Raw genomic sequence first — 144179 nt, forward strand, 5'->3', positions numbered from 1 at the left:
GGAGGTTAATGGGCGTGGGATGAGATGATGTCTTTCCTCATCCTATTGTACATGTGAACATGTTGTACTGTCTTTTTTAAATTTTTCTTTTCACTCCTCATTGGGGTAGATTCATCTTTAAGTGGGAGGTTGTTAGGGGTAAAGGTGCCTTTGCCTAGCCGCCCATGTATTACTACACTGACAATCACCGCCACTGCACACTGCACGTGGCGGGCGCCCATCACCGTCACTTTATTCTTTATTATTTTAGTGACAGTTTGAATAAAGGAAGGCCCCGTCACACATTGTAACTATTGGAGTTCCCATTTCTAGTCTCTCCCTTTCTTGCTCTTGCTCTCCTGCCATAGCTCTCGAGTCCAACCTTTGATCCGTTGGCCCTTACATATTGTCAGCCTCTTGTTCCACTAGGTTGTTGATCAACCTAATCAACTTAGGTAAGGTTGAGTCCCTAATCACACCAGTCTTCTCACTCTCCAAAAGGCTTGCTTTTGATACCCCGTATCCTTGGCTACTCATTTATGATTTGAGGGTCTTCTCCTATTAGTGGGTTTGCTCAAGTTGCTTATCTTGCATGTGAGTTCCTGGTCAATGATCTCTAATTGAAACCTACTGAAGCATCACCATGTGGCCTATAGATAAGCAATGCTTTCATTTGATTGCTAACTTGCACTGAGTGCAAGGATACATGACACATTGATTAAAATACACCTCACAATCTTAGATGTCATGACCATCATCATTGTCCATTTCATTTATGCTATGGAAGACAATTTACTTTTGCTTCCCTCATTATTTCTCTTCCTCCATATTAGCATCTACTTATCTTTCTCGCTCTCTATTCTTATATTTCCCTCCATTCATTTTCTCTCCCCCTTTTATTTCTCTCCCTACCCCTCTTTCTCTCTCTCTTTCCCTTTCATTGTATATCTCCCTTTATCTCTCTTTGTTTCTCTCCCCCCCTCTCTCTCTCTTTCCCCATCTCTCTACGTCTCTCCGTTCCTTTTCTCTCCCCCGCTCTTTATCTTTATCTATCCCTCTCTCTATTTCTCTCCCCACCCCTCTTTCTCTCTCTTTCCCTTTCTTTTTTTGCCTCCCTTCATCTCTTTTTGTTTTCTCTCTATCCCCTCTCTCTCCCCCCCCATCTCTCCACTTCTGTCCCCCTCTCTTTATCTTTATCTATATTTATCTATCTCCCTCTTTGTTTATCTCCCCACCCCTCTTTCTCTCTCTTTTCCTCTCTCTCTCTCTCTCTCTCTCTCTCTCTCTCTCTCTCTCTCTCTCTCTCTCTCTCTCTCTCTCTCTCTCTCTCTCTCTCTCTCTCTCTCTCTCTCTCTCTCTCTCTCTCTCTCTCTCTCTCTCTCTCATTACTTCTCTCTATCCCCCATATCTCTACTTCTCTCCGTTTTTTATGAAGCCCCTCTCTTTCAATTTTTTATGAGGCCCCTCTCTCTCCCCTTTTTTTATTTCTCTTTGTCTCTCTCTTCCTCCCCCTCCCTTCTTCTCTCTATTTTTGTCTCTCTTTCCCTCCCCACTCTCACTCAACCCATCCCATTAGAAATAAAATTAAAGAGAGAAAATAAGAATATTAAAAAACAAAGATATGTAGTGAAAACCAGGAACTTGAAGATAAGAGGATAATGTGCACAATAAGAGATAGAGATAGAGACAATATAGAAAAGGTAGTGAGTTGCAATTGAGCATTTCATTGCTAGTGGTTGTATATATACAATGTACATTAAATGAGGTAGGTGAGCATTTTCTCTAAATATTTGATATATTTACAAAGTGGATATATATGAGAATCCTTACCCAAAACTTTATCTTAACATCCCCCCTCAAAAGGATTCCATAGGTATCTGTAGAGAAATAAAAAAGATTACATTCAATTCATCAATTCAGCTAAATGTTTTCCCCTCCCAATCAGATCATGCAAAGGATTTGCATGGCAATTTTGTGCTTCAAGTGAGGAACTGATTTGGTGAGGAAATCAACAGCATTGTCACATGATGGTACATATTGAAGGATGATATGGAAACTTTCAACTAATTCATATACAAAATGATATCTCATATCAATATGGCAGAGTTTAATGCTTAATTTTGGTCATTGAATGACAGAGATTGATGCTTTATTGTCGGCAAAGATTGGAATTTGCTGAGGCTGATACCCAAAACTGATGTCTTCCAAGAGTTTCTTCAGATAAATTATTTCTTGGGCAACCATGCTGCATGCCACATATTCGACTTCAGTAGTAGAAAGTGCAACGGAGTGTTGCTGTTTGGTACTCCAAGAGATGGGACCTCCTACTAAAGTAATGATAAAACCAGTGAGAGATTTTCAGGTAGCAAGATCACCACCCCAATCTACATTGAATAGGCTCGTAAGAGAAAATCATTGCTGTCTTTTGTAAAAAAAAATTCCACATTTGATGTTTCTTTTAGATATCGCAAGACCCATTTGAACTGCTTCCAATGTTCATAAGTGGGTTGATGCATGGCCTTGGAGAGAATGTGTTGTGCGTAAGATAAATCTAGATGGGTACAAGTAATTAGATATCAAAGATATCCAAGTGCTTCCATGCAAGGAATGGTCTCCATTTCACGAGCCTGATCAGTTGAAAGAGAATGGGAGGAGGATGGATTCAATTGTAGATTTTGGGCAAGTGGAGTGACCATGGGATTACATTTTAGCATGGAATAATGGGAGAGAATAGACATAACATAGGTATGTTGATGCATTTTGATGGATGTGGTTGATTGTTCAATTTCAATGCCAAGACTGTAATGCATAGGACCATAGTCTGATATAGCAAACTATGAATATATGATAGATTTGGCTTTAGACATTGCATGAGGAGTGTTGGCAAGAATAGGAATGTCATCAACATAGAGACCTAAGATAATGACAATGTTGCCTTGAAGAAGAGTATAAATGTTGTGATCTATTTCTAGCCTCCGAAAGCCATGGTGTAGCAAGTGAGAATGAATACAAGTGTACCACTACCTTGTGCCTATTTTAGGCCATAAAGAGCTTTATGCAGTAGGCAAACATGTGTAGGAAATTTGGGATCAACAAAGTTTGGTGGTTGAGACATATAGATTTTTTCCTCTAAGTGATCATGCAAGAAAGTAGTCTTGGCATCAATGTGGTGAAGAATTAATTTAAAATGAGCTGCCATGGAGAGTAATACCCATAAAGAGGACAAAGATAGTACAAGAGAGAATGTACTTCCGTAATGGAGGCCTTCAATTTCTTCGAAACCATAAGCCACAAGTTGAGCTTTGTACTTGTCAATAGAGCCATCTGGTTTGAGCTTTTTGCGAAGTACCCATTTGCAGCTTATTGAGATTCTCCAAGAGGAAGGGGTACCAATTTCCAAGTGTTATTGTGAAGTAGAGCTTTGTATTCTTCAAGCATTGCAGCTTGCCATTGAGAGGCTTCAGTACTTTGAAGTGCTTGAGCAACAGTAGGACAAATTGGAGCTTTGAGAATAGTGATTTGAGGTGAATATCGAGCTTGGCCAAGAGCAACGTTGGCTTGAAGGTGAAGATCATGTAAGTTTTTGAAGCACGGAGTTGATTGTGATTGTGCCTCTTCAGTGTCGGAGTCGAATATACTGAATAGAGTAATAAGCATTGATGGAGAAGCTGGAGATGGAGGCCGTAGAATCGTAACAATGAGAGCCATAGGAGAAGTATTGCTTGATGTCGAAGACATTGCAGCTATGCGAGTAGACCTTCGAGGCTTTTGTTCATCAGTGGGATGGAGCTAAGTTGGGAATAGAGGCATGGAGAGGAGGCAAGTGTTCATGAGGAAATGAAGCTTGTTGAACGGAAACTTGATCTTTATATAGATTTTCTTGGGAACTTCCAAACTGTGAACGACTTAGAGAATGGGTTTGAAGTGAATCTTGAGATTTGATTTTGCCAGTGATGGTAGCTTGTTGGCTTGTAGAGGGATTATTGGAGTTGTCAGATGGTGCCAAATGCTGTCGTTTGGGATATAATGTAGGCGCATGCTACATATCGTTTTGTGGAGGAGCTTGTGGCATGGGACTGGTCGAGGTATCCATTTGTTGTCTATTGTTTTGTGAAGGTGACAGTTGTGTGTCATCTTGTGAAGGCGGTAGTTGCTGGTGCATGGCAATTGGGGATGCAGTTTTCTGCCTGACACAAATATTCATCTTATTTTGTATTGATGTGGAGATGTCAGGCGTGATTGGCGCTGTCTAATGAGCCGGACCTTCAATTGCTTTTGAGGTTTTGAATAATGTTTGATATGCATTAAGGTTTGAAACCTTTGGAGATAAGGATTGTTCACATGATTTGAGGGAATTCAAACTTCTATAAGAAGTATAGGCCAATGAAAAAGGTGAAGAGTTGGAGTAGCTAGAACTAGACGGAGAGGATGTCGTCGAAGTGATGTTTGGATTTGTATGAGGCGTATTTAATGTCGGAGATTTGGTGACGGGAAAAAGTGTGAGAGATGGACATTTTGTGGTGTTGGATGGAAGAAGATTATCTTCATAAAAGATGGCACTTCGGCCATAAATAAAGACTTTATCAGTTGGATCATAGAAGTGGTAGGCCTTGTGATCATGTGGCTCTCCATATCCTGTAAAAATTAGTTGTGTGGCTCTAGGAGAAAACTTGGATTTGTGATCTTGATTGACAAGAAATGCAGTGCATCCAAAGACTTTAAGATGTGATAAGTCAGGAGGGTGACCAAACCACAACTCGTAAGGAGTATTATTTTGTAGGGAGTTGGAATACAACCTATTTTGAAGATATGTTGCAGTAGCAATTGCTTCCTCCCAGTAGTCTTTTCCCAAACGAGCTAGTGATAGCACAGCTCTTGCAACATTGAGTAGTTTATGATTCTCTCTTTCAGAAACTCAATTTTGTTGTGGGTGATGTGGTATGGTAAGCTCATGTTGAATGCCAAAGGCCTTGCAATAATCTTTGAATTCATTTGAAGTATATTCTCCTCCATTGTCTGTACGGAGAGCTTTGAGTCATAACTCATGCTTATTTTCAACTGCTTCCTTATATTCTTGGAGCTTGGAGAAGACTTGTGACTTCTTCGTGAGAAAATATACAATAGTATATCTTGAATAATCATCAATAAGCACCATAAAGCATTTTGCTCCAGTGAGAGAAACATGATTTCTTGGGCCATACATATCTGAGTGTGCTAATTAAAGTGATTGGGTCGTAATGGAGTAAGATTTGGGACAAGCAAGATTTGTGTTTTTATTGAGAGCACAAGCTTGACAAAATGGAAGTTGAGAGAGAGAAGGTGGAATGCCACAGACAAGTTTCTTGTGAATAAGTTGTTGGAGAACATTCTAAGAGGCATGACCAAGCCTAGAGTGCCATGGGAGGGTGTTCTGTGGTAGACTTGTGAGTGAAGTGGATTTTCCTGAAGCATTTGAAGAAGGTTGTAGTAGTGAATACCCAAGTGTATAAATCCGACCTTTGGGGCAGGTAAATTTGAGAGAAGGTGAGAGTAGCTTTAAGATGCAGTGGTCTTTATAGAAGTGAGCAGTGAGAGAGGATTGAGCAGTGAACTCACTGATATTTAATAGAATTTTCTTGAAATTGGGAACATTATAGACTCTATGTACCTTGATGATGTGATTGGAGGAAAGCTCCACTTGAATTGTGATGTAGCCCTGAGCTTGTTAAATGTTGGTGTCCCCCATGTCAACACGGAGTGGAGTAGAGATCTCTTTGAAGTCGACTAGCCATTCCTTGTGAAAAGTCATATGATGAGTAGCTCTCGAATCTAGAAACCATGTATATTCTTCTTTGGAGTTTGATGAAGGTGCCCAAACACTTGTGGCTAGGTTGATGATTGTTTCTAGTTCTTCTTCTATGTCATAATTGCTGATACTAACAAAGTGAGCCTGACCTTTTGATTGATATTTGTTGAATCTATTTTTTTTATGACAATCCTTTTCAATATGACCTTCCCTTTTGGAAGCATTACATATGAGATGATAATGAGGGTTTCTTGTTGAGGATAGAGATTGTAAAGACTGGTGACAGTTGGGCTTATGTTGAGGATTACCAAGAATCCTTTTGAAGTTAGATCGAGAAGGAAACTTGGGCTTTTGATGAAACTGTTGAGCTCTTTTGTGAAAATGTTTTGGGTTGTAAGCAGTTACAGCTAGAGCCTTGGATTCTTGATTTGAAGAAGTAGAAAGAGTATCTCTCATGACTTGCTCTTGCTTGATTCTATTAATCAGTGGCTGAAGCTTGAGTTTATCAGTGGAAGTTTGAGTAGTAATAAAGGCTCTCCAAGATAGAGGCAAAGAAGAAAGTAAAAACATGGCTTGTAATTCTTCTGAGATGACCAAACAAGATATTATGGTTTCATCTAGCAAAGATTGCCACTGTTCTAAGAACTTAGTGGCAGACTGATCTTCATGCATAGTGGCAGTAGATAGTTTTCTAAACATGGTCACTTGATAAACAATATCTGTGTGTTCATATGTATTGTTGAAGAATTCCCAAATACCTTTTGCAGTGGGTATTGTTCTTACTAGTTGTACTTGTTGGCGATCTCCACAATGGACAAGTATTTCCATTTTCGCAGCTGCATCTCTTTGCATCCAATCTTCCTTGATTGCTCCTTCTTGTTTAGGGCAGTCTTTCTTGCCATTGATAATATTCCATAGATTTGCTTGAGATAGGTAAAGTTCCATCCTTAGCTTCCACACTTGATAGTTGCTGCCATTGAGTTTGTCGATCTTGATGTGTCGGTTATAGGAGGTGGTGGCATTAACGAGAGCCATTGGAAGAATAAGAGTAAAAAAGGACGAGTAGTTTGTGAATTTGAGGAGAATATGATAAGCTAGAAGGATAGGACGTGGTGCTCTGATGCCATGTAGTGAAAACCAGGAACTTGAATATAAGAGAATAATGTGCACAATAAGAGATAGAGATAAAGACAATATAGAAAAGGTAGTGAACTGCAGTTGAGCATTTCATTGCTAGTGGTTGTATATATACAAGGTACATTAAATGAGGTAGGTGAGTGTAATATTTCCACACAAAGTTAGTCAATTAATAAGTTAGTAAGGTTACTAACTAAAGACTAACTAAGGTAAAAACTAACTAATAGTAATAATTAATAATTTTTATTTAATTAAAATATTTTATTTAGAAAAATCAAGAGTCGTAAATTTGATATTTTTCTCGGATTGACAAGGACCGTAGCTACCCTTCACGGAAGTTACAACGTGAACGAGACTTATGAGCTATATTAATCAATAGTATTAATGTATATAGTTTGGATAGTCCAAAAATATTAGATTTTGAAAAAAACTAGTATATTTTAGATATTTTAAAAATTATCCAAAAAAAGATATGGAGATTTCTAGAACTGGATGTCATTTAAAAGAAAAGGCAAGTGATGTTTTATTTACTTTTGAAGATTTTATAAAAAGAAAAATAAAGAAAAGTGATTTGCAAAATCACGCGAGCTGCGATCCCACTCTACAGATAGAAAACAATACTTCGAACAGAGAAAAGAAGAAGGAATGAACTAAGACCTTTCTAACCACGCATCTTGGAGTTTTACCCCCCTTTCAGAGAGCCAATGGAACCATCAGATTTATATTTTGAGCATTAGATCACTGGTCTTTCTAAGATCCCCCTCCACAAAGAGCTCCACTTCTCAGCCCCACAAGCCCTCTTCTCTAATTCAAGAGAGAGAGAGAGAGAGAGAGAGAGAGAGAGAGAGAGAGAGAGAGAGAGAGAGAGAGAGAGAGAGAGAGAGAGAGAGAGAGAGAGAGAGAGAGTCACCATGAGAGGCTGCAAGGAAGAGAGTCACCCTGAGAATCATGAATAGAAAGTACTGGTTTAGAAAGTACTTAGCCTAAGAGCCCAAATATTAAGAAGAACTAGATTCTAGCTCAAGGCAATCCCTGTTGGAGTCTAATTACTTGAGATAATCTCACACTTATCTTATCAAGTATTTACACGTTATGCCTATAACATATTTTGATATATGAGGATAATTTCCTATTTGCCTCATGACTTGACTAAGAGCTAGTATAAGAAATTAATCATAAGGGTTAAAACTAAGATGTCTTGAGATCCGTCGGATAACGATGACTTTTGCCAATCCAAATTTAGGGTTGGGTTATCAATCAAGGTAAGTGACCTATAGAACTTACATCATGAATAGTGTTTGAACCCTAAACATATGCTCTAGCCGAAGGAAGGAAGTGTTAAGAAACATTTTTGCATAGTATTGCTCTTAGATCCCAAGGGGGAGAGCAAATATACAATGGAAATGTTATATCGTCTATTCTTGCATTGTTTGGAAAGAATGCAATTGGTTTTGTTAGTTGATCGAACAACATCCTAAATGCTTTTACATTCAACTAGTTCTTGGGTTGTTGTTTGGATGATTATTTCAAGTGCTTGTAATTTATGGTAAATACATGGCAAGGGTCTGTGATGACAAAATGCCATGAGGATAAAGGAATGTTTTCTTAGAAGATGATATTAGAGTTGACCGCCTTGTTTATGATTGATTCTTAAAGGATTTAATTAAGGAAGAATATTTTGCACTGGTGGATCACCTCCATGATCACATCGCGAATTAACCCAAAGAGGGCACTGCTCGATTCATGGGCCGAAGGTCGAGTGGTGAAAAGGCTAACCACGGGAATGATGTTTTGCTCCTAGACAACTTGCCGGTCAATTGGAGCTCTGGCCACCCCTTGCTAGGTCTAGAATGGAGTTGAAGACCTCTGTGGCCCCCAACGTCTGGGTATGTTGGGAGATCCTATTCTAGATAAAGAATTGAGTTTGTGGTGCCATGAGAGTTGGACCAGTTACTTCTACAAGGTAGAAGGGATACTTCTGTTGGACAGAAGGAATACATAATTTCTCCTGTATGGGCAGGAGACAAAGATTAACTTGAAGATAAGTTAAGGAACTTGTTTGAACTTGTTTGTCAATAGATTGCTTTCCTTAGTTTTCGTGTCTGTGCTATAAGTTATGCAAATGAACCCTGTTTCCTAAAAGGCTTAACTAATGAATCTGACTTTAAATGTCACACATAAATGTGGTAGGACCTAATTAGAAAACTAAAGCTATTAAGGAAAGTGGGTGGGCGAAACCCCTGACGGGTCCATCCTACGACAGGGTGGTCCTAGAGAATTGGGAGGCTGCTCACAAGATTTTACCATCATTCAACCATGGTATCAATATTGATGAAAGAAAAGTGACTTGTTGACTATACGTCAAAGAAAAATAATGCTATTAGAGTGCCTTCAATTTTTTATAACCATATGTAGCAAGATAATCCTTCTCACAACAATGACATTGCAATGCATACTTGATTTTTACATCACTTACAAGTAACATAGCACACTCCATACCATAATTACTTCTATTCTTTTTGAAATGCACAATTTTTTAACCACAACATCCTTCTTACATACTTAAAATATCTCTAGATGATTTGTGATGTTGGTAGTATGATTGATCTACATGCTTTGATGATTGCACCTCTATGTCATTCAAGGAATCATGTCCTCCAAAGTATTTGGATCAATTGAATAGAAAGACAACTTATCTTTATCTTTAATAATATCCATATCTCTGTAATCGAGGTTGGGCTACATACACTTAAATAGAATATCCATGTCAAAGGATTCAAAAGATAGGGCATTAGATCCATTGTGGGAATCAAAAGAAAAAGTATCCATTCATAGAAGAGAAAAGATACATTGTAGGTGCTAATAAGAGAATTAGAGGTAAATATCTAAGGATAATACTAGAACCGAGTGGCAATAGCGAAATGGAATCACAGGTCCAATGTTCTTTTATGAGGAGAATAGTTGAGATTAGGATTAGAGTTATGATTAGGTTAGGGATAGGGCTTGATGTAAAGGTGGCCTAGAGTTAAGGAATTGCTAAATCAAAAAATTTTATTTGTAAGAATGGATACATGCCTTATTCCTCTCATTTTCAAGCAAGAGATCAACAAGCTAGAGTAGAGGAGAATTATAGAAGGAGCAAGACTAACCCACACAAATTTAGTGTAATAACCTTATCACAACAACTGAAATTGCCAATGTAAGTGATTTTTAACTACTGCTAAAATATTCCAAATAGTTTACTTTTTATTTAAATGATGATAAACTATCAAAATTTTCCAAGAAAGCAATTGAGTTGTATGAGCTAGATAGTTGGATTTTAGCAAACTCAATATGGTTCATTAATTTTATTTGGAAATTTATGACGATATTCTGATGTAATTTTCTAAAAAAGACTAAATTTCTTCTTTTTTCATAACTTTTTTATTATTTTATTGTATTTTCATTGTGCTTTCTTACTTTTTCATCACCAAGTTCAAAAGGTACCAAATCCCATATTTTTTCCAGCCAACTTGATAGAACTTGCGATAAGATTTTTGGAAACCTCTTCAAAATTCAAAATCACAAGTTTTTCTATGTGAGTTGATGTAATACATCAAGCTCTCTTCCTTGTGCTTTTAGTTATTCACTACCTGAGTAGAAAGGTTCAACGCTTCTTTTTTGTCACTATGGAGATAATCTTGCTCAAATTGATCATGAGGATCATGTCAAGCCATAGTCACTATCAACACCACTTTGCAACTATCAACATTATCTTTTCAACAACCATGATAACTTTGAAACACATCACAATCACTATCAATAACCATGACAATCCTCAAATATATCCCATTGATCCACACACAATCCTTTCATACTAAGCCTAGAAGAGCTATCACCTTGCTTGTGGAGTTTCTCACTTTGTTTAGGATGGATGATGCCCTCGATATATTATTATCACTTTTGAGACGTTGGATGCTACAGAGATGAATATACTAGCAGTATTGTAGGTGGACTTTATTATCCACCTTAGTACTATTGTGTCTCACTTCTATCATGCTTTTACTACCCATGATCCACTTCTAATGCAAGTGCTTCTAGATTTATTGACCATCTTGATTGGAATCATTGTGGTCATTTCTACCTTCATCAATTTGATAATGGTCATTATCATCTCTTAACCTTCCTCTTTTTCATGGTTTAGGTTTTGATGACCATTTCATTATGGAATTCACAACAAGATCGATGTTCATTATGCTATTATAACCATTTAGATTGTGGATTATGATGGCTATGATCATCTTGATGATATTGGTGACCATCATTGTGATTGATATACAAATGATTCCGATCATGGGTATAATGATCTCCAAATTGGTACATTATTTATCTTTCATTTGTATTCTTTGTAAAGTTTTTGATATGTTGCTTCTTATAGCCCTAATCATTCAATGTCATCACTCTTTTATTGTTTGGTTCATGCAAGTATCTTACAATAATGTGGTTAATCGTTATAAAGATAACCTAGGACAAAGCACACAATACATGAGCTTGGGATGAGGTATATATATTCATTTGGATTTAACTAATTGTAGCACTTTTAAATTAAATTTTATGTTCTAATTTCATAGTTTTTGCATATTTTGCATATGAATTGGTAAACAACATGTGATATATAAGTAATCTATACATGTACTACATGTAAATTGTATAAAATATATATCATATTCCCCAATTTGATGCATTGCATCAACTTTCGTTGTATAAAATGGGGCAAAAAATCATGACAATTCATTCTCTTTTTGATGCACTATATCAAGATCAATTTGTGGTAAATTTTATACCAAGTTGGTATGATTTTTTTAAACATTTTATACTAACTTAATGCACTACATTTAGTTTGTATGATTTTCTATTTTAAATTTATACTAACTTGATGCAATGCATGAAGTGGGGCTAGAAATTGTGACAATCCATTTTCTTATTGATACACTATATCAAGTTGGCATGAATTTGTGGTAAAATGTATACTAACTTCATGCAATACATCAAGTTGGTATGATTTTCCATTTTGAATCTATAATAACTTGATGCATCAAGATCTTTTATATTTTGTTACATTTTTGTCCTCCACTTGATTGCACCAACTTGATATTAAAAATTCAAAGATTTGATACCAACTTGATACAATGTATCAAGTGGATAGTTTTTTAAATATTTCTTTAGTTCTACTTAATGCACTGCATCAAGTTTACATGGTTTAAAATGATTTTCTCATTTACTTTTCACTAAATTTCTTATTCAGTCGGCATAGGGCATCAATATGTCAGTCTTTCTAGTATGACTTTGGCACCTACTTGACAAGTTGTATCAAATATATTATATCTACTGACAAGGTTATTCTTTAATTGATTCATTCTATTAAATAGGTTTGAATTTCAAGGGAATATTGTAGTAACTTGATGTACTACATCAAGTTGCATTGCATTTTTCTACAACTTCAATCTTCATTTGATGTAATGTATCCTACTTTTACAAATTTTGTGTTCAATTGATAGAGTGAATCAAGCTCTATAAAAACTTTTGACACTTCCACTTGATGTACTATATCAACTTGGTACATCTTATTAGTAAACTTTCTTGACACCAACATAATGTAGGACTTCAATCTTCTAATTAGTTTATTTTTCTTAAGATATAACATGTGACTTTGTGATTTTTAATGTCATATTTTTTGTCTACGTCTTCTTCAACTTGATGTAGTGCATCAAGTCGCTAGCTAAATGAAAGCATTCAACTTGAACTTGTTACCATGAATAAAATAAGGCTAGATAATATGGAATTTTCTACTAATAGTTCATGCATTAAATCAAATAGTTAACTTTTGTGCTCCTATTTCCATTTAAAATTATTTTTCTTTCTTGCAAGATAATAGTTTTCTTTGTGTTAGTGAGCTATTGGATACAATGCATCACATTTGTTAGATGTTTCTTGAAGTTCTAATTGAATGCATCATGTTTGAATCTTCTTTTGTATTTGTTCACTTCTTAATGTACCAGATTCTTACATCTTGTTGTTGATTTTTATCAATTGGCTCAATTTTTAAGCATAATGTTTCATGAACTTGATGTTGTGTATCACCTTCTTTCTCTTTGTTAAATTGGAGTCTCTTCAATGAAATCAAATCTTAGAAAAACATATATATAGTTAAAAGATTGTATTAGAAGTAAATTACAAGATAACTATAATTTCTAATTTTATTACTTGTCTATTGATTTTGAATCAATTTTTGTCATGGACACAACTCAAGAAGAGAGTAGCAAAAGGTCGAAGAAGACGCTACTACTCTTCTTTGTCATGATAGTGGGGGGAGGAGAATCAAACGGAATGGAGGTATCCTCTTCAAGTTGAGAAGGGTGGCTAGAGAAATCTTGGTGGCAAATTGGATAAACCACTAAAGTATCAAACCCTTGGCAAGAAAGCACTATTTCTAGGTGGTCCTTTTTCAAAACAAATTAAGATCACCCAAGTATCAAGATAAAATTATAATGAAGGACCCAATGACCAACTCTTAGGTATACAATGACAACCTCCCCTATCATTAAAGCCCTCACATACAAAACAAAAATATGAAGAGGAGCCACAAACAAGTGAAACTCTACAATTTGGATCTCACTCTTCATCATCAAATTATAGTTCCAGTAGTGAGGAGGAGCCAATGCAGCCTTGGGCAAAACCAAATAGTAAGATTTATTGAGAAGCAATGACAAGCTAGGAAACCTCTTCTTGTAGCTAAAGGGCCTTCAAAAAATGATGTCACATGAGAGTACCCTAATCATGAATGGTATTTATGGTGTTTTTCCCAAGTAAATCTCTTTTTTGCCTCTTGCAAGAAACCCTGGGTCATATATGCTATCAATTGTTGATAGGCCAAAGCAATGTGGGAAGCTTATGTCATGTAATTATGTAGATCTAGATAGCTTCATGGTTTACTTGAAAATTTCTAATGGTTCAATAGTTGAAGATTTTAGCTAGGATGAAACAAAATTAGTTAAAGCTAAATGTAGTATAGGTCCTTTGAGAGACGGAATTCAATATGAAGAAAATCATATTGCTCCATTGTCTTATTTTATCCAAAGCAAGGTATTGTCACATGTTGTAATTGCATCTCGAAAGTCCAATCAAGCCAAAGAGTCCTCTCTTATATATCTATAGATAAGTTGATACATTCTACCCATTAAATTGTTTCAACAACCTACAAAACATTCACAGCTACATCCTTAAGCTTCTCAGAATCATGTCTTCTTTATTGTTGCTGCCACGACTATTATTGTTATTGATATTGTTGCTATTATGTCTCATACACTAAAGTTGAATATTGAACCTGCAATACATCACTTGCACATGATCCTAAAGCTCTTGAAGAATTTCCCATTTCGATGCTCCTTTTGCCAACCTTCACATCGGATTCACTAATCTCAGAGTATGTTATAATGAAGATCTACCATAGGGATATGAGATAGAAGGATTTAGAGAGAGTGAGATAGGGAACAATAACAAAGAAAGAGTATTAGTTGTTTAGATAAAGTGAAAGTTAATGCTAGAGGCACAATTTGATGATTCTATTCCATATATGGTCTATTAGTACATCTCAATACAACCATATAAGATGCCCAAATCCTAGGCATGCAAATACACTTGGGATGATTGCCCAATACACAATCTAAGCTTATAAATGAGAAATCTTGTGATATGCATCAAGATCTTTAGTATACATAAACCAAAATCAAAGGCATGCACCTCATTGATCCATATACATCCAAATATATGTAGTAAATTGTGTGTGTATTAATGCTACGAAGTGATACCAAGCATCAAAATCCATCAAAACCATTGTTTAACCATTATGGGGCTTCAAAAAGCACTTCAGTCTTCTATGATAATTTTATTACAGTGAGAAGAAAACACCCCTTACTGCCTATAAATCCACTCAACTTGATTTTTTATGGTACTCGAACCTTCTCTACTATCAAAGAGTCTAATTCCATCAAAAAATGCATTCAAAAGTTTTTTTGAAGCTCATGAACTTCATGGACAACATGTTACCCTATTTTGCCATGGACAACAAAGACACTTCAAAAATCACTCCTAAAAGTCTCCTTCAAATCCTTTTATCATAAGCTTTGATGGCTTCTTCTTCGGCCCTATCTTGGAAGCTTCATGTTGACCATAAGAAGTATACATATCTCCTCTCCAACCTCTCCACATTTTTTCCACAAGAAAGCTGAAAATTTTGCGTAAGTTTTTTCTCATTTTTTTGGCTATCCACAACTAACTGTGGGAGCTTTCACTCAACCGCCAAGACCCACGGACTGCTTATTGTTTCAAGCGTTCCAAGCCGAGCACTAATGGCTATCTCTCACATAACCAACGCGCCAACCATATCTACGGGTCTAGTGAGCTTACCTCCGTGCCGTTCGAGTTACCTCCTCTCCCACTCACTTCGGTAGCTCCATGATCCAAGTGCAAGCTTCAAGCAAGCTCGATCCTCCCGCTCCAAGCTCCAAGCTCCATTGCTACGAGCAAGACAAGAGAAGAGAAGAGAAGAGAAGAAGAGAGGAGAAGATGGAGAGCTTCTCCACCCCACGGTCACTCACCCTCACACACTCACTCCCTCACACTCTCACACTCCCTCTCTCAAGCACAAGCTCAAGCAAGCAAGAAGAAGAAGAATAAAGCTACTTTTGGCCACACACAAGAATGAGCTTCTCATTCACTTTTCAACTTTATATACAAAACCCTAAATCCCTTTTGGGCAGTCATCCCCTTTTTCCCTTTTTACATGGCCAGCTATAGCCTAGGCCCTTTTTCCCATTGTCCTTCTATCTTCCTAGCTTCCTTTTCACCGCCCATCTACATTTACAAATTGCACGGGTGAGAGTCCGGCGCTCCTTAAATTAAACCATGATACGCTTGCGCTCTTTTACAAAAGTTTTGACTTGCGCTTTTCCTTGTGCGCCTCTCCCTTATTTAGGACTCTTCTCCTTGTGCGTCTTTGTCTTCCGTTTCTCTTTTCCTAGATTTTCCACCTTCGTTCGTTTGAGGGTTAACATTACCCCCTTCCTAGATGAGTGCCAGTCCCATGGCACTGAGCATCGTAGGTAGCAAGCTGTAGCATGCACCAAAGACGTGGGTGACAAGAACGCCTGTGGTTTCCATGGAGGAGTGTTGGTGGTGGTGTGAAAGAGGGTCCTGGGAGCCTGTTGGTGGGTTAAGTGGTAGGTGGCAGGGCGATGGGAGTTAGTGGTAGGGCTGTTGTTTTGGGGGGGTTGCACTGATGGAGTACGAGTGGCGGTTTGTTTGGGATTCTGCACATGCTGATTCTTGGCAGGCTTACAGGGTGATAAGGATAAGAATTCAGAGTTGAGTGTTAATAAAGAGCGAACGACACCTTCGTTGGAGTCTTCAATACCTGCAATTGAAAACCTCTCATGTGGTCTCTCCCTAAGGGACAGTGCTAGTCTTCTTATCGTGCACAAGACATATTTGACTGGTTTGGGAGACAGGTCGAACTCTAAGCAAGATGAGAGTGTTTTCCTGCACTTGAGGACCCAAACTGTGTATATACTTCGGTGCAGATATTATGTAAGTGCTCGTGTATACTTAGATATTACGTAGTTAGAAAACCGTGGGCTAGTTTCTCGTAACAATGTGTGGATGAAGCAAAGTTGTTCATGTTGAGAAGAAGTACATGTGAAGGTATATGAGACATCCTTGCATTGTGACTGCACGACGTAGCATAATTGAATACAAGGACACCGCACTTCCGGTAGCTGGAATATTGGATTTGCTTGATGAGGACGGTGTACATGTCATGGCCAATCGTGCGGTGCTTACCACAATTGATTGCAATGGTATTAAGGCAGAGTGCAAGAAGGAATTGTGCAAGTGGGTCAGGGTGACAGGTCTAACCATAGGCGAGACAAGCTCCCTAGGTATGTCCTGCCCTTGATGTGCCCTGAACAATTGTGGGTGATGCTAAAGGGCTGGGGGACTAGGGACGGAGCCAGTCGATCAAGGTCACTGGACGTACCTAATTTGAGGACCCCTAGGTGCTGTGCTGTGATTGTGGGTGCTTCTTTTCGTTCGTTTCTTTTCTTTGTTTTTTTTTTCTGACTTGCCTGAGTACAACCATTGCAATATGTTGAGGCTATCAGCCTTTCAGCGGGTTGGAAAATGTCAAGCTCGAAGGCTCAAGAAATGGATATTACAGTGATGATTGTGCCCTAGTCTCGTTGTTAGAGAAGCAGTTGTAACATGAAGTAACGAGAAGTAACGGGAAAGTGTACAAGTGGGGATCTTGCCCCTTTACTCATCAAAAAACAAAATGTTTTGGCATGCTGACTTGTCGAGCTACTTGTACATTATAGGGATTCAATCGATATGTACGAGGCAGGGTGAGTCCAGTTGGCTAGGCGACCGGGGTGGTGTTAGTGCAGGGCTCCTGTGAGGCTGAGCGGGGAACATGTCGGCCGGGACATGAATGGTGTAGTCCCGGGTCGCTGCCATGTCCAGAATGTCTTTAAATAATTTATTAAATTCTACCCTATCCCTGGCCGCTTTGTCACTTCGTGAGCACCTAGTGCCTGAGCGTGCATTGGGAGTCTGTGCAACTGGCGTTGCCACATGCTGTGCGTTTCTTTGAGTCGCGACACTCTTGGCCCGGGGATTCTTCGGCCTTCGTCCGGGACGGTGTCTTTTAGGGCCTCGCTTCTTCACGTACCTTTTGAGGGTGGGCACGTAGCGCACCGGTGGAGGGGCACGTGCCGCATGTTCCCGTCGGCTGCGGAGAGCGTCCTTGCAAGCTAGCTGTTTTTGGCTCTCCATGAAGGATTAGGATTTGTTTCATGATAAGATCATTTATATGTAAGGGATTATGTTGGGTCGTCAAGCGCATAGGACGAGAAGGGGAGGGGTAGTGCATGCAGTGATTGTTATAGAGGGATGGGCCCCGTGATGTATATTTAGCCTCCTGCCATTAGCAGATCTTGGTTCACGCCGAGTTACGTCGGCTAGCGGTCACGGATTTAGGCAAGACTCCTCCTCGGAAGGGTAGACTGGAAGGGGAAGAAGGCGTGTAGGAAGGGACTATACCATGTCTACACCATCAGAGTTGTTAGTCAAGGCTCCCTAGGGCGGTAATGTGGGTTGCATGCCCTTCACTTGGAGATGGGGATGGTTACACGGCTTTTAAATGCGTGATGAGAGGAGGATTTGAGAAGCTTAGCCCGTCCGACCCAACTCTTCTCCCTGCGCTTGACTATCATTGCTTGTGTGTGTTGATGTTGTTTATACATGGTGGCACAAACATCAGTGTTTATTTATATACACATTCATGGATCCATGTCACTTCACGAGGATAAGAACCAATTGTAGAACTCAAGGTTGTACTGGAGCGTGGCACACCCATCCAACACTCATGGCAGCTTACTTAGTACCGATAGATATTTTGCCATATCAAGCAGCATGGAACCTTGTCCGAGTCTACTGGCAATGTGTAACTCTTCCTCAGTGAGAACCTTATCAATCAAGGGGCTCTCTGGGCTAGTTCCAGCTAAATCCATACCCCAAATGCCAGTTAGCACTCGAAGGGAAGTTGGTGCCACATAGGTTGGGTCTCTTTGAGACCGCCATTTGGCCAATCGCTCCTCAGAGACTGTCATGATCCAAGCCCCTAGTTCGGCCATTACAACGCGGCATTCGCACCAACGCTGCTCAAATTGACTCTGGCTTGTTGACAATTGCTTTAGTTGCTCTATGTCTATGAGATTCGGTCGGCAGAGCACTTCATTAAACGTGATGGTTAAGCGCAATTCGTCGGCTTCCTCATCAGAGATGAGTCGCATGCGTTCATGCAGAAGCCTATCATAGTGCTCATTAAGATGTTCTTGCTCCTCCCAAGATAGAGGGAAGGGCAAGTAATCTCCAAGCTGCTCCTTGGGAATTGTGCCCACGTCCGCAAGGACGTAGACTCGTGCGAACACCTTGAGCTTAGCATCCAACTCAGATAAGCAGTCTACGACCCTTCTATGTTCAATGAGGGCTTGCTCGGTTGCCATCTCATTCAAGATTCTAGGAATTTGTCTAGGCTTTAGCCTAGCTGGGGGTTCAGGCCTAGATGAGCAAGATTGGTTGACACTAGGATTGCTTATGCTCTCAAGGATCGTGCGTTTTTCCTGGGGTTTTGCTGCTATTTTGTCATGGTTCTTCTTGGATGTGACTGGTATAGATTTGTCACCTTGTTGCGACGACATTGTACCCGCTCTTGATTGATCGGCGTGAGTTTTATTGTCGGTGGATTGCGTGCTGGAAGCAACTGTTGATGGCAACGACTGCTTTAATTTTACAGAGCACACAGATGTGACTGTGGTTTCACTACTATCGGGAGAGGCATCAATGGGTTCATTGGTGGATGGACTTGATGCTTTATTCCCTAGCTCTCCGTCACTCTTGGTCTCAATGCTCGTGGGGTCCACAACCACCTGTAACTGTTGTTGTCTTTTCATTGTTTTCTCCTCTTTTTCCTGGTCAGTGAAGGTGCATCGCTCAACGACTCAGGACCTTGGACCAGTTCAGCCGTTGCTATACTTGGTTGGGCCTCAGCATTCTCTTTCTCTACTGTGTCCTTATGGAACATGGCTGTGGCCTGCTGAATAGCCTTACCAAGCTGTGAGGGCACAATTGCCTCCCTTTTTGGGAAGTCTAGCTCTTCAGTCAGCTCCCTTGTGATTAACTCCTCCAGCTTAGGCTTTAGGCACTTTGGAAGTGCTGGATTTTTCGAGGAAGTTGGTTGCAACACCTCCTCCAGAGGTAAACCACTAAGGACACATTCCACATGGGGCATTGCCACGGCCAAGGGTTGTGATTGCTGTGATCCCTGTTTGGAAGTAGTAGCAGCTAGTTTAGTGGGCTGGCTACTCTTGGTGGATTGCGGTGTCAAGTCCCTAGGGCGGTCGGAAGTGGCCGTGTTTTTTGTTGCCCTTTGAGCACTCATCTGTGTAGATCGAGCATGATTTGATCCAGTCACATTAGGTTGCTCATGCATATCCTTGGGTTTTCCACTTTGATGGATCCTTAGGGTGTGGGCTAGCCACTTATGTGAGAGGCTTGGTTTGGGGCTCAGAGGTTGTATTGCTTTTTGCTGGTTTTGAAGCTGTCGGGGTGCTAGTAGCAGCATTAGGTGTGGTCAGTTTAGGGACAACTAGTTGTGGTTTTGGTCGATAGACCTATTGAAGTTTGACGAGTTTCGGCTTTGACTCAAGCGGTTTAGCTGGTTTAGGTGGTTCACCAGTATTTGGAGATGGACTAGTAGTAGATGGTTGAGAGGCATGTGAGCTACGCTTGGTCTTAAGCACCCATTTAGTTGTTGCCCTTATAGTAATCTTGTGTGCGCAACAAGGCCGTAGGTACCCATCGCGACTTGATTGTTCGTCGAGCTCAAGAATGCCAACCATGTCTCCTACACTTAGGATGTGATATTCGGGATTTATGGGTCCTTGTGGATTGGCTCTTGGATGATGGTGATTGGTGTTTAGGTACCCATTTTTTCTTTCTCTTCCCTTATTTTCTTCTACCTAAATGCCTACAGATCTCTACAAGTCACAAGAAAACACTAATGCTAGTCAAACCAACTCATCTAAACTTCAAAAATCCAAAACATCTACTTGCAAATGAAGATCAAATACCCTTTATTCCTACCTATCTACCTCAAACACTGGTTTGGGGAAAACCCTCCAATGCTCGATTCGGAGTGCACAAGCACTCAAGGTTCAAATTTGTTTGTCCTGAGCAAACATAACCAAAATGTGGAAACTTTTGCTCGATCGCTAAGACCCACCGACTGCTTATTGCTCAAGCGTTTCAAGATGAATGCTAATGGCTACCTCTCACATAATAGGCGTCTGCACTCTCAAGCCTACGACTGTAGTGAGCTTACCTCAAAGCCCAATCAAGTATCCTCCTCTCTCGAGCACACCGGTAGCTCCACGATTTGTGATGCAAGCTCAATTCTCCACCTTCAAGCTCTATGCTCTCCATAGTCGTGCGCGCGAGATGAGAGAAGAGAAAATGATGAGAGGAGAAGACGGACAACTTCTCCACCATAGTTCCTCACCCTCACACACTCACTCCCTCACACTCCCTCTCTCAAGCACAAGCACAAGCAAGCAAGAAGAAGAAGAGCCACTCTGGCCACACACCAAGAATGATCTTCTCTATTCACTTTTTGGCTTTTATAGATGCCCTCATCCCTTTGGGCATCCATCCCCTTTTTTACATGACCAGTATATACATATACTATGATTTCATATGTGTGTCATGACCAATGTTTGATAGGGAAAATAAAAGTGGATTATGTCTTAAAAACTATATGAACTTTGCAAAGGTTGTAAATGGTTAGGACCAAAAGTGTCAAGAATAAGTGAGTACCCAAGATAAGATCCATTGCTCATGGGACAAGGGAAAAGTGTCAAAATATAGTGAATATACAAAGGGTAAGAAGGAGAAAAGTTGGACTTTTGTGGAAGCTAGTGTTAACCCTCAAATGAACGAAGGTGGAAAATCCAGGAAAAGAGAAACGGAAGACAAAGATGCACAAGGAGAAGAGTCCTAAATAAGGGAGAAAGGCGCACAAGGAAAAGCGCAAGTCAAAACTTTTGTAAAAGAGCGCAAGCGTATCATGGTTTAATTCAAGGAGCACCGGACTCTCACCCGTGCAATTTGTAAATGTAGATGGGCGGTGGAAAGGAAGCTAGGAAGATAAAAGGACAATGGAAAAAACGGCTGGCCATGTAAAAAGGGGAAAAGGGGATGACCGCCCAAAAGGGATTTAGGGTTTTGTATATAAAGTTGAAAAGTGAATGAGAAGCTCATTCTTGTATGTGGCCAAAAGTAGCTTTCTTCTTCTTCTTCTTCTTCTTCTTGTTCTTGCTTGCTTGAGCTTGTGCTTGAGAGAGGGAGTGTGAGAGTGTGAGGAAGTGAGTGTGTGAGGGTGAGTGACCGTGGGGTAGAGAAGCTCTCCATCTTCTCCTCTCTTCTTCTCTTCTCTTCTCTTGACTTGCTCGCGACAATGGAGCTTGGAGCTTGGAGCAGGAGGATCGAGCTTGCTTGAAGCTTGCACTTGGATCGTGGAGCTACCAAAGTGAGCAGGAGAGGAGGTAACTCGAACGGCACAAAGGTAAGCTCACTACACCCGTAGATATGGTTGGCGCGTTGGTTATGTGAGAGGTAGCCATTAGTGCTCGGCTTGGAACGCTTGAAACAATAAGCGGTCAGTGGGTCTTGGCAGTTGAGTAAAAGCTCCCACATTTTGGTTCCGTTGCCGGGACCACGGATTCAAGCCTTGAGCGCTTGCGCGCTTCGAATCGAGCATCAAAGTAAGGGTCTCTTCGAACCGATGCTTGAGATAGATAAGAAGTGAGGGGGTTGAAGATGGTATTTGATCTCCTTGGCAAGTAGGTTTTTGTTTTGTTTGAGGTTTATATTGAGAGATGTAGTGTAGGTATTTATTTTATGATTTGGATGCATTAGAGTAGGAGAAAACAAGGAAAAACAAAGAAAATAAGCACCAGGGTTTACTGTTGCAAAATAGGGCAAAAATCATGCAAAAATTGGCAAAACGCTTGCTAGTGATGCCTAAGATCGGCATGCGAGTGATTGGGGGCACCGGCACCATGCCCAGGAAGGATTATAAGAGCCAAGAGGCCAGGGGAGAGCTCATTTGTGACTGTTCAATTTGAGAGAGAGAGAGAGAGCCATTGCACGATCTGCCCCGATCTAGCCATTGACGAGCCTACCACGCTAACTAGGTACATAAAACCCTTCCCCTGTCATCCTAGATAGGACCTGGAGGTTTGTGCTTGGAATGGTTGGGTAAATCATAAGAACCGAGCAGGATCGGCATTGCGCTATTTTCGTCGCGCTGCATTTGGCCCGTCCGAGCAGTCGCTCCTGGGCCGAGTCCCAGAATCGGCCCTCGGCCCCTTACCATTCGGCCACTCGGCCCGAAATCCTAGTTGGCCCTCGGACCGTCCGAGGCAACTGTCCGAGTCAACCCACTCGGCCGTCCGAGTCAGGCTCTTCGCCACGTGGCACATTCGGCCCTCGGCGTTCGGCCCGTCCGAGTTATCCTGTCCGAACCTGTCATTCGGCCCGTCTGAATAAAAATCACCCGACTCAGATCTGGAGATTGGGCCCTTGACCCCGAGCCATTCGAACCGTCCGAGTGACCCACTTGGACCGTGCAATTCGGACTAGTTGGTCCGAGTGTAATTTTCTGTCAAATATGTCAGAAATTTGACCCTACTCGGCAACTATGCAGTGGCGTAACTTGTCGAAATCCTGCGGATGCTCAGAACTTGATTCTGGCACACGTAATAGGAAAAAAACTGTAGCGATAGCCGCTTAGCAGCCAGAGGTAGGTAATTGCGAGACACAGAGACTTAGACGCAAACTACTGAGTTGCAAGACTTGATCGGCCAAAATGACACGAGAGTGCGTAAGACGCTTAGAAATTAGTTGCCACACCCGCCCTGAATTTTTGCACTTGAAGTACACTTGAGGAAACTGAAAGCCTGATTGAGCACAAGCACACAGGAAGGACACACACGTTGAGTGGCCATAAATTGAGGATTGTATTCGATAAAGGAACTCACTCAGATAAACCACTCAAGGACCCCACCAGTAGGAGAGGACCCCCGCAGAGCGGGCCCTATCCCCTTTGCACCTCCCTCAAGTATGTTGGAGAGAAAAGCCGCGTCGTGATAGGTCCTCTAAATTGGACCCTAGTGTAGCAATGGCTCTGCACGAGCATGGATTCTCCCTTGCACAAGAGCAACTAAAAGCCCGTGCCCGAATAGAGACAAACAGAGACCCTAGAACCTCAATGGGCCCATCTAGCCAACAAGGGCAAAAAGGCCACACTGCAAAAACACATACGTGTTGCATTCGGACTGCATCTAGTCAAAGCAAAAAGCAGCAACATCAAGCTACAATAGCAAGAATGACTAGATATGATAGTCCTGACGATAGATGCTCCTTGAATAGCCCTACACTGACGATCCAAGGCACTAGTGGAGAATCCACATCTGGTCGTACAGTTGGGGACTCAAGGGCATTTGTCAGAATGCTTAAATTTACAAGCCAAGACCCGGAAGATGAAGACATGGTACCACCTGCTTATCTTAGGGTCAAACTCACCGTAGAAAGAGAGCATGGTGTTGATGCTCTCATTGATGAATGAGCAGATTTCAATATCTTAACTTACGAAGCATGGACCCTACTAGGCCAACCAGAGCTCACACCGACTAGTGTAACTCTTAGCCCTTATGGAGGACACCCACAAGCACTCATAGGGAAGTGCAGAATCCTTGCGACAATTGAAACGGAAAGCTTCCCTATCCTATTTCATGTTCCTCCAAATAGTGCTAGCTGCTGGAAAGAAGCCCTTCTAGGAAGACCCTTCAGAAGGGTGACCAAGTGTGAGGCTGACTATGTAGCACAGAGGATACACCTGATACTACCGAGTGTGAGAATAGTCACGACCTTTAGCGAGGGTGACCTCATCGAACCTCAAGGGAAAGGCAAGCAGGGTGCTGACATCACAGTCAAGCATGTTGACGAGAGCGGGGACTTTTTGGAAGAGTTAATACAAGCGCAAGTCGAACAGCGAGAACCAATGAGTAAGGCCATGCCGGAAGCAAGAAGGTTAGGAGACAATGCCAAGGATGGCCTTGGGACTTACAAATATCGTAGAAGACCCCAAAGGAAGCCCAAGCCTTATAGACGCAGGCATCGATGGAAGGTCAGCACAACGCAGCGATAGCAAATCACTCAGCCAGTGCCAAGTCCACCTAAGAACCCTAGATCTTCTGCATCCTCTTTTTCCAAACAGACACATGAAGCACAACAGCCAAGGACTTGATCGCCACCAAGAATTCTTGTGATGAGAAAGCTTGTAGACAAAGGCTAACCACCTCCTATAGCAAGAGCAAAGTCTCTGCCACAAACCAAGAGCTAAAAGAACTTAAAAGGTTGGTTGTCATTGACTCATCCTTTCTACGTAAATGGTACACTCTCCATCTTCAATGGGAACAAGAGGGTTTCCCAATCATAAACAATGTCAAGCAAAGACGCGCCATCCAAACCTTTGAGTATGGCCCTACTTATTTAGCTTCTACCTCCTTTAGAGTATTCGCCATCACTCTCAATCAACCCTTAGAAGATCATAACATTGCCCACCCCTATTTAAATCAAGTTACTGAGTGAGGAAAAGCTACACATTGCTAATAGGATCAACTCCATTGAGTTCCTAACTGATGTCCTGACCTACATTATGCACGTAGATATTAGACCTCACCGACATGGACCATCATGCTCACTTGTAATATAACCCACATTTCTACGCCTGGCTAATGCAACAGTAAAGCATCAAAAGCATGTGCTTAATGCCCTTAAACCTTCGTTCTCCAATCCTAGGAAGGATTCATATCCTTCCAGTGGAGAAGGGGTAAGGTGGAAAGTAAAACATGTCTCGAATCTCAGCCAATGTTTAAAGGAATAAAAACTTATGATTGAGGAAATTTGTCATAATTTCTTTTGGATTATTGTGTGGATTGCTTGAATCCAAAGTCTTTATTCTATACTTATGCAATTTGTCTCTCCATAGCTTACAGTCATTATATGCTTATTGTTTTGCAAGAGTTATCTCAAGACAACTAATGGTAAGTTGTGGTATTGTGATCAAAACCTATGATGGAAGGCTAAGAAAAAGGAAAGCTTCCATTCACAGAAGAGCATGTGAAATACGGCCTAACGGCGAAGATCAAGGCCTTCAACCGATTGAAGTTCAAAAACACCATGAACTTGGATGACTTGGTCATGGAAGAACTAGCCATGAAGCGGCTTGTTGGCCAATGCAACTTGGGAAAGTACATGGAGAATGTCAGATAGGCTATAGACTAAAGCATGTGCACGGAAATCCTATGGACCTTTGATGTCAATAGGAACCATGGCACTATAACAGTGCGATGAGGAGAAGAACCTCGCAAAGAGTCGAGGTGGAATTGAGCTCAAAAGTTGTGGAAAAAGCATTAGACGTGGTCAATAGGGTCAAGAGGCGACCTAAGAGGGACTTCACCATGCTAGGGATGGACAAAGCCCTAGCCCACACCAATGACGACATCAGCCTAGCCGACATCCCAAATCCCAAAGTCAGGTTGCAATCAAAGGTCATCCACACCCCATTCTCTAGCCAAAGGTACAAAGCCTTGATGAGTTGAATTGGAGCGCCCCTATTGGAGAGCCTTGCAACGAAGTCCTTGGATGAAGTGAATTGGAATGGCTATGTGCAAAAAACCATCAAAGCTTTAGCAAAGGCACTAACCACAAGGACAAGACTAGCGAGTGGGGAGTCTCTGACTTCCACAATGGGGACGGCAAGGAAGAAGTCATCATCAAAGGTATCCATCATAGGGTTTTGACCACCATAATCCAAGAGGTTGTGGGAGAGGCGAAAGGTGAAGAGGGAGTTGGGGAGACACCTGAAAGGTCACCACCCTAGAAGCAGAAGCAATCAAGTGAAAGGACGGTGAGCAAGGGAAGAGAACCAAAGGTACCATCTGGCCAAGGAGGGCCTAGGAGGGCAAAAAAGATGACCCCTCGAAAGCAATGGCAAGAGACTAAGGAAAAAATGACCAAGGAAGAAAAGGCTGATTTACAGAGAGTATAGGAGTCGAGGAGGCCTGAAGAAGAAAGGAGAAAAGTAGAAGCAGAGGTAGAAGAGATGCACATAAAGGAAGAGGAAGATTTAGCTTGAGCCATCCACATGTCAGTAGAATAGCCCTGAAGGGAGGAGGAGTTAGCTGATGAGTCCACTAAGGGAAGAAGGCCCAAAAATCAAACCACCACCAATGGTAGAAGGCAAAAGCAAGGGCCTATTGTATCCGATCCTGCCTGCTCTAGTGCCCCAATCTCCTTGTAACTTCCACAACCACCCAAGGCATCACTAACACAATGGATGCAAGCAAACTCATGGCCTAGGTGCAATATGTAGTGAACAAGGTACAAGAAATAGCCCCGGATTTGAGTGGAAGAGCTCTAACTCTACTAGGACAAAGAGACTAGGAGTAGATATGTCGAATCTAACCAAGACCCCAAGAAGCAGAGGATCGAGCCATCTACAATGACCATACCTACAACACCGCCACCATCCATGGGCTACAACGAGTATATCAAAGAGATTCTCACACAACTAGACAAGGCAAAGACGAAGAAGAAAACAACAGTAGTAGCTAAATTGGAAACCAAAAGAGAAGCATTGGTCGCGTTCTAGTTGGAAAGGACTTCCTAGGTAGCAGGATACCAAAAAGAAATCTATGAGCTAAAGGAAGAACTCAAGGCTAAGGAGAAGGAAGAAGATAACTGGCAAGGAAGGCTCGAAGAAGAAGAACGAGAGGAACTGATAAGGTTGCAAAAGGAGTATAAGCTCATCGTCATGCAACATGAAGAGTTGAGAGAGCAATTGAAGAGGATAGAAAAGACAACGAAGGAACTTGAGGCAACAAACACAAAAAAATCTTAGAGAGAGGAAAAGCGTCGAAGAGACATGGAGAAAATGGAGTATAGGTTACTGGCAGAGCTAGAACAACAAGGAAGGCTAGAGAGGGAGATTGAGCACATGGAGAAGGAGAATGAAGAAGCAATCTAGAGGTGGAAATAATTGGAGCCGAGGATGGTGACCTTAGCACAAAGTAAGAATGAAAGCATAGAGAAAATGAAGTAAAGAGTAGAAGAATGGGTCGCCAAAAGTGAGGGAAGAGTGAGAGAACTGGTAGGACATCTAGCCCGTGTTGAAGGCAATAGAGTGTTGGCAGAAAGGACAGCAAAGGCCATAAAGATGAGTATGAAAGCCTAGCAACATGCCTTCCTCAACACCATCTTACGTGTCACTCATCCAAAAGAGGAGGAGGCCATTGAAACCTTAAAGAAGAAGCTAGAGATTACCCATAGGGCCATAAGGCACGGCCTATGTGTCCAAGCTCACGAAGCAGAACTGAGCCTAAGCCAACGAGAGCAAAGGAAGTACCTGCTAAGGGCAGAACTAACAGTCCAAGAGATGGAATGGCTAGGGTATGCGGAGGATCAGAGACCATAAGAGTCAATGAGAGAAGAAAAGCAATAGGTATCGCTACCCTAAAGAGGGGCAGGATTCTGAAAGTGAGGCAATAAGACAAGGAACAAGTCCCCCAACCACCCTCTTCAAGATCGGAAGCTCAGCAGGAAGTGCCACTACACGATGCAATGGTGGAAAGAAAAGAGAAGGTTAGCAAAAGAAGGAAGAAGATGCTGGAGTGAATGTACCCTTTGCTTTATGGGTTGATAGGACCACTCATAGTGTAGTTACAAGGTATATGCCAACTGAATTAATGTATGGACAACAACCAATCATGCCTATTGAGGAGACTATTGCCACTTGGAGTGTTCTACCATGGAAAGAGGGTTTGAATAGAGAAGAGTTGTTGATCCTATGTGTTAGACAATTAGAAAGAAGGCATAAAGACATCAAGACAGCCATGAAAAAGCTAAAGACTACAAGGATCAAGAACAAGAAGAGGTTTGACAAGCAACACAGACTCTAACCACGAAGAAGACTAAGGACACAATCCCTAACAATCCTGGAAGCTCCCATCCCGCAAAAAGAAGAATGCTTTTCAATCTCTAGAACCTAGAACTCATAGTGTGAGAACAATGGGAAAACAAGTGCATGGGATGGGAACATGGATACATAGATGTCATTTTGCAGCACCCTACCCTACGAGAGAAATGACCCAACATACATGCCATATCCAAGAAGAGTAGGGGTGGACTTTAACCCCGACATTCATGGTTGTTATGGTTTTTCTAAAATCTACAAGGTAAATGCTAGTAGATCAAAGAGCAAACCCTTATATTCTCCGAAAACAACCTAAGACCCTCCATCTCCCATTTTCTTGGCAAATTCTATTTCTTTCTCGATCTTGCTTTTATCATGATCTATAACTACCTTAGGCTACTTATAGTTTTGCTTAAGCAACCGCCTACCTCTCACAAATACCGCCTACCACTCCTATTTTTTTATTTGAATGTCAACATAGATAGCTGCGCTATGGCGGCCAAGCTCATGATGAGAGCCACCCTTCTCCCATTCTTTTGCATGGCCTTACTAGAGGACATGAACATGAATTCACTAGGTGTAATCATCCATTTTTGTCAACAACCCCTCTGAATGTACATATAAGTCTAAAGGACTATATGCAGAGCTTCCTAAGTAGATCGCTTAAGCCCCCAGGCTCCTCCTCTCTCACACGATCAAATAGAAAACGGAAAAACGAGCTAGTTCCTCCTACACATTTTTTAAAAAATCAAAAAAATCAAAAAATAGAAAGAAAAAAAAAATATGCAATGAAAGAAAAGAATATCAAATAGAAAATGAGAAAACACGCCTCACTTGATGAGTGCCACAATCATTGCACCTAGGGGTCCTCAAGTTGGGCACATCCGATGGCCATGGTCGGCCTACTCTATTCCTGACCTACAAGCCCTTTTACTCCCACTTCACACTTTTTAGGGCAAATTAAGGGCAGGACATACCTAGGGAGGTCACACTCGTCTATGGTTAGACATGTCTCCCTAAACCAAACTCACTACACTTTTCCCATACATGAACTGGGTCCTCAAGTGTGGGACAACACCCCAGGCTTACCGACCCAGGTCCCAGTTCCACTGGCACGGACACAATGCATAACACGGCCAGGTAGACACGCCCCCAAGTAGTGCACTCTCTTTTCTTTTTTAGATGAATTTCACAACTCACACTAACCACTGACTTCCGGGGGGCCCATCACCTACTCAATATACCCTCAGTCTTCACAACCTCAACCATCTTGACATGCTTATCTCCCATGTCCAATCCCCACAAAGGCCCCATCATCAACTCACATAATCACTCTTCAATCATCCCAACCCCCATCAACAAAGTCTCGCAAGTACCATGGGACTGGCACTTGATTAGAAGGGGGGTAATGTTAACCACCCCAATGCAAGATAGAGAAAAAGGAAGAAAAAGAAAATTCAAGAAAATTCAAAAATACGAGGCAAAGTAGAAAAAGGTGGCCTTGACTAAAGGATAAGAGGAGAAAAGTCCAAAAATGCAAGGGCAATCTTAAAAGTCGAGGCAAAGGCAAAGGTACCCCTAATTTTTTGTAAAAGAGTGCTAGGCTCGCTCCTATGCAAGTTGTAAAGAGTCGACAGACATAGATGAAGGCTTAATGTAAATAGAAGGGAATATGAAAAGAGGACCTTGGCCAGATGGCCACTCATGTAAAAAAGGGAATGGGTGTCCAAAAGGATGAGAGCATGTATAAAAGTCGAGAAACTCATTCTTGGTGTATAGCAAAAGTGGCTGCTCTTCTTCTTCTTCTTGATTGCTTGTGCTTATGCTTGAGAGAGGGAGTGTCAGAGTGTGAGGGAGTGAGTGTGTGAGGGTGAGGAATCATGGTGGAGAAGCTCTTCATCTTCTCCTCTCTTCGTCTTCTCTTCTCTTATCTCGCACGCGTGGCTATAGAGCATGGAGCTTGAAGGTGGAGAATTGAGCTTGCTTGAGCTTCCATCATAAATCATGGAACTACCATTGTGCTTGAGAGAGAAGGGTACTTGATCGGACATTGAGGTAAGCTCACTACACTCACAAGCTGCTTGAGAGCGCATACCACTATGTGAGAGGTAGCCATTAGCATTTGGCTTGAAACACTTGAGTAATAAGTGGTCTGTGGGTCTTGGCGGTCAAGCGAAAGCTCCCACAATTTAGCTCAATATGATAAGTAAAGAGTTGTAGATAATAAAAATTTCTATAAATCATCTCCTGCTACCGATGACTTACTAATACAAAAGGTAAGAAAGAAAATAGATCCCAGAGTTTGCTAAAACATAAATTTTTTCTTATTGTTATAAAATATGGGTTTAGGGATACTCTAAGCTTAAAATATCTCATAAAATATTTAAAATTTAAAAAATAAGTTTCTAATAAGAATTATAAAACTTTTCAATCTCTAAAACTTTTGTTTTAACGTTGTGCTCAAATCATGAACATAAAGAAATTTACAATACCTCAAAATAGCTTCATAGGAGGATTTAAGACTGAAGTATATTCATGATGATAACTTTGAGATTTTAGAGTTTGGACAATCCATATAATCATTCAAAATTCAAAAACTCTTTTAAAAAACTAGAGATAGGAAATATGAACCAAACAACATAGTTAAGTAATGAAATTAAGAGTTTTAACTTCTTTGACGATAGTTTTTGTTTGTAACAGTCTTCCTTGTAGATCTTGATTATGCTACAATACTCACATTCATATAAAATGCCAAATGATTGAAAGTTGGAGCATAGCCAAGCTTTGATACCATTGTTGCGAAGTGGACCATGTGGCAAGTCTAGCATTCCAAATATTAAATACAAACCATGTTATGAAACATGAAAGAATTAAATAAGTTAACAAAATCAAAAAGAATAAGAGAAAACACATCATAAGACCCAACCTCCCCCATGACAAAAGGCATAGTTTGCCATTCTCTATTATGAAATATTGATTACATAGATCTTCACATTCATGTCATATATCGATTAAATTACAGTGTTATAAATTAAGAGGTTTCTTGTAGCTTGCTTCAATTGATGTTGAAAATTTTGTGTTCAAAATCATGACATTTTGGCATCACCATTCCATCTCAACGTGCCAAAACACCAAAAAATGACTCTGAAAGCTTTGAATTATGACTCTAAATGAGAGAGAAATAACAAAAGCAAGTTTTTACTATGCTCTTGTATTTTATGTGTGATCTTGCTACTTTTGCAAAGAAAGCTAAGATAGCTTGAATCACATAATAAAAATGGCAAAGCATTCCATAAAGAAATATGATTTTAATAAAATTATATACTAAATCTAATATTTTAATATTATTTATACTAAAATATTAAATTAAATAAATTACTAATATTAAATATCAATTTGCTTAAATGTATCAAACATGTAGTTCATAAATAAACTAATAATAATATCATATAAATACATATCATTATACATTATGCTTACTATATAGTTTCATCCAAAGATTATTTATTCTAAATAATTCTTCAAAACATATTAATCTACCTAATTTTACCTAATAATCTACTCATTGTAACACTAAACATAAGTTCCTTATCATCTATCTACTAAGTATAATGTGATCAGTATCACACAGTGTGCTCACATGTATCAAGTCACAATTATACGGTAAATAAACAATAAGAATCTACAAATAAATCTCTAAAATCATCATATTATTATAGTATTTTTTACAATATCTATTATCCAATAGTATAAGTTTATCCCTATCACATTCTTAGCCTCATAACCTACAAGAAGCTCACAAAATGACAAGCAAAGTCTATTTTCTATAGCATATCATGCCAAATGTGTTCTATCAATGCCTTAATGACCTTAGGTAGTGGGTTTTACAATTTAGGAATTACTCCCATTTGAAACCTATCACTTGATCACTCTGTTACAATTGGCACCTTAATTTGAAACCAATATTTAATCCTCATATCAAACAAAACCATAATTAATCAAACAAGAGTTTCTTAAATGCGAGTTCTATTTTTTAATGGTGCAAATTGTAAAATATTTAATCTATTGATTATATATCTAATAATGCTTGCCACATGAACCATCGCTTATGATACAAAGCATAGCTCTAAGCACCCACCCTATCACCTCGATGTAAAGCATTGACTTGGTGTTGCACTTTGCCTGGCCTAGCTAAATTCATTCTTGAATAATTATGATTTTATTTGATTTAGCACAATAAATACTAAATATGTACTATCATTTTAACTGGAATATAATGCTTGAAACTACTAGGAAAGAGCCTAGGCTAAATATAATGATAGAAACCACATTGGGAGTGCCTAGGCTAGAGATATATGTTTGGTATAACATATGAATGATGAATATGTACTCTTTTGATTAACAAATATTTTTTGGATATTTGACATATACTACAAATTCATGTTACAATTCTATATGACATATTTGCCAAAACCAATTACTTATCAATAAGTCATTAGATCTACAAACATAGAAGAGGCATGACATTCTTACGTGTGTGTGTGTGTGTGTGTGTGTGTGTGTGTGTGTGTGTGTGTGTGTGTGTGTGTGTGTGTGTGTGTGTGTGTGTGTGTGTGTGTGTGTGTGTGTGTGTGTGTGTGTGTGTGTGTGTGTGTGTGTGTGTGTGTGTGTGTGTGTGTGTGTGTGTGTGTGTGTGTGTGTGTGTGTGTGTGTGTGTGTGTGTGTGTGTGTGTGTGTGTGTGTGTGTGTGTGTGTGTGTGTTGGATATTTACTCTCTTGATACATGGCTAAATTAAAGAGGCCAATAAACAAATGTTGGAGCATATAGCATTTATATAAATAGACCAGGTTGATCTCTTTTTAAAAACATATGATCCTATTGTCTTAACTCAATAATGAAAATAGTGTTTTGATACACAATATACGATTAGCTAATAGCTTTTAGATATTTCGCATACAATGTAAACTCATGTTAGAATTTCAATTGATGTTGTGCACAACATCTTCCCAATATAAAGTGCTTACCAATGAGAAAAGACATAGAAGAAGCAAGACATTTAAATCTAAAAGGACATAGAAGAAGCAAGACATTATTGCATATTTATGTTTGACACAACATTTGAATGCTAAATATGTACTATCTTGATACGTATAATCTCATTGCAGAAGAGCCTAGGCTAGATATATATGTTTGGCACAAAATTTGAATTCTAAATATGTGCTCTCTCTCTCTCTCTCTCTCTCTCTCTCTCTCTCTCTCTCTCTCTCTCTCTCTCTCTCTCTCTCTCTCCAATCATCATGGACGTGAATTGGGGCGCTAACAAGGGTGGAGTACAACATTAGTGACATTTGTATTGGATCTTGTCTTAGATATGATGCACCCTAAGTATTAAAGTAACACTAGTGTGGAGCATTGGCCTAAAACTAGGTGCAAAGCACCTAGTTTATACTTCCTAAAGAGGAGAAGGAGAAGTGATTTGCCTTCTCTTGATTATTAATGTTAAGATATTTTCCAATAGGTCCATATGCAACTATGGTGCATGGCTAGCATGGACATGTGTCCCCTTCCCCCCAAAAAAAGAAAAAGCCCATGCGGCTATGGGCATGGTCTTCGAAAAGCTAAAAGTTTTGCATGTGACCCCTACTTGTAGTCAAGCTTGCTTGGTTATTTTTTGCTATGACAAGGTTGAAGTCAAAATGCCTAAAAGAGTCTTGTTGTCCTTTAATCCTTTCATTTAAAAAAACAAGCATGCTAACAACTAAAAGCCAAGGGGGCCCAGGACTCAAAAAGAAAGCTACTCAATAAACTTTTGAGAGTCAAAGGACTAGATTGATGCTTGTTTTTCCTTTATACACTAGTGGGAGAACATCTAGAATTGTGGTGGATTCTAGTGATGGCCCACACTAGATTGGCACCTATGTTTTCTTTATACACTAGTGTAGAACGACTAGAATCGTGGTGGATTTTGGTGATGGTATTACCCACACCATCCTCATTTACAAGGGGTATACATTACCGCATGCTCTTCTTCATTCGAACCTTCTTTACCATGATCTTATAGATACACTTAACTAGATTATCATTGAAAAATGTTATTCTTTTAGCACCATAGATCAAAGAGAAATTGTAAGGGATATGAAAGAGAAACTAGTTTATGTGGCTTAAGACTATGAACAATAATCGAAAATTGCAAAGAGCATTTCATCATTGGAGAAAGCTATGAGCTTGGAGGTGGACAAGTTATTACCATTGGTGTATGATTTTTGGCATATTTTTGTTGATTTCAATCTTTTCATACAGCTTCTAATCTTTACTTCTTAAGAGAATCAATCATCCCTTAAAACTAGGTTTGTTTTTGTTAGAGCCCTTAGAGCTAGGGGTGTTCAATGATTGTAAATCCCATATGAATAGGAAGGAGCTTATGATTTTTGGCTCATTATGTGGATATAATTCATTATCATTTGGCTTGAAATTCTATTGTATATGACTTGATGCTCCCATTTGTATCACTCTAGCCTTGAGTCAAATAATATGACACACTTTCAATTTCATTGCTTAAATTGATAAGTTCTACATTTTGACTTCCCTTTGTCTTTGCATCTCTAGAAATGATTCAGCCTTTATTTTGCTTGTGTTAGCTTTGCCAAAAAAGAGATTTGAGACAATGACCTAAGATTCAACAAGCTCAATTTGAGATGCACCATATATGACACTCTAGAGGACACATTTTGGCTTTTTTGTTAAAAGGGGGAAGGGGGGGAAGTGAGAGAGAGGGGGGGTAGAGAGGGAGAGTGTGTGTGTGAGATTTAGATAAAGAAGAGAGTGGGAGCTAAGAAAGAGAGGTAATTAGAGAGAGGGGGAAGAGCCCATGTCTTATATGACATGATATTCATCTATTGGTACTACATCTTATAGGTTGGCTTGTAAACGCCCATTTATTTATGATGACTTTCAAGGTCACATATAGTGAGGGTTTCCATCTCCCTTCACAATATGTGTTGAAGAATAAGGAAGTCACCTTTGCATTTGGATGCTAGCCATCTCCTTTCTAAAGCACTTTAGATTGGTCCCAAGGATTTTATTGCATACCATCACTTCACTCCAATAGTAGATCCCTAGGCATTATTAAAAATGGTGAGAGAATGAGCACAGAGAGAAGTCATCCTTCATAGATGACTACTTAGAGCTTCTATGTCACCATGGTGGGGTGACACTAGAGTCAGCATGTAGCACTAGTTCATTCCTTTGAGCTTGCCTCCAGACACGTCATTAGTGTGCTCCTATGAATACTCATGAGACAGTTCTCTCGTCATATTTTTTTCCTCTTCTTCATGCTAGAAACAGGCAAGTGGGGCATGTGACTAGTATTTAAATGTTATAATGTGCCTTTGGTACAATTCATGTATATGTACATTTGTATCTGAGTGTCCACATACCTCCATTCTTATTATATACTTAGAAAGTGAGAGGACATAGAATGGGGTCTATGTTACACTAGATAGACTCTAGCATGATCTCACTTGTTATTTTCTTGGCTCTTACCACCTTGCTCACCATTTTGAGTACCTCTTTTCCACATTGTCTTAGGATGATGGTAGCCTTGATAAATGTAAGGATCATGCAAGGGTCTCAACAACAAGCACAGACTATGAGGAAACCTTTTGCCTTAGGGAGTGACTTACATCTATATAATTGTTATATTTAGCTTGGCCACTCATCATGGCTAGCGTATCTATCAAATGGATGTGACTTGTGCCTTTTTAGATGATATCTTGGAGGAACCAAATCAATGGACTTCTCTATCCCAAGCCATGAGGATAAGGTGTTTTCCTTGTTAAAGCCCTTTATGGATGGAAGCAAGTAAGCTCAAAGATCATCGTGTTATCAAATCGATAGATTCTTAAAAGAGAAATTGTTCCACCCTTCTTAGTATATCCAAGCCTTTATATCTTTCATGATGCAATGGGGTTTTTCATGTATTGGGAATTAGCAAATGATTTAGATATATTTGGCTCTTGACTGCATCAAAGATTGAAACTATTTAGGCAAAGTTGACATCTACATCGTTTGAGGTCACAAATCTAGGTCATCTTGTATTTTCTAGGCATAGAATTTCCAAAACACCAAGATGGCAATTTTGTGACACGGAATAATTATGCCATTCAATTAGTGGATTGACACTTTCTTGATACACAACCACAATGGTCACTTTGCTAACTCTATCGTTCGAATTTGAAAGTATCTTTCTGGAACTTACATGTTTGAATTGGATTTTAGTTAGAGACTAATACTAGAGGGATGCGCCACAACTCTAGCTGGGTTGGAGACTTGAATACCCAAGGTCACATGGTGGGCATATGTTCTCTCCTAGCTTGGCTCCTTTTTCTTGGTCTAGCAAGAAACAAGGAGGCTGTGGTTGACTCTTTAGTTAGAAAGATGAGCACAAGGCTTTGTTTGATGCTACCATCAAGACTACCACCTTCACAAGTTTCTTACAAAGATGTAGTACCCCATGGGTTCTTCTACAGTGTTTCACTTTGATAGCTAGCGTATCATAGCACTTACTAGCAATTCTATTGTCTCCCAAGACGTGGCATGTAGGAATTCATTTTACCACTTCTCTAAAGAGTAGACTAGGGCAATCACCATTCTATACTGTTGATGGACAACCATGCTAACCTCCTCACAAAGGTACTCAATTAGTTGGCTTGCAAATGATTGTAGGAGGCCATTAGTCTTGGTCCACTTTCTCCATTAGCATTGACACGAGGGAGCAAGATCTCATGTCCTCTATCTTCAATGCAGGCATGCTAAAGGAGTTTGCTTCTTCTATATATACATTCATGGGTTAATATGTCCACTTCTAACTTCTTGATATGTTTTACCATTTATGTATTGATGATTCCCAACTATAAAAGGTAACTTGAACAAGTGACAAATTCCTCTACAACAATGCTATTGGAGTCAGAATCTTGTTGCACTAGTATGTTATTTTGCATTCTTCTTTGCATTGGCATTATGTCTACGTAATTTGGGCACTTGGAAGGGTGAAAACCCAAGAGGATAGCTTTACAAGGGAGAACCCATGTATTTGGTAGTATGCATTCACCGAGCAAAGATTTTTGAATACCTATCTCACCTGGATACATAAAGCCACAATTTTCCAAGTAGCATTCCTTCATCACCCACACCTTTTATGTGAACTTACAAACATTTTATAAATAATTTTGAATGAAGAAAGAATGGGGAACCCAACAAAGGATAACAATCACTTTGATAATCGTGGGGACCTAAGGCATCCTTTGTCAATGCATAGGTCTCTTTGGGGTACAACCTTTTCAATTGGGCAAAGAGCCTACTTCTCGTTCTTTATGGGGTCTAAATTGGAGTGTTAAACTACCAAATATTTAGTCTAAATTAATCTTCCAGTTTCTGGCTAGGTTCTTCAGATCTCATATAGCCCCAAAACATAACTTTGAACAATCAATCCAAAAAGGTGAGATTCCACAATTTTTCCTAGAATTTTGACAAAAAAGTGAGCTTGAGAAGTTATGTACAAGGGGATCATGAGTAGGCCATTGTCTCATCCTATTTGCACATTTTCATGCCATAGTAACATTGACATCATCATTGCCTTCAACTCTTATCACCCTTCTGTGGTAGTTCCTAGGTCCACCATCCTTCCCTCTGACATCACCTTCAAGTGGAGTTGTTTAGTACTGCTATTGGCATTCCTTTCCTACTATTGCAAAAAGAGGACCTTTTTCTCTCCCCTACATGATGCCATATAGCCCATATGATTTCCCTATGTCTGCCTATACAAGTATATCAACCAAATATTGCTATAAACTTTAGAATGCTTTCCTGTAGCAAAAGAACATTCATATTCATAACTCATGTGATCAAATCTTGCGTGGTCGAGTCTGAGAGGCATATGCAGCACAAGCAATCTGAGGATGCCATGTGAAAAAGAACTAGAGAAGGAGAGATGGAATACGTAAAAATGAAATGGGGGCAAGAAAGGCCATGGCCATTAAAATCAAAGGGGCATGGACACTAACAAGACAGCCATTAAAATCAAACGGACATGGCCATTAAAATCAAAAGGGCATGGACACTAACAAGACAGCCACAGAAACAATAAGAGAAAGAGATACCTCTGGCTGTTCTCTGTATTTGAAGAAGACAAGCGTGGAGACAAGGTGGGAGACTCCTGACCAAATAGCAACATGGCCAAGGGCGGCAGGAGCAGTGTTGGGAGCCAATGTTGGCTTCCCAAATCAGGGCAGCATCAGGTTGCCCGGAGCAGCCAGCAATGCAGGTGGGCCTGCACCTCACCAATAATGGTGAGATTGCAAGAAAGAAACGCCATAAGGCATGTGAGCCCAGGACCAAAGCAGATTCAGGGTGGTTTACCAAACTACCCACATGGCCTTGACCACAAGTCAGAAACTGGCTGGAACTGAAAACCCATTTCTCATTTTTGTTGTAGTCACTGGCCCGGCTACTTGTAGGCACTGGATAAAAAAGTTGAATCTATAGGATGATGGATCTGCACATGTTCATCCAACACTTGTGAGTACAGCCATACACCACCCACAATCCTGCCATAGATAACTGATCAACCGTCTGTCCGTTTGAGACTTGCTGGTCCACCTAGTGTCACAACCCATATATGAGGCTGAAGATCTGCAAAGTCATGAGGCAAATTTCTCTGCCTCATTAACATGTCCTGATCATCCAAGAAGATCAGCCATGTAGTGATCAAGAGTAAGTTCAATTTTATGCTCTTCCATCATTGTATTGAAATACTCTTGTCCCTTCAAGACCAAGCTTGCTTGGCTGCATGCTGCAGTAAGACAAAGAAAAGTGATCATTGGGTTTTACGCCTTGCTCTTTCATGTCTTCAAAGCATTCCATGGCAGTCCAAGATAGAATACTTTTCATAGGTAACTTGCCAAACACATGGTGTGCTTCCATTAGGAAGCCACATAATCCATACATGTCTATCAAATTATTTGCAACAGGTCTGCCCCCTCCAGCACCTCTTTTGGTTGTCTCAGCATGTATCCCTTTGCCTGTGTCTAAAGCTCCAATGCTGCCACATGCTTTCAAGCTACAAGTAAATGTGGCAGCAACTGGATGCACATTCTCTGGCTGTAATTTCTCAAAGCATCCTCACCAAACCCATGCTCAGTATATTGGATTGGGGTACTTTAAGCTGCTACAAGCCTTCAATATTGAAGCATACACGACATTGGCTAGGGGTACTCCATTTGACCTCATCTGCTCAAAACAGTTCAGTGCTTCCTCACCTAACTCATGGTCAGCATATCCTGCAATCATAGCATTCCAAGAGATGCCATCCCCGACCAGCAGCCTCCAGGAAACGCGCTGAGCATCTGGGAGGGCACCATGGTTGCTGTGCAGGTCTACCAAAGTGGTGCAAATGAAAGGGTCACCTTCTAGGCCCTTCTTGACGATGTCAGTGTGTACGGCGTGTCCTGTTTCGGTATCAATGAGGCCGGAACAGCCTTCGAGGAGGGAGACGAATCTATAACTGTTTGCTGGGGCATGGTCCTGTGCATGCGATAGCAGAGGTGGAAGACGAGCTACAGGCCGCCGGATTGCAGATGGATCAGTTCTCTATCGTTTGATGACTGGTGAGCTATCACATATTTTAGACCTAGTCCTATCATTCGATGATCATTAGTGGCCTATCACATATATGAGCTAGTCGTATTGGCAAAAGGGCCGACTTTTGGATCTCTTGTAGTTAAGAGTGATGGAACTAGTGATAGTGCAGAGCATTTTGTAGTTAATCAGAAAAGAAATAATTAAGATGCAATGACACTTGTTTGAGCCACCATGACAATAGAATGAATATATTTTGTCCCACAAGGCAAATTGGATCTAGCAAGTTGTTAGTAACTAGACTTTTGATGCTTTCCTAGGAGAGTGGTGTAGGGTTTTACCACATAAGTGATTTATCCTTATCAATGATTGAACCAATCATTAGATGAACCAATATGTTTATCTAATTTTTATAAGCATGTGACTCTAGAGTGCTTCTCGCCAAATCCTATCCCCTTTTATGTAAAGTGAAAAAAGTATTCCATTGGTTATATTATATATAGACCCCTTTCTCTAAACTCACCATATGAGGATAGCCAAGAGTAAATCTTTGTAGAGTAATTAGATACACTTTGTAGCTTAGCCATGATAGAGATGAATCACAAACATCCGAGCATTGAGAAAGTACCTAGACAACCTCCTCTCCCTCAATCATAAGGAGCAAATTCATCTCCTCCATCTTTGTTGCATGCCTATGCACATATATACTGCCTCAGTCTACTAAGTACTTAAACAACCTCCTCTCCCTCAATCATAGGAGCAAACTCATCTCCTCCATCTTTATCACAATAGGCATGCATTGAGACACCATCAAAAGACTATAAAATGGCTAAATATGGCTCCATGATCAACTAGTAAAAGAGCAAGTGTCATCTGCAAGGAACATGTTGTCCTCATTCCAAGCCCACTTGTCAAATGATGCCATCATGAAGGCCTCACTAACAATTGGTCAACCAATACGTCAATAAAAATCTTGAAAGCCAAACATCCTATAATTCCCAATAATTGTAGGACCATCATGATTGCCAAGTGCAAACCAAGTTTTATGGATCTATACTAGAAAATGAGCCCATTGAATGGATTGAGACGCACATACACAGGTGAAGAAGCAAGACCCAAGAGAGGGCATTCTACTCTCAACCACATCCTGGTATGCTAAGCTATCATTGATGAGGAAAGAGTGTATGGGAGATGGAAAAGAGCGTATGGGAGATGGATATGTGGTTGCTTTGTGGATTTTCACAAGGCCTTTGACATTGTACAACTACACTAGCTCATGTAGAGACTACAAGAGTTCAATATCCCAAATTATTGAGATATTGTGGGTGTGTCAATTCTTTATGAATCAATTATCACACAAATCCAAGCTTCAATAAGAATATTAAAAGGAATCATCAACACCATTTAGTGAAAGAGAATTTCCCACTCATTTTGGGCTATACATTGATGAGAGATTAGATTATATTAATATGCTAGGATGAGATGGAGCTAACCTTTGGGGTGGGTTGATACATATAGAAAACATTAATACTAGTGTGGTCAAACTAGATGCTCCAAAGGCATTGTTATACCAACTAAATGTACTACACCATGCCTTTTGCCAAGACATATATATTATGCTGGACATCATCAAGACCAAGGTTATGGTATTTAGTACCTCCATAAATCCAAGCTTCAATAAGAATATTAAAAGGAATCAACACCATTTAGTGAAAGAGAATTTCCCACTCATTTTGGGTTATACATTGATGAGAGATTAGATTATATTAATATGCTAGGATGAGATGGAGCTAACCTTTGGGTTGGGTTGATAAATATAGAAAACGTTAATACTAGTGCAGTCAAACTAGATGCTCCAAAGGCATTGCTATACCAACTAAATGTATTACACCATGCCTTTTGCCAAGACATATATATTATGTTGGACATCATCAAGACCAAGGTTATGGTACCTCCATAAATACCTCCATCAAATGGATTGGGCAAACAATGCCAAGTTTACCTATGGTGGAGAAATTGTGGAGTGGATCCAAAGATAAGGCTATGTGGGGTAACTATTGCAAAGAGGATATTCACTCTGAGGAGAGCAACACAAATGAGAGGCTAATTGGAGGCAATGCTACACTAGAGGCCATAAAGGACCAACACATACAGAATTCCATGATCTCCAAATAAAGCTATATGTATTTGACACACTAAACACACTTATTTTGAGCTCTACTATGGTAGTTGAGCCTCTTACCATTGGAAAAAGACATGCAAAAGAGCAACTATCATTGAACAAATGGAAGATTTATGATGGATGGTAATTAGAGATGCCCACTAGAGATGAAGATCTCCTATATGACCCAAGACTAAGCCATCAGTGTAACATGTGATACTCAAATGAAAGATTTAGAGTGCCATGCGTTCTTGAGGCCCCTTTCAAGGTGATAAACGCTTTGAAGCCTCTCAAGATAGGTACTTGGGCTCTTAAGACAAGTACTTATAGACTCTAGAGTCATCCAAAGAGCTAATATTGTTGGGTGATACAAAATGCATGTACACTCAGATGACACATAGCTATCACTACATGGGCTACACATGGATTACCTCACATCCCTACAAGACAATGTAGAACCCCTTTGTTAAAGCAAAGTTGAAAGGAGCTATATGATATCACTACAATGGTCATCATTTAGCCACTTTACCAAGACATGGATCACGCCTTTCAAACTACTAGGGACAAACATGGATTCCTATCATGAGCATATCTTCACCAATTACCCACAGTGATTTCATGGTCATGCTAGGCACATTAACAAACCTCTCTCTCATATGGAGTGTGATGTACAATTGGTGAGTTTCACAACTCCTCACCCCAATCCTAGAAAGAGGCCTCATTTGAAGCAAATGTTCTTCCCCCTAAGATTGAATAAAAAAGATTCACAACTTGAGCCAAAAATGAAGTACTAACTATATAGACTATATAGACATCCAATGTATAATGCGATCGAAGGGTGCTTCCACTTCATGTTTCAAGTGGGTGCTTCAAGTACTTCTAAGAGGCATTTGCACCACTCTCTACAATGATAGGCTTTTCATAGAGCATCTATTATAGTCCTAAAGAAGGAATTTTAGGATATAGGCCTATGCAAGTTTTTCAAAAATTTCAAGAGCTACAACCATATGAGATACTTCAAGCACACCTCACATAGACCTATGGATCCATCATGGGAGTTCATCTTGGATAGAGCCATAAAGAGATGGAGATTGCATTGTCCATGGCTCAATGTTTCATATCCCTAAGTAGAGCACCAATGGAGGATGCAAACGATACTAACATACCAATGAGCAATCCAACCTCAACCCTTTAGCACCTCTATGGTTGATGGATCCATACGAATGATTTTGATCCTCTTCTTCCTTGTACAATGCTTGTCATATCCTTTTCACTACTTTCATTAATAATCCATGTGAGATTTTTTTGATCCACTTCTTGCTTCCGCAAATCTTATGATATTACTTCCAATAACCTTGTCAAGTTGTTTGATGTTTTCCAATTAGATATTAGCTTTTATGAATATGTTATTTACTTCACTTGGGAGACACCATAATTTTTAGAGTTTCAAGTGTATCTATTCTTGTGTCACAAGCTGCTTCATCCTCTTGTCAAGATTAACACAACTTTCTTTCTCTATTGCTCCACAATTAAATTTAATAGATTGGTATTAGAGAACATTAAGCCTCCGTATATTGTTGATTCACCTCTATTGCATCCATGTTCCTAAAGTCACAACAACACATTGATCAACACACTAGTCATCCCACACAACAATTGTTTAGGTCAATTTTTTTCTCTCTCGCCCATCATCATCTTTTGCTTTGGTTGTCATCTACCACTTTAGTTGTCACATATTACGTTTTTATATATGTTACATATCTCACAAGGATTGTCTACCATGTTAACTTTCTCAACTTGATTTTTTGAGAATAGGCCTCTCTTCCCTTTTTAAATATTTACTTGCCAATTATCATAATGACTTGCTCTACATTGCATGTTCACAAGCAATATTAACACATCACATTTGTACATGCATCCCTCTTTTCTTCTCCAATACACACAACTTTCTCTTATATCCAAACTCTTATCGAATTAAAGGGGGAAGAAACATCCCTTCAACAAACCCACATTCAACTTTAACACGTGGAAATGAGCATGGAGCACTATAAGCAAAAATAAGATAATTGTAGTGATAGCAAGAAGCTTGACTAAAAAATCTCCCATGACAACTAAAGGGCTCATCAAATCAAACTAGTACATTAAGTCACTTGACTCATTGCATTGAACTCAACGAAACTATACAAGAGATTTTGCGCTAAAGTTTGTAACGAGCGCAAATGGTGGCATGGCTCCTTGTTTTGATAAGCTCTTGAGGCATATAATCAAGTCCAACATGAGAGTTTCATGTTGAGGTCATATACTCCAAAGTAAAACTTCACATCACAATGTCGTGAAATAAATGCATCCTTTTCTTGTAATTAACTCCTTGCACGCAAAAAGCCACTTTGATATGTTAATTTATTTTATATTTTGAAATTGGCTAATTCTAATGTAAAACATTTTCACCCCTTTCATACTAGATTGGAAGTGAACATTGCTATGAATTTAGCATAATCTACATTTAGTTACGATCATATCAAGGCCAACTCATGCAATTTATTTGGAGTGAAAGAGGAGATTCATCCCTAGTTTAATAACGGACCAAGAAGACAAAAAAGCTTCATATGCATTTGAGTGACATGATAACATGTGGACTTTAACAAGGCAATGTGGTCACTCTTATGTCATACATGAATCTATATCACAATTCATGATCAGTTCACAGAGTCAATAAAGCCTAGAGAGTATAGATCTATTCACTTCTTAGCCTACTACACCCACGAGAAGACTTTAAGTCTTGAACTACAATACATTCTCAATGTTAAGAAGCAAATGTTTGTTGCAAAATCCTCACAAATATTTGACTCAAGATAATCAAGAGGAAAATTTTCCAAAAACCTTTATTCTATAACTCCATATTTGCTCATAGAACAAGAATGTACTCATTTGCAAACAACTCGTGGGGTTCTTCATGCTTGCACATACATGCAAAGATACCACGATTTGTTTAGGAGGTTTTTAGAAAGTATTAAGAGCTAGCTCAATGGGGTAATCATTTGCTCATAGAACAAGAATGAGTTCTCATTTGCAAACAACTTGTGGGTTTCTTCATGCTTGCCCATACATGCAAAGATACCACGATTTATTTAGGAGGTACAAGATCAATTATTGCAATCAAGACGTACAAGATCATGTTCATCCATAGCTAATCCTTGTTGGTCGCTCACTGCCCATATGTACCAAGGGTTTGACTCGGGTGTAAAAGGAACAAACACACATTTCAATAGCTAATCATCATCATACAATTGCACCATTGCTTATAACGCAGGCCAAAAGATTTTCACCTCAAACCAAGGAACACAACCACCCACACCCTGCCAAAGACCAGCCCCTCTTGTGCTTATATGCCAATGACAGGCAATGGTCTCACCTTGCAGAGGACCAACCACTCTTGTGGTTACACCCCGATGAAAGACAATGGTCTCCTCTGTCCAATTTGTGTATACTTCAGAGTTGATCCATGAAAATATATATTTCTTGCCAGCATTGCGTAGAATAGCAAAATTTACCTGTAAGGAATTAGATTGACCAAATAATCATCAGGTTGAAGCCCCCATCTCCATTCCTCTCTGTTTATACACAAAAAATTTGCTTGGAATCATTGTTCCCCTATAAACCAGCCGAAGTGATCCACTAGATTATGTTGGTTACAAATTTGCATGTCAGCAAACACACACAGCTGAGTAAGGTCACTTGTTTTCAGTACCTGTGCACGCTCAAGACTTGTTCTTGCAAACTCAGCAACCTTCGAGCTTGCTGCTCGACCTCTTTCTAGGCAGTTGAGATAATCATCAGCTGCACATCAATACACTAGGATTTCATACCAAACCAAAATAATATAAATATTATATGGAAACTTGAAGCAAAAGGATATTCGTATTCTTCATCATCATACTGAAAATAACGTCCACCACTTCATTATTGCAATCATCTATTGACTTTGTCTATAAAATTGGATAGCAATTTGCACCTTAGCATTTAAAATCAGTTACCATGTTTTCTAGGTATGCATCTCTCTGCTTCCATATGCAATAGCATGTCCAAGGTCTCACTATATGATAATAGTTGCAATTTTACAATACTAATGCTTGGTCTCATTAGAGCCACATGAACAGATTGCAGGTTCGCAAACAAGGAGCCCAATGACACAGATGGCCTTCAACTTCATTCTTTATCTGTTTCTCTCTTCCTCGTGGCCTTTTAGGACGTTTGCTCTGCTTTGTTTCATCTGCCAAATCACAAAACAAACAACTCCCGCCGCAGATTACATACCAGAAATGACACCTCTGGTGACAGACGAAACAATTCCATGCTCCATAGGTTCACTGTCAATTGTACAAGCAGGTATAGATGGAACAGATTTAGAGTGTCCTGGAAACACAAGGCATGCATACGAGGGGTGTTCCTGTAAACCAAAAGCACCCATGAACTGTAAATATGAACAAAGAAAGTATCACTCTAACATGCCAAAGAAAGGGGGAGTCCCAAACAGTGCAGTGAAGAGGCAAACGATTACTTTTTCCTCTTTCTTGGTTGGATCAAGACAAATTTCTCCATTTGAATCAACTGAACAAGTTACAGCAGCTGCAAGAGTCAAAATGATTAACTTTTATTTCAATTTTTATATAGGTGCTTGAAGATCAGATCACTGCAACAGGTAAGGTACGTTAAAACTAGAATAGCCATCCTACCAACAAGACCCTTCAACGGTATTCCAGCATCCACGAGTGCAGCACAAGATGCATTTATAGCACAGCCCAGTAACTTCTTGAAGTCAAGGTAATGAAATAACACTATGTTAGACATACACAACCTTGAGGAAGAAGAATCAAAGCTCTCCAAACTTTATTCAGATCAACAATCAAACTGGCTACAAGTGTGACACCTTTGCAAAATAGTTTTGAAAGAGCCATCATTTTGTGAGATATTGCACCATGGGCACAGTCTGTTGTCCATGGCTCTTTTGTTCAAGGGGTACATTTTGCAGCTCACTCTTTTATGATATTTTGCTTAAAAACAGTGAGCCATAGCAGCTGATGCTTGAGAAATCTCTACCAATGTATGGTACTCAGCTAGTACATGTATGTCCATGATCTTCAACAAAGGATTATCAGTCTCTTATCAGCCATCGATACTCAGCCTGGGTGGAGGTGGTCTTTCCCTAAAATTTAACTATCTGCCAGGTATTGCTACGAGTTTGGGTAAAGTGGTTCCATCAAGACAAATAAAACCGCTTTGTGTATATTGGGGGGATACTGAAAAGATTAGCTTCCAGCAATATCTGCTGAGGTCGAGAATATTGAAGGCATGGGTGTTGAGCTACCAAAATGTGCCTCATAAATAGTATATCTTGATGGCATTTTTCTGGCTCATTAAACAGCCCCAAAAAGGCATTTATGCCATTTTGCATGAGACATGAGACTTCTGCTAGCTCCAATATGTTCTACAAAAGGGGCTCAGTGTGCACGTTTATCCTTCCAGCCAGCAAATGACCTGCCCCAACTTGATATGTGGCATCCTACTGCTGCACTTTGATCAGGACCTACCTCAGACTGCTGGTTTCTTCAGCTACAGATCTGGCTTTCGCTGGTACACCTTCTCAACAGCAGATTCTACATACTAGACATCATCCACACATCATTACAGGCTGTACACTGCTGTGTTTTACCTTTCCAGCCACAAAGATTGCTGTTTCAACACCTACCCTGCAGTTCTGCTGTCCTCGTCCCTCTACATCAGATTTACTACACCAACTAGCTCTCAGTTGCTATGTTCCATCATCCTCAGCTCCAGTCTATTGTATCAGCATCTTGGATGTTTGCTGCACTCAGGATCCATTCTTGGATGACAACACTCTCCAGCACACTCCCTTATTCATTCATTCATTACTTTCTTCTTTCTTTTTCATTCTTGTCCAAGTTCTCTCTGTTGTAGTCATGTTTGTACACTTAAGTGTTTTCTCCATGCAAACCCTTGCATATCTTCACAATGGCTGCCCATTACTTCAAGTTGACATGAGGTGTTTTTACTAGTGTCCCTATCTATTGCATTAGCCTCCTTTGAATGCAATTCCACCATGTGATAATGTAGTACAAAAGAAAAAAAATTAGTCAAATGCAAAAGCAACCATCAAAAAATTTGCAACCACGATTTTGCCACCACAACTCATTTCTCAATTAGAGTTGGTAATTGTAAGTTATGTCCTCCTGCTATTTTAATAACAGAATCTTCGAAAGAAAGTATAAATTGATCTGAGTTAGACATACCCGCTAGTCCTATGCAAGCAAACCTACACCAAGGGAATAAAGGCAAAGATAAAATGTTGCCTGCACCAACAACTGTAAATGTAAATTCAAAACTATAGTGAAAGTCCAAGGAAAATCTGGTTTCAATTGGCTACAAGCCCCTAAGAAACCTCTTTCATCTTGTAAACACGTCGTGTTGTCTTGCAACTGCCATCAATATGAATGGAGCAGCAATCTGACCTTGAACATTATTCATTTGCACCCAGAAGAGCATAATCAGCAAGAATTGGCTGGTTAGTATGGTCATTGAGCTAGTTATGATATTCTCTATGCTCGTTCTGGTTGTTGTTGGGAGGTTCTAATGCTTGTTCATTTATAGGGGTTGTCCATAGGGCATTCTCAACAAGAAGCCTTCCATTATGAGGATAACAAACCCATATCTCAAAAAGCATCCCCCCACCCCCCCCAAAAAAATAATAATAAATAAATAATCAGTGTATTCCAATGTAGATCCTCACATCTCTATGAGGGGGAAGGAAACCCAAGGGAACATTTAGTATAATGCACCATCCAAAATAGCAAAGATGTAGTTGCAGCACTGTGGAGTGTAAAAACACCAATGTGCAATGACTAGAGCATCATGCATGATGAATCTGCCTTGATGCAAGATCCTATAAGCACTATGCATCTAAGGAATCCTCAAGGACACCATTGCATCCTAGGCTCCCCTCATTGCATTTCATGATCCTTCTTGACGACAATGATCATTCAATGTTTTCCATATGGTCAGATATTTGACTTTGCAGCAGTGTATGCTTCTTGAGCGCTTTTAATCATGTATGAGCCACTATGGAGTGATGGTACGTGCTGCATACAGACCACTATGGTTGATTGTGTCTGTAAAATGTGGATAGATTGGGTTCAATTGCTTCCCAAACATGCTCCATTATGGTTGAGTCTCCTCTTTATAATGGACATGGATGAACCTTTATAGACATCAGTTGTCAAATAGCAGTAGTAGCTACAGTGAGCATGATGATTTTCACTTTGGTTCAAAGAGCAGTGATTCCCTTGCACAATCACATCTATGAAGACATAAGACTTGGTTTCATTTTGTACAACACATCCAAACAATCATCTAAGGCCATGAAAATTAGCTCTTGAGAGAGGAAAGGAAAATATTACATGAGGGCCAGCAAGTGGGTCATCAGTTGATCACTCTTACTCAATTTCATGATCTGTATAATTTGAGGAAGAAGCTCTAATACATGCAAATTATATCATATCCAAGAATGAGTAAACATGAATTGAACAAATGGATCACTAGAAAATGACAAAAAGATTCTCAGATAAGGGATGTATTCGAAGAGATTCTTTTAAATTTCCATATGTCCAAGGGGCAGAATGAGTATTTGGTTATTATAAGGAGTGCACACATAAAGACTCTCACCGTTGACCATCATCTGGCTGCCCCTTCCAAATGTGCCACCATTGTGAGGCTCCCAATGATACTCCCAAACCTCTAATCATGACAACATAGGCTCCAATACTTGGTCATTGGGCAAAGCCTCCAAGCCTGCCACAACACATAGCTTGGCCTCGATGATGAAGATCGGGTCATGCATCTCTGCCTCATACAATAATTGGCAGCCCGGCCTTGGGCAAGCAGAGATGCCTTGCAATGTGCCCTTCTTTGGGTATATCACTAGGCTGGGAAGGCAGATACAGATGACCAGGATCAGAGTGGTGCCAACTGCAACTCAACATTGGACTCCCTAGGGTATATCACAACCTAGGAGATTGGAGGACAATTTTAGAGTGTAGACTAAGAAAGATTTCACTCCTTCTTTGGTTACTAGCGCACAAGAGTTTAGCGATTGTACATGGCTTGGATACCCTGTCCATTGCACTAAATCTGGGCAACATTTGTGTCCATCCTCCATTCTGGGGGTACCACCTCTAATGCTCTCTGTTATGGCTTTTGCACCTTCGATGCCTCCAAATCTCTGCCTCTGTATATGAATTGGCAGCTCAAAAAAGCAAACTACTTCCCCACTAAAGAAGTGATCTGTAAAGAGAATCTCCCCCAAGATGGGAGGATCCTCTCTCCAATGGTGTGGCCTCTCACTGTCCTGAGCAACTGCTTGAAGAGGAATCGCTTCCTCAACATCTCTTGAACTATGGTGGCTGGGTCATTCTGGTGAAGGCCTAGAAATACTAATCTCCATGCCTGTATAGTAGATGCAATGAATCTGACCTCAAAACTCTTCCCAACCCCTAGCTCAGATGTGCTGAAGTATCCAATGTGTGCTAGGCTGCCATGGTCCTCCATGGGGAGGAGCAATGGTCTCTAATCTCCATACTAATAGCTTCTTCCATGGCTCTCACTTGGAAGAAGACCCCTAACAATAAGCTTCACCATCAATGCTCTATCCTAATTCTCAAACCCCAAACCGGCTATAGATCTAGGCTGAATGATAACATCCCAAGCTACCTTAGCCCTTGCAAGGCTACCATCTCCACCCGACCAGATGAAATTCCTGAGGAGTCACTTCGCCTGGCCAATGCATGCAGTTATATACCACATGATGGCTATAAAAACCTGGTTTGCCACTACCACCCTGCTTGCTCATGATACCCTCATTGTATTCCAATATAATAGCTTTTGCCTTATGCTAAGTAGGAGGGGTGCCGACTACTGCTCTAAAGAAATATCAATGCCTACATTGCAATCTAAGTATCTCACTGAAGTCTGCCAGGGACCAAACTGAAATTCTCGTGTGGCTTCCAATCTAGATGATGAATGTCACAAACCCAAAATCTATAGGATTTGTGCCAATTAATAAGAGCTCTTGAAGCTCTACAAAAGACCTCCATCACAGCTATAAAGGCCCTAAGATTCTCCTCATCCCCATCCAACTAAACAGTTGTGTCATCTGCAAACTCTACATCTAGCAACTCTTCAAACTCTCGGATGGGAGGTCTGATACCTTGGATATCTATAGCTCTATCACTCAAGGAGCTCATGGCCTCTGCAACAAATAAGAAAAGAGAAGGTGCAAGGGGACATCCCTGTCTCACTTGCATTTTTATAACAAATCTGGTACCTCTAGCCCCACCAATAAGGACCTACTATGAGCTGATGTTGTTTCTCATTCCTTGTTCCCGGTTCCATATTGCTATGGGTTATGTCATCAGGACACAGGTAAGATGATGCTTAAATGACATGGTCGCTCAATACCCTCTGCATCATATCCCTTCATTTGCTCATACTCAGCCTAAACTGCCTGTTAGAAGAACTCATACTAGCATCAAATCCCATGATCTGCTTTATACTCGGCTTCTAGACTTTTGGGAAAGAAAGCCTATACCTGGTGGATAAGTCTGCCTGGTACAAGGCCAAAACCGTATGCTTAGGAGGACTTTTGAGCATGATTTTCTTAAGGAATCATCTCCTATTAAATGAGCCAGAATGAGCATGGGCTTCTCAGGACCATCCAGGCATATGAAGCCTAGACTGTGAAAAGTCTTGAAAGGTATTGCTTACAGTTAAGGCCGCTTCAAAACCTGGATACAAGGAGAATTCCACACTGGTGGAAAATGAACAGCTTATCAAGCTGTTAACCCTGAAATTGAGAAAGGCATATATAAGTGAAATTAGAGCAATTAATGTAAACGTGACAACTCTCAAGGGGCTGCTTTCTCCATCATGATATCAATCACCTTGCTCTTTTCCTAACTTCAATCGTTCTCATTCAAATCAACCTTCTATTTACAAACCTTGTCACACCATAGTACAAACTACCCAAAGATGAGTGCATGCCTTACGAAGATATAATATTCCCTGACTGAAACAAATCTGCAGAAAAGGATACTCCTCCATCATCATTCACCACCTACGAACAACAACCAACAAAAAATGAAATCTGTGGCATCATTATGACTCCTGTTTCTATACATAAATGCCACCAAGAATGCACAAGCAAATAAGTGGATGGATGGATGAAATGTTCATTACTAAAGGTCTCAAGCAACTATGAGATGAAATAAGAATTATCATGCTTTTATGAAACATATCAAAATGAAAACAGAACATAGCTGCGTACAAAGCTAAAAGGCTAAGTTCAAAGAAATGAAATAATGGGATGGTGTCAAATTTATGGCAATGATAGACTATGGCTCTAGTATAATGTGAAGAGTAAAAGCATGGGAATGGTGCTCGACTGATATGCAGTGTCATCAACTACATTCTCCAACGACATCTAACAAAGGAATCTGGTGCAACAAATGTCAAATAAGTAGACAGATGTCAAAACACTTCAGGTTTTCTTTCATGTACTTCAGAAACGTCTAAGAGGTCCACACACATTAAGCACAGAGAAGTTATTTTTCATGCATCTTTATTACATGCTTGCTTTCTACAATTATCATGCATTACTAACTGGTCGGCTTTTTCTCATGCATGAATGTCCATGAGGGTGTGTGGGTTGCCCCAACCCACAAAACAATAGAAAGGTCAACTTCAATATGCTTGTTCCTATGCGTGAACATTTATATTCGTTATTTCTTTTCTGTGCTATAAAACCCACTAGCTACTTCGACATATTTCAAAAGTGCCAAAGCAAGATCTACCATTTATAGGGGTGTTTCAGCTTTGATCCCTAATGTCGCACACAATAACAGATTGAGAATATCATTAGGCATAATTTTCTTGAGAAGCGTACAGCTCGATGCATATATAACCAGAGGATAACAATATGCTTGCATAAATGACACATTAACACGACCCCAATTTTTTACAAGTTGGCTGCAGTAGATGCAGCCACATGGATCAGGTCAGCCAGATTTGGGAGTCTTCTGCTATAAATAGCAGCCATGCAGCTGCTGTCGTTGTTCAGATCCATTGCCAACCTCTCTCTCTCCATTCAGCCTGCTTTATTCTCTCTTATCACCCTGATCAAGTGTCCTCACTGACACCTCGAGCTACATACAGGGATTGATCGGTCCTCTTTGTATTTGGCATTCACTTTCAGGTCAGTACAGTCTATTGCTTCCATTCTCTGCGTTCATTTCAGTCTCTCTCTTCCCTCTCTCACCATGTTCATGTTTCTATGTACTATTATGCACTTTCACAGAACTTTGTAGGTGGCTACTTCATACTTTGATTCCTAGATCAATGTGTGTCTCTCCATCAAACACACCCAATGTTCTACATCCATGAGGTGAAATGCATCCACATCTCATAATATGCCCGTTCCTTCCACAACACATTTTTTAACGCAGTTTCCATTTGATTTGCTACAGTTCTTCATCACACAGACATTCATTATGACTTTCATATTTTCCATATTGTGGTCTTGGATCTTGCAAATATCCTGAATCACTTCCATGCTGTTTTACTTGTCAATGTCCTTATTCATATCAATGCTGCTCCAAACAAAGGAATATCTCTCTATTTTATCCCCCACATGTATAACTACAATGCCTTATGAGAAAGCCTGACATCATGAATAAAATGCCATATACTAAATGAGCAGCAAATGTCATCCATTGTGAATATGGATTTGACTTACTGAAGACAGGGTCATCCAGCCAGAAAGAAAGAAAGAGTATATTAACGTCTCTAAAAGGGCAATGTCGCCTATGAGACAAAAGCAATACATAGAATGATGGTATGTTTCTCATCTGGTACGAGAAAAGATGAAGAACATACCTATAAGACTGAAAAGTGAAATAGTGTTCTATAAAAAGAAAGCATGTCGATGATCTAAAAGTAAAAGTAGAAAACGGAAAACTGTCCATCAATGAGATGTCTGTCCTCTAAGGATCTATACAAACCAATAGAAGAAATATTGCAAGTTGAACACAATAAAAGCGTACATACACCTTCAAAGGCTTTCTACCTGAACAATAACAGAGATGGTGGTATTTGGATGCATTGCTGAAATAATTATATGCTCCAATGTTCTTCTCAAAATTGACTCAGCTTCTTTTTCAGCAGTACCTAGGAGACCAATGGAACTTGTTAAGTGTATAAAACGTGCAACAAGACCCAGGAGATCAATGGCCAGTAAACAAGATTATCAACCAATGTAGCAATGCTGTTGATAACTAAATCAAAGGTTGAATCACAATAAACTTCAATATAGATTGCGTGATAGTTGCAGAATGATAGTGCAATGCACGTTCAATGACAAAATCTACTATCAAATAACGCATTGCAACATAGAAGAATTCGGCATTGATAGCACTCAAAACCATGCTAGACCACTGTAAATTTCTTATAATTTCTGCTTTGAAAGATGTACAATCTTACATGAGCTAAACCATGATTCAAAGCATAGCAACTTGCAGATCATCTTTGCAATTGTCCATACGTATGTGAACACACCTATGTGTCTGTGAGCGTCCGTGCACGCGCACATGTCTGTGTGTGCGCGCGCGTGCAGGGTTGGCATCAAACTATTATGGCCAGGTGAAACTCTAGATTTGCATCTTATATGTTTGAATTATCACTAGGCAAAATGTTACCCCTCAAACAAATGACAAGTTGTGTATCCGATAAAGTGAGGGTCAAATGTGACCACTGAAAGTTGTCTAGGTGGCCTTACATGTTCGATTGTGACTCGTCCAATCTATCATCATAACCTAGACATAAATCTTCCTTGCTTTGATCTTGTGCACCAACTGAAATTGATAATTTAAGTCAACGGCAATGGAGCTTTTATGGAAAACTAAGAAAACTAAATAAGGTATCAAACTAATAGCTATGAACAAGGCTTGCTCTCCAAAATTGCATTGCAGATGATTGTTGACAATCACTATCATATATTGACATGCAAATTGGCTTTATTGCAAAATTTTGCTAATGCAAAGCAACCTTGAACTAAGATGATGGCTGCTTATGCACAAATTCCAAATTCTTATTGTGCATTAGTTAATTAGATGTTCATCCATAGGATTGGATTTTGGGACACTTTCAAGGTTCCATCCTTGTGTCCTTTTGCTACAAAATTAGTTGTTAGTTGGAAAGAAGTCTTTTCACACATCAATTGGACAAGTAGAATTGATGTTGAAGGTAATTCACTTCACCTGGAGAGTTAACATTGGAGCAAAGTTTGATCCTCCTTAGCATGTTGCAAAACTAACAAAGGCTCATTTTTTGGCAATGAGAGGGGTTTATAGAGCAACTGATGTTCTTACTCCCAAGGAGCTGTTATGACATTTCCTCAAGCTCAAGGGATGTATGATTTGGATGGCCTCTTTGGATTTTGATCCAGAATATGCCTCAGCCTGTTCAAACAGTTCCCCATTTCAAATTTAAAGATAGATTTGCACAGTTAGAGCATTTCATATAATGGAACAAAACTATTCTCCTCATGAAATGACAACCAGAAGAATGTATACCTTGCAAGCAGAGCCTTTGATATTTGAATATGTCTACTCCCCTTGGCATTGTACAGATTCTCTGATTAAATGGCATTGGAGACTTTCAAAATCTAGAACAACAAACTGCCACATAAGGGGAGGCTTTTCTTGCAGAGATATAGCCTTGTGTTCTATGCCAACTATCAGAAGGATTGCTCCTACTAAATCTCGTAGATGTGGTGCTTCTCATGAGACCTCTCCACAAAATTTTTGGCACTGCCCATAATAGCAAGAGCTTATTCAGCAAGCATCTTCTTCTCTTAACACTTTGTTGTACTTCTTTTGGATTTGGCAAGTTCTAATGGCTCTTTGGATCTTTCCAAGATAACTTCAGGCCTTATGCTACTTTCTTTGATGAGGAAAGCTTTTGGACACTCTAGACAATAAGAAAACTCCACACTTGCCTACTTTTGAGTCTACTTTTTTTTTCTCTATGCTTACTTGAGAATATCTCTACATCAATCTCTTTTCTAAAAGTCTTCCCCTAAACAATTCAATGGATCTCAATATGATCTTCTTCATGAGTGCTTTTGAACTTTTTTAGGTTGCACTCACCTACATGTGTATGGATGGTGTAGCAACTATTGTGACCTATCTAGGGGCTTGTTTGTTGTTGGCTTTAATCACGCTATCTTGTTCCTAAGGTCTACATTGGATCAGCTCTATGCATGTGGCTCTATGCATGCATGCATGTGTGTGCATGTGTGCGTTTGTGTTATTTTGACAACAAAAATAAGAATTCTTATTTGAAAAGAATGAATATGGACACTTCAATTGTATGGCACTCTTCCTCTGAACGGAAGTATGTTTATGATACTCTTTTGATGATTTCCCACTTAGTCATCATAGTTACATGGTGTGCAGATGCACTAGCGTTTGAAGAGAAAACCTGCTATGTAGGAACAGCCATATGACTAACAAATGAGCAGAGATATAAAAGATCAGCAAGGGTTTTCATCTATGATGTGGCTGCTCCATGGCTATAAATTATTCACACAACATGGATCACTAATAGTGCATAATGGTGCAAGATATTCTTGATGTTCAAGGGCTTCAATAAATTTTCTCTTTGGTGTCACACTTTTGACCTTTTTTGGGTTTTGTTTTTTCTGTTTGTGAATATTGCTTTTGCATGCTGGCCAGATGGCCTTTTGTATATCTGATTATTCTTTAATTTCAATAACATTTATGAAATGAAATCCTTAGCTGCCTAAACCTTTTCCTTTTTGCAGTCCAAGGAGCTCTAGGCTGAAACGACTATACTCTTCCTATTTACTTTGCATTATAAGATTTAATTGGCTAGTTGTATTTGCCCATTTGTTTGTGAATGGACTGTCATACTCATTCCAAGCTTAGCATCCAACTGCCTAAAGACCAACTCTCCAAAAGTGGCTATTAAACTTTCTATCTCGATCTGAAACTATATTTGTCAAAAGACCATACAATTGATACTAGTCCTTAACGAACAATTTAGCCAGTTTTGGAGCTTCAACATCAAACACCATTAGAATAAACTTCGCCATCTTGGTTAACCTCTCTGCGAGTACCCACACAAGGTTATATCCCCTCTGTCTCCTGGTTAATCTGACAATAAAATCCACGTTGATATTGTCTCATTTTCCAAACGAATTTCTATTTTGATATTGGATAAAGAGTCCTGTTGTCTTAAGCATTTCACCTTCAGTGACCTAGGTTTATTACATTTGACCATACAGTTCAAGATATCATTATATACTCTAGACCAATAAAACCACCTCTCAACAAGACCATATGTCTTGTTAACACCTTGGTGTCTTGACTCCCGCATTATGGCACTCGTAGAGTATCCTGTGCTGTAATTCTTGATTCTTTGGGACCCCCGCTCAGCCCATGCAGAAGAGTAAATAGCCATCATCTATGGCAAAATTCTCCCATTCAAATCTGTCTTTAGAATTCCTTAATGTTCCTTCTTCATTGAAAACCCATACAATTCAATCTCTTTTTTAATGCTCTCCCATATTTTGAAATATCTAAACTGACCATGATATTTTCTCTTTCAATACTCAAGTAGATGATTGGTGAACTAAGTAAAACATAATTCACTTATCATGGATAGTCTACTATAAAAGCTTAGTGGACTTATTAGTTTCCTTTTTAGTACCTTAACCGATATTCAAAACCCTGAAGATCTTTGGGCCATTTAGAGTTACAGCCCTTCAAAACGTTATGATCAGCAAGCCACTTTCTTGATCAAACACTGTCATAACTTTGGCACTAGACAAATAGTGCCACGGGCTCGGTGATAGAATCAAAATAAACCCAAGAAGATCAGCAGCTCTTCAAATTCCACAGCCATTCTAAAATTGCCCATAATTTTCTAAATCCATTGCAATTCTGTCTTTAGAAATGATATGGCCAAGATATTTGACCTCTTCTACAAAGAATTCACACCTGAAACATCTTTCTCAAATGCTCGGAGTGTTTGTTCTTACATCTGCTACAGATAAGGATGAGTTATAACATTAAGAAATACCACAACAAAATAGTCCAAGTAAGGCTGCAAGATACTATTTATGAGCTTCATGAATATGGCTAGTGTATCGGTAAGAAAAAAACACATTACCATGTTGGAGATCAATGCTCCACCCTTCATGAAACTATGTAGGTAATTGATGACTCTATCTTTGTGAGCCCTCCATATGAGGCAAAGGGATTTATGAACAGCACATTCACCTAGTAGGTCCTAGTTTCAACACCAGATGGTGGCCAAGTGTAGCCAAATAGCTAGAAATAAAACCACTGCAGAGGTTGGTACATTGCCTGCTTGGGTGCATACATGAGTAGAATCATTACTACACACCGTCCTTATTCGCGGGCCCCATTAACGGTGCAGCTTTTCCCACCAGCCTTCTTGGGAGGAGTGGGGAAATTACATGATTACAACTTAGTTACAGCAGTAACATTTATTACAAAATTGAGAAATGCAAATTAACTTACAATGTTGGCCAACAATGGACACCCTATTGGCCCCAAAACTAGTGCACCTTTCGGTATTTCTTTAACTTAATTGATGAAAAAGTTGATGTACAATGGAATCCCTTTCCGTATTCCAGCTCCCCTTGTCCAAAATGACCAACAAGCCTTCAATCTCATTTGCCCCTTAATTCGGGCAATCAATTGGCCTTCGCCCGCTAGTCCCTCCACTTGAATTGGACTAAAAATAGTCTTGGGGCTTCCAATTTCTAGCACGCTTCCCAATGCTACTGCCAAACCCTAATTTCTACTGCAAACTAGGGTTTACAACAAAGAAATCTTAAATTTCTCAGCCTTTGGTGATCTCAATGCTGTAATCTTCAAAGCAAGGCTGTAGAATGGCTAGGAGATAAGAGAGAATGCTGAGGGGAGAGAAAATTCAAACTTTCTTCGCAAAGAACCGAAGAAAATCAATCATTTAAACCTCCTTGTCTCAACAGCCCCTATAAATGTTGTCACCTATTGTTCATTGGTCTTCTCTTGCCCCTGGCTGCCTCAGAAGGTCCTCCAATGACTACAAATCAAACCAATAGTATCTCCTCCCTCTCTCTTGCAAGCTAAATGCACTAAAATGCATCTTTCCAACCTCTAAAGACGTTTTTCAATCTTGCATGGGCATTTTTTACAAGTAACAACTCTCTTAAATGGTTTTTCCAACATTATCCGTGATTAAATACTAATTTTTAATCTTTAAATGCTGAAAATTAATCTAATAATTATTTCGATGCCCAAAAAAATAATGACTTGCCAATAATTAAATTAACTAGGCAATTTCCATTCTCGAGTGTCTCTGCATCATCTTTGACCATCAAATTGATATTAGGTACCATTAAACGCCACTCCTCTAGTGTCATCAACTAACACTTATGGCCAAATGAATGACCTGGGCCAACAACTAGCACTAATCCCAATTACACCTCACAAATGCAACATTTACTTAAACCATATAATTAAAAATTAATCCACATGTTAAGTGAGGTTTTAAAAATACATGTTCTCATGACAGCTCTTCCTCTTAAAATCCTTGCAATCATCCTTGATTGCACTACCAGATACCTCAAAAGCAAAATAGTAAACTAGAATTTCCACAAGGCACCATAGTTAACACAACATTGCACATTGTTACTCAACCATTCCATATACCCAACACATGCTGAAAATTACCAACCAAGATAACATAACATAAGACTCACAAAGAATCTCAAAAACATTGCCAAATTATCATGTGACATGTCTATTTCTCATGAGCTCAACTCATCTGGCAAAACCAAACCATAGCGTAGCATAAACCATAGCTAAAACATCAATGGCATCATAATATATGCTATTGTCTATGGAACCAAATGTAAACCATTGAAAACTAAGCATAATCTGTTGGGACGAGTGCACAATGAAGTGCAAGACAAAAGTGAAGCAAGAGCTGTGTTGAGAGAGAAAGTGAAAAAATCCCACGACGAGTGTACCATTTGAGTGACAATACACAAAGAATAAAATGTATTTATATGTTAGGGTAAAAATAAGGGTGTATTCACACCCTTATTTGTATTTACACCCGAAATAAGGGTACAAATAAGGGTGTATTCACACCCGAAAGTTTATACACACTAAGATTAAGAGACTTTATATCCAAAGGAACTTTAGTTGAGTGACGATACACAAAGAATAAAATCCTTTTATATGTTAGAATACAATAAGGGCGTGTTCACACCCGTAAGTTTATATACACGGAGATTAAGAGACTTCATACCCGAAGGGATTTTGCACCCAACAACCTCCCACTTAAAGGTGCGAAGTGGTATCTTTAAGCTAGTCAACTCCCACTAATCAAATGCTCATGCTAAGCCTTTGCAAGAGTCTTAGTAAGAACATCTGTCAGGTTATCTTGAATTTTGACCTTAGTCAGTGTGACAAGACAATCATCCAAGATCTATTGAATGAAGTAGTATCAAACATCTATGTGTTTGGTACATGCATAAAACATGGCATTCATAGCTAGACATATAGCACTCTAGCTATCATAACCAAGCACTAGATTACCGGAAGAAATACCAAAATTCTTGACCAAACGGCCAAGCCAAATAGCTTCCTTAGAAGCTTCTATGGCTAAAATATGTTCAACCTCTGTAGTACTTAGTGCCATAATTTTCTACAACCTTGAACACCAAGAAATAGCCCCACCAGCCAAAGTAAAGACATACCCACTAGTAGATTTTCTAGTATCAAGATCTCCTGCCATGTTCAAATCACAGAATCCATGCAATTCTAGTGTACCCTTTCCATAACATATACACTTTTCCAATGTACCTTTTAAGTATCTAAAGATACATTTCATTGCTTCTCAATGTGGCTTGCCAGGGTTAGACATGAATCTACTAACAATTCCCATTGAATGAGCAATATCAAGACGAGTTGCAAGCATGACATATATCAAAGAACCACAAGCTGATGCATAAGGTATGCCCTTCATAGCAATAGCAGCTACATCATCTTTTGGACAATTAGCTTTGTATGTGGCAATAAAGGCACACCAAGAGGCTTAGCATCAACCATATTAAATATGTCAAGTACTTTGCTGATGTACTTGTAATGTGAGAGAAACAACAGGTATTGTCCTCTACCTCTTTTAATGCGCATGCCTAAAATATGTTCATCTACCCTCAATCTTTCATTGAGAAGGCTAAACTCAACTACCTTTTAAGAGCATTTAAAGTACTCTTATGCTTTCCTCCAATCAACATGTCATCCGTATATAAGACTAGCACAATAAGGCTTCTATCATCAGTCTTTTTAGTGTATAAGCAATGAGCTGCATGACTGCGTTTAAATCCATGGCTAAGCATAAAAGCATAAACTTTTTATACCACTGTCTAGGGGCTTATTTCAACCCATATAAGCTACATTTCAGCTTACAAACTAAATGCTCTTTCCCTAGAATAGCAAAACCTTCGGGCTCTTTCATGTACAGCTCTTCATTTAGATCACCATGAAGAAAACCAATCTTCACATCCATCTAACCCAACTCAAAAATCCAAGGATGCAGTGAGAGGAAATAAGACACAGAGCGTAGTCATCTTCACCACTGGTGAAAAAAACCTCTTGGAAGTCTATGCCTTTCTTCTGTGTATAGCCCTTAGCAACCAAACGCACCTTCTACTTGGGCTTTCCATCAATACATTTCACCTTGTAAACCCATTTATTAGGAATAGCTTTTCTATCCTTGGGAAAAGGTACAAGCTCCCATGTGCTATTCGCATACAAAGACTTCATCTTTTCCTGCATAGCAAGCTCCCACTTTCTCTTGTTTTCACATGACTAAATGTCAGAGGCTCACCTTCATCAATCAATAAAATGCAATCCAAAGATGGCTGAAACCTTTGTGCCTGCCTTTTGACACGTGTAGACCTTCTTACCCAATGATTTGTTTTGTTAGGCAATGAACTTACATCCTCAGGTATGTGCCATGTGCATCACGTGTGCTAAACAACCTTGCACATTTGATTAATATCTTAATCAAATGTTATCAACAAGATTAAAGCATCTCAAAATTCACGTCCCCATGACAGTGACGCAAGCTTCAATACTGTTGAAATTTCATGGTTAGAGATGCAATGTGACTTGGTAAGTGCCAACTACTGTTAGATTAGTCATCCCCTAGACTAGCATTCTCAAGATGCAGTTGGTGCAATTAATTCTCACATTTCCTGTCAGTTATTTGGGCATCCTTTTCAGCAGGCACTAGTTTCCGGGTAGTTTCAGCAAACAGTTCAGCGCCATGTGGGCAGGCTGATCAGATTGCATTTATTGCAGCATTGACAGCGGCCAGATTAATGGTATTTTGGCCAGATTTGGCAAGTCGGCCAAATCTGGCAGCAATCAGCCAGATTTGGCTGGCCAACCTGCCTATTCTGATGCATTCTTTTTGTGCTATATATAGCACTTGTGCAGCCTGCCCTCCTCACTTCTGTTTTCAGTTTTGGTGAGAGAGATCTGCCTCGAGGAGATACACCAACAAGCCTTGTACATCTTCCCTCTTCATTTCAGCATTCATTGACTGCAGATTTGTGCGTTCTTCTCTCTTTTCTCTCTCCCTCTTCTCTTGTATTCATTGTATTTTGGTCTTGTCCATGTGCTTCCACATTCGTTGCACTCTGACATGGTATTAGACCAGTGTAGAAGGAACAATTGATCATGGGCAAACCTGATCGGGAAGATTCTTCGCGACAAAAATTCATGTTTACAACTTATGAAGGCTCATGTGAACAAGTACAGCACAGAGGAGCGAAGTTGCTGTTTTTTTGCAGGCCCTTGTGGTGAAGGAGAAAAGGCTGTGTTTTCAGCCTTTGGAGCAAATTTTGAGTTTTCATTGCCTCTGGCAGGTGAAACTCTTTGAGGATGAGCAAGAAGCCCTAGTAGGCATCGGCACCATGCACAGAGTCAAAGGGGGATACCCTTGTTTTTCTAGAGATCGTTCCATTTACAATGTCAACTGAAATTGACACGGAGTTTTTGACTATTATGGACTGTGAGATCCCCCTGTTGCCGGCTCTTCCTTCAGATCAAAAGCTTAATGGAGAGAATTACTTCATTTGGCGCGGAATGATGCTTGCCATCCTAGAGCCTTATGATTTGGCGGAGCTCGTGATTGAGGCTACAGACCATCCTAGAACCTATGATGCCTCCAAGCTTTCTGCAAATGAGAAAGCAGAGTTGACATACACATTGGGACAAATTGAACGCCTACATCCGTTCTTTCCTCTTTCTCTCTTGCACTCCAACCGTCATTGCTCACATCAAGAACTTGACCGTGGCTTGAGAGATATGGTTGGAGCTAGATCAAATGTACAATCAAATGATTGTGATAAACTGAGTATCTTTGGAGGTTCAAATGAGGACTTTGAGTCCTAACAAGTCTTCTTCTATGCAAGAGCATGTCAATAAGCTTCAGCAATTGTAGATGCAAGTCCAAAACACAAGGAAGGCGATTACTTCAAAGGACATGGTGATAACTCTTCTTTCTTAGTTACCGCCCCAATTAAGTGCATTAGCCTTGATTGCTTCAGGGTGGACAAAGACCCTTAAGTGGAAGGAGTTGAAGCGGGACAAGAAGTCCAAGCATGACAAAGCCAAGGACAAGGAGTCTACTTGCCACATCTATGGCAAGACAAGTCATTGGAAGAAAGATTGCTTCAACAAGGACAAGAAGGATACCAAGAAGGAGAAGACTGCGAAGGACTCAAGAGCAATGGTTGCTCCTTCATCGGCCACCTTCCTTCATTTGGAGTTGATAGAGAATGTTCCTTCAACAGCCCATTGATGCATCAATGATGGCCCCACAATCTCATGAGTGGATTGCGAACAATGACACTTCCACCCACATGACTCCTCCTTCCGATGGGATTGCCCATATGCATCCAATGGGATTGCCCATCAATGATGACCCCACAATCTCATGAGTGAATTGTGGACAATGACACTTCCAGTCACGTGACTCCTCCTTCCGATGGGATTGCTCATATGCATCCGATGCATGGGCAAATCCTTGTAGGGGACAATTCTTCAGTCCCTATCAAAGGCAAGCGTGATATGCAACTGATTCCGGATGGGCAAGTCCTCTATGTGCCAAGTCTTGGGATATCATCTCCTTTCAGTGAGCAAGATCTATGCTCTTGGTTTGATAATCGAGTTTGATAGGACTCCTTCCAAGTTCATGATGGCATATCTAGACAAGTTCTTTGTGTAAGACATGAGGAGAATGGAGCCTACAAGATGTGATCTTCTTCTACCTTTTCTTCTCTTCTTCTTTCTTCATCGACTTGGACCAAGCTTTGGCATGCTCAGTTCGACAATCTCAACTATGAGTACCCTAGGAAGGCAACTCCTAGTCAATTGATACATAGGTTGCCACAAAGTGGAGTGAGCCAACCAACATGTGTATCTTGTATTTGTGGCAAGCATCATAGAGATGCTATTCACAACAAGCTAAAGAGCTTGGAGCTTGTTTTAACGAACTTATATGGACCCATGAGGATGGAGTTCCTTAATGGGAGTTTGTATTTTATGCTAATTGTTGATGATTTTAGCAAGATACCATGGGCATATTTCTTTGCCTTGAAGTTCGAAGCATTCTCACACTTAAAGGATTGGTTGATCTTTGAAGAGAATTGATTTGGCATGAAACTCAAGACCCTGCATTCTGACAAGGGAGAGGAGTTCCTCTCCCAAGAGCTAACTCGTTTTTGTATAGATTGTCACATTCACCAAGAGTTTTCCAATACAAATACCCCTCAAGAGAATGGCATATTGGAGCAAAAGAATCACTATGTGATCGAGATAGCATGGGCTATGATGAAGCATTGACAAACCCCTCAATGTTTTTGGGCCGAATCAATGGCCACCATTGTCTACATCCTTAAATCTTGGTCTTAGAGCCTCAATGAAGACTATTCAGATTAGAGAAAATAAATAGTGATGGCTCTCCTATCAACACGATATCACCAAAGATAAAGAAGAATCCGAACTCCTCTTTTGTGATTAAGGTTGACTCATCCTTCATGCAGTGCAAATTGGATAAATAGGAGATTATTAGTGCACCAATATCCCATGTATATTGTAGTAAAGCATCCATATAATGATTCCAATTTATATCCTTGATTTGAACTTCTATCGAACAACACTCCTCAAGTTTTTTCAATATATCCCATGTTACATTGTCTGGTAACTCCTCAATAAATATCAAATTATCCGTATTTGATTATTATTTTTTAGATTGACGGTCCACACATTTTTTTATCAATTTAGTATGTATAGTTTCTCAAAGTATTTATTAATTTAAGTAATCTTTAGCTATTTATAAAAAAATGTTGAGCTTTTAGAAAAAACATGGAGCTTTTAAAAAATACTAAGAAATAAAAATAAGTTTGATTTAAAATTTAATTATAACTATTTACCTCGATCATGGTTGGTATAACCCCTTTTGAGGCTTATTTTGGACAAAAACCAAATGTCTCTTATTTCATGATATTCAAGCGTGATGCCCATGTTCACATCTCAAAGAAAAAGAGATGCCTATGTCTCTTATTTCAGGATGTTCAAGTGTGATGCCTATGTTCACATCTCAAAGGAAAAGAGAGATAAGTTTGAGCCGACTTCCAAGAAATAGGTGTTCATGGGATATAGTTCACAGTCCCAAGGATACAAGCTTTACGATCCCACTTCCCTAGAGGTGTACATGAGCCGAGATGTTTGGTTCGTGGAGTTTCTAGCTATAGAGGGGAGTGTTGAGCATCCCATTCTTGGAGATCCCAGAGACAGTTGGGCACCTACTCCTATGCCTTCGAAGCCTTTACCTATAGAGGGGAGTGTTGAGCATCCCGTTCTTGGAGATCCCAGTGACAGTTGGGCACCTACTCCTATGCCTTCGAAGCCTTTACCTATTGAGGCTCCACCCTCAATGGAGGAGCTGACTACTTCACCACTGAATTGACCTGCAAAGACTTCGGCAAAGAGAGAGCAACGAGGAGAGTATTGACCTCCCCATTGGGCTCGAGATACACTCCGTGATTCAAGGATTGAGGGAGTACCTGAGGAGTGGTGATCGCAGGATGGCCTGCAGCATTCTTGAAGGAACCAAGCACACTCCACTAAGCTTGTTTATACGAACTACTATTTTGATGACCCGTGCCATGCACAATAGGGAGCCCATCTCCATGAAGGAGGCTTTGCAATTACAACATTGGAAGAAAGCTATGGAGCAAAAGTTGGATGCTATTGAGCAGAATGGCACTTGGGATCTTATGCCTAGGCCCATTCATAGGAAGGTGATTGGTGTTAAATGGATCTTTAAAACCAAATATCATAGTGATGACACTCTAGATAAGCACAAGGCACAGCTTATTGCAAAGGGCTTTGCACAACGGCCAAGGGTGAATTTCCATGACATCTTTGCATCTACAGCTTTGATGGCTACCATGAGAGCCATTCTTGTCTTAGCCAGCTATAGGAGATGGTTGGTTTATCAACTAGATGTGTGAAGGGGAGCGAGAGTACCCAAGTGGTGTGTGCAAAGAAAATGTGGTGTATTCAGCATAGAGAGTATAAAGAGAGTGGAGACTCGAGTTGGGTGTGTACCAATGAGGTACACACAAAGAATAAAATAATGTATTTACACTTAGGGTACAGTACACGCACACCCACAAGGGTGTGATCACATGTACAAGTAAATTTATACATGGGAGTAGCAAAGGGCCTTTACGCCCAACAACCTCCCACTTAAAGGTCCTTAGCGAACCTTAACCAACTTCCACTAATCGGATGCAATGCTCATGTTGAGCCTTTTCAAGACTCTGGGTGAGAACATCTGCACGGTTATCTTGTGTTCTGATCTTAGTCAATGTAACTAGACCATCATCCAAAACCTATCTGATAAAGTGATAGCGCACACCAATATGTTTGGTACATGCATGAAACATGGCATTCTTAGCAAGGCATACAGCACTTTGGCTATCACATCCAAGTACAGGTATTTTGGTTAGCAACCCAAAAACCTTGACCAAACGACCAAGCCAAAAATCTTCTTTCGAAGCTTCAGTGGCTGAAATATTTTCAGTCTCAGTGGTAGAAAGTGCTACTATCACTTGTAATCTAGAGCACCAAGAAATGGCCCCACCAGTTATGGTAAATATGTATCCGCTAGTAGACTCACGAGTATCCAAGTCATCTACCGTGTTTGCATCACAATATCCCTGCAGATCTAATGTACCATTTCCATAGCAAATACATTTTCTTTGTGTACCTTTAGGTACCAGAAGATGCATTTTAGTGGCAACCATAGCATATATGAGTGACCCACAAGCTGAAGCATAAGAAACACCCTTCATAGAGCTAGCTGCCTTATCATCTTTTGGGGAATCTGCTTTGCTAAGCTTAAGGTATGGTGGTAAAGGAACACCAAGTGGCTTAGCATCTACCATAGAAAAACGATCAAGTACTTTGCTGATGTACTTTTCTTATGAGAGAAATAAGAGTTGTTGCTCTCTATCTCATCATACGCATGCCCAAAATGTGTTCAGCTGCACCCAAGTCCGTCATGGAAAAGGCTAAATTCAGCTGTCTTTTTAGTGCATTAACCTTGCTTTTATACTTGCCAACAATAAGCATATCATCCACATAAAGCACAAGGATTATAAGGCTTTCATCATCAACCTTCTTTATATATAAGCAATGATTTGCATTGCTTCTTTTAAACCCATGTGAGAGCGTGAAGGCATCAAATTTTTTATACCACTATCTAGGAGTTTGTTTTAAACCATACAAGCTTCTCTTAAGCATGCAAACCAAATGCTCCTTCCCTAGCGTAACAAAGCCTTCCGGTTGTTTCATGTACATCTCTTCTTCTAAATCACCATGCAAGAATGCAGTTCTAACATCCATCTGATCAAGCTCAAGATCCATAGATGCTACAATAGCAAACAATACCCTGAAGAGTGGTCATTTTGACAACAGGTGAAAAGACTTCTTGAAAGTCGATCCCCTCTTTTTATATATAACCCTTAGCCACAAGTCTGGCTTTGTATTTGGGTTTGCCATCCACACACTTGATTTTATAGACCCATTTGTTAGGAATAGCTTTTCTATCTTTGGGCGATGAAACCAAATCCCAAGTATCATTTTGATACAAAGATTTCATTTCTTCCTGCATAGCTAGCTCCCACTTTTTCTTTAACTCACATAATAATGCCTCTTTATATGTAAGAGGCTCACTCTCATCTGTGAGTAAATGTAGTCCAAAGAGGGACAAACCTCTGTATAGGTCTCCTGACACGTGTAGACCTTCTCACCCAATGATCTATGTTATCAAGCAATGGATTTGCATCCAAAGGAATGTCAATGACCTCATTATTTGGCTCTGCATTTTCAAGTTGCTACAATACATTTTCAAGCTGCTGTAATTCATTTTCAGCATGCTGATTTTGTTGCCCAAGCTGATTTTCAACATCCCTTTGGTGCCCATTTCATCTGGCTCAATAATGATACGTTGATTATCAAAACCAGCATCAAATGGAGCTGAATTTTTAGTGGCTGATGGCAGTTCAAGTGACTCATCATGTTGAAATTTCACTTTCTTTTTGTCTAAATCACTAGATGTGACAATTTTCAGCAACTTTCATTCATTAAATACCATATCTCGATTGCAATAGTACATTTTTCATTCTTGAAATCCAAACTCTATAACCCATTTCACCTTCATCTCCATAGCCATGAACATGCCTCTAAGGGATTTCATGTCACATTTGGTTCTGTTATCAACAAGTACATGTACATAGCATTCGCAACCAAAGGCCCTTAAGTGGTCATATAAAGCAGATTTGCCAAACCAAACCTCTTTAGGGATGTCACTTTCAAGTATACAATGTGAAGATCAATTGCAAATATGCACTACAGTTTTAAGTGCCTCTCCTCAAAAAGATTACAGGAGATTAGTTGTGGACAGCATGCACCGAATCTTCTCACATAAAGTACGATTCATTCACTCAGTCACACCATTAGATAACGGATTATAAGGGACTGTAAGCTCCTATTTAATCCCATTTACATCACAAAACTTATTGAATTCTTTAGATACATACTCTCCCCCAGCATTTTAGTTTAAATTCTTTTGAGTGCTAACAAATGCATAAAACCTTTTAAAGGCATCCAATGCCTCGCTTTTCTTCCTAAGCAAGTAAATCCATAGCTTTCTAAAATGGTCATTAAGAAACAAATAACGAAAACCAATATGAGTTTTTATTGGCATGGTACATACATCAGAGTGGACTAAATCCAAAATACATGCCTTCCTAGAGACTCCATGAGAGTATGAACTCCTTACATGTTTTCCCAAAACACAGTCATCACAAAAGTCAAGCTTTGAGTTTTTCACATCAACTCTTCCAAATGAGGAAAGTGTATGTAAATCCATTTGGCTCATGTGTCCAAGACGCTTATGCCATAGCTCCATGTGTGAGTGAACTTTTACAACTACAATAAACTTTCCAAAAAATGCCTTGCAATGAAGATAATATAGAGTTCCCTTTTTACCACCTCTAGTGACTAGCATGGATTCTTTCTGTATCTTCCAATTCCACCGCCAAAGGTAGTGAAGTAACCCCTACTCTAACTACCCAACAAAAAACAAGCTCTTCTTAATAGCAAGTACATACCTAACATCACGAATAATCAATTCCTTACCATTTTCAACAGCCAAGTGTATAGTGCCTACTCCTTCAATATCACATCCATGGTTATTCTCTAGGTAAACCTTCCCAAGGCCACCTGCTGCATAAGAAGAAAAACACTCCAAAGATAGAGTTACATGAAATGAAGCACCATTGTGACACACCATCATGAGCAGACAAGGCATCTATCACATCCCTTTTAGTGATATACATGTCTTCCACTTTTATAGTATGTGGATCTAAAGATGCAACTAGCAAATCAACATCTTTATTTTCTTATATCTCCTCAATAACAACATCAGATACCACATTTGCCTCCTCTATTTCTTTAGGGGTAGAGTTACCATCCTTCTCATTCTTTTTGCCTTTTGCATTAGCCTGCTTCTTGCATTCTTGCTCCTTTTTATAGTACTTGCAATTGGGCTTTTTACGCCCTTTGCATCCACACTGATAGCAAGTAACATTTTGATGTTTTTCCTTGTTTTTGCTACGATTTTTGTTCTTATTTGTAGCGTTTGACCTCTTTTCAATTCATCCTCTTACATTGTAGGCCGATCCACTGTTTTCCCCACTTGCCTTACGTCTAATCTCCTTATTGAGAATAGAACCACACACACCATCTAATGTCAAGTTGGGGTTGTTGCTCAATGACACAACCAATGCTTCCCATGAATCCGGTAAAGTCATGAGCAAAAAGAAAGCCTTCAGCTTAGGATCAAAAGCCAATAAGCCTACATCTTGTAATTGGCTCAAAATACCAATGAATGCATTTAAGTGTTCTAAGGCCGGCTTAGGCTCTCATCAAGCTTCAAGTTGACCAACTTTCGCATGAGATGGACCTGATTGACAAGAGTCCTGTTCTCATAAGTAGCCTTAATTTCTCCTAAGCTGCATGTGTAGTGGTCACTCCCTTGATATCAACCAAGATATCATCTGTGACTACCATTTTGACATAAATGATAGCTTTTTTATTCATTTTAGCCCAATTCTCATTTAACAAAGCAACAGGTTTATGTCGTACCAAAGCACCATCGCAATCCTTCAAAAAAAGTATACCCTGCATATGAACTTTCCAAATATCAAAGCCCTTGCTGTAAAATTTGCGAATCTCAAAAAATTTCTTTGTGATGTAGATGCACTGCCAGCCATTTACAGCAATAAAAACTGCAATAAAATGATGAATACTTTCAGCCAATAGCAAGGTTTCTGAATATAACAACACATACACAAACTTGCACTTCCAAAAGTGCCCAAGAAGCAGATATTTTACTGCAATTTTAGTCCCAAGGGCTGATTACAGCATATACATGAACTAAATCAGATTCATATGCATAAAAGATAGCTCCCACTTCAATAATACATCACCATAATGCCCAAATGCAATAACCCAAGTGCTGTATGTACCATTGTTTCACTGAGAATGAGCATTCAGCAATACATGTACCAAGAGAAGCTCCCTTTTTACAACATTTAATACATCACAAGTCCAAATTTCTCCCACTCAGCAATGAATCTGCTGTAATTTCACTGTCAAAGCACAAATTGGCTCAAAATGCATCACTGATGTGAAAAGTTCCAAAATTTTTGCAATAAATCTGTCCCAATTGCATTAATACATCATTCCGAGTATCAAATATGGGCAAATGTTGCAAAAATTTCACAAACTCTACAAAACCCCCCGATTTCGGGATTCAAATGTGCACATATTTCAATGAAATTGGCTCAACTGAGCAAAATTTCACTTGTACATGAAAAGCCCCAAAATTTCCGAGGCAAATGCGCACAATGTTTGCAACTTCTAGGTCAAATGTCTCTATTTTGCATGAACAGCATCAAATCTTGGAAAAGCCCCGAATTTTCGAGCAAAAATCTTCACAAATCTGAGTTTGTGCTTATGCACGCGAACCCCTGTCAATAAGCAAGGGAACTGCTGCAAAAAATGATTTTTAAAAAACTGATGAAAAAGCCCAAAATATGCCGACATGACTAGCATGATGATCGCCACCTGCCACGCACACTACTACTAGTCGCCGCCTAGTCAAAAACATGACGAAAACTGTCTGAAATGATGCCACTGCCTGCTCGTGACCTACATTTATTGCCACTTGGTAAGAGCTGGTGCCGCCTGCAATCACGCAGGTCAGAACTGACCACCGACTGATCATTCAAACTGCCACCTGCCTTTCGCCTAGTCACGAAGCCATCGAAAGGTCATCACCTGCACACAAAAGTGACAACCTACAGTTCTCTTCACGCATGCAGAAACTAACCCATACAATCCTCGAGAAGCGCGCGCACTCTTGCCACAGCTCTGATACCAGTTTGAAGGGGAGCACGAGTGCTCAAGTGGTGTGCGCAGAGAAAATGAGGTATGTTCAGTAGTAGAGAGTGCAAAGAGAGTGGAGACTCGAGTTGAGTGTGTACCAGTGTGGTACACACAAAGAATAAAATAATGTATTTATACTTAGGGTACGGTACACTCACACCCATAAGGGTGCGGTCATATGTACAAGTAAATTTATACACGAGAGTAGCAAAGGGCCTTTACACCCAACAATGTGAAGTTCGCCTTCCTTAATGGTGATTTGAAGGAGGAGATCTATGTGGAGCAATCTCCTGGCTTTTCCTCAACAAATAGACAAGCGTATCAGTTGAAGAAGGCCCTTTACAACCTCAAACAAGCTCTACGAGAAGATCGACTCATTTCTCCAAGTTAGGGTATCGACGCTCCTCTTCCGAACCCCACTTGTATGTCCACACCTTAGTTGGAGGACACGCATTGTTCGTGCTTTATATGGATGATATTATCCTAACACGTGACCATGCCAAGAAGGTCAAGAAAACAAGGGAGACACTACATGAGGTGTTCAAGATGATGGATATTGGCCTTCTCCATTTCTTTTTAGACCATGAGATTTACCAAACTCCAAGAGGGATTTTCATCTCCCAACAACTATATGTGCAAGAGCTTTTGGCCACATTTGAGATGATGGATTGTAAGGCTATTTCTACTCCTATGGATTCAAACTAGAAGGCTACAGCCCATGCAAACTCATCACGGTGGATGCTTCATGCTACAAGCAGCTAATTGGGTCCTTGATTTGTGCTTTCCTGTAGTTATCTCAGAGGGGATGTTAGAGATTAGTCATCCCTTGGACTAGCATTCTCAAAATACAATTGGTGCAATCAGTTCTCTCAGAGGGACCTATGCATTTCTTGTCAATCATTTGGGCATCATTTTCAGCAAGCGCCAGTTTCTAGACAATTTTGGCGGGCAATTCAATGCCACAAGGATAGGCTGATCAGATCATATTTATTGCAGCATTGATGGAAGCCAAATTAGTGGTATTTTGGCCAGATTTGGCAGGTCGGCAAAACCTGGTAGCAATCGGCCAGATTTGGCTAGCCAACCTGCCTACTTTGATGCATTCTTTTTGTGCTATATATAGCATTTGTGCAGCCTGCCCTCCTCACTTCTATTTTCAGGTTTGGTGAGAGAGATCTGGCTCGAGTAGATACACCAACAGCCCTTGTACATTTGCCCTCTTCATTTCAACATTCATTGACTACAAATTTCTGTGTTCTTCTATCTCTTTTCTCTCTCCCTCTTCTCTAGTGTTCCTTGTCTTTTAGTATTGTCCATACGCTTCCATTTTTGCTGCACTCTGACAACTATAAAGGAGGAGGTTATGCATCTACGAATACATATACCTTTAGTGAAGCAAAGAGTGACCTCACATCTATTCATTAAATAAAGAGCAATGGCTTCATCAAAATAAATGTCCAAATCTCCTCATATTGTAAACGAAGAAGTTTGTGTTCTGGCCGTGCTATCTTGTAGTGAAGGTGTTGCCTTGAAGCAAAGCTACATCCACTAGCAACTATTCAAGGCTGCAGCGAAGCTTCCAGGCTAACAGAGCTTGCTGATTCAATCTGAAATCACAGGTTTCCTAGGCCCTAAAGGCAAGATTTGAAAGCTGCGAGTTGTTATCAACTCCAAGTTGGGGTGGTGAAGCAAAAGCGCTAGAAATTCGACCTAGCGAAGCTGCAAATGTTCTTGACATATGCAAACAATAGATAGGTCCCATGCTACTTATTGACTGTGTGTGTTGCATTTCAACTTGTGTCATCCCCTTGTCTTTATCTACTTACTACAGATTGATTGAGCTGCATACCAGCTCAAGGCTAGGAATCCATGGTTATTTTACAATGAAAGAAATTGAATCCTAACAAGCTTCAATGCCCCAAAACTTCTTGCTGGTAGGATTGTTGATCCTAACCAATAGACTATCATGATCATTGTCGCTAGTTAATTAAATTGTTGGAGTAATGTGATGTCAGCCTTCAAACAAACAAAAGGTCTTTATTTGATACTCATAAATCAGCACCCTTAGATGGGTGGTAAAAGCAAAAGGGGAAGTCAAACACATCAATAAGATAAGTGCAAACAAGTTTGATAATTTGTGGCTTGAAGTACCTGCTATGCCTGTCTTTGGCTTCCATACTACTTCCAAAATAGCACGCTCTGCATTTTGCTTCCTTCCTGGGACATCTCTCGGGCCATAAACAGCAGCAACCACAATAGTATTCTCTAAATTCACAAGACCCCAATCAGAAAAATAAGAAACTTATATTGTGGGACTTATTGAGGTACCTTTTAATAGAATTTTCTCTTCTTGGGGGAAAAAATCCAATCATAAAACAAGAAGTTCCAACAGAGCTTCAGACAACATTGACTTGTGCATTGATTCTTGTCAAAATTAAAAGGAACACACAACCTTTAAAAACCTAAAATGGTGAACTGAATTACAGAAATGCAGGTGCAAGGTTGTGTATTTCTAGCTCCTTTTTGGTGCATACAAATGCATGGCATTCTACCTAGAAGTTGGATGGGGTAAATGGGCATGTAATAGCTTTATTCTACTCTTTCCTTGGGACCACACCCAACTTCTCAATTACGTGCGGCTCTAAGCTTCCTCTCAATGACAATGCGTTTTCAAGCTCCAGGCATCCTAACTTCATATGATGATCCTTGAGCTAGAACAAGGGGTGAACTATGCGCACGATTACATGGCTGCAATGAAGGAAGTAGCCATCTCAAACAGAACCCCCTTCATTATCCATGCTCATTTTCTTGAAATACAACACTCAAATGAAAAACAAGGAGCTGTTTCTTTGTGCATAATACATGATTCTTATTGTTCCTGCTTTCAAGAAGTCACTATTGAGCTTAAAAATGCATTCCAAACTTAAGACATTCAATTAACTCTTTAAAACAGCCCCAAAACATTAAATTACCAAACTTTTCATTAAATTAGGAACTTTCCTAGAGTGTGTCTATGTATGTAAGCCAAGACCCTAATTTTGGGAGGATCCACATCTATAAATATAAAGCTGCCCACTGCTCAACCTTGACCCTATTTTGCAAATTCATCTTTAGATGGTGCCAACCCTCCACTATTATCTACAACCATTCCTCAAAAGATACCTCAATTCATAGCCTGCCACCCAACCCCTCCCTATAGCTGCCACCATGCTTCTACTCAATCTTTGGGAGCCATCCAATGTCTACACACACTGCCTGATTAGCCAATGACATCATCGCCCCTACATATTTGCAACAGTGCAGCCTCCATTGCAAGCTCACCCATTTACAACAGCTGGTCGCTCTTTGGAGGCTGCCTACTGCGACTCGAGATCCATTTTGTCATGAGGACATGAAACTTTATTGCTTTTCTTAGCATTTGATTAAAAGTTAATGAAATGTGCTAATGTGACTTGCACATGTGAGATGCAAGTTAATTATTTCACAACATAAGACACAGGACCTCGAAATATCAATTGTGCCAAAGGCAAAAGTTGTAATAAGCTATGTCTGGCAGGTACTAGGTGGTACCCGATGTCTAATTTTGGCCTAGACTGATTTATTGGCCACTAATGTCAATGGTGACACTAGGGACTAGGCATTAATTAATTAATTAATGTCAACCTAAGGCCTAATAACTACTGAGGGATACTTGGAAGACAAATTGGCTTGGCCAATTTTATTATTGATAGGTGGAATTAATGTTTTGAGCACTAAAATAATTATTAAATATTTTAAAATTTAATTTAATACATTGGATAATTTTGAAAAATGAGATTAGAAAGCTGCCACTTGGCAAAACTTACCCGTACAAGTGGAAAAGATGTTTTTGAGGCTACAGGGAAGAGAGAGAGAGAGAGAGAGAGAAGGTAGCACAATCCATTTCCAACCAATAGAAGACCCTCCAAGAGCTAGAGACATATCTTGAAGAGACTACAACAGTAGGTGACAACAACTTGAGGGTTGCTTCAACCAAACAACATTGTATTCAATGTGTTCCATCAGCAGAGACAACTTTCATGGCTGTCTAGACAAGGTAGCAAATGATTTCTTCCATTTTCTCACGATGAAAGTCCAAATTTTCTCTCTTCAGCATTCTCTCTCATCTTACAACTATCAAGTTATCTCAGTAAAATCTAGCCATCTGAGTCATCAAGGGTGGAGACATTAGACCATCTCAAGATGTATGCTCAAAATTAAAGGCCTAGAACTTAAATTCCAACGACTGACATTGAAGAATTTCAAGGAGATTCATGCGGCCAGCCAAGCAATTTCAATATGGAGCTAAATTTGTCTCACAAGGAGCAAGGTGAATGTCGATTCCCCAAGCAAACCAAGGGGCAAATTGGTTTAAAGGCTTGTTGATCATTAATGGCAGCAAGTACAACTTGGATATTAGCAAAGATCGATGATTCTCAGTTGTACTCCATCCATTTGCAATAGAATATAAAGAAATACCAAAAAAGGCACTAGTTTTAGGGCCAACACACTCTCCATGGTCCAAGATTTAAGTGGTAAAATGCGCATTTCAATTTATGTGAATTATTTACTTCTTGTAATTATTGTTAAAATCAGGTTACCACCCTATCCAAGGAGGAAAGCTTGTTTCACATTTTCGCATGGGCAAGTTTTACTGAGCAACAACCTTCTAATCCTATTTTGCAACATTATTCAACTTATTAAATTAATTTTTAAAATAGTAATTATGAAATTTAATTTAATAATTATTTTAGAGCTCAAAAAATCAATTCCATTGGCCAATCATTAAATTGGCTAGGCCAATTTAGTTTCCAAGTGTACCTGAGTAATTATTAGCCCTTAGGTCAGCATTATTTAATTAATTAAAATTAGTAGAACTTATCCATGAAAGTTTAGGAAAGCTAAATTGGGACTGAAGGGAAAAGAAAATCTCGTTTATGCATTTTAAAGCCATTGGGAAGGATTGTTGCTGCCTGCTTTTGGGATCATTTCTCCATCATTGGAGACCATTTTGGTAAAGGCAATTGGATATTCCTAACCAAGGGAAGCTGGCGATCGCTGCCGATATACTTTCTCTTGAAGATTAGAACCTCTAATGCTTCCTTTGTTGTTGGAGAATAGATTTAGGACTAGAAAACTAGATTGGCGACTCAATTTCACCAAATTCACACAACATATCCCTGAATTTTCTCTCTACAATATTCTAATTTCTCTCTCTTTCTCCAACCATTTCCTAGCTTTGCTCAAAGTTTTACAATAATCCAACCATTGGAGGTGGAGCTTTTGGTAAATCCCTGCTGTAAATCCTAATGTACAACAAAAATTAGGGTTTGATAGCCACATCAAGAAGCGTACCCAAACTTGAAGGCTTCAAACTTGAATTTTCAGAGCTGAAACCATGCATTTTAAGAGGATTCAAGAGGCCAACTAGCTAACATTGAATTTGGGGCCAATTTATTTCCCATGGAACATAGGTGAAGGTCAATCCCCTAGCAAATCAAGGGGCAAATTGATTTTAAGGCTTGCTGGTCATTTATGACAACAAGAGGCACTTAGATTAGTGGAGGGGGTTGAAGAAACTCAGTTGTACCCCATCTATTTGCAATACAAATTAAAGAAATGCCGCGAGGGGTGCCAAGTTTTGGGGCCAACAAGCTGTCCAATGTCCAAGATTAAGTGATAACATTTGCATTTTCAGTTTATCTAAATTTTATACTTATTGTAATTAGTGTTAAATCAGGTTATTTACCACCCTATACAAGAACTTAGAAGGAAGGCTGGTTTCACGGTTCCATTGCCAGGATACCATCAAATCCTTGACTTGGTGGGCTCGAGACATCTGATTGAAGGTCAAACGTTTTGCTCTAGTGCTGAAATTGTGTTCAGCTAAGCATTTACAACAAGTGTGTCATCTTACAATGAGATGGGATCAAGCAGTGACTATGCATCTCATTCTGAAAATGCACATAATGAAGGGAAAAATGCAATGCCTAATCTTAGAACAAGGTTACAATATGGACCCAAGGAGAAAATGTGGTGGTTGAACAAGAAGTGGGTCCTTCAAAGCCACAAGATGCAAATGCCTACAAGGAGATGAAGAATATGATGACCAATTCAAGGCTCAGTTGAAGGCAGCAGCTTATCCAATTGGCCAAAGATCCATAGTTTGAGAAATTTTTGAAATCTCCCAAAAAGAACAGCAAGGGCAAGAAGAAGATGTCATCTTCAAAGGCCTTTGGGCAGCACAAAGTTTCCAAAGGATAGCCACAATAGCCTAAAGATACACCCAAGGTTGGGGATGAGTAAAAGCGAACAAGGTCCGTGGGATTGGATACCCAAATGCAAGGCCATCTTGGTAGTGCCAATCCAATGGGTTTTGGACAGCCAGGCATGCATGCAACAATGGGGCAGCCAGGATACTTTGGTGGTGGCATCAAAGACCACATAGGGGAATATATGACACAACTCCTTATGGTATGCAGCAACCAATGCATGGTGTGCAAGGCCCAATGTATTTGGAAAAGGTTGGTAACATGCTAACCCCATATATGGCAGCATTGGCATGGTGCCTAGGGCACAAAGTGGCATGTTTGGTAATGTATCTACACCCCCGCATGCTTATGGAACTTGAGGAATGAGTGCTAGTCATGCAAATGCTTCTTTTGTTGTTGGTCATGATGCAAATATAGCAGGTATATTCTTTTTGCATCAGCCAATGTATAAGAACTTGACTCCCAAAGGGGCAACAAAAGGCTATGATGAGGATGGAAAAGGGGTGAAGTTTTGAGTCCTTCAACGGAACACAAGATAGGCTGAAAGCTTTAACATTTAATCAATAGTTAGGTACATCCTTTTCAAGAGGAAACTTCATTGAATCCTTAAAGACTCGAAAGGCAGCCACTTTCTTGAAGGGGAATGCATTACTGTGGCAGTCCACGCTCTTAATGCAAGCTAGAGCACTGACAACATGGGTACAATTCAAGCAAATGTTTGCATTGAATTGGTTTAGTACATTTGAGATGGACATCATGACAGCTCAGAACAAGCTTGATGTAACGCAATGCAAGAGCTTGGAACAGTATAACAAGAAGTTTTAGGATGCCTTGCTACCAATAACTTCTTGTCATCCACTTCATAGAAACAAGAAACAACCGGAACGGCCCCTAAGACGCCGAAACGCCATCCCTATCCAAAATCTGTCACAAATTGCATCCTTGTTCGACAAAGCATTCCCTATTCTGTTCCTCACAAGGAACACATTCCTTGCCGCGTTCCCTATCAGGAACAAACAAGGAACGCCACGTGGCAATCACTTACCTAAAGCCTTGGTCAGCTCCCACTCCTACCTCCTACTTGATTCGTGCCTATTGTCCGACAATCGATTGCTCCCACTCCCCTCTGCACACATATCCCGACACTCCCATCTCCACCTGTCTACCTGCAAGTTCCATCCTGCTCCTGTCCCGCCTACTCCCAACTATCTTTAGCAACGCTGCAGCCTAGCTGTCCGCAGCCCTACACCATCACCTCCTCTTCCCTCTTCCTTCTTCTCCCACTTCCCTCTTTCTTCTTCCTCCACTTCCCTCTTCCTTCACTTCTCTTCTTCTCTCATTCCTTCCCCCTTCTCTCTTCTAAGTTCTCCCTCACTCTTCTCCCTTCTTGTTAGAGTGTAGCAATTCCATGACAAAGAGTGAACAAAGAGAAGAGAGAGAGAGAGAGAGAGAGAGATAGTGAAACACACAAAATCTGCAGTGAAGAATGTTGTATAAGGATGCCGAATTATACACGGGTGGAGAGAGAATATATGCGTATGTCTCCACCTCGAGGATCTTGATCTTTGTCAGCCCCAAGAGCAATCTCCGTAGTCTGTAGCCTTCGTAAACACATCTGCAAGATTGTCTTTGGTCTTACAATATTCCACATCAATAGTCTCATCCAGAAGCTTCTCCCTGATGAAGTGATACTGGATCTCGATGTGCTTTGTCCAAGCATGGAATACGGGATTCCGTGCCAAGGCAATGCAACGCTCATTGTCACACCACAAAATAGTAGGATGAGTCTGGGGGCAGCCCAAGTTCCGCCACCAAACGCCGAAGCCACACAGTCTCACATGTGGTAGAAGACGCGGCCCGATACTCTGCATCAATCGAAGATAGGGCTATTGTGGGCTGCTTATTGCTACTCCAAGAGATAGCTCCAGCACCCAAGGTAAAACAATAACCTGTAGTAGACCGCCTTTGGTCCACGTTGCCAGCCCAATCCGAATCACTCCAACATACAAGAACAAGATCAGAAGCACCTATACTTGCTGGATAGGAAATCCCGAGGTCGGAGGTCTCCCTAAGAAACCGAAGTATCCTCTGAGTAGTCTACCAATGCACCTGCTGAGGTGCACTCATGAACCTAGCCAAAAGACCTACAGCAAAATATAGATCAACCGTGTGTTGAGGAGCCAAATCAATGATCCAATCAACTGACAATAGCAGGTAGCATCCGCCAAAGGAGAATCTGCGTGTGAAGTGGCCTTCCAATTTGGATCCATAGGAGTAGAAATGGACCGACAATCCTCCATCTCAAAAGTCACCAAGAGCTCTTGTGCATATCTCTGCTGAGAGATGAAAATCCCCCTCTGAGTCTAATAAATCTCATGGCCCAAAAAGAAATGGAGAAGTCCTAAATCCGTCATCTCAAACTTCTAATGTAGGGCTGCCTTCATCTCGTCGACCTTCTGGGCATAATCACCTGTAACAATCAAGTCATCAACATACAAAACAAACAACACATGACCACCCTCGAAAGTGTACACATAAATTTGCGGATCAGCCCTAGAGCATCGATATCCCAACTTGGCCTGGAGAAATGAATCAATCTTCTCGTTCCAAGCACACGAAGCCTCTGTAGGCCATACAAGGCCGCCTTCAACCTATAAACTGTCTCATCTGAGGAACCAAAGCCAAGAGGCTGCTCTACATAGATCTCCTCCTTCAAAACACCATTCAAAAAGGCTGACTTCACATCCAACCGAAAGACAAGCCATCTCTTATGACCAGTCAAGGCAAGAACAACACAAATAGTCGCCATGCAAGCAGTACGGGCAAAAGTATCATGGAAATCAACACCTAGGCGCTGTGCAAAACCTTTAGCAACAAGGCGAGCCTTGTGCTTGTCCAAAGAGCCATCACTATGGTTCTTGGTCTTGAAGACCCATTTGACACCAATCACCTTCTTATGAGAGGGACAAGGCACAAGGTACCAAGTGCCATTCCGCTCAACAGCCTCCAACTCGGCTTCCATCGCTTTCCACCAATGATCAAACAGTAAAGCCTCCTTCATTGATGTAGGCTCTCTATCCTACATAACACGGGACATCAAACAGTAGTTAGAGCAAACAAGCTCCATAGTATGTGCCTGGTGCAGTCGTAACCTCCACGGTCCATCCTGCAGTTGCCACTTCCCATGGACCCCCTCAATCCTTGAATCTCGAAGCGTGTCATGGGCCCAACGAGGAGGAGGCCGAATCTCGCCTCAGCACCCTCCATCTGCTTAAGTTTCTGGAAGGTCCGCCATCAACGAAGAACCAAGCGGCGAGTCCGGTGGCTGGGAAGTAGGCTCCTCATCAGAAGAAGAGTCCTCAAGAGACAGGCTCGAGAGGAAAAGTCGCTAGGGCCCAGCTATCACTGGGATCTCCAAGTACAGGGTGATTCTCACCCCTCTCTGGGGCTGGAACCTCCATGAACAGAACATCACGGCTTGTGTAGACATCCTACTTAACTAGATCGTACAATCGGTAGCCTTGAGATTGCGAGCTATAGCCCACAAACACTTGTTTTCTGGAAGCCGCTTCAAATTTGTCACGCTGTGTCTTCGGAATGTGAACATAAGCATCACACCCAAAAACCCTAAAATAAAAAACATCGGGCTTTGAGCCAAAGTATGCCTCAAAAGGAGTCATACCAACAATAGTGAAAGTAGGGGAACGATTAAGGATGTGAGCTGAAGTAGGTGTCTAACGATACTCCATCATGGTACAGGCCATCTCGATCACATTGCGATTCTTCTGCTCCAAAATGCCATTCTCCTAAGGGGTGTTTGTATTGGCAAACTCCTGGTGTATGCCACAATCTACACAAAACCAAGTAAACTCATTAGAAACAAATTCTCCGCCCTTATCCGATTGTAAGGTTTTTAGCTTCTACCCCGATCGGTTCTCCACAAAGAGCAACCAATCCTTGAAGTTGGAGAAAGCCTCCGACTTTAGCTTCAAGAAATAGGCCCATGTTATTCTATTGTAATCATCTACAATGAGCATGAAATACAAACTTCCTCAAAGGGATTCCATCCTCATCGGTCCACAAAGATCGGTAGAAACAAGCTCCAAGGGTGTTGAAGACGTCTCAAAGCCTTGTTGGGAACAACATCACGAGTCTGCTTCCCATAGATGCAAGATACACGAGGTTGCTGACTTACCACAATATCCGGCAAATCTCGAACGAACCTTCCAAAGGTATTCATAATTGAGGTGACCAAACCAAGCATGCCAAAGCTTGGACTGAGTTTGGGAGGTAAGAAGAAGAGAAGTTGAGGCACAAGAAGACCGCAACTTGTAGACTCCATTCTCCTCATAACCTGAAGAAAGAACCACCCTTGATCCTCGATCAAGAATCCGAAAAGAATCCACATCAAATTCGACCGAGAGGCCGCGGGCACAAATCTTGTGCACCGATAGGAGATGATACCCCAAAGCCGACACATAAAGTACCTTAGATGCATGCGCATCACCACGGTCATTTGGAATAAGATGCATGTTACCCCGTCCCTAAATAGGAATAGACGAACTATCACCAATAATAATCTAACCATGAGAAGGCCACAAATGACGCATCATCAAAAGCCGATAGGGTCGAATCCTCAACCACCTCCAAATGGAGGAAAGCAGTTGATGAGGAAGCCAAGACTAACTCTTCCCACCAAAGAGTCTCAGACAGCCCTGAAGTAATCAAGGCGAAACAAAAAACACTAAAGCAAGGCGGTAACTGTGAAAGAAGAGTTATCGCCATATCTTCAGAAGTGATCACCTTCCCTGCATTTTGAATCTGCATCTGAAGCTCCTTTAGCTTGTTCATATGCTCCCGCATGGATGATGACTTGTTGACATCATAGTCCTCATTTGCACTTCCAAAGAAACTCACTTCATGGCAATCATCCGATTATACGTTTGATCCAACTCCAGCTATATCTCCCTAGCCACCGTCAAATACTCTATATGAGAGATAACAGTTGTAGTACATGAGAGAAATAAAAAACAAGCAAATGCGAGTATTGAGTTTATCCCAATGTGCCTCAGCCTTTGCCAACTCTGCCTTCTCACTAGAAGAGAGTCTAGACTTGTCTCGCAAAGAAGGACGATTGGATAGCCTCCGTAACAAGCTCCGCCAAATCATAGGACTCCAATATAGCAAGCATCATGACCCGCCAAATGCAGTAGTTCTCACCATCGAGCTTTTGATCTAAAGGAAGAGCCAGTAGGACAGGCACGCCGCACCTTCCGGTCCATGATCGCTTGAAACTCTATCTCCGCCTCAAAAGACATCTTCACCTACAATGCCTGCACAAAACACAAAAAGCAACCCCCTCTGACTGTGAAAATACAACCTGCTAGGGCTAAGGTTCGCTCGTCCTGTTCCTTCTTCATCCCTGGAGGCGATGAAAAGGTAAAATCTGCACTTGAAGGCCAAAAACGCAGCCTTCTTCCTTCTCTAACAGCAAAAACGGCAACAACTTCAACAAACGCCCACGCTCACCTCAGCCTTGTTCTGATACGTAGCCCACCTGCTTGCACTTGAACATTGAAAACGCAGCCTTGTGTCGCACTAAAAACTCCTCTTCACATAGGTCCTTCAATGCTCTAATACCATGTCAAAGGAAGCAATGCCAGTAGGACAAGCACCAGTCCATAATCGCCTGAAACTTTGTCTCGGCCTCAGTAGACATCTTCAACTACAATGCCTACACAAAACACAAAAAGCAACCCCCTTTGACTGTGAAAATACAGCCTCCTAGGGCTGAGGTTCAGTGACGTGCCCGTCTTTTAACTATCCATGCACGTTTTAGCAATCCATCGAGAAACGAATCTAAGCGATGCCACCTCGCACTCCCTTGGAATGTCACGAGGTTTGTCGTCTAGGGTTTCCCGAGTCCACTTCGCAATGGAACGTTCGCAACCGAACTCACTAGGATCAACCTAAAACTTGAGTCTCTCGTGGTCAATGTCTCCTGACAGCATTCTAGCGTCAAGTCCTGGACATCCTACTTTACGCAGAGATACCCAATCCAAAGCATATCCATTTTGCACTTGGTTCAAAGAGAATGGGAAACGAGAGGGACGCGCCGCTCAACCTCTCTGCCTAGAGGGCATAGTCCTATTCCGGTCCCCTAAAACGGCATGAATCAGGGTTTTAACCTAACAATTCCTAAGAGTCGAACAATGGTAAAATCTTGTGAGAAGCCGCCCAGTTCTCTAGGACTACCCTGCCATAGAACGGACCCATCAGGGTCCGCCCACCCGCTTCCCTTGACAGCTTTAGTTTTCTAATTAGGTCTTATCATATTTATGGTGACATTTAAAATCTAGCTTCCTTAATTAAGCCTTTAGGGAACAAGGTTCGTTCGCGTAATTTACTACACAAACACAAATACAGAGCAAACACTCTTTTGTCAAACAAGTTCAAACAAGTTCCTTAACTTATCTTCAAGTTAATCTTTGTCTCCTGCCTATACAAGAGAAATTATATACTTCCTTCTGTCCAACAGAAATACCCAGTACCTAGAATAGGATCTTCCAACGCCCTAGACGTTGGGCTCACGGCAGTCTACAACTCTATTCCAGACTAGGCAAAGGGTGTCTAGAGCTCCACTGACCCCAAGCGACCTAAAAGTGAGACCAACTTCTGTGGATGGCCTTTTCACCACTCGACCTTCAGCCCATGAATCAAGAAGTGTCCTCTCAGGGTAATCCGCGGTGTGATCTTGGAGATAATCCACCCGTGCAAATATCCTTTCTTAATTAATCCAATTAAGAATCAAGCACAATGAAAGCAATCAGCTTAATATTATCTTCCAAGGAAACATCCTTTATTTCCCATGGCAATTTGTTGTCACAGACCCCTGCCATGCATTTACCATCAACTCAAACACTTGGAATAATCATCCAATTCATATCCCACAATTAGTTTAATGCAAAGGCATTTAGGACGTTACTTAATCAATCAACAAAACCAATGCTATCCTTTTCCAAACATTGCAGGAATAGTCACGATAATCTTTCCATCGTGTGTTTGCTCTCCCCCTTGGGATCAAGAGCAGTTCTAAGTAAAATTTACTTAACACACCCTTCTGCCAACTAAGGCATATGTTAAGGTTTCAAACACTGTACAAGACATAAGTTCTATTAATCATATACATTGATTGATAGCCCGGTCCTCTTCTCAATAGGTACAAAAGCATCTGTCTTTCCTTCGACTAAGGGTTTCCCAATCCCCAGAGCTCTCCTCTTGCCTTTGAAGATTAGAATTGTAATTCGTACCTAGCCCAATCTCTGAGTTGGGTTGATGAAGGTAGTAGTTGCCAGATGGTCCCCAAGGCATCTTAGTTTTAGCCCTTATGATTGTTATTTGCGCTAACAATGCATAACATCAAGGTTCCAATCTACCAAACATGAGCTATTAGTTCGTGTCGTTAGCAAGAGCTTGGACAAAGTCTAGAGCTTCAAAAATGAATTTCCTTAGGCTAAATCGCTTATCATACCTTCCATCAAGTGTGCGAGCTACATCATACCAATGGTGTGGTAGAAACACACCTATTATTGCGAGGACGGGAAGGCGGCAATGCTTGAAGCATTATATGTTGTTTATAAGTTTATTATATGGCATTTGAATGCAATTAACTTTTCTTAATATACACATTTGGGAAATTCAATCCTTCAAATACTTACAATGCAATTTATCCTTCTCAATGTCCTATTCTTGTGTGGCATAATACGGCCCTAGCATGTCTCATGCGAAAATCGAGCAAGCATCTATTAATTCGGAAATACATTACTTACGAGCGGTATCGCATGCGGATTGGCAGTGATGCTCTCGCCTCAGGCTTCATTGCTTGTTAAGGGATTACTGTTTGGGTGCAACAATTTCCACTTGGGTGTCATCCCTAATCTCTTCTATTTTAGACGTGCTTCGCACAAGACTTTCGCGTCTTGTACTCGATTAGCGAGGACCGGATGGGAAGCGAGATGCACTGGCGGTCGAAGGATAATCACGCAAAAACGGGGTATGGGTCCACGGCCAACGAGAGAGAAGAAATAAGTGTATACACCCTCTTTCTCTTTCTCTCTTCCTCCCTCTTTCTCACCTTCTCTATTCTTCTCTCTCTCTCTCTTCTCCTTACCTCAGGTCGACAGCAGGAAGGGGGGGGCGGGGGGGGGGGGGGGGGGGGGGGGGGGGGGGGGTTGACACGGAGCCCCCTTCCTTTGCCTTTATCTAGGCGGCCAGAATGGCTCTCGCCATGCATTTCGTGACTGTTGGGGTAGAAAGAGAGCTAGTGGGGAGGAAAAGGTAGCACATGTATGCTCCTCCCCCCTCCTTATTGTCAGTCATCCATGGCTTCCTCCCCCTCAACGTCCACATCTTCTCCCTCTTCTCCACGTCGACTGCAGCTGCCCCTCCCTTGTCATCTCCTACTCCATCTTCCCATCAACGTCATTTCCCGTTCGCCGACTCCATTCCCTCTTCCTGTCGGCGCGACGACAGGGGGGTGGTAGTAATAAAAATTTCGATTACTTTTTTTTTAATTAGGGGGGTCGTTTTAGGCGGCGACGTATTATAGATTCACTCGTTCCGTTCCTTCTTCACCCCCTAGAGGCGATGAAATTGTAAAATCTACACTTGAAGGCTAAAAATGCAATCTTCTTCCTTCTTTAACAACAAAAATAGCAGCAGCTTCAGCAAATCTTCTCTTTTCTTGTATGCCCACGCTCACCTCATTCTTGTTCTCATATATAGCCCACCTACTCGCACTTGAACACTGAAAATGTAATCTTGTGTCACGCTAAAAACTCCTCTTCAAATAGGTCCACCCTCGGTCAGTCCTCCAGATAGGTCCACCCTAGGTCAGTCCTTCAATGCTTTGATACCATGTCAGAGTGAAGCAATGCAAAAGTGAATGACCATGACAAAAGAGTGAACAGAGAGAGAAAGAGAAAGAGACAGTGAAACGTAGAAAATCTACAGTGAATAATGTTATATAAGGATGCAGAATTATACACAGGTGCAGAGAGAATATCTACGTATGTCTCCACCTTGAGGATCTCGATCTCCAAAAATAATGCCCATAAATGATCAGGTCAACTGCATTAAATGCAGCCGATTAATGGGGTCCGATAGCTAGCACCGCCTACTTCTGCCAATCCAAGTAATGACTCTAACGCTTCTCTCTTTGCCACAGCCAACCCTTTAGGCTTTTCTTCAACCATTTTTATTTTTATTTTCAGCCTAAAATAGCTTCATATTCCCATTCCACTCGTCGTGCTAGTGGTCGAGGAAGAAGGTATGATGATTAGTCATGGTGGAAAAAAGTAAACGTCGACCACCCATTGAATACTCAAGGATCTCAACCATGGGCTTGCAAGCTTTGCCCGTACAAGCAAACTAGTGAAGCAAACAAGGTAATCTATTGAACCGAGCATTTCTATTTTGAATTTCATTGATTTTAATTTTTCAAAGTTACTTAAATATTAGAATATGGAACACCAATTGCCACTTGTTTCCTCCTATGCATAATTAGATCTAACCTCATCTCCTACATGAGCCAAATTCAGAGATATACTTTTGTCCTAATGTGACCTTGGAGAAACAAAGGCAGCTTCATGACTATGTAGCAGCTCAAGAAACTTATCTTGCATCTGGATCACGACATGTTGCAGTTAACCCTACAACTTTTGTGATGTCACCTCTATCAAATGTGTCTAGAGCAAGATCAATATCAAGAAGTGCTATCTCCACACCTATTGCGAGCATTGCATCGGCCATGGTATCAACAGTGCCACATGTTACACATAGACAAAGCACACTTGATGCTAGTTGGGATCCTAAGAAGAAGGAAGAGGTGGATACACCATTGGCTTGTTTTTTCCATCATGACCACATTCGGTTTCGTGCAACCAGATCAAAGTATTTTAAATTGATACACAAGAGGATTGATAAGTATGGCCCTTCATATGTGTCTCCATCATCAAAGACTTTACACACCACTTTGCTCTACAAGGAGAAGTGCCTTGTTGAGCAAACAGCAGTGACTAGCCAAAGCCTGTGGACTAAAAATGGAGTTTCATTGATTGCTGATAGTTGGAGTGACATAAGGAGGTGATCCATTTATGGCATGGTCACTTATTCTTGTGGGGGAAGGGAGATGTATTTCATATCTTCACATGATGCATCAAGGACCAAAAAATCAGTAGATGTATTTGCAACAAAGTGGATTACAAGTATTAAGCTTCTTGGCCTAAAGCATGTGGTGGGATTTGTTGCTACAGATGGAGAGCTTGCAAATAAAACAACAGGTGCTATTATCCAGGGATACTATTCGAACATCACAGTTTCACATTGTATAGCTCATTACTTAAATAACCTACCGAAGGATATTGATAACTTGTCATGGATTACACCTATCATAGAGCAAGGAGCTCAAATGGTTTGCTTTGTCTTGAATCGCCAATTTCTTCGCTATTAGTTATCTTTGCAGTCAAAGAAGATGCTTTTAAAATACTTGACACTAGATTTGCCTTTAACATATTGATGCTAGGCAAATCAAGAGAATGCAATGATGCCTTGAGGCTGTTATTTCTTAATGATGAGTTCACCTCATCAACATTGACAAATACTTCTGCTGGTATCTTATGCTTGAAAAAAGCAAATAACTGAACTTTTGGGAATGATGTAAAGCAAATAGATGCTATGGTATCACCTGTTGTGCATTTATTGAGGGTTATGGATGCTATGTAGCCTTGCATTGGCAAGGTATATGAGGCTATGGATAGGCCAAATGAAAAGCTACAGGAGTTTGCATTAAATTATGAGACATATAAGGAGATATGCCATTTAGTTATAACAAGATGAAACTCCTATAGCTCACCCATGCATGCAGGATGCATTTGTTGTGAATCTTGATTTCCGAGCCAAGGGTCGAGAGAATGACACTGAGATTACCCACCTTTGTAGTTCGTAGTAGGCTATTGGGCAACCAATGAGCACCCTTTGTCCAAAGCCTTAGCCTCTATAGAGTGATCACTTAGGCTTCCTTGGTAAGATAACCATTGCCTTTATAGTCTTAGTAGGCCATTGGGTAGCCGATGTAAACCCTTTGTCTGATGCCTTGCCTGATTTGCATAAGAATGCCTTGGGGTAAAATGGGCTTAAGCTTTTCTTACATTCCCATAATAGTTCCAGTTTTGAGCCTAAGAGGGATTGAGAAAAAAAATGCATTACAAACTAATTAGCTCTTTTAAGCAACCCTAAAACATGTAATTACAAGAACTTACATTAAAAAGAAATGTATTCTTAGGAAGTTTCTATGTCCCATAAGCAAAACCCTAATTTGAGAGAATCCTTCTGCATCCATAAATAGACACATTGTCTATCATTTGGCCCATCCTTGTTTGTGGTTTATGCCAATCCACAACCTCTCTTTTTTTGTTGGCACCCTATTTCCAACCTGCAACCCACCTCTAGTGGTTGTCCACCCTCACACGACTGCTACCACGCCATCACCACTTGATGTCTGTCCATAATCAACTACAGCCACATCTATTCCAACACTTGGCACCCATTTTTCTCTACTACCGCTCTGCTGCCAAGAGATGCTAGACAATTGTGTTTTGTGCAAGCCTATATAGAATGCCACATCAGCATTAAAATGGCAGTTCACAGCCTGTGTTTTGCTATTTTGCAGGCCACCGTCCTTCAACGCACTCCTTGACGACTGTCATCCGGCTATTCTCAACTCTAATGATTGGATTCGAGCATCTGATGGGTGGTATACTGCTGCATTTACTAGATTTCAGCCTCCAAACAGCTGCATTTTGGTTACCACCTGCTCCCCTTCCAATTTAGCACTCTTCTAGATGCGATTAGTGGTTACAGCACTCGGGATCTATCTCCAGTACACGTCACACTCCGGCTACTTCCTCAACCTGCTCCCATGAGAGCCACTGGCCATTGAACAACTTTTCCCTTGAGCATCTTGACATTCTTTCCTTATTTTAATCATGTTCGTACATTTTGTGTTTTCTCAGTGGAAGCCCTAGCATATCTTCACATAAGGGAAGTTTTTGTCTAAAAGAAAGACACCTCTCTCACATCTTATATTGCAAATTCTAACCTCTATTCAAGTGTTGGAAGACAAAAGCCGATAAAAGTTTGATTGAATACAAAATGATTGAGAAGACTTTGGAACACCACATCATCCAACCGTCCAACCGACTCAATCTGGTTCTTTGGAAAGTGTTGATAAACAAAGTTCGCCACACAAGAGAGGTCGCACAGATGCAGACCTGTCTTGCCAATGTGCCCCAATTTATCAAAAAGAGGATACTCTCAATCACCTCGTTTGGGAATGCAACGAGGCTAAAAAGCTGACTGCTGATCAAGCCAGATAGATGCTGCTTTCCTGCTGTCGTAGTACCAGTCGCTGGAGAGGTACGCACGACTCCTCAGCACTTTATGAATTTGTTTCTACCGGATACCCAAAATCTGACCCAATGACGATTGGTCAAAACTAAATCTAACATACTAAATGAGCATGCACATGCACACTTCTTTTTTCTTTTGGTGAAACCACTGTTCATCAGTTCGTCAATAGACACAGAAAGCAAGGATTCTTCCCCACTCCAACCAAAAAAAAAAGGGGGGAAAAAGACCTTAAGGTTCTCAGAAACGGCTTAATTGCAGCGCGCGCGTGCGCGCACGCACACGCATAGCATAGTCTCTCTCTCTCTCTCTCTCTCTCTGGGGTGAGATAGTTGTGCAGGCATACCTTGCGACCAGCGTGCGGAACCGTCTGCCCTGTGCAGCAAACCACGCGAGCATACGAGAGGCCGGAGCTGGTTGTAGTTACGACCATCGGGCCTCGCCTGCTCCATCCCCACCTGATGGTGCTGTCGAGCTACTGACCAAGTGTGAACTGCAAAGCATTCAAATGTAATTTTCCCACACATGCCTTTGTTCGTTAATGGAATTTTTGGCCTTCCCAAGGCAAGACTATAAAAGGGTTTGTAAATGATGCAACCTCCACATTTAATCTAGTTAAGTTAATGGTATAAGTCAATAAGAAATTAGTAGAAGATAGGAGCATTATGTCTTTGAACTAGTGGTTTTACCATTGGAAATTAAAGCAGCAAGAGTAGCTTAGAGGATAAGCAGATATAAGTTTTCATTCACTTCTTCTTCTCTTTAGAAAGTAGTGTTTTTCCCATCTTCGTTCCTTAATTTAATTTTTGGCCTTCCATGGTAGTTGTTCATAGTGGATTTGCAATTGTATTTTAGAAGCCCTGTATTTTTATTGCAATGTTATTTCTCAAACTCATTTATGCTAATGGTCGTGGCTAACATTTTTTGCCATCCTCATTGGTTATGCTATTAAGTAGCTTAAATGTTCTATATCTACTAGCTCTTTCTTGATCTAATTTCGTGTGCGCAAGAAATTGTAGATCCTAAGCCACACCTTGTCAACTCAACCTCAAAAATATTGGCACATGACCTCCATTTTTTGCTCACTTAGACACTCGTCATTAACCAATCTTGTAGCTTGACTTGTTAACCCGTGAGTAGTCATGGGCCATAACTAGGACTATTTTGTCAAAAATCGAGTTCCAAGGGAAACTATCTTAACCACGTGGGGATATCAACCCCTTCAATTGACCAATTATCTATGTGTGTCAAACAAAGGATTACCGGGGTAGGAAACTACATCGTTTTGAAAGTCATACAAGCATCTTGTTTGCGATCATTGAGTTGGGAAGTGAACTCTGGCATATAGATTGCTTGTCCTTGAAATCACATTTATTTAGGAAAATAATGTGAATAGCCTGATTGAGCACGAGCACTCATTGAATAACTTGCATTGCACAAGTTAGACTACTTTATCTTTTTTTTTTTAAGGAATGAATGACTGATTGAGCACAAGACACCTGTTAGGATCCAAGTTGTTAAGGCAACACATAGAAGCTTATGTGAAACAACGACTAATCAATACAAAATTGAATTGACCTAGACTTGGAAATGCCTTGTGCAAAGCATAATTAGTAGCTTGGCAAGGTTTAGCACAATGGAAAAGGAGGCATTGTTGAGAGATGTGCTCAAAGAACTGAGGGTGGCATTAGAAAACTGTTGAGCAATTGCAAACAAGGATGTTAGCGAAGTATCGCCAATAGATGGCCGAACAAAGCATAGGACACACTAGATAAGCTATTGGATTTGACCCTAGCATCCCAATGTGAGAAAATGAGCATGTAATAAGATATGGATGGCATAAGGCAACTATTGCACAACACAAATGTCACTTGATCCTCCACTGATTTGGTAATTGACTTATTACAGTGCATGTTGTTAGATCATTTGTAGATCCTTCACATCTGAATGCATGTGGCCAATTCATTGTTAGCACAATTTGTAGTCACGCTAGAATTAGGGGACCATGCAAAAATCCCATTGTTCTTTGCCAAGTAGGTAGATAAGTATAAAGCCATTAAGATGACATGTATAGCTTCATGGAGCAATTTGAAGAGATGCACGAGACGCACAATCTCATTGTCGATGATAATAAGGCCTAGCCCTATGATCTCAACTTGAGAGACAAGGGTAGAATGTGGCTCATAAGAGTTTATGCAAATCAAAAATTATGCTTCTCTAACCTCAAGGACCTATACATCATGTGGTTTGCCAAATCTTGATATGGAAATAATCTCATTTGTACAACTCATGAACTTGCAACAATAAAAAGAAGAAAGCATATGTGAATATGTCTCCGAGGTTTAAAGCTTGTATAAACAAATTTCTCTTACTGAAGCAAATCCATTTTATTGTTGGGAGACTAAAACCCACAGTTGTCTTAACAACATTTGTCAAGGGGGTATGGGATGAATGCATCTATGAAGCCATGACTAATAACTTAACACTTGATAGGTTTGACTTGAGCACTATGTTAAATGAGGCCATATGCATACATGATCTACATAGAGAAAGGACTTGAGACAAGAATGACTGAATAGGAATTGATACTACAACATCAAAAGGTGGCATCAAGCTAAGTGTAGCATAGGACTTTCTCACAACTTTAAGCAACATGAATCTAAACTAGCAAGGCTAGCATACACCTTAAAGCAACCAAGGCCTTATTAGCCAAACATTCAGTGCATGCATTGCATGGGCAACCACCTACCTTCTGAATGTTCTAGACCTTAATGTCTTTGTAGAAATTGTGGATGTATTGGCACGACGTGACTTATTGCCAAGTTCCTAGGCACTTACCCTATGCATAGCCATTCAATAGCAACCCACACCAATAGTAGAATAGAGCACAATATTGCCCTAGGCCACAACAATTAGCCTTGCTAGTCCCTGATGAGTAGAGGTTGGTAGCTTAAATAGTGCAAATTAATGCATCTAATCAAGGAAGAGGAATATTCGAGTAAGCTTTTGTGTAAGATCCAAATAACACCATGATGTGGATATTCACTTGTGTACTAGGGTGAGGTGCCCTCTAATGATGTTGATAGATTCCAAATCTTAGTGATGTAGGTGGAACCCATGTGTAGTTGGAGGCTAGTCCTTTGAAAAATCTATGCACTCACTCAACTCCTGGGTGTAATCCATTTCCATCTTCACTAAGATAACCATCCCTTTTACCCTTTACATTGACATCCCTCCTAAGAACTCGTTTCTTCCATTTGCTAGAGTTATCATAATTGAGAAGCAACGTAGCATACCTAATGGTTGAAAAGTAAACCCAAAGTGATATGGTAAGGATCTTGATAGGGGTTTTGGCTAAATTTTGAGGTAGAAATCCGGTTTGTAAAAAACCCAGATTAGTGTATGGAATAGAAGCCATCTTTCCTGTTGAACTAGAGTTGCCCTCCTTGCGTGTGGCCATCAATGAATGCTTAGGAGATGTCGAGTCCCTGCAATGCCATCTATTGCACTTGGAGTGTCTTAATGAGATCCGCACGATGGATCTACAATGCATGGAAACCACACCAGCTCGTAGAAAAAAGGTCTATCATGTCAGCTTCATCAAGTAGATTGAGTTCAAGGAATGTGACTTGGTTCTCGCTTATGATTTTCGATTTGGCAAGTTTTCAAGCAAGCTTCAACAACGATGGATGGATAAGATAAGGTACTTGCCATCAATCCGAATGGCTCAGTCCAAGTCTAGACAGTTGACGCCTCTGATGATCCCTTCTTGATCAATGGCTATCACATGAAGAAGTACTTCCCTCCTTAGGGATCTTGATAATCACAATCGACCCATCCTTTCCCTTTTGGGAGTCACACTGTCCTTCTCCTTGTGCTATTGATAGTCATTATGCTCTTCTTTATGAGGCGGCATCCTTTTGCTAGCCCCTTCCAGACACCTCCCATCCCTACTTTGTTTTCCTCTCGTCTGATCCAGCAGTGGTTGCAAGGATGGTTTTGATACATGGTATTTCTACCATTCTCTTTCTTAAGTTAAAAAAAACTTTGCCAAAATAAAATAAAAATATCAATCATGGAAGAAAAGGACTTAGGTCCCTGTCATGCCAACCTATTCTTTGAGAAAACGTGGAAATACTCTTAGGAGTAGGAAAGAAGAGAAAAAAAAGGAAAGGAAAAGAAAAAAAAGTGTTATAGGAGAAAAGGAAGCAATTTCCTATCCTAGCAGGCCTCGTTCCAAGAAAACGTGGTAAACACCGTTGGGTGAGAAGCTGGCTATCGAAAAGATGGTAACACCCCAAACTTCAAGATGGTCGACTCACTAGCAGAACTTCTTCAGATACAATTTCAAGCCACCTTCCTTGATGTGGTGTCTTTGCAACTACATCAGTTCGTCTGACCCCTTCAACATACGATCTCTTTTCCAACCCAATCTAAGTATGAGACGTGTTGGCTGCCTCCCTGGGTACACCTCATCTTCAACACTCTGATGACAATAATAGACGAATCGACCTTCATCGACAACCCCTTGAGTGATGCGAGCTTTCATCCTAATGAGATGGGGATGTGAGTATGGTTTGCCCTCTATATCTATCAGTGAAGTGTGAGACAAAGGGTGGGGTGAGTGACCAGTCCTTGACCTTTACATTTAACACAGGGGTGCGATGTGTGAATGGAGTGTTGCATGCACGTGTTAGGTCTCTCAATGCACAAGGCACGATTTGTCCCTGTGCACTGCACTATAAGACTCCTTGGCATTCCTTCTCGCATTGTATGCCGGCACAGGGCGGGATGCACAATTGTACCATCAATTGTGCACAAGGCATACAACCTCTGCACAAGTGACTCTGAGGATAACATCAATGGGTTTTAGGAATGGGTTGCCCTCCTGTATCTATCAATAGAGTGTGAGACAATGGGGGGTTGAGTATGATTGGTGTTTCCTAAATCAATTATTGAGAGGTGTGGATTGAAGGTCATTACAACAATTGGAGTTTGGTACATTCTCATTTTCCTATGCACACACGGGATTGGTCTCTGCTATCACCACATGACACGTCATTCTCTTTTGTACACTACACAACAAGGCTCCTTAGCCTTCTTGCTTGCACCTATGCTTGTGGGGTCAGACGCACTAATGCACCATTAGTTGTGCACCCTGTATACTCCCTCTGCACCATCCCCCTTGTCGATTCCTAACCCAGGTGTGAGATTTGGGTTTTAATCATGATTCACTCGAGTGATGTAAGGTCTTAGGAACTTGTATTGACATCCCTCCTAAGAACTTGTTTCTTCCATTTGCTAGAGTCATCATAATTGAGAAGCGAGTGACTGTTCTTTCATTCCACTTGAGTGACTGTGAGCTGATTGCAATATTCTTCGCCATCGACGGTTTCTTGTGATTCCCTCAACAAAGCTGCCTCCCTGGGTATTGCTACTATGTGGTCCCTACCCTGCTGGACGTGTACGTGCTACAAATACACTTTGGTCTCTCCTGCATTCTCGACTGTGACACAATAAGCTATATCGACAATCAACCTCGATTCTCTCCAACATGGGCCAAGTTTTTCTAATCCTACACATTTTTTTGATTAGTGATGGTCATGTCTTAAGTGTGGGGACATTAGTAGTTAGTCTGATGTGTGGTTCTAGGTCCATGATGTTCGGTTTACCCTTCTTATTAAGGTTTTAAGTGTGGGGACATATCCATGCGTGTCTATGATGCATACCCCCTGCATTGTTAGAAGATAGGCATAGGAACCCACTGTATGCAAGGGTGCATAAGGGCAGATGGGTGTGAATAGCCTTAGGGGCAAGGGAAACCCTAACCCTAGCTTGGTAGAGGCTATATAAATAGCCTATGGGTCACTATCAAAAGAGGGAGAGTGTACCCAAGTTGTACTTGTAAGCAACTTAGTAAACAAGATGTTGTTCTTACACTTTGAGCTCTCTCCTTCCTCTTGTGCACACATTCCAATGCTACAACTCTAATTTCTCACATGGTATCAAAGCCTTCTCTGATCCCTTCAGCTTCCTATATCCTTAGCCTCACTAAGTGCACAAGATTGTCCATCATCTTCATCTTTTACCTCTTGCCTCCATAGCCAAACTAGACCTACCTGTAATGGAGGACTCGGGGAGAATGAAGGAAGAAGTTTCAGTTCATGGTTCCTTCTGAGGAACTCTTTAGCACTCAAGACGACTCAGCCTAGCCCAACAAAGGCTGAGATTAGTCGATGTGGTGGACGACATTGCAGAAATCGCAGATATGGTGCAGTTTTCGCAGGTGACCTGATTCGAGCTGAAGTTTGTCTAGTACAGGGCGCAATAATGGCGGCTACCTTAGGGCTATTGTAGCCCCTATAGAGGACTATACTCACCTAAGAGGTTTGTACTGATTCATTCCTCAGAATCATCGGCAACAAGCATTGAAATCATAGACCGTCCTTGTCCTACATAAGGGTCATCCACTGAACCATACCACAAAGAGGAGCCCAAAGTCCACAGTCTAGGTTCAACTCATTAAAGCCTAAAAAGACTATTAAACCTCGGAAGAAGCTTGCTCCTAAGAAACGACCACCAAAGTCATATTTTGAAATATTACATATGTACAATTTTCAGCCCTTCTCCTCATTACAACTTTGAATTGCTTCCGCATTTAGTGGCAAACTTGTAAGGGACTAGACACTGCCCTTGTTCTAATAAGTGGTAAGACTTTCCCAATGGCCACAACACATGCTGATGTCCATCCTTAAATTCGAAAATTTGATGGCAAAGCTTTCCACCCATGGCATGTCCTTATCAAGTATAAAATGATGGAGAGAGGGTATTGGCCTCTCATTCAAGGCACTAGAGCTGTTAACTTTGCAAATCTAGTTGATATAGAGGATGACCAATGTGCCCATGCAATCATTATGTTACACTTAGATGAGTCATCGATTCATCATGTTGATCAACTAAATACTGCTAAATTCATTTGAAGATCGACTTTTTTGAGTCTTTAAACCATCTACCTAAAAACACTCTCGTAGCCTAATTTATAAAGGTATCCCGACTATTTAAAGGGGGGGGATATCTTACATGCCTTGTAATCCAATGCCACCCTGGCATTGAGGGGGGGTGTTAGAAGATAGGCATAAGAACCCACTGTATGCAAGGGTGCATAAAGGTAGATGGGTGTGAATAGCCTTAGGGGCAGGGGAAACCCTAACCCTAGCTTGGCAGAGGCTATATAAATAGCCTATGGGTCACTATCAAAAGAGGGAGAGTGTACCCAAGTTGTAACTTGTAAGCAACTTAGTAAACAAGATGTTGTTCTTGTACTTTGAGCTCTCTTCTTCCTCTTGTGCACACATTCCAATGCTGCAACTCTGATTTCTCACATGCATATGCCTCAATTTGATCATACATCTATGCCATGACCTGCTTTTACCTTGATGGGGTCCCTTCCCCACCCACCCTTTCACTTTCACCCCCCACCTGGGGCCGTTCCTTCTCTATTTCCCTTTATCCCTTGTTTTGAAGTTTTTTCATGTGAACGCACCCTATGTTCACCAGAACCCAAATCCAACCATACAACCTGTTCATCCCTTGGAACTGACCATTTTTTCTTTTTACCAATCCTTGTTCTGCTAGACGGTTATTGAGTTATTCATTTTTGCACCATTTTTCGTTATTTGGACTTGTTTCCATGTGAATGCATCCTTTTTGCTTTAGAACAACAATCTAACATGAGAGCCTTGCCCTACCCCTACCCCTTTCCCTTGATATTTTTCCTTTTTACTACCCATCATTCTGATGCACGGTTCCTCGATGATTAAATTTTGTGGATTTTCAGGACATTTTTGTGCATTTTTTTTACATTTTTCCATGTGAATATGCCCTATTTTCACCCGAATTCCAGTTCAATTTGAGAGTCATGTCCCGCCAATATTTCCCTCCATTTTTTCTTTTTTTTTCACCCTCTTTCACATGCTTTATTTTTAGTTATTAATTTTTCAATGTATTTTTTAGCGTCTTTTTTGTGTTTTTCACCTGTGAACCCCTCCTCATTCCAAATGAGTTTTGATGTGACAGTCCTATGAATCCCCTTCCCTTGGACATTTTTTCTTTTTACTGCCCTTTGTTCTGATACTCTGTTATTCTTGTATTAATTTTTTGAGTTTTCTTTTTGTGTTTTTTTCATGTGAACATCTCCTATCTCGGTTGAACCCATGTTTTGATGTGATAGCTTTGTCAGACACGTTATTTTACACATTTTCTCTTCTTTCTACACCACGTTTCGGCGAGCGGATTTTCTAATATTAATCCCCATGTGTATTTTTGGGCTCATTTTTCGCATTTTCCCATGTGAACACCTTGATTTCGCATTGGACACCCTGTTGCACTTTTCCGTCATCTTTCCCTCATTGCCCAGTCTATTTTTCATTTTTTACAAAATTTCGTTCCGATGCACGATTTGTGTGTTATTCATTTTTCTTTGTCTTGCCGTGTTGCGGTGTGCCTGGCCTCGCACGTGAACGTGCGTGTTTTCGCTTTTACACGCCTCGAGATGCCTCGTTGCATCTGCAATTCCTGTGCAGCCGTCCTGGCCCTGTTTGATCCTGCCAACACAAAATTTTTTACCCCCAACCCGTGGACGTGCGCAGGACAGGGGCGAGTGGAGCCCCAAGAGGAACACCAAGGAAAAGGAAATTCTCTTGCAAGAAAATCTATCTTGTAACATCAACAAGCTTTTATTTCATTCTTTTGATCATTAAAACAAAGAAAACAGCAATTCTTCACGCAGCATCATAGTAGATATCTCCCACGGATTTGATAAAATCAACCATATTCTTCAACATCTTCACAAAATCCATAAATATAACAAAGAACACAAAGGAATACATCATCTTTGAATGGAAATCAATCACATAGCATTCATCTTCAATGTCTTCATAGTTCTCTCTCTCAATCTCTCATATACAATTACATTGTTTTGATAGATTTGACTATCTCTGACTCTCTCTCTCTCTCTCTCTCTCCATCAATAGTACATCATATCCTCACTACAATGCTCTCATAATAACCCTCAATAATCCTTCTTAGGTTGTGGATGCATCTCCCAAGAGGTATGTCTGATATGAAGAGTCACCAGAGCCACTACAGTGTCTTTTCACAGCTCACTACTATCACTGTCACTTAGTCTTCTCTTCAGTCTTCAACAGCTAATTCTTCCATTTGTTTTAGCTCTTTTGAACTTAAATTCATACTTTCCAAAGGTTAGAAAACTTTCCCAAAGTCACACATACATTCTACAGAACACCTACAGAAGGTCTACAGAACAGTTACAGTACATCACTAGAACAACTACAGTGCAGTTACAATACAGAGACAGAGCAGAGACAGAACAGAGAAAGAGGGTCTATAGAAGGTCATCAAACCCTCATAACTCATACTAAAACCATTCCAAACTCTCAAAAACTATTCAATAATCGTTCAAAATATCTCAATCTTCATCAATCATCAATCCATGCTTCATACAGAAGACAATCAGAACAAAACAGAAGCTATACAGAACCAATCATAACCTATCAAAACATCACAGAACCTCATATCTCCACTAAGAATCATCATGAACTTCTAAAACATAATCAATATCATCCAAAACACTCTCAAATACTTCCCTTACAATCATACATCACTCTAAATCCATCAAAAATCAATCATTCAGACCTCAAAAACAACAAAAATCAATCAAAAATTCAGTCTTTTTCCACTCTCAACATATCCCCACACTTAGAAAGGAAGTGTCCTCACGACCCAAGGAAAAGAAGAATATAAGTTCACTAAAGAGCTCAATTTTGTCTTTCTTCAGATCTTCAATAAAAATACGACCCCAACTTATCACCTGTATCTGATAGAAAAAACTACTAAAGGAAAACTCCATTATTCAATAACTCATCTGATTAATCATTTAAAAACCATAACAAATTTTTAAAGGATATGAGAGGTTCTCTTCAGCTTTCCACCATAGGCTTTCCATCCACCAGCAATCTTTTGAAAAGAGCTCTCGATCAAAGTATTCGCAATCAACACGAATTCATCACATATAATTAAGACAACACATACACAAACACTAACACAACCATCTGAATGACACCTCCAAAAAGAAATATATCATTAAAAAGCTTCCAAGATACATTGCAAAGGCATCAATGAAGATGATCCCTTTTAAAGGCTTGGTGGTTTCGGAAGCGATCCATAGAGAAGGATTCATCTACAAATGTCTTTGGAGGATTTTGAAAAAACTGCAAGCAGCACATCCTTTCTAGCAAGACAAGGTATCTGCTAGGAGATATAGGGCATGAAAATACAGGACATCCAACTGGTGGGAGTCTGGAATGGCTCAATCTCACCGAAGGATCCAGAGACTATGAGTATTGATGAGCAAAATGAATATAGTTCTGGTATGCTTGACTAATCTCCGGGAATAATTGGCCAGTTTATCTAAGGTCCTGTAAGAGAATCATTCGAGCTCCATCTTTTTCTTTTGGGAATTTGCTGATCAAACCCTTCATATTCACTAACCAATTGAGGGGGTTGAGAGATAGAAGTGGCAGGAGATGGAAGTGGAATAAGTAAAAGTGGATGAAGAGATGGGTATGCAAAATCATAAAAGGAAGAATAGGTTAAAGGAGTGGCTGAAAATTTTACGGAATCACTTAGGAAGGGTGTTAATTGATAAATAGGAAATGTAGAAGGTACATAAATGGATGGAGAAGGACATGGTGGAGAAGGGGAAAATACTCTATCTTCGATAAAAGAGCAATATGTAAATATTGGAATTTGAGGAAAAGATTGAGGTTGAAAAAGAAGGGATAAGATGGCCGTGGAATTGGTTTGATAGAGGGAAAGACATGTATCATAACGGTGAGCCATTTGTTGGTAATACAATAGGGTAGGAATAGAGGGATCTAAGATAGATATTCTCTGATAGGCATAAAAAAAGGTGGAATCAAATGGATTATTTTTGGAAAGGTAAGCTAAGAGATCCACCCTCAGTTGGTTAGTACTCTGTACATAGGCAGAAGTTGTATTCTGTCGTTGATTCAGGACCACAAAATCAATCATGGAATGCCAGGAATTATCAGGACAAGTAGCCACTTTTGAGGAGTAACTCTGAAACATGTCATCTATTCGTAACTCCAAATAGTTGACATACAAAACAGCTTGTAAAACCACATCTCCCACATACCAGGCCATATCCACTTCATCTGGAATCAACAAGTCTCCTCGTAGATACATATATGACATCAACATGGTATCGGTCGTGGCAGAATCTTCAAACACCATGCGGCCCACTTTTGTCAGCAACTCAGGAGACTAAGCCCCACTCCAACCATCCTCTGGAAGAGGAAGATCCATCGTTGAAAGCTTCATGTAAAAGGCCAACTTCTGTAATTGATAGTGGACAAAGAAAGAATGGTCTGGAGGAACATATTCTTGGAAATGCTCAAATGTAAACCATAGGAGATCCATCCTGGACTGCAATCTTTCCACTTTATCTTGGAAGAGAGGATACAAGGTAGCCTATCTCTGGAGAACTGCCAAATCCTGCTGTGAGAGAGAAGGAATCAAGGGAACATTAGGGCTTGGAGGAATAGACCGTGACTTTGCCAGTTGGTCTTGCAACTGCTTGATTTGGAAAGCTTGTGATTCCACTGTGTCAGTAGCAGTCTGTAAGGCTGAAAGTTTGACATCTAAGAGAGTTTGAAACTCTTGCGCTTCCTTGGACATCCTCTCCTTCTCCTCTGAGATTCTAGTGACCTCTGATTGAGCCTTTGTTATCCAACTGAATCTTCAAAGAAGATATCTCATCCCTTTGGGTTTCAATCAGTTGGGTTTGTTGCTCCATCTGCTTAAACAGATCTGCCAGGGTATCCTTAGCAGAGGCTAACTCGGATGTTGCCTTATGCAACTGGTCTTTAGACTGCATCAGTTCCTCAGAAAAGGAAGCATATAACTGTTCAACACAGGCTGTCACTGACAATTCAATGGAACTCTGAATGTCTTTACATAGTAAAGGAATGGCATCTCCCGATACTAGACTGTTCAGTGAGGGGATTGATATATCCAACGAACCTTCTCGATGTGCTCTAAACAGGTTGTTATAGGTGAGATAAACAGGGAGAACATTGCCAGATGTAGCAGGAATGGGCACTGAAGGAAGAACTGAAGGAGCTTTATCTGCTACCCGCTTCAAGCGTTTTCGCTATATGACCAGGGGAGGAGGAGAATCCAGATCCTCTATATCAATTGGTTCCGACTCATCTGAAGGTGGAGGAGGAGATACTGGATCAGATGGAGGAGGCGGAGGCACACTCTTCTGTAAACCTGAATAGGTCAAGAAGGCAGACAAATAGGATCCATAGGTGACATTGGTAACATTGCCCCAAGTTACTTTTACGAAATGTTGATCCATCTTAGTGAGTAGGTAAGTGCTCCAATCAATAGCTACTCCTTTTAACACCATCCTTGAAGTTGTAAAGAGCTCTTTTGACAAGTAATGGGATGGTGTCTTTGCATGCATAAACCTGTCTTGGAGAAATTGACAGACCAACTTCCACACAGGATCAATGATCATGGAAAAGGAGACTCCTGAAGTGTTGATCACCTTCTTAATATCCAGAATTTCCTTGGTCTGTTTTTGTAACAGCTTCAAAATCTCATCGTTAGAGAAGAGCTGGTGAGCTGTAACAAAGGGTTCACCTTTTTAGGGAAGAGGCAGAGCCTTCCCTAATCCTTGAGGTGTCAAAGTCATGGAAGTACCCTGGACCAGTCCTCCCAACTTCTTGTTGTATGAGGCCAGGAACTCATCACACATGGATGGATCCTCTGGAAGCAATGGAAAGGAGGCAACCACAAAAGTCGCGAGTCCCGCCTTCGTGAGATGCTCAAAAGTGAGTAGGGAAGAGTAATCTCTGTTGACCAGTGGGACATACTAGATAGGGGGAGAAGCGTGATTCAGATGGTAAACACACACACCACAACCCAGACAGTCACAAAGAATGCCTGTAAAATAACCAAAGGGCTATAAAAAAGGAATCAATCCAAAAAGAAGGACACTCAGACAAACATAGACGTAACTAACCCAATTACCACCCCAGACAATACATATCCTGGAAAATTTTTGGCATGACCTCTACACATATGCGACCGAAAGCTTCATGCAATGCAACATTCAAGCACCCAAATCCCCGTATCAGGCAATAAAGAAAAAACTACACACCGTACTCGTAATCGTAAGACATGGAAAAATCAGACTACTATAAAAATGTACATCAAGACTGGACCATAACTTGACCATCAGTGTCAACTAATAGACTTTTACGCGCCCATCCCACGAAGCGAGTTTATTAAAAAGGGGAAAAAAGTGCAATGAGGGGGAAATATTTTAATGAAGGGTTCATTTTAATAAATTATTAACAATGGGTGACATTTTATTAGGTGATAAACCTTAATAAGAAAACGGCGATTCCTTCTTAAAATATTAATTACAAATTATTAAGTTGAAACGGTGCTTTAACGCAACCCGGACTTCGATGCCCAGACTGGGTCTCTAAATGCAAATTCCTTAATTAAAAATAAAGAGTGATGTGGAGTGCTTTTTTGCCAGCGCATGCTCTTGTGACAGTTGGTTAATTTTTATTTTAAATTAAAGTGCCTCTTAAGCACACGTAGCGTTTGTAAAGTGAACGTCTGGTTAATTTTTAAAATTATTAAATTGTGTGTTTAGCGTGAATGCACGTGGAAAATGTGGGTGAAGAAATAGTTCATTTTAACAATTAATTTGTGATTAGGGAGAAATGAAAATAAAGCGCATAAAATAAATACCTGGAAGGGGTGCGTATGCAAGGCCGAAAGGCGCACGGAAGAGTCCCCCCAAAAGCAATGAATCCAGTAAAACAAAAGGAAAGACCACTGACTGAACAACAAATACAAAACCTTAGTGGGTATGTTGATTTTTATGATTATATATTTTTAAATTGTATTATGAGGTATTATGATGTTTTTTTTGCTAAAATTAAATTTTAGATTTGGTTGGTCTGATATGTTAGGGGTATTAGGTGTGGTGGTTGGAGTTATTGTTTTGTTTGTTTTTTTGTTTTTTTAATAAAATAAATTGTATGTGGTTGGTTGTTTCTTTTGTTTTTTCAAAAGAAATATAAATTAAATATGGATATGGGATGAAGGAAAAAGAAAATTTCAGGCAGTTAGAAAATATCCACAATTTATGATATGAAAATAAGATTTGGATTGTTATATTTAATCTGTTATGTTTGGTTGTTTTTTTAATAAATATTTTTTCTTTAAAAAAAATTGATGACTTGTATGAAAATATTTTAAAGTAAAAAGTGAATAGAAAAATGTCAGGGGATGGGTGGAATTTTGTGGAAAGTTTCAAAAATTTTTACTAATTTTAAATGAATTTTCTATATTTTTAGGTAATTTTAGAATAAATTGGAAAATATGGAATTTTTGGTAATTTTGGGGGTGGAAATTTCCAGTAGACAAATTTCCAAAAATTTGCAAAAATCTAAGGGAATTTTTAGAAATTTTTTCTAAAATTTTTCTAAGTGGAAATGAATCTATAAATTAATTAAATCAGTTAAATCAGGAAAATCAGCGTAGTTTGGTAAGTAGGGTCAAATCAAGTTAGATAAGTCCTGGTAGTCCGTGTAAATCATGTAAGTTAGATTAAGTCAAGTCAAGTTAGTGAAAGGGAACTAGGGTAGTCTAGGTTAATCAAAGTCAGGTAAGTAAGCTAAGGCAGATTCTAACTAACCTAGGGTAGACTAACTAGCCTAGGGTTAGTGAGGTTAAGGTGGGAACTAACCTAAGGTGGGTTAGTGTAACTAGGCTAAAGTTAGTTTGACTAAGGTAGGGCTAGTTGACTAGGGAGGGTTAACTAACCTAAGTAGGGTTAGTTTAACCTAGGTAGGGTTAAGGAACCTAGGGTTAGTGTAACCTAGGTAGGGTTAAGGAACCTAGGGTTAGTGTAACCTAGGTAGGGTTAATTGAACTAGGGAGGAGTTAGACTAACTAGGTTGGGGTTAGTTAACCTAGGGGGGGTTAACTTAACCTAAGTAAGGTTAGTTAAACTAGGGGGGTTAACCTAACCTAAGTAAGCTTACTTAAACTAGGGGGGTTAATGAACCTAATTAGGGTTAGGTTTAGTTAATTATGGTTAGATTAAGTTAATTATGGTTAACCTAACTAACTAGGGTTAATCGAACTAACTAGGGTTAGAGATTAATGTGACTAAACGGGGTTATTAACTGTATGAAGGTTAGTAGAACTAACCTGAGGGTCAGGGAGGAGGAGGAGGAGGGCAGCGCAGCGGGCAGGAGGCGTTGCGGCGGCAGCGGCTGGTCGTCGACGGCGGCGGTGCTGAACCCGGGCGGGCGGAGGCGCCGAGGCGGGCAGAGTTGTGCGAACAAAAGGGGAGGGCTGGTGGGGAGGACGCCCGGTGATGGAGGGCGAGAGGGAGGAGGAATAGGGGGGAGGGCGCAGGAGGAGGAGGAAGAAGGGGGGGTGGTGGCGAGGAGGGGAGGACGCCCGGTGGGAGGGGCAGAGGGGGCGGGAAGGAGGGGGAGGACGGTGGAGGGAGGAGGGGATGGAGGGTGGAGATAGGAGGATGGGAGGGGAGTAAGAAGAGAGGGAGGGGAATGTGTCCACTGAGGGGAAGGAGGCCAATGGCAGAGGAGAAGAGGGAGTGGGAGGAAGGTGGAGGGAGAAGGTGAGAGGGTGAGGAAGGGTCGGGGAGAGAGAAAGAGGGGTAGGAGAGAGAAAGAAGAAGAAGAAGAAGAAGAAGAGAGAGAGAGAGAGAGGGCGTGGTTAGAAGGCGGGGAGAGGTGACTGCTGGGGGGGTATTAAAAATAAATAAATAAATAAATAAATAAAGGAAAAAAGAAAAGAGAGGGAAAGATGGCACGCCCCCGTCCTGTGCGTATGCACAGGGTGGAGGTAAAAAAATTTGCGGTGGTGGGACCTGACGGGGCGGGCACGTCGACACGCAAGTTGCGGACGCGACGGGGCGTCTCGAGATACGGAAAAACGAAAACACACGCGTTCATGCGCAAAGCGAAGCACGTGAGAATAAGAAAAAACAAAGAAAAATTAATAACGCATAAACCGTTTGTCGAAATGAAAATCTGTAAAAAGGAAAAATGGGCTGAGAAAGGAGGGAAAAATATGGGAAAAGTAAGACGGGGTGTCCCGAGGAAAATGAGGGCGTTCACATGGAAAAAATGCAAAAAAGGGTCCAAAAACACATACGGGGATTAATATCAGAAAATCCGCTTGTTGGAATGCAAGGAGGAAAGAAGGAAAAAGGTGCAGAAGAACGTGGCCAACAACCCTATCACATCAAAACATAGTTTCGACTAAGATAGGATGCGTTCACATGGGAAAAATGAAAAAATGGCACACGAAAACAAGGTTGGAAATTAATAACAAAAAAATCGGTTCACCGGAACAGAGGGTAGAAAAAAGAAAAAATGTGCGAGGGAAGGGGGGGCACAAGCTTGTCACATCAAACCTGAGGTCCGGCGGAATTAGGAGGGCTTCACATGCAAAAAACACGAAAAATGCATTAAAAAACGCACGAAAAAATTAATAACTAAAAATTCGACAGTCAAAAAAGGAGGGAGGAAAAAGGAAAAAGTGGGGGGAATGATGGCAAGACACGGCTGTCAAAGCACACTGGAATTCTGGTGAAAATAGGGCAGGTTCACATGGAAAATTGTGAAAAATAAGTACAAAAAAGACTCGAACACCTGCAGAAATTAATAACGGATGAACCATACATCGAAATGACACGGAGTAAAAAGGAAAAATGTCAAAGAGAAAGGGTAGGATAGTGCTAACACATCAGAACACCGTTCCAAAGTAATAAAGATGCATTCACATGGAAAACTGTCCAATTTACGCAAAATATGTCAAAAATTAATAACTTGAGAATCGTCTATCAGAACAGGGGTTGGTAAAAAGAAAAAATGGTTAGTTCAAAGGGATGAATAGGGCTACAAGTTTGGATTGGAAGTTCGGGGAACGTAGGGTGCGTTTACATAGAAGGGCATCAAAATCAGGGAATGAAGAAAAATTGCAAGGGAACAGTCCCAATGGTGGGTTGAAAATGGATGGGTGGGTGGGGAACGGACCCCATCAGGGGAAAAGTAGGGCAAGCATAAATGCATTATCAGGTTAAGACAAATGCAGAGGGGTATGCAATGGAGACGCGCAGGGACGCGTCCCCACACTTAAAACCTTAAGGGATAGGGTTGACCGAGCAACAGGGACCTAGTACCACACAACAGACCAACCACTGATGTCCCCACACTTAAAACATGATCGTCACTGACAACAGAAGGTATAGGGTTAGAAAAACTTGGCCCATGTTGTCGAGAATCAAGGTTGACTGTTGATGGCACATCCACTGTCGTTATCGGCTGCAAGAGGTACCAAGGTATCTTCATAGCACACATCCTTCGTGGTAGGGACCATGCAGCAGCACCGAGGGAGGTAGCTGATTGAAGGAATTGTAGGAAATTCGTCGATGGCGAGGGATATTGCACTCAACTCACAATCACTCATATGGAATGAAAGAACAGTCACTCACCCCATGACTAATATCACTCGAGGAAATAATGATAAAAACCTAGATCTCACACCCGGTTTAGGAAGCGACAAAGGAATGGTGCAGAGGGAGTATGCCAGGGTGCACAATTGATGGTGCATCAGTGAGTTCCACCCATCTGGCATATGTGCAAGAAGAAAGGCAAGGGAGCCTTGTAGGGCAGTGTATAGAACAGAATGATGTGTCACGTGTTGATGGCAGAAACCCAGCCTATGGGTGCATAGGAAAACGGGAAACGTACCTGACTCCAAAGGTCGTAACGTCCCTCAATCCTCACCTCTCGGTAATTGATTGAAGAAACTCCAATCACACTCAGCCCACCCTCTGTCTCACGCTTTGTTGAAAGATACAGAGGGCAGCCATGTCCTGAAACCCGTTGATGTAAACCTCACGGTCACTTGTGTAAAGGTTGTATGCCTTGTGCGCATTTGATGGTGCAACTGTGCATCCCGCCCAGTGCCGGCATACAGTGCAAGAAGGAAGGCCAAGGAGCCTTATAGTGCAGTGCACAAGAACAAATCATGCATTGTGCATTGAGAGGCCCACCCCGTGCATGCAACACTCCATTCACACATCTCACCTCTCATTGGATTTGAAGGGAAAGACTGGTCACTCACCCCCACCCTCTGTCTCACTCTCTGATAGATACAGAGGGCAGCCCATACTCACATCCCCATCCTGTTAGGATGAAAGCTCGCATCACTCAAAGGGTTGGTGATGAAGATCATGTCGACTGTCGGTGTTATCAGGATCTTGAAGACGAGGCGTACCCAGGGAGGCAGCCTACAAATCTCGTACTTCAATGATTGGTAAGAAGAGTCGTCTGTTAAGAAGGGCAGACGGATGGATATTGTAGAGATAGCGCACCAAGTGAGGTGGCTTCAAAGTGCTTGCTGAAGAGGTTGTGCTGGTGAGTCAGCTATCCTAAACTATGGGGTGTTACCATCTTTTCCACAGTCAGCTTCTAGCCCAAGGGTGTTTCCACCTTTTCTTGGAATGAGGCCTGTTATGACAGGGAATTTCTTCCTTTTCTCCCATAACAGTTTCGTTTGTTTTTCTTTTTCTTTTGTTGTTTCTTTTCTCCTTTTTTTTTCTTTTGTTTTTTTTTCTTTTCTTTGTTTTTTTTTTCTTAATAAAGGGAATGGTAGAAATACCATATATCAGGACCAACCTCGGTACCATTGTTGGATCAGACGAGAAAATAACAATGTTGGATTGAGATGGTTTTGCGAAGGGGTAGAGAACGAGACTACCTCATGAGGAGAATCATCATGGCTATCAGAAGCACGATAAGAAGGACAATGTGACGCCCAAAAGGGAAAGGGTAGGTCGACTATGATTGTCAAGATCCCCAGGGAGGGAAGTACTTCTTTAGGCGATATTCATTAATCAGGAAAGGATCATCAGAGGCATCAATGGACTGCACACCTGAATAGAGCCGTTAGGATTGACGGTCAGTACCTTGTACGGGCCCATCCACTATTGTTGGAGCTTACCAGGAAACTTGCCAAACCTTGAATTATAGGCTAGAACAAGATCACCTTCTTTGAACTCCTTGTGCTTAATGAAACTGTCATGATAGGCCTTGTGTCACGATTGAGTGGTTTCCATGCACTGTAGGGCCATCCACTGGATCTCATCCAAGCATTCCAAGTGCAGGAGACGGCGTTGCAATGCCTCTACAGGATGCACCGTGAAATATGCCTCCTGGCATCATACCCCCGGGGTGGGATAGCAATTGACCTCAATTGCTATTAGCTCAATGTGGAGCTAAGAGAGTGGGGAAAGCATTTAAGTCTTTAGCATGCATCCTGTAGAGGAAGCACAATGGATTCCGTGCCACGGTGGATTCCGTGAGGTTTTACGGTGGATTTCGTAAACTTTGATGACCGGGGCTCATACACAAAGTGGATTCTTTATGCGAGAAGTTGATGGGGACGCCTATCCTTTTCGGGCGTTTCATTAATTTAGTGTGTATATGGGTGATTCCATAGCGGGTGATTTCGCAAAATGCATATTAAATTAATAAACGTTTATGAGTTTAGAGTGTGCACTCGTAATAAATTCAGGTTAGGATTTATTTCTAACCAGTTGATTTATTTATGTAGCTGAAGATTGCTAGGTATTCACTTTTGTCGGTTTAATTGTATTATTTTACTAACGATTGTGAATGCTTCAGTTGATGTGTAGAGATAGCAGCAGTGGCAGAGGAAAGTATTGGAGGATAGCGAGTATTCGATTTATAGATTATATTTTGATAGGCGCCACGCCTATATTTTGTCATGCCTATTTATTGAGGCATCGATTATTTATTATTATTTTGTATGCGCATGGACGCACGGTTATGTTATTTCTATTTGGACATTGTATTGGGCGTGCTAGACTCTTTGGGCACCGTCCATTAGCTTTATTCCTATTTTTGTGTAAAAGCAAACTCAAAAGCTAAAAGCTTGCTATTTTGTAATTTGGGCTATTATTTGAGCTTGAAGATGATTAATACATAAAATACATGCTTTGTGGAGCACTCACACAAGGCATGGGGGGAGATTGCACCCAATTGGTCTCTTGCTCTTGTCGTTCATGCTTTCAACCTTGTAATTTGTGCAAAAAGGAGAGTTCTATTGTTCTTGGGGACCTTCCGGCATTCACTACGTGAGCATACAGCATCCGATCTGCGCACCAGATTCCGTGCCACGGTGGATTTTGTGAGGTTTTACGGTGGATTCCGTAAACTTTGATGACCGGGGCTCATACACAAAGTGGATTCTTTGTGCGAGAAGTTAATGGGGACGCCTGTCCTTTTCGGGCATTTCATTAATTTAGTATGTACATGGGTGATTCCATAGCGGGTGATTCCGCAAAATGCATATTAAATTAATAAACGTTTATGAGTTTAGAGTGCGCACTCGTAATAAATTAAGGTTAGGATTTATTTCTAACCAGTTGATTTATTTATGTAGCTGAAGACTGCTAGGTATTCACTTTTATCGATTTAATTGTATTATTTTACTAACGATTGTGAATGCTTCAGTTGATGTGTAGAGATAGCAGCAGTGGCGGAGGAAAGCATTGGAGGATAGCGAGTATTCGATTTATGGATTATATTTTGATAGGCGCCACGCCTATATTTTGTCATGCCTATTTATTGAGGCATCGATTATTTATTATTATTTTGTATGCGCATGGGCGCACGGTTATGTTATTTCTATTTGGACATTGTATTGGGCGTGCCAGACTCTTTGGGCACCGTCCATTAGCTTCATTTCTATTTTTGTGTTAAAGCAAACTCAAAAGCTAAAAGCTTGCTATTTTGTAAATTGGGCTATTATTTGAGCTTGAAGATGAAATATACATAAAATACATGCTTTGTGGAGCGCTCACACAAGGCATGGGAGGAGATTGCACCCAATTGGTCTCTTGCTCTTGTCGTTCATGCTTTTTACCTTGTAATTTGTGCAAAAAGTAGAGTTCTATTGTTCTTGGGGACCTTCCAGCATCCACTACGTGAGCATACAGCATCCGATCTGCACACCAGTGGTATTAGAGCGAAGCTGAGATCAAGAGCTTCCAATCGCTACCCATCTCGTGCGAAGGCGGAGCTCCTGAAACGATCGGGCTCTACGGTCAATCTCGTCACGAACCGTCGATACAGGCAGACTTCTGGCGATCAAGAACCCCTGTTTCCATCATTGGATCACGAAGGACCGGTCTACAGAGGCAGAGGACCACTCCTACATCCTCACATACAAGTCGTCACAAACCAGTGAGATAAACTCCATAGCTAACAAGCTTAAAAGCTTTTCCTTTTAATAAGCTTAGTATTAAAGCTTATAAGCTTTAAGAAGCTTAAAAGCTTCAAAATCATCACGCGAGATATTAGAGGACGTCGCGGATTTTTCGGCGGCGTCAGAAAACGCCCCCCCCCCCCCCCCCCCCCCCCCCCCCCCAGGATTTCACGATTTTATTAACTAAGCTTAAAAGCTTAGTTACCTAAGTCACAAGTCATATAAGTCTCTCAGATTCAGCAAAGTACTGCAAGTCTGCAAAGTTCAGATTCAGCAAGTCTCTCAAGTCTAAATTCTGCAAGTTAGATAAATTGATTAAGTTCTGCAAGTCTGCAAGTCACATAAGTCTGCAACGCTGCAAGTCAAACTAGTCAACTGGAGTCAGAACTGACTTGTGCTTAAAACTCCTAGAAGGGCTGTTCCTGCGCAGAAACTCCGAACTACAAAGTTGTTCATTGGAAGGTACTCTACCCATACGCAGGTTTGCTAAAGCATTTTCAGCATATGAAGAAGGATAAAACGTAGATTTTTTGAAGATTGTGAAAGCTATACCCAAAAACACATAAGCCTTGTATTCCCGAACTTGAGCTACGCTCATCCCGCTAACTTGATTTTGAGTGAGAAAGGTCTTTTGAGTTTTGCAGGATGACGGAACCACATATGGATGATCTTATGGCTGAAGACGACCTATCTGAGCCTACGATGGAGCAAAAGCTGGACTTAATCATGATGCAATTGGATGAAGAACGAAGGGCTAGGCAAGCATTGCAAGTTCAACTGACAAATTTACAAAGAGCATCTACCGACAAAGAAGAACCTCAAGCTGAAGATCTTATTCGACGTACCATCAACGCCACTCTCGAAGCTCAAACCATCCGCAAGGAATCAAAGATAAGTAAAAGAAGTTTCAAATTCCGTACTTTCAATGGCATACGAGAAGGAAAAACTGTTTAGCATTCATTAGTTAGTTTGACGACTATTTCCATGAGGAAACCTATGCAGAAAAAGATAAAATCAAGTGTGTCACTAATCATTTAGTGGACAAAGCATCTCTTTGGTGGACTGTAGTACGCAAGAGTATAGATTGTCCTGCTACTTGGGAGAATTTCAAGAAGAAATTAATGCAGAATTTCCTTCCTCCACAATTTCATGAGAAAGCTATTAAGCAATGGGATCTTCTTCAAAACGGGATTGTGAGCCTATTCCTCAGTACACAGAGCATTTTTGGAATGCATTACTCCAGCTACGCATGCTTGAAGACGTACCTGAAGCGACACACAAGCGCAAGTATATGTCTGGACTTCTTGGGCATTACTATGTTGAAGTTAACATGTTCAAGCCTGCTACTCTTGAAGACGCCATTTCACTAGCTCACGACACTGAAGAGAAGCTACAAGGTAGAGACAGATGTCCACAGCAATTCCAAGCCAATGGTAATTATGGATCTAAGCAATTCAATTCCAACTTTAGAAGATTTAATCGAGGTCGTTTCTCTTCATCATCTTTCCGTAAAAATTGGGCAAAACCACTTGCATTACCATCCAATGTCAATCAAAACCCTAAGCCTATTCCACAACCAAATCCTAATGTCCCTAGACTTTCCGCCATTGCAAACAATGTAACCAAAGCCAAGCCAATAGTATGCTATAAATGCCACCAGCCTAGACATCTAGCAGCAAATTGTCATTCGAAGAAGCCACCTGCCCATATCAACTACCTTGGAGCAATGGACGATGACAAACATGAATATATGCCTGATTTCACAGAAGATGACGACCATATTCCTACTCCTTCGGATACTTTACCAGGTATGCCAACTCCACATTCTTTATTGACTATGAAATGTTTGGTGCATGGAAAGGAAAAGATTATTTTGCATGATGACAGTAGCACTCATGATTTTGTTTCAGCAAAATTAGTAAAAGAATTGAAGTTACAGACTATACCTACGCATTACCGCATCAAAGCAGCATTCTTAGGCATTAGGTATAATGGTACACAGGAAGTGCATGACTTAGAGATTCAAATTGGTCAATACACTGAAAGAAGAAATTTCCTAGTTGTTCCATTACAGTCGAGTGACATTATTTTAGGTATGCCTTGGCGTCACCAGCATAACCCAGATATAGATTATTCCACACATTCGATGAATATTAATTTTCAAGGAAAACCTATTACATTGTATGGTATGCATGCATCTAATGTTTTTCCATTGCTTTCGCATACTCAAGCTAAACGTGCATTACGCAAGAGTAGTAAATCTTATCTCATTTGGGTGAATGAATTGCAAATAAAAAAAAATCATATGCATCCTAGGCATAAAGGATTTCTTGCACATTTTAAAGATTGTTTTGCAGAAGACCTACCACCTGGTTTACCTCCTTCACGTCCAGAAGACCATAAGATAGATTTGATTCCTGGCACACAACCACCTTGCAAAGCACTGTATAGACATAACCAGATAGAGCAAAAAGAAATTTAGAGTCAAGTTGAGAAATTACTAAATAGAGGATTGATTAGACCTAGTAGTTCTTCATTTGGTGCACATGTTCTGTTAGTCAAGAAAAAGAATAATACCTATCGTATGTGCATTGACTATCGAGCTTTAAATGACATCACTGTAAAGAATAGGTATCCCATTCCTAGAGTTGATGACCTTATGGACAAACTGCAAGGATCTGCTATATTTAGTAAAATAGACCTTAAGTCTGGTTATCATCAGGTGAGACTAGATACGTCAGACATATTCAAGACTGCATTTCGAACACAGTTTGGTCATTACGAATTTTTAGTGATGCCATTTGGATTGAATAATGCACCTGCTACGTTTAGTAGAATGATGAACCGTATATTTTTAAAATATCAGTATTGTGTAATTGTCTTCTTTGATGATATTTTGGTGTTTAGTTAAAATGTGAAGGAACATTATGAGCATTTGTCATTGGTTTTTCAGTTATTAAAAGATAATCATTTGTATGCAAACCCTGAAAAGAGTGAATTCGTTAAAACAGAAATTGAGTATTTAGGTCATATTGTATCATCTGATGGAATTAAAGTTGATCCTAAGAAAATAGATGCAATATTGAATTGGCCTGTACCTAAAAACGTGCATGAGTTACGCTCATTTCTTGGTCTTGCTAGTTTCTATAGGAAGTTTGTACGTAATTTTTCCTTACTTGCTTTACCATTAACCAAACTTCCGAAGAAAGGAATTGTCTATCATTGGTCCGAAAATCAACAGAAATCCTTTGACTTATTGAAACATGCATTAACCCATGCCCCTATCCTACAGTTGCGTGATTTTAATAGACTTTTCTTTCTAGCAGTGACCGATGCTAGTGGATCGGGAATAGGAGCTGTACTTATGCAAGATAATCATCCTATAGCCTATTCTAGTTGTAAGCTGAAACCCTCTGAACTAAAATATTCCATATATGACAAAGAACTATTAGCAGTTGTACAAGCATTAAGACAGTGGAAACACTACTTAATGGGTTCAGAATTTATGATTAAGACCGATAAGCAAAGTATTAGACATTTACTTAGCCAACCCCAAATCTCTGACCGACATATCAAATGGGCATCCTTTATTCAAAGTTTTCATCCTATCATTCAATACCAACCTGGAAAAGAAAATGTAGTGGTTGATGCATTAAGTAGAAGCCCTGCCATTCATAATATTTCTGTTATATATTTTGATTCTTTGATTGCTATGAAAGATACTTATCATCAGGATATTACTTTTCATGCTGATTGGAATAAATTAGTTCAAAATAACTTGATTCCTATTGATTCATTGTCATATAATGATGGATTTATGTTTTATGAAAAGAGATTGTGTGTTACAATTCCATTCCGATCTTTTGTTTTGAATGAGATTCATTGTCCTCCATATCAAGGTCATAGAGGTATCATATCTACTTTATGTACATTAACTTAAGTTTTTTATTGGCCGCATATGGACACTGATGTATCTAACTTTGTTTCTGAATGTTTGATTTGTCAAAGAGTTAAGAGACATCATGGTAAATAGTATGGATTGCTTATGCCTTTGTCTATTCCATCTAAATCTTGGGAACAAATTTCTATGGATTTTATTACTGGTTTACCTAATACTAAATCTAACCATGATATGATTTGGACAGTAGTAGATAGGTTTAATAAACAAGCATATTTCATTGCATGTAAGAAAACTTTAATAGCATCACAAGCAGCATAATTATTTTTGAAAACTATTTTCACTAATCATGGATTGCGAAAAGTTATTATTTCAGATCGTGATTCTAGATTTTGTAACAACTTTTGGATTACTCTGTTTGCTAACGTAGGCACACAGATTGATTTCTCATCTGCATTTCATCCTGAAACTAATGGACAAACAGAAGCCACTAATAGCACTATTCTAGGTCTCTTACGTGCATATACTATTTCTAAACCTCAGACATGGGACACACATTTGCATTTATTACAGTTTGCATATATCAATACACCACACACATCTACAAAGAAAGCACCGTTTGAAGTGATTTATGGATATAGATTATCTACACCTATTGCATCTTTGTCAAATAGAATTCAGAGTGCTGATGATATTGCTAGTATGCATAATACTATTTTTGATGAGGTTAAAGACATGATTGCTAAAGCCCAGCAATCATATACCAAACAAGCCAATAAGAAAAGACAAGCAATGAATTTTAAAGTTGATGACTATGTTTGGTTGAGAATAGAAAAACGTAGACTACAAAGTGTAGATAGACACCCAGTTGTGAAATTAGCCCCTAGATTTTATGGACCATTTAGGATCATTCATAAAATTAAGGACAATGCATTCAAGTTAGAATTACCACCTCATTGGAAAATTCACAACACATTTCACATTAGTTTATTGAGACCTTTTAGAGGCCAATTACCTATACACCCTGTTTATGAAAATCCACCTTTGTTAGAGGAAGAGACTGAAATACTTCTACCCGAAGCTATCATAGATACTGATTTTATGACCACTAGAACTGGCCGAAGATATTCTAGATATCTAGTTAAATTTAAGAATCATCCTGTAGAGGAAGCACAATGGATGCACGCTAGAGACTTAAATGCTTTCCCCACTCTGGTAGCTCCACATTGAGCTAATAGCAATTGAGGTCAATTGCTATCCCACCTCGGGGTATGATGCCAGGAGACATATTTCATGGTGGATTCCGTGCCACGGTGGATTCCGTGAGGTTTTACGGTGGATTCCGTAAACTTTGATGACCGGGGCTCATACACAAAGTGGATTCTTTGTGCGAGAAGTTGATGGGGACGCCTGTCCTTTTTGGGCGTTTCAATAATTTAGTGTGTACATGGGTGATTCCATAGCGGGTGATTTCGCAAAATGCACATTAAATTAATAAACGTTTACGAGTTTAGAGTGCGCACTCATAATAAATTAAGGTTAGGATTTATTTCTAACCAGTTGATTTATTTATGTAGCTGAAGACTGCTAGGTATTCACTTTTGTCGGTTTAATTGTATTATTTTACTAACGATTGTGAATGCTTGAGTTGATGTGTAGAGATAGCAGCAGTGGCGGAGGAAAGTATTGGAGGATAGCGAGTATTCGATTTATGGATTATATTTTGATAGGCGCCACGCCTATATTTTGTCCTGCCTATTTATTGAGGCATCGATTATTTATTATTATTTTGTATGCGCATGGGCGCACGGTTATGTTATTTCTATTTGGACATTGTATTGGGCGTGCCAGACTCTTTGAGCACCGCCCATTAGCTTTATTCCTATTTTTGTGTAAAAGCAAACTCAAAAGCTAAAAGCTTGCTATTATGTAATTTGGGCTATTATTTGAGCTTGAAGATGATTAATACATAAAATACATGCTTTGTGGAGCACTCACACAAGGCATGGGGGGAGATTGCACCCAATTGGTCTCTTGCTCTTGTCATTCATGCTTTTTACCTTGTAATTTGTGCAAAAAGTAGAGTTCTATTGTTCTTGGGGACCTTCCGGCATTCACTACGTGAGCATATAACATCCGATCTGCGCACCAGTGGTATCAGAGCGAAGCTGAGATCAAGAGCTTCCAATCGCTACCCATCTCGTGCGAAGGCGGAGCTCCTGGAACGATCGGGCTCTACGGTCAATCTCATCGCGAATCGTCGATACAAGCAGACTTCTGGCGATCAAGAACCCTTGTTTCCATCATTGGATCGTGAAGGACCGGTCTACAGAGGTGGAGGACCACTCCTACATCCTCACATACAAGTCGTCAAAAACCAGTGAGATAAACTCCATAGCTAACAAGCTTAAAAGCTTTTCCTTTTAATAAGCTTAGTATTAAAGCTTATAAGCTTTAAGAAGCTTAAAAGCTTCAAAATCATCACGCGAGATATTAGAGGACGTCGCGGATTTTTCGGCGGCGTCAGAAAACGCCCCCCCCCCCCCCCCCCCCCCCCCCACGATTTCACGATTTTATTAACTAAGCTTAAAAGCTTAGTTACCTAAGTCACAAGTCATATAAGCCTCTCAGATTCAGCAAAGTACTGCAAGTCTGCAAAGTTCAGATTCAGCAAGTCTCTCAAGTCTAAATTCTGCAAGTCAGATAAATCGATTAAGTTCTGCAAGTTTGCAACTCTGCAAGTCACATAAGTCTGCAACTCTGCAAGTCAGACTAGTCAATTTGAGTCAGAACTGACTTGTGCTTAAAACTCCTAGAAGGGCTGTTCCTGCGCAGAAACTCCGAACTGCAAAGTTGTTCATTGGAAGGTACTCTACCCATACACAGGTTTGCTGAAGCATTTTCAGCATATGAAGAAGGATAAAACACAGATTTTTCGAAGATTGTGAAAGCTACACCCAAAAATACATAAGCCTTGTATTCCCGAACTTGAGCTACGCTCATCCCACTAACTTGACTGTGAATGAGAAAGGTCTTTTGAGTTTTGCAGGATGACGGAACCACATATGGATGAAGGCGACCTACTTGAGCCTACGATGGAGCAAAAGCTAGACTTAATCATGATGCAATTGGATGAAGAATGAAGGGCTAGGCAAGCATTGCAAGTTCAACTGACAAATTTACAAAGAGCATCTACCGACAAAGAAGAACCTCAAGCTGAAGATCTTATCCGATGTACCATCAACGCCACTCTCGAAGCTCAAACCATCCGCAAGGAATCAAAGATAAGTAAAAGAAGTTTCAAATTCCGTACTTTCAATGGCATACGAGAAGGAAAAACTGTTTTAGCATTCATTAGTCAGTTTGACGACTATTTCCATGAGGAAACCTATGCAGAAAAAGATAAAATCAAGTGTGTCACTAATCATTTAGTGGACAAAGCATCTCTTTGGTGGACTGTAGTACGCAAGAGTATAGATTGTCCTGCTACTTGGGAGAATTTCAAGAAGAAGTTCATGCAGAATTTCCTTGCTCCACAATTTCATGAGAAAGCTATTAAGCAATGGGATCTTCTTCAGCAACGGGATCGTGAGCCTATTCCTCAGTACACAGAGTGTTTTTGGAATGCATTACTCTAGCTACGCATGCTTGAAGACATACCTGAAGCGACACACAAGCGCAAGTATATGTCTGGACTCCTTGGGCATTACTACGCTGAAGTTAACATGTTCAAGCCTGCTACCCTTGAAGATGCCATTTCACTAGCTCACGACACTGAAGACAAGCTACGAGGTAGAGACAGACGTCCACAGCAATTCCAAGCCAATGGTAACTATGGATCTAAGCAATTCAATTCCAACTTTAGAAGATTTAATCGAGGTCGTTTCTCTTCATCATCTTTCCGTAAAAATTGGGCAAAACCACCTGGATTACTATCCAATGTCAATCAAAACCCTAAGCCTATTCCACAACCAAATTCTAATGTCCCTAGACTTCCCGCCATTGTAAACAATGTAACCAAAGCCAAGCCAATAGTATGCTATAAATGCCACCAGCCTGGACATCTAGCAGCAAATTGCCATTCGAAGAAGCCACCTGCCCATATCAACTACCTTGGAGCAATGGACGAAGATGAACATGAAGATATGCATGATTTCACAGAAGATGAGGACGACACTACTACTACTTCGGATACTTTACCAGGTATGCCAACTCCACATTCTTTATTGACTATGAAATGTTTGGTGCATGGAAATGAAAAGATTATTTTGCATGATGACGGTAGTACTCATGATTTTATTTCAGAAAAATTAGTAAAAGAATTGAAGTTACAGACTGTACCTACGCATTATCGCATCAAAGCAGCATTCTTAGGCACTAGGTATAATGGTACACAGGAAGTGCATGACTTAGAGATTCAAATTGGTCAATACACTGAAAGAAGAATTTTTCTGGTTGTTCCATTACAGTCGAGTGACATTATTTTAGGTATACCCTAATGCCACAAGCATAACCCAAATATAGATTATTCCACACACTCAATGAATATTAATTTTCAAGGAAAATCTATTACATTATATGGTATGCATGCATCTAATATTTTTCCACTGCTTTCGCAAACTCAAGCTAAACGTGCATTACGCAAGAGTAGTAAATCTTATCTCATTTGGGTGAATGAACTGCAAGTCAAAGAAAATCATATGCACCCTAGGCATAAAGAATTTCTTGCACATTCTAAGGATTGTTTTGCAGAAGAACTACCACCTGGTTTACCTCCTTCACGTCCAGAAGACCATAAGATAGATTTGATTCCTGGTACACAACCACCTTGCAAAGCACCATATAGGCATAACCAGATAGAGCAAAAAGAAATTCAGAGTCAAGTTGATGAATTACTAAATAGAGGATTGATTAGACCTAGTAGTTCTCCATTCGGTGCACCTGTTCTGTTAGTCAAGAAAAAGAATAATACCTATCGTATGTGCATTGACTATTGAGCTTTAAATAACATCATTGTAAAGAATAGGTATCCCATTCCTAGAGTTGATGACCTTATGGACAAACTACAAGGATCTGCTATATTTAGTAAAACAGACCTTAAGTCTGGTTATCATCAGGTGAGCCTAGATAAGTCAGACATATTCAAGACTGCATTTAGAACATAGTTTGGTCATTATGAATTTTTAGTGATGCCATTTGGATTGACTAATGCACCTGCTATGTTTAGTAGAATGATGAATCGCATATTTTTGAAATATCAGTATTGTGTAATTGTCTTCTTTGATGCTATTTTGGTGTTTAGTCAAAATGAGAAAGAACATTATGAGCATTTGTCATTGGTTTTCCAGTTATTAAAAGATAATCAATTGTATGCAAACCCTGAAAAGAGTGAATTCTTTAAAACAGAAATTGAGTATTTAGGTCATATTGTATCATCTGATGGAATTAAAGTTGATCCTAAGAAAATAGATGCAATATTGAATTGGCCTATACCTAAAAACGTGCATGAGTTACGCTCATTCCTTGGTCTTGCTAGTTTCTATATGAAGTTTGTACGTAATTTTTCCTTACTTGCTTTACCACTGACTAAACTTCTGAAGAAAGGAATTGTTTATCATTGGTCCGAAAATCAACAGAAATCCTTCGACTTATTGAAACATGCATTAACCCATGCCCCTGTCCTACAGTTGCGTGATTTTAATAGACCATTCTTTCTAGTAGTGACCAATGCTAGTGGATCAAGAATAGGAGTTGTACTTATGCAGGATAATCATCCTATAGCCTATTCTAGTTGTAAGCTGAAACCCTCTGAACTAAAATATTCCACATATGACAAAGAACTATTAGCAGTTGTACAAGCATTGAGACAGTGGAAACACTACTTAATGGGTTCAGAATTTATGATTAAGACCGATCAGCAAAGTATTAGACATTTACTTAGCCAACCCCAAATCTCTGACTGACATATCAAATGGGCATCCTTTATCCAAAGTTTTCATCCTATCATTCAATACCAACCCAAAAAAGAAAATGTAGTGGGCTGATGCATTAAGTAGAAGACCTGCCATTCATAATATTTCTGTTATATCTTTTGATTCTTTGATTGCTATGAAAGATACTTATCATCAGGATATTACTTTTCATGCTGATTGGAATAAATTAGTTCAAAATAACTTGATTCCTATTGATTCATTGTCATATAATGATGGATTTATGTTTTATGAAAAGAGATTGTGTGTTACAATTCCATTCCGATCTTTTATTTTGAATGAGATTCATTGTCCTCCATATCAAGGTCATAGAGGTATCATATCCACTTTACGTACATTAACTGAAGATTTTTATTGGCCGCATATGGACATTGATGTATCTAACTTTGTTTCTGAATGTTTGATTTGTCAAAGAGTTAAGAGACATCATGGTAAATAGTATGGATTGCTTATGCCTTTGTCTATTCCATCTAAACCTTGGGAACAAATTTCTATGGATTTTATTACTGGCTTACCTAATACTAAATCTAACCATGATATGATTTGGACAGTAGTAGATAGATTTAGTAAACAAGCATATTTCATTCCATGTAAGAAAACTTTAATAGCATCACAAGCAGCACAATTGTTTTTGAAAACTGTTTTTACTAACCATGGATTGCCAAAAGTTATTATTTCAGATCGTGATTCTAGATTTTGTAACAACTTTTGGATTACTCTGTTTGCTAACCTTGGTACAAAAATTGATTTCTCATCTGCATTTCATCCATAAACTAATGGACAAACAGAAGCCACTAATAGCACAATTCTAGATCTCTTACGTGCATATACTATTTCTAAACCTTAGACATGGGACACGCATTTGCATTTATTACAGTTTGTATATAACAATACACCACACACATCTACAAAGAAAGCACCGTTTGAAGTGATTTATGGATATAGATTATCTACACCTGTTGCATCTTTGTCAAATAGAATTCAAAGTGCTGATGATATTGCTAGTATGCATAATACTATTTTTGATGAGGTTAAAGATATGATTGCTAAAGCCCAGCAATCATATACCAAACAAGCCAATAAGAAAAGACAAGCAATGAATTTCAAAGTTGATGACTATGTTTGGTTGAGAATAGAAAAACGTAGACTACAAAGTGTAGATAGACACCCAGTTGTCAAATTAGCTCCTAGATTCTATGGACCATTTAGAATTATTCATAAAATTAACGACAATGCATTCAAGTTAGAATTACCATCTCACTGGAAAATACACAACACATTTCACATTAGTTTACTAAGACCATTTAGAGGCCAATTACCTGTACACCTTGTTTATGAAAACCCACATTTGTTAGAGGAAGAGACTGAAATACTTGAACCCAAAGCTATCATAGACACTGACTTTATGACCACTAGAACTGGCCGAAGATATTCTAGATATCTAGTTAAATTTAAGAACCATCTTGTAGAGGAAGCACAATGGATGCACGCTAGAGACTTAAATGCTTTCCCCACTCTGTTAGCTCCACATTGAGCTAATAGCAATTGAGATCAATTGCTATCCCACCCCGGGGGTATGATGCCAGGAGGCATATTTCACGATGGATTTCGTGCCACGGTGGATTCCGTGAGGTTTTACGGTGGATTCCGTAAACTTTGATGACCGGGGCTCATACACAAAGTGGATTCTTTGTGCGAGAAGTTAATGGGGACGCTTGTCCTTTTCGAGCGTTTCATTAATTTAGTGTGTACATGGGTGATTCCATAGCGGGTGATTCCGCAAAATGCATATTAAATTAATAAATGTTTATGAGTTTAGAGTGCGCACTCGTAATAAATTAAGGTTAGGATTTATTTCTAACCAGTTGATTTATTTATGTAGCTGAAGACTGCTAGGTATTCACTTTTGCTGGTTTAATTGTATTATTTTACTAACGATTGTGAATGCTTTAGTTGATGTGTAGAGATAGCAGCAGTGGCGGAGGAAAGTATTGGAGGATAGCGAGTATTCGATTTATGGATTATATTTTGATAGACACCACGCCTATATTTTTTCCTGCCTATTTATTGAGGCATCGATTATTTATTATTATTTTGTATGCGCATGGGCGCACGGTTATGTTATTTCTATTTGGACATTGTATTCGGCGTGCCAGACTCTTTGAGCACCGTCCATTACCTTTATTCCTATTTTTGTCTAAAAGCAAACTCAAAAGCTAAAAGCTTGCTATTTTGTAATTTGGGCTATTATTTGAGCTTGAAGATGATTAATACATAAAATACATGCTTTGTGGAGCGCTCACACAAGGCATGGGGGGAGATTGCACCCAATTGGTCTCTTGCTCTTGTCGTTCATGCTTTTTACCTTGTAATTTGTGCAAAAAGTAGAGTTCTATTGTTCTTGGGGATCTTTCGGCATTCACTACGCGAGCATACAGCATCCTGGTGCATCTCATTTTGACTAAACTCCAAAATATCATCAAAGAAGACAATTACACAATACTGATATTTCAAAAATATACGATTCATCATTCTACTAAACGTACCAGGTGCATTAGTCAATCCAAATGGTATCACTAAAAATTCGTAATGACCAAACTGTGTCCTAAATGCAGTCTTGAATATGTCTGACTTATCTAGTCTCACCTGATGATAACCAGACTTAAGGTCTATTTTACTAAATATAGCAGATCCTTGTAGTTTGTCCATAAGGTCATCAACTCTAGGAATGGGATACCTATTCTTTACAGTGATGTTATTTAAAGCTCGATAGTCAATGCACATATGATAGGTATTATTCTTTTTCTTGACTAACAGAACAGATGCACCGAATGGAGAACTACTAAGTCTAATCAATCCTCTATTTAGTAATTCCTCAACTTGACTCTGAATTTCTTTTTGCTCTATCTGGTTATGCCTATATGGTGCTTTGCAAGGTGGTTGTGTACCAGGAATAAAATCTATCTTATGGTCTTCTGGACGTGAAGGAGGTAAACCAGGTGGTAGGTCTTCTGCAAAACAATCCTTAGAATGTGCAAGAAATTCTTTATGCCTAGGGTGCATATGATTTTCTTTGACTTGCAGTTCATTCACCCAGATGAGATAAGATTTACTACTCTTGCGTAATGCACGTTTAGCTTGAGTATGCGAAAGCAGTGGAAAAACATTAGATGCATGCATACCATATAATGTAATAGATTTTCCTTGAAAATTAATATTCATTGAATGTGTGGAATAATCTATATTTGGGTTATGCTGGTGACGCCAAGGCATACCTAAAATAATGTCACTCGACTGTAATGGAACAACTAGAAAATTTCTTTTTTCAGTGTATTGACCAATTTGAATCTCTAAGTCATGCACTTCCTGTGTACCATTATACCTAGTGCCTAAGAATGCTGCTTTGATGAGATAATGCGTAGGTATAGTCTGTAACTTCAATTCTTTTACTAATTTTGCTGAAATAAAATCATGAGTACTACCGTCATCATGCAAAATAATCTTTTCCTTTCCATGCACCAAACATTTCATAGTCAATAAAGAATGTGGAGTTGGCATACCTGGTAAAGTATCCGAAGTAGTAGTAGTGTCGTCCTCATCTTCTGTGAAATCAGGCATATCTTCATGTTCATCTTTGTCCATTGCTCCAAGGTAGTTGATATGGGCAGGTGGCTTCTTCGAATGGCAATTTGCTGCTAGATGTCCAGGCTGGTGGCATCTATAGCATACTATTGGCTTGGCTTTGGTTACATTGTTTGCAATGGCGGGAAGTCTAGGGACATTAGAATTTGGTTGTGGAATAGGCTTAGGGTTTTGATTGACATTGGATAGTAATGCAGGTGGTTTTGCCCAATTTTTACGGAAAGATGATGAAGAGAAACGACCTCAATTAAATCTTCTAAAGTTGGAATTGAATTGCTTAGATCCATAGTTACCATTGGCTTGGAATTGCTGTGGACGTCTGTCTCTACCTCGTAGCTTGTCTTCAGTGTCGTGAGCTAGTGAAATGGCGTCTTCAAGAGTAGCAGGCTTGAACATGTTAACTTCAGCGTAGTAATGCCCAAGGAGTCCAGACATATACTTGCGCTTGTGTGTCGCTTCAAGTATGTCTTCAAGCATGCGTAGCTAGAGTAATGCATTCCAAAAACGCTCTGTGTACTGAGGAATAGGCTCACGATCCCGTTGCTGAAGAAGATCCCATTGCTTAATAGCTTTCTCATGAAATTGTGGAGGAAGGAAATTCTACATGAACTTCTTCTTAAAATTCTCCCAAGAAGCAGGACAATCTATACTCTTGCGTACTACAGTCCACCAAAGAGATGCTCTGTCCACTAAATGATTAGTGACACACTTGATTTTATCTTTTTCTGCATAGGTTTCCTCATGAAAATAGTCGTCAAACTGACTAATGAATGCTAAAACAGTTTTTCCTTCTCGTATGCCATTGAAAGTATGGAATTTGAAACTTCTTTTACTTATCTTTGATTCCTTGCGGATGGTTTGAGCTTCGAGAGTGGCGTCGATGGTACGTCGGATAAGATCTTTAGCTTGAGGTTCTTCTTTGTCGGTAGATGCTCTTTGTAAATTTGCCAGTTGAACTTGCAATGCTTGCTTACCTAGCCCTTCGTTCTTTATCCAATTGCATCAGGATTAAGTCTAGCTTTTGCTCCATCGTAGGCTCAGGTCGGTCACCTTCAGCCCATAAGATCATCCATATGTGGTTTCGTCATCTTGCAAAACTCAAAAGACCTTTCTCACTCAAAATCAAGTTAGCGGGATGAGCGTAGCTCAAGTTCGGGAATACAAGGCTTATGTATTTTTGGGTATATCTTTCACAATCTTCGAAAAATCTGCGTTTTATCCTTCTTCGTATGTTGAAAATGCTTCAGCAAACCTGCGTATGGGTAGAGTACCTTCCAATGAACAACTTTGCAGTTCGGAGTTTCTGCGCAGGAACAGCCCTTTTAGGAGTTTTAAGCACAAGTCAGTTCTGACTCTAGTTGACTAGTCTGACTTGCAGAGTTGCATACTTATGTGACTTGTAGAGTTGTAGACTTGCAGAACTTAATCGATTTATCTAACTTGTAGAATTTAGACTTGAGAGACTTGCTGAATCTGAACTTTGCAGACTTGCAGTACTTGCTGAATCTGAGAGGCTTATATGACTTGTGACTTAGGTAACTAAGCTTTTAAGCTTAGTTAACAAAATCGTGAAATCGTGGGGGAGGGGGAGGGGGGGGGGCGTTTTTTGACGCCGCCAAAAAATCCGCGACGTCCTCTGATATCTCGCGTGATGATTTTGAAGCTTTTAAGCTTCTTAAAGCTTATAAGCTTTAATACTAAGCTTATTAAAAGGAAAAGCTTTTAAGCTTGTTAGCTATGGAGTTTATCTCACTGGTGGTTTTTTGACGACTTGTATGTGAGGATGTAGGAGTGGTCCTTCGCCTCTGTAGACTGGTCCTTCGCGATCCAATGATGGAAACAGGGGTTCTTGATCGCTAGAAGTTTGCTTGTATCGACGGTTTGCGACGAGATTGACCGTAGAGCCCGATCGTTCCAGGAGCTCCGCCTTCGCACGAGATGGGTAGTGATTGGAAGCTCTTGATCTTGGCTTCGCTCTGATACCACTGGTATGCAGATCGGATGCTGTATGCTCGCGTAGTGAATGCCAGAAGGTCCCCAAGAACAATAGAACTCTACTTTTTGCACAAATTACAAGGTAAAAAGCATGAACGACAAGAGCAAGAGACCTATTGGGTGCAATCTCCCCCAATGCCTTGTGTGAGCGCTCCACAAAGCATGTATTTTATGTATATTTCATCTTTAAGCTCAAATAATAGCCCAATTTACAAAATAGCAAGCTTTTAGCTTTTGAGTTTGCTTTAACACAAAAATAGGAATAAAGCTAATGGACGGTGTCCAAAGAGTCTGGCACGCCCAATACAATGTCCAAATAGAAATAACATAATCGTGCGCCTATGCGCATACAAAATAATAATAAATAATCGATGTCTCAATAAATAGGCATGACAAAATATAGGCGTGGCACCTATCAAAATATAATCCATAAATCGAATACTTGCTATCCTCCAATGCTTTCCTCCGCCACTGCTGCTATCTCTACACATCAAACTGAAGCATTCACAATCGTTAGTAAAATAAAACAATTAAACCGACAAAAGTGAATACCTAGCAGGCTTCAGCTACATAAATAAATCAACTGGTTAGAAATAAATCCTAACCTTAATTTATTACGAGTGCGCACTCTAAACTCATAAACGTTTATTAATTTAATATGCATTTTGCGGAATCACCCGCTATGGAATCACCCATGTACACACTAAATTAATGAAACGCTCGAAAAGGACAGGCGTCCCCATCAACTTCTCGCACAAAGAATCCACTTTGTGTATGAGCCCCGGTCATCAAAGTTTACGGAATCCACCGTAAAACCTCACGGAATCCACCATGAAATATGCCTCCTGGCATAAAAAATAGTAGCATGCATATTGGCAATATCATCATCAGCTTTAACTTTGTTTGACAATGATTTAATAGGTGTAGGCAATCTATGTCCATAAATGATTTCAAAATGTGTTTTTTGTGTAGCTGTGTGTGGTCTGTTATTGTATGCAAATTGAAGTAGATGCAAATGTGTATCCCATGTTTGTGGTTTTGAAATTGTGTATGCATGCAAAAGATCTAGAATTGTGTTGTTAGTAGCTTCGTTTTGCCCATTAGTTTCAGGATGAAATGTAGACGAGAAATCAATTTTAGTACCTAAATTAGCAAACAAAGTAGTCCAAAAATTGTTACACAATCTAGAATCACGATTAGAAATAATAACTTTTGGCAAACCATGGTTAGTGGAAACAATATTAAAAAATAATTGTGCAGCTTGAGATATAGTTAATGTATTCTTGCATGGTAGGAAATATGCTTGTTTGCTAAATTGATCTATGATAGTCCAAATCATATCATGATTAGCTTGGGTGTTAGATTGAAATATGTTTCCATGGTTGTTGAGGAATTGGCAAAGGCATTAACAAACCATATTGCTTACCATGGTGTCCCTTGACTCTTTGACAAATTAAACCCTGAGAAACAAAGTTAGAAACATCAAATTCCATTTGTAGCTAGTAAAAATCTTCAACCAATGTTCTTAAAGTAGAAATAATGCCTCTATGGCCTTGATATGGGGGACAATGAATTTCGTGCAACACAAATGATCTAAATGGAACAGTGACATACAATCTTTACTCATAAAACATAAATCCATGAGAATAAGACAAAGGATCAATTGGAATCCAGTTATTGGCAACTAATTTATTCCAATCAGCTTAAAAACTGAGGTCATGGTAATAGGTATCCTTCATAGGGTTAAGGGAATCAAAAGATAGAACAGAAATATTATGGATACTTGGTCTTCTACTCAATGCATCGACAACATCATTCTCTTTTTTGGGTTGATATTGGATAAGTGGATGGAAACTTTGAATGAAAGCAGCCCATTTGATATGATAGTCGAAAATTTGTGGCTAAGTAAGAAGATGTTTGATACTTTGTTGGTCAGTTTTGATCATGAACTCAGATCCCATTAGATAGTGTTCCCATTGACGTAAGGCTTTTACTATAGCTAATTCTTTATCATAGGTAGAATACTTCAGTTCAAAGGGTTTAAGTTTGCAACTTGAATAAGCTATGGGATGTGAATCTTGCATGAGGATAGCTCCTATTCTTGATCTGCCTAGCATCAGTGATGACTAATAGAAAGAATGGTCGATTAAAGTCAGGTAATTAAAAAACAGGTGCATGTATTAAAGCATGTTTCAATAAATTGAAAGACTTTTTCTTATTATCTTATTATCATACCAATGATACACAACACCTTTCTTTAACAATTTCGTTAAAAAAGGCAATGCAAGTAATGAAAAATTTCTTACAAATTTTCTATAAAAGCTAGCAAGACCTACGAAAAATATAACTCATGTACATTTTTAGGGATTGGCCAATTCAAAATTGCATCTATCATTTTAGGATCAACTCGAATACCATATGAAGAAACAATATGACCTAAATATTCAATTTGGGTTTGGAAAATTTCACTCTTGTCAGGGTTAGCATACAATTGATTCTCTTTCAACAATTTGAAAAACCAAAGATAAATGTGCATAATGCTCATTCTCATTCTTACTGAAAACCAATATGTCATCAAAGAAAACAATGACACAATTCAGATACTTCAAAAATATAGGATTCATCATACGATTGAATGTAGCTGGTGTATTAGTCAAACCGAAAGGCATAACAAGGAATTCATAATGACCAAATTGAGTTCTAAATGTAGTTTTAAAAATGTCAGGTGTATCCAATTGTACTTGATGATATCCATATTTGAGACGTGTCTTGCTAAAAATAGTGGCTCCTTGTAGTTTATCCATGAGGTCATCTATCCTAGGGATCGAATATCTATTCTTAACAGTGATCTTGTTTAGGGCATGATAGCCAATGCACATCCTATAAGTATTATTTTTCTTCTTAACTAATAGGACAAGTGCACCAAAAGGAGAACTACTGGGCCTAATAAGTCCTCAGGTTAATAGTTCTTCAACTTCTGCTTGGATTTCTTTTGCTCAATCAGATTGTGTCTATAAGGTGCTTTACATGGTGGTTGAGAACCATGAATTAAGTCTATTTTATGATCTTTAGGACATATAGGTGGTAAACCGAGGGGTAAATCAGTAGCAAAATAATCTTTAAATTGTGAAAGAAATTGTGCATGCCTAGGATGCATCTGGATTTCCTTAGCTTCAATTTTGTTCACCCATACTAAATATGATTTGCTACCTTTTCTCAATGCACGTTTAGCCTGTGTGTGACTAAGTAATGGAAAATGATCAAAGGTGTGCGTTTCATGTAATGTGATTTGTTTTCCATTAAAATGAATTTTCATGAAATGTGTGGAATAATCTATATTGGGATTATATTTGTGACGCCAAGGCATTCCTAAAATAATATCACTAGCTTGCAAAGGCACAATCAAGAAAATTTTTCAGTCAACATAATCACCAATTTTAATTTCTAAATCATGAACTTCTTGTGTACCATTGTATCTAGTGCCTAAGAATGCAACCTTTTTGTGATAATGAGTTGGAATAGTAGGTAAATTCAATTCTTTTACCAACTTTGCAAAAATAAAATCATGTGTGCTCCCATCATCATGCAAAATAATCTTTTAGTGACCATGCACAAAACATTTCATCGTTAATAATGAATGAGAATTTGTCATACCTGGTAAAGTATTTAAAACATTGTTGATATCATCATCATCTTCAATAAAATCTAGCATATCTTCATGATCTTTGTCTTCAGCTGCTCCCAAGTAGTTGATTTGAATGGTTGGCTTCTTGGATTGACAATTCACTGCCAAGTGTCCAGGTTGTTGACACTTATAGCAAACTATAGGCTTTGCTTTGAAAACATTATTGGTAAGGTCTAGAAATTTAGGTATGTTGGAATTTGGCTAGAGAGAAGGCTTAGGGTTTGAATTTATGTTTAATGGTACAACAAGGGTTCGAGTCTAGGGTTTACGAAAAGAAGAAGAAACAAAGCAATTTTGATTGAATCTTCGAAAATTAGAATTAAATTGCTTTGTACTAAAGTTATTGTTAATTGGAAATTATTGCGGTTACTTTTCTCGTCCACGAATTTTATCTTCAGCATCATGGGCCAAAGAAATTGCCTCTTCCAAAGTCTTTGGCTTGAACATGTTCACTTCTACATAAAAGTAACCAAGCAAACTGAACATATACTTGTGCTTGTGGATTGCCTCAGAAACGTTCAGTATATTGCGGAATGGATTCACGATCTTTTTGTTGCAGAAGAACCCACTGTTTGATTGCTTTTTCATGGAATTGAGGTGGAAGAAAATTTTGCAAAATTTTCTTTTGAAAGGCCTCCTAAGTAGTTGGACAATCAATACTCTTGTGGACAACAGTCCACCATAATGATGCTCTATCTACTAGATGGTTAGTGATACATTTGAGTTTATCTTTTTCAGCATACTGCTCTTCATGGAAATAATCATCAAATTGACTGATAAAAGCGAGAACAATTTTTTCATCACGTTGTCCATTAAAAGTACAAAATTTGAAATTTCTTTTACTTGAATTTTTTCCTAAGAGACTATGCTTCCAATGTTGCATTAATCGTATGTTGAATAACATCTTTGAGTTGCGCTCCATCTTAATCGGCACTGGATCATTGAAGTGTAGCCAGTTGTGTTTGCAAAGTTTGATGTGCTCTTCGCTCTTCTTGAAGTTGCATCATGATTAGGTCCAGTTTTTGCTGCATGGTTGGTTCCAGTAAATCACCTTTGGCCATAAAATCTTTCATGTTTTGATCGGACATCCTGCAAAATCTCAAACAACCTTACACACTCGAAATTTCCTTAGAGGGATGAGCATAGCTCTAATTTTGTGTTTACAAGGCTTACATTTTTTTAAATATGGATTTTTGCGATCTTGCTTGTTTTGCGGGTACGACAATTGATGACAGTCTTTTTCCAAGCGAGAAATAGTCTGCGTATGTCAGTTTGCTTGCTGGAAATCAACTATGTCAAGGTGTAGGTGTGAACAAAGGCTTGTTGAAGTTTTCAGGATTGATTCGAGAAGAGCTCAATGTGAACACCCACTGAGAAAGAGATTAAAGAGTGAAATCTTTAAGCTTTAATAAATCTTAGTTTTAAGCTTTTTAAATGAAACCTTAGCAAATCATGATTTCAGCGTGCAGGACAGTAGTATGTTGACGCCGAATTCGACGCCAGTGGAGTACATGATGCCGCTGTCGACGTTGAGCTTTTGGGACCTTAAGCCTTTCTTAAGCTTTATTAAGCTTGTAAACTTTCTTATCTGCTTTCTCCCGCTTTCCTATGCCTCCCACCCCCTACCTGCCCGCCCACATACCCCCCTCCCCTCCCCATAGCCCCCCTTCACCCCCACAACCACACCCACTCCCCCGCAAGCACCCCCTCCCCTTACATGTCCTCGTTTTCCCTCGGTTTACGTAATCTGCAACCCCCCACTGCCACCGACTCCGAACCCCGTGTGAGGCTTCCTCTCACATAGGTTCCTATGTGTGTGGGTGTTTTTTCCGTTCCTTTACGAGCTGTTCGAGCGCATGGATGCGCTTTCTGGTTTTCTTAGTGGCTGTTTACAAGCAACCGTGTGCGGTCGCTAAGTCCGTGGCCTTCGCAAGTGTTCACGCGCGTGGACGCGTGTTGGACTCGTTCGTAGGTGTGCGAGGTCGCTGTTCTTCACATGTGCGTACCCGAGTATTCATTTTTTAATCCCAAATTCCCTTCACAATTATTAAATCCATAAAAATATTTAAAATTCCAAAAAATCATAAAACAATTCAAAAAACAACAAAAAATTTGTTGAAAACATTTTTTCATATTTTGAAAAATTTTCCTCATTAAAAATGCAATTAAATACTTTTTGAAAAAATTAAAATTGGCCAAAATCATTCATAAAATGATGGATATTCATAAAAATTCCAAAAATACATAAAAATTAGAAAAAAAATCCCAAAAAATCCAAAAAATCACATTCATATTCTTTCACATTTTGGACAAATTTTTGGAATGAAAAATGTCAAAATATTTTTTGGGACATAATTCTTTCGTGGAAAAATCTTATTAAAATGTACATGTCATTTAAAATCCTTTGAAAATCCAAAAACACGATCGACAATTTTCCAAACATCTAAAACAAAATGGTTTTCAGCCTTCGTGCTGGGAAAAATTTGTTTCTTAGTTTAAAGAAAAACAAAAACAAAAACAAATCAAACAAAAACAAACAACCATTCCATCATATTTTCCCAAATTCTTTCCATTTAATGTAAAAACAAAACAAAACAAAGCATCTCCATACTATACTGTCATGGTATTAAAAAAAAAAACCACAACACAAAACAAATAAAAATACACAAAGCAAAATTCAAAAACCACAACAATCCAAAATGCTGCTCATATATCTTTTTATCACACTCCACATTCCACATCATTGACACGAAAAAAAAACAAAAAAAAAACCTCCCCCTTAATTGATCAAAATTTTCTCCTTCATATCCATTATTTATTTATTTTGGTCATGCGTATCATTTTTTTTGTTTGGTCAAGGTGTTATTTGGTTTCCGTTTTTTTTTGTACGACAAGACGACTATTGTTAGTCGACATTTTGTCAGTTTTTTGTGGATTTTTGCAGATTGTGCATTCCATCTTTGAGGAAGTGATATCATACTTTGCAAACAGACCCACAAATCACTAGGTTTTTTTCTATTTTTTTGTCTCTCAGGTTGCACGATAACACACATTTAATTGTAATAAAAATCAACTGACCGTTGCACACATCAAATTAATAGAATGTACATTATAAAATTGTAAATAAAATAAACTGGATGTTAATTGTAAAAGGAACCCCGTTGTTGCACGCACACCTTTGCACTATAAACCACTTAATTTTTATCAATTAAAAACCATTCACAAGTGCACACACATACGCATTACAGACACATTTAAATTGTAATTAAAATAAACTCCCCGAAGTCACGCGTGCATACACTCAAGTGCCACACATCATATAATTGTAAAAATAAACTACACCAGTAGAAACCCAGTCAAGTTAAGTCGTGTCCAGTCTGAGAGGGGCTGGGCTATGTTTTCGACTCACCATGCATTAACAGATTAAATTAACAATGAAATTTACTTAATTGATCTTCTAAAAAAATGGGTTGTTAGTTTCACCCACCTACTTCACCCCATTGTAGGACGCTAAACGTTACATGGGATTCAGGATTATTAGTCTGATCGGTGCTCTTTATATTTTTGGTCAGAGTTTTTGGTTCAGTCATGACTTTTTGAGTCTGTGTCTGGATTACAGTATGCATGATACTTTTGTTTTCTCTTGTGTGCTTGTCTATGGGGATCAGGGTGTTTGATTGTTATGCATATCATGAAGCTTTTAGTCGCATATGTGCATAGGTTGTCGAATTTTCTATAGGATGTGGTTTGCTTGAGATGGTCTGGTCCATTCCAGTCAGTCTTGTCATAAATCATTCTCCTGTCAATGGTCTCAATGGTGGTTTTGTTTGTGGGTTTTTCATGTTTTCTTTTTTATTCCTGGTTTTTTGTGTGTGTGGGTTTTTGATAAAAATTGAATGGCATCTTCTTCTACCCCTTTGATCGCAGTACAACATGTTCCCCTCGCAATCCATGATATTCCCTCCTTTTAGAGGCAGATTGCATCCGATGTGCAAGTCTCCGACCATGTGTTGCCCTCACATTGTCGCCTATGGAGGAGAAGCTTTGTTACTCCTTCTTGGCTTCTTATAAAAACTAGTTTGGTCTTATTTATAACCGCACCTTCTGCTTATCTACAGCTAATATCAATGAAGCACTGTGCTTGCCCATTTCTACTTCATTTGTGCCAAGCGGTAAGTAGTTACTTACTGCTGAAGAGATTGTCATGCTCTTGAAGAAGGAAACTTCTACCCCCTTGATTCTCAACCAACATATTAACAGTTTAGGGGTATCTATTGCCCATATCTCTTCTCCTGTATGGAAGTAGCTATGTCAATTCCTCCAGGACCGGTTTATGTCGCCCCCAGTTTATGTCAGTCAAACCTGTCAGAGAGAGAACTAGAGAGAGAGAAAGAGGAGAGAGAAGTTTGTAGAAGAGAGAGAAAGACTGCAAGAAGAGAGAGAAAGAGAGTGACGAGGAGAGAGAAAGACTAAATTTGGAGAGATAAAGATAGGAAAGAGAGAGAAGCCATGGAAGTTGTGAGCAAGATGGGAGAGAAGGACAATAATTGTATTAATGTGTCAAAAAGATGTGAAAAATTACATGTCCTCTCCTTTTATACCAATGTCAGTGTGACATGGCATAATATTAATATTATTTTTATACTAAGTCCTTATTCCCAGCTTCGTACAATCCATCCCTTCCCAAAAGTTTTTGTCCTCAAAACAAACTTGAAAAACTAGAAAAGGATGGATAGAACAGAGTACTACTCTGTTTTTATAGCTTTACAAATGGGAAAATGAATGAAGAATGACCAACATATGGACTAAAATTGAAGAATAAGAGTAGGCCTTAGTTATATACATGATCTGGAATACTTCAAAAGTATATGGAGCCATAAAATCTTCAATAGATAATCTCAAAATGAAGTAGATAGCTTGCTGTGTAAACAGACCCTGCTAGACCAAATCTGCCATAACTTCTAGTAGAAGTATCCAAATAAGGCGTGCCATATATCAAAATGGAGCTCTTGAAAAGTAATTAAAGCCCATGTAGATAGCTTAATTCTAAAAATTAGGCACGATAAAAACTGTTCTAAAACAGTGGGCTGTCCTTATCCTGTCTGCATCATCACTAGCTCCATAATCAATAGGGTTCAGCCACCAATGTATCCCTTAAGAAAGGAAACTCATCCAATATAGAATCAGGCCTCCAAGAAGCTTCCTCAGGTGGTAAACCTCTCCATTTGATCAAATATTCCACGATAGAACGAGATCAAAGCTTCTTCTCATGCTAACCTATAACAGCCTCTGGGATGTACTGAATAATAAGACATTCTTTATCAATAGGTGGCAGCTCATCAACTATATCCACTGGAGCACCATAAAAAGGCTTGAACTTACTAACATGGAAGACATTGTGAATCTTTGTGGAAGAGGTAAGCTCTAATATGTATACCAAGTCCTCAATACGCTTAAGGATCTGGTAAGGGCCATAAAACCTGTGAGCAAGCTTGTTACTAGATCCATCTTTTAATGTAGAGCACCTAGACTTGGACACCTTTAGTAAGACCAACTCTCCTTCTTGGAACTCTAAAGGCCGCCTCTTCTCATCAGCATACATCTTCATTTGGTCTTGAGCTTTCCTAAGATTCATCTTGCATTGTTGAAAAAGGATTTGCATTCTTTCTAACTCTTCCTTCCCATGAGGATTGATCCTTTCATTAAAGATGACTATGGGTAAGGGTACCTTGTAACCATACAGAGCCTCGAAGGGTGAAACTCCAATACTAGCGTGGGTAGAATTGTTATAAGCAAACTCAGCCAAGTGTAACCAAGAATCCCATGAAGTTTGGACATCATAATAGAAATGTCAAAGATAAGTCTCCAACCATTTATTGACTCTTTCTGTCTGTCCATCAGTTTGTGGATGATAGGCCATAGATGGAGCCAATTTAGTACCCATAGATGTAAATACTACGCCAAAAGTTACTCACAAACTTTGATCTCTATCATGAACAATCACTTGCGATAATCCATGTAGTCTAAAAATCTGCTCCATAAACTGACTGGCCACTTGAGAGGTAGTAAACTGAATCTTGGTTGGAACAAAATGGGCTGCCTTGGTGAGTCTATCTACCACCATATATTTACTATTCCATCCCTTCTTGGTAGTAGGCAAGCCACTATTGATAGCCAGAGTAATATGAGTCCATTTACCTATAGGAATAGGTAATGGCTGTAACAAACCTCTTGGCTTATGGGTGCTGTCCTTATTCTGCTAACAAGGCATACACTTCATGACAAAGTCCTTGACATCTTTCCACAATCCTTTCCAATAGAAACTTTTGCTGATCCTATCATAGGTCTTGAAAACTCCTAAATGTCCAGCTAAAGGCAAAGAATGTAGTTCCTCCATAATTTTCCGTGTAAAAGAAGAGGTAGAAGGAATAACAATCTTGCCTTTCAACCAAATAAGGCCATTTTTGAACTGATAATGTGAGTTTTCTTCCATAAGACCTTGCTGTAATTTCTGAAAAATATGGCTGAATTCTTCATCCAAAAGATAAGCCTCCTGTAGTTCTTCGATCCAATCATTATACAACTCAGTCATAGCTGAAACTTTGCAAGCCCACATACAAGAAAGAGAATCAGCCACTATATTGTATTTGCCCCTCGTATGAGTGATGTCAAAATCATAATTCTGTAGTGTAGCTACCCACCGACGTTGCTTAGGAGTAAGATTGGACTGAGTAAGGAAATACTTAAGAACCTTGTCACTGTGTTGCTGATCCTGCCATAGGTCTTGAAAAATCCTAAATGTCCAGCTAAAGGTGAAGAATGTAGTTCCTCCATAATTTTCCGTGTAAAAGAAGAGGTAGAAGGAATAACAATCTTGCCTTTCAACCAAATAAGGCCATTTTTGAACTAATAATGTGAGTTTTCTTCCATAAGACCTTGCTGTAATTTTTAAAAATATGGCTGAATTCTTCATCCATAGATAAGCCTCCTGTAGTTCTTCAATCCAATCATTATACAACTCAGTCATAGCTAAAATTTTGCAAGCCCACATACAAGAAAGAGAATTAGCCACTATATTTTCTTTGCCCCTCGTATGAGTGATGTCAAAATCATAATTTTGTAGTGTAGCTACCCACCGACACTGCTTAGGAGCAAGATTGGACTGAGTAAGGAAATACTTAAGAACCCTGTGATCACTGTGTACTCTGAATCGGCTACCATACAAGTAATGGTGCCACTTCTTAATTGCATGCAAGATAGCCAACATCTCCTGGTCATAAACATGCATGGCCATTTCTTTATCTGTAAGCTTACGACTCTCAAAGGCAATCACTCCATGCTCTTGTAACAAAACAACCCTAATGCCATGTTCACTAGCATCACAATGTATGGTAAATTATTTGGAAAAGTCTGGGCATACTAAGATAGGAGCAGAGGTAAGGAGTCCCTTTAACTGGTTGAAGCTACTATTTGCAAGAGCATCCCAAAAGAAAGCCTCCTTCTTCAACCTATCAATCAAAGGAGCTACAATGGCCGCATAATGCTTGATGAATCGGCGATAGAATAAAGATAAACTAAGGAATCCTCTAAGAGAAGTAGTAGTAGTGGGTGTTGGCCAATCTTTTATACATTGCGCCTTCTTGGGATCAGCCTGTATTCATTTTTCATTGACAATATGTCCCAAGTATTCCACTTCAGTCTGCATGAAAGAACACTTCTTCTTCTTAGCAAAAAGCCTGTGATGTCTCAACACATCAAAAACCCTCCTCATATGTGCCAAGTGATCCTGTAAAGTCTTATTGTAGATCAGAATGTCATCAAAGAACACCAAGACAAACTGAAAGAGGAAAGGTTGTAAAATCTTATTCATCAGGCTCAGGAAGGTAGTTGAAGCATTTGTAACCCCAAATGGCATCACCAAAAAATGATAGAGCCCTGGATCAGTCCTGAAAGCAGTCTTGACTTCATCACCTTCTCACATGCGAATCTGATGATACCCTGACCTCAAATCAATCTTCATAAAGAATCGAGCCCCCTTGAGCTCATCAAGCAAATCATCAATCCTGGGTATCGGATACCTGTTCTTCACTGTGATCTTATTAAGATCCTTGTAGTCAACATTTTGAAAGATCCATCTTTCTTTTTGACTAACAGAACTGGAGATGCATAAGGTGAAGAACTTGGTTCAATGAATCCCATCTCAAGAAGTTCCTTGATTTGCTTGGCTACTTCCTCTCATTCACACTTAGATAATCTGTAAGGTGGCTTATTGATTGTCTTTGAGTTGGGCTCCAAATCAATAGGGTGATCTATTGCTCTCTTGGGAGGCAATAAAGTAGGCACCTCAAACAAATCCCTATACTCCTCAAGAAGAGCTGTCAAGGCTGGATGGTTTGCTGAATTATTGGGCTGATCTTGCATCTCTTTATTAAAATGCAAAACAAATATTTGTGAGCACCTCTTGCACTCCCTTTTGAGTTGTTGAATGGCAATAAGGTGAAAATCTGATCTACTAGGAATTCCCTGTAAATGGATGAGCTGTCCATTGAAGATAAACTCCATATACAACTATGAGAAATCCATAGTGATCTTGCCTAATGTCATCAACCAATCACAACTGAGTACGATATCTATAGGTCCCATTTCCAAAGTAATCAGGTTTACTTTTGCTTCAAAATTTTCAGCTAGCTGTAAAGAAACCTATGGGCATATCTGTGTGCTAATTTCCTCTTCACCATTGGCCACTTGAACTCTAATGGGCTACTATAAATCTGTGGGAATACAATTCAGCTTGTCCATGATGGACTTATTCACAAAACTATGGGTACTGCCACTATCTATTAGAATGAACACTGGCTTTCCATGAATGTTACCCTTCATACGGAGTGTATTAGTTAGGGCTCTTAGATCCTATCCAAGAATCCATGGAAATATAACAACTAGTAGTAGAAAGTGGCTCATGACAAGTCCCATCTGGCTCAAAAGGAACACTTCCACCTGGATCAAAAGGAAAAGAGTCGACTGGATCATAGAAATACTCTTGCCCAACTTGTTCCTCAAGATCTTCATTTTTAGCATTAAGTGACATTGCATTAGCTTCATCCATCTCATCTTCAAAATCCTCAAAGACTAACATACTTTGAAGCTTGGGTTTGACATTTTTATATGCACACTTTGAGGCATGATCATGTGTATACTTTTTCCCACACTTGAAACATAAGCCTTTCTTCTTTCTTTCTTTGTAAAGATCCATAGGAATAGACTTAGGATTCATGTTGGCTGAAATGGATTTAGGCTTGCTGTCCCCTTGTTTGAAGTCAACTCTAGGACTCTTTGCTGTCCTGAAATTACTTTGAGGTCTAAAAGCATTGAATGGTGGATAAGTTGGTACCCATAAGCTCCCATTTGGCACATGATTGCTACCAGAAGTGTTACCAACTTGCCCCTATTTAAAAGCAGTCCTTGGCTGTCCAAAACCAGGCTGAAATGAAGATTCTCTTCTATATTTTCTTCCATAGCGCTCCACAAGCTTAATAACCTTAAAGAGAGAAGTAGGGTTTTGTGCCATGGCATCAGCTGATAAAGATGGCTCTAAACCATACATGTACTTGTGGAGTTTAGCCTCATCACAGATGCTTTCTACATACATGGTTAGGTTGAGGAATTGGTTAGTGTACTCTCTCACACTTAGGCCTCTTTGTTCCAAACCATACCATCTCCGTGCCAATTTCTCTTTTTCAAGAGGGGAGAAAAATACTTCAGCCACCATAAGTGCCTTGAAAGCTTCCCAATTCTCTACAAGTACATTTTCCTTATTTATATACCTCCACCAAATATGGGAAAATCCCTCCAAATGCAAAAAAGCAAAATGAATCTTCATGTCATCAGTTTTAGGGAATATGTCAAAGTAGGATTCCATCTTAGAGGTCCACTCCTCTAAATCAGATGGTGAAGATGACTGACCATTAAATTTGGCTAAAATAATCTTGCCATTTAGCTCTCTTTTATGGAATGGTTGTTGTCCCAAAATAGACTGATCATGAGTACCATGCATTGAACCCCCAAATTGAGATGGAAATTTCCCAATAGGTGGGTGAGAACCACTATGCAATCTTCATGTTGGTAGAGGACCCCTAGGAATTTGAGTATTCAGCCCAAAAGCTTGAGAGTTAGCTCCATTCAAATTGCTCAAATAGTCATCATGCCTTTATGAAGCCTCACCTACTTCATATTGGCTATTTGGGATGCCTCTTTTTCCAATAATCCCATGACCATGACCATTTTGATTAGATGGCTGAAGTGGGACTGAAGGCTCACTGTTTGAATAGGCTTTATCCTTAGCTTCTTTAGATCCCATTTGCATTTGCATCCATTGGGAGAATTGTGCCATAATTTGAGCATTAGATTCCACCAACTTGTCAATAGAAGCCTTTGTTTGAGTCGTTGAATCTACTAACTTCTCAATGGAAGACTTTGTTTGATCAGTACAAAATCATTTGCTCCATTCTTGATAATAGGGCCTCATGGCATTCTCTATGTCTTTGTTCATGTATGCACAAGGTATTATTGAGTATACTAGCTTCCCCTTGTTGTTGAGGCTCTTCAGGGCTCTCTTGAGGTGCATTATCCAACATGGAATCTCTGATTTACGGAGCATAATCATCTTGGATCTTATTTTTACCCTTATGTTCTGCCATAATAGTGCAGTCCTGTAGTACCCCTTGTCAGAAAAATGGCTATAAATTTTGCTAGGGAACTCCGATTTAACTTTTTTTAAGTTCAAATCAAAGCCAAGAAGCCCTCTTTGAGATGAGCTATAGCACACTATAACAGATTTAGGATAGAAAATTCTGCAACTCAATTTTTGAGTTTGAACTGTCTAGGCATGTACCTTGTTTTAACCTATAAGTGCCCTGTTTTGACCCCGTAAGGTAAAATAGTAACCCAAAATGGTTACCAAACCTTGTAGAAGTCTGAGTAGGACCTGTGGATACCTTGTAGTACCTGCATTTGTACTTCAATAATGAAGGGTGTACCTATAACAACCTGTAAATGCATTGTAGTGCCCTATAAAATCCCTGTTTTACCTTGTTTTGATCCTGAAGATACTTGAGCCTTTGGAAACTCTTCAATCTTCAATTCTCCACTCACTGTACCTGTGTGAGGGATAAAATGGCATGACAGGCTCCCTACACGGGCTCTGAATCACCGAGAGGTGAGCAAAGTTCCCTTGGGGTCGGTTGGTTGCACCCCTTTGGGATCTTTGATAGTGAGGGAGGGTCACCTCTCTTTTGTCCCACTATCTTCCCCGGCATCCACATTTTTCCTTGGTGGGTATATCAACATGGCAGTAGCTTGCTACTCTAATCAATTAGCATGAAATACATTTCTGAAATATTCATTCAACCCCTTTCATGAGATGCAATTGTATAGAATTTTGCAAAACTGGATAGGATAAGGGTCTTACCAATGCAATTCAGTGGCTCACCTACTTACCCTTTTACAATATTTCAGCTTGGGTAAAAGAATTCAACCAATCAATGGATTAGAGTGAGCAAATTCATCAATCAATAGACTCAATCAATTGGATTCAATGTGTTATGCTATAAATTTCAGATTGAAGTCTCTAATTCACTGATTAGAACTAATATGCATAGAGCAAACATTGCATTACATGAATGGATTGATTCAAGCAAGGGTTGGCTGAAATTTGATCTATATTATTCAATTCTTTAATCTCTCAATCAAATGGATTAAGCTCAGCAAATGGATTAATGAGAGAGATTAAGAATTGAAGAAGAGTACCTTTGACATGGTTGATGATGACTTGATCAATCTTCATATGCTTGATAAAGCCTCTAGTGGTCCAATGTTGCCAAAATAATCTTCAAGACTTGTGTATTTAATATGTAAGAACAATATTGAAGCTTGAGATGCTTGAGATTGAAGCATTAAACCCGTTTCTCCCAAATTTTGGCTCCATGGAAGCTCTTGAGCTTCAATCTTTGACCAATCGTGCTTAATCCTTGCAATTTGCTGAAGAATCCTTACTGAAATGAAAAGATAAAGAATCTTTAAGAAATTGTTGAAAAATGAAA

At 39.9% G+C, this 144179-nt stretch overlaps 1 protein-coding gene across 4 annotated transcripts; it reads right to left on the reverse strand.

Annotated features, from left to right (window-relative positions):
- Positions 1-45250: 45250 nt before the first annotated feature.
- Positions 45251-91964, reverse strand: LOC148013742 (Ribosomal protein S5 domain 2-like superfamily protein). Of its 4 annotated transcripts, XM_087667586.1 has the most exons (10): positions 91753-91962; positions 74803-74916; positions 54576-54676; positions 52548-52568; positions 47119-47191; positions 46944-47011; positions 46700-46832; positions 46134-46222; positions 45937-45996; positions 45719-45854 (listed from the first exon to the last, which is right to left on the reverse strand). In XM_087667586.1, exons 1-9 carry the CDS (start codon positions 91931-91933, stop codon positions 45967-45969), a joined length of 810 nt encoding a protein of 269 aa, XP_087523712.1. In that variant the 5' UTR covers positions 91934-91962; the 3' UTR covers positions 45719-45854; positions 45937-45966. The 4 variants fall into 4 exon arrangements, with proteins under 4 accessions (XP_087523711.1, XP_087523710.1, XP_087523713.1 ...); XM_087667584.1 differs by lacking the exon at positions 45937-45996 and having other exon boundaries at positions 45252-45936; XM_087667587.1 differs by lacking the exon at positions 45937-45996 and having other exon boundaries at positions 45689-45854.
- Between the last annotated feature and the right edge of the window lie 52215 nt (positions 91965-144179).

The sequence above is a fragment of the Lygodium microphyllum genome, chromosome 26 (genome assembly GCF_053477565.2).
Source record: "Lygodium microphyllum isolate KBCC chromosome 26, Lygodium_microphyllum_v1.1.10, whole genome shotgun sequence".
Lineage (NCBI taxonomy): Eukaryota > Viridiplantae > Streptophyta > Polypodiopsida > Schizaeales > Lygodiaceae > Lygodium > Lygodium microphyllum.

Coding starts and splice junctions, on each gene's coding strand:
- LOC148013742 (XM_087667584.1), bottom strand. CDS start 91,933: ATGTGTGGGAAAATTACATTTGAATGCTTTGCAGTTCACACTTGGTCA. Junction 52,569..54,575: donor CCATCTCTGTTATTGTTCAG/GTAGAAAGCCTT, acceptor TGTTGTTCGTAG/GTGGTGAATGATGATGGAGG. Junction 47,012..47,118: donor ACCGTTGAAGGGTCTTGTTG/GTAGGATGGCTA, acceptor TGACTCTTGCAG/CTGCTGTAACTTGTTCAGTT.